Below are 112,500 nucleotides of genomic sequence, written 5' to 3' on the forward strand. Positions count from 1 at the left end.
CCTGTTTGAAAGCAAACATCCCGTTGGCTGCTATGGGTGAGAGCAGGGACACATGGTGAGATTAGTCGCCTCGCGACAAATCTTTGTTGTCGCAGGCAACTAATCTCCCTGCAATGCCATCCCACCGGCTAGAATGTAAATCGCCAGTGGGATGGCATACGCGGCGCCGAGATTTGCTGAAGTTTCCTCTCAAGGCAAATCCCGGCGCCACTTATGCCATCCCACTGGCAATTTGCATTCTAGCCGGAGGGATGGCATTGCGGGGAGATTATGGGTTACTGCCCCTGGGAAAATGTAGTGACTTTTATTCCCCCTTAGGGTGTTATGTAATAAAAGTCACTAAGTTTGCCCTGGAGCAATAACCATTGCAACCAATCAGCAGGTAGAATTTACTGGTCACCTGTTTAAAAAACAAACATCTTATTGGTTGCTATGGGTTACTGCTCCTGGGCAAACTTAGTGCCTTTTACACGTATTACATAACACCCTAAGGGGGAATAAAAGTCACTAAGTTTGCCCAGGGGCAGTAACCCATAGCAACCAATCAGCTGGTAGAATTTACTGGTCACCTGTTTAAATAACAAACATCTTATGGGTTACTGCTACTAGGCAAACTTAGTGCCTTCTATTACATAGAGGGGATAGTGCTTTAGGGCGAAGACACACAGGGCGATTAGTCCCCGGGACTTAAGACAGTAGCGGCGACTAATCACAGCAACTTTTTGCCCATAGACTATAATGGCCGTCGCGGCGACTTATCGTGCGCATTTTCGTTGCGCTGATTAGTTGCCGCAACTTTTTGCCCATAAGGGTGAAGACACACAGAGCTGCTTAGTAGCAGCTACTTGTCACGGCTACCAAACGCCAGAAAATCCCCTTCCATAGACAGTACTGAGAATTGCCTCTGCTAAACACACAGACAATTCTCAGTAAATGATCAGCATTGTCTATTTCTGTAGCTGCTACTAGTAGCTCCGTGTGTCTTCACCCTTAGGGCTCTGGTACACAGGGAGATTAGTTGCCTGCGACAAAACTCCCTGTTCGCGGGCGACTAATCTCCCCGGATTGCCATCCCACCGGCGAAAATGTAAATCGGGTACGTGGTGGCGCGATTTCAGTGAAATCGCGCAAGTTGCCTCGAGAGGAAACTCGCGCATGCCATCCCACCGGCGATTTACATTTTCACCAGTGGGATGGCATTTCGGGGAGATTAGTCGCCCGAGACACAGGAGATTGTCGCGGGCGACTAATCTCCCCGTTTGCCAGAGCCCTTAAAGGAAAAAGAAAGGTAAAGTCACTTGGGGGTGCCAAAATGTTAGGCACCCCCAAGTGACTTTAACCGCCTACCTTTTACCCCGGGCTGGTGCCACTGTCAGGAGAAAACAGCACCAGCCCGGGGTAGCTGCCGGCGCTTCCTCCTTCCGGCTTCGCTGCGCGCGCATGCGCAGTAGAGTGAAAAGCCGAACTTAAACATTTAAGTCGGCTTTTTCGCTCTACTGTGCATGCCTGGCCACCGGCAGTTTAGGAAGTGGAAAGCGGAAGGAGGAAGCGCTGCGCTCCAGGTGCCCCGGGCTGGTGCTATTTTCTCCTAACAGGGGCACCAGCCCGGGGTACAAGGTAAGCGGTTAAAGTCACTTGGGGGTGCTTAACATTTTGGCACCCCCAAGTGACTTTGCCTTTCCTTCTCCTTTAAAGTTATGTGTAAATGTAATTGCTATTGAGAGCAGCATTTGCTCAACTCCTGGTTGTTACTTTTTAAACCATGTTGCAAAGGTCGGTCTCCCCCAGCGAGTCAGGTCTGTCAGGCTGCTGCCTTGTGTTACATTGTTTCAGGGGTCAGTCTCCCCCAGCGAGTCAGGTCTGTCAGGCTGTTGCCTTGTGTTACATTGTTTCAGGGGTCAGTCTCCCCCAGCGAGTCAGGTCTGTCAGGCTGCTGCCTTGTGTTACACTGTTTCAGGGGTCAGTCTCCCCCAGCGAGTCAGGTCTGTCAGGCTGCTGCCTTGTGTTACACTGTTTCAGGGGTCAGTCTCCCTCAGCGAGTCAGGTCTGTCAGGCTGCTGCCTTGTGTTACACTGTTTCAGGGGTCGGTCTCCCCCAGCGAGTCAGGTCTGTCAGGCTGCTGCCTTGTGTTACATTGTTTCAGGGGTCAGTCTCCCTCAGCGAGTCAGGTCTGTCAGGCTGCTGCCTTGTGTTACACTGTTTCAGGGGTCAGTCTCCCTCAGCGAGTCAGGTCTGTCAGGCTGCTGCCTTGTGTTACACTGTTTCAGGGGTCAGTCTCCCCCAGCGAGTCAGGTCTGTCAGGCTGCTGCCTTGTGTTACACTGTTTCAGGGGTCAGTCTCCCCCAGCGAGTCAGGTCTGTCAGGCTGCTGCCTTGTGTTACACTGTTTCATACGCCCGAGCCCCCAAGGCAGGGAATAGGAAAGGACGGGCGAACACTACATCTAAAAGCAATTATATATACAAATAAGTCGAAAACCATTGCAAATTTGTAATGAATGTATATTGCAAAGCTGCTTAGAATTATGTTTTTTTTTTTTTTAATTAGGAAAAAATATATTTTGGGTTGACTTGTTCTTTAAAGTGTCTGCTCTCTTCCCCATTCAGTAAATTCTTGTCCTTTAGTTCTCACTTTTCCCTCATTTTCTTCTTATCCTCTCCCTTCTTAGTTCTCTCCTTTCCCTGAGTCCTATTTCCATGTACCCCCCTACTCCTGACCCCCATAGTTCTGAATTCTTCTGCTCTGTTCTCGCTTTATCCTCTTCTTTTGTCTCCCCCCCCCCACTTTCGCTGCTTCCGTGCACCCATAACATTTTCTCTGTCTCCCCCTGTACAGTTTCCCTTTTCTTTTATATGACCCCCTTTCTGTTTGTTTCCCTGTCCTCTTTGGGGTACAGCCGGAGTCAACCCTTCTTTTGCTACAGTAGGACCGAGCATGAGCATCACAAGTGTGGGAGTAGAATGGCATCAACTTTCCTATCATTTCTCCAAATGGGCACATAACCCCCCAACATTTGAAAATCAGAAAGAGGGACATAAAGATGTGGTGCATGCAGCACAGCAACATTTTTGACCACACCCACTTTGTGGTCACCCCTCCTCCAAACACATCCATTTATAAAAAAAAAAACATTCTTTTTCTGCAGTTGGAATAGCAGCATCAGACGCATAAAGTGTAGAGTGAAAAGCCGACTTCTGTTAAAGTTCAGCTTTTCACTGTACTGCACATGCGCATGCGAGCAGGGAGGAGGAAGCGCTGCAGCTACCCCAGGCTGGTGCTGTTCTCTCCGAACAGGGGCACCAGCCTGGGGTAAAAGGTAGGCAATTAAAGTCACTTGGGGGTGCCGAATCCTGCAAAAAAAGCCCAAATCCCTAACCGAATCGGGGATTCGGTGCATCCCTAACACATTGTGAGCAGTAATACCCACAAATATCAGCCCAGCGTGACACAACAAACCTACAGGAGATAAATTAGTGCCATGTTTCCAAGGGGCAAAGTTAGCTGGTAGTATTTTCCCTACCCACCTGTTGTATTGTTTTGTTTGCTGCTGTAAGGTCCCACTTCTTCCTTAGGTATCTTAGAATCCTGGCCGAATCCCAAACCGAATAATGGATTCGCTGAATCCCTAGTTAAAATGTTGGAGTGGGAATTTGGACTTCATGCTTGTACTCCTGGGTTAAATAACGGCAAATGTTTTGTCAAATATGCGTCTTTATAATACCGTAATTAGGGATATCTGGCCTTAATGTGTGCTGGTCAGACCCATTTGTAATATAAGACTTCTAGGGGGGCATTTATCAACATTTGGATTTTCTTGGTTTTACGGTTTTTTCGAAACCACGACTAAACTCATTTCCATGAACGTCAGTCATTTATCAAAAGATCCGAATTGAAGAAGCACAAGCATTAAAAAGTTGAGTAAAAAACATGAAAATCGCGGCTACAACCTTTTTGTATTCTCATACAAAATCCAGCCAAATCTTCCAATTGTAAAAGGGACATCTGCCATTGATGACTTCTACAGGATCTCGACAGGCTGTAGATGGAATATTTTTGCTTTCGGACTTGTTTCGGTTTTGTCGCTTAATAAATGGCAAATAAACTCACTTTTTTTTTTAGCAACAAAATCAAATTTTGGCGTAAAACCTGAACCGAAAAAATTGAGTGTTAGTAAATGCCCCCTATAGTGTCTCCTGTGTCATAAAAACGTCAAGTAGCAGCAGACAAAATTTAATATTTCTAGGAAAAAATTGCAGACAAAAAACAGCTATGCTTAGTAAAACAGAAACGTGTGGTCTGGAAACCAACTTAATTTTCATACTTTGAATTATTAGACCAAATTTGATGACTGGGAAACTGGGAATCCCCTCTCTGCCTGGAATTCCCTCGTAAACAGCAAAAGGTTGGGTGCTTGGGAATCCCCTCCATCTGTGATTGCATCAAGTAGTAACGTAATAGCAACAGAAAGCTGTGAGAAATAGTGGGGAGTATTGATGAGCAAAACAAGTCTATACTAGCCAGGAGAGAGTGGTTATCTAGTATCAGGTTGCTAGTATGATTGAAGTGGACATGCAAGGAAGTATGACTATGAAGATTCTTATTAATCCAGGTCTTGGACATCTAGTAATGTGTCGAAAATGCAACACTATCCCCTTACTGTAAGTAATTAAATCTAAAGCAGCTGGACTTGCTAAGTAATAATGGAATAATGATTACTTAGCAAGTCCAGTCTTCATATGCTGAGGACTTCCCATACCAGTCAGTTGAACTAAAGAAGCTGATCGGATGAGTAGTGAAATGTCTTCAATGATTACTTAGCAAATCCAGTTGTTTTAGATTTATTTATACTAGATAGACATGTTGGAAGGCAATTATTTGCGGGGTACACTCAGAACACTAGGGATTGTGTTGGGCTCGTCTGCAGGGAAGGAAAGGCAAAACCTGGAGGTGAGGAGTATTGTGTCTCCTGTTGTGTTCTCACCACTGACATATAAGATGGTGGTGATGGAAATCTAGAACATTAGGAAAATTATGCTCTTCATTTTATGTCAAGGAAGATATTGGATGTTGGATTGATATGGTTTTAAGTAATATTGTGTAGTTAATGCTTCATTGTGGGGTTTATACACTGTCATAAGCAAGGTCCACTAACCCATCAGCAGTTTGTTTTTCTTCTAACTACATCTGGGAATCACATACTGATTGGTTGATGTGAGTTACTGGAAAGGTGGAAATTTTCTACTAAAATTCTGGTAATTTTACATGTAATTTGGGCTGAACTTGGTATCCCGTTTGGATTTCTGAAGGCTAGAATAATGTACACCAACATTCAGTTATCCATTAAAACCGTTTCATTGGTGTAAACTATTGTCTTGTGAATGGAATTATTATCTCAGTGAGGTTTAGGGTACGAAGGGACCCCCAGGGGAATTTACTGCGTTCTCTCCCCTGGCAGCGAGGAGCTGGGAGGGAGAACACAGAGACGGAGGGCAGACCGGGGGGAACTGGCAGAGGTAGGAGTCAGCGGGAGTCTGACGAACGGAGCGTGGGAGACGGGAGGGTGGACGGACGGATGGAACGCTGGGGGGGATGCTGGATGCAGTAGTGGGCCACACAGTTTGATGACGGGGGGTGGCGGTGGTCGTGGTGATAGCAGTCTGGCCCCCCCAACACTCTGAGGGGCCATGATATGGCCCCTTCCTTAAGAAGTTTGTGGACCCCTACTTTAGAATATCACTGCCCTATAAATATTATGATTGCATAGACATATACATTGTATTCTCTTGTTTCTCTGTATTGTATATTATCTTGTCTGTAAAGTGTGAGAAGGATAATAGTTTAATTCAAGTTGTTTTTGTTTTTCCAGATAAGTCTAACAGAATGGAAGGACTCATCCATTACCTAAATCCAGAGCATGCAAGCTCCATGCTAAGTGCTTTAAACGAAGAACGCCTGAAAGAAGAATTTTGCGATGTTCTTCTGATTGTCGGGGACCAGAAATTCCGCGCTCACAAAAATATATTGGCTGCTACCAGTGAATACTTCCAAAGCCTGTTCACTGAAAAGGACAATGAATCCCAAACTGTCTTTCAACTAGACTTTTGTGATGCAGATGTATTTGAAAACGTTTTGAACTACATATATTCCTCATCGATATTTGTGGAGAAGAGCAGTCTTGCAGCTGTACAGGAACTGGGTTATAGCCTGGGTATCAACTTCCTGACAAATATAGTTTCCAAAACGCCGCAAACACCTTTTCCTTCCATTAAAAATGCAGAATTTAAAGAAGAGGATGAAAGTGGGTCTCAACAAAGAAGCGTTATTGTTTGTCAGAACCGAATTGAGGCTCAGGAGAGAGACATTAGTCATTTGCACCATGACAAAAGTCGTCCTTTAAAACCCTCATTATTGCCTCAAGGAAAGACACATGGAAATAGGCCGCTCATGAGGTTATCAGAGCCACCAAACAGTTTGCTCTCTGAAAGAAAATGGCGTAACTCTTATGTCTCAGATGATCAAGGTATAAGCAGATCGGTAAAAAGAAAATCCACTTTGCCTCAAAAATCATTTCCCAGCCTAGAAAGCAATGACAAGCCTGGCATAAGTGGATGTTTGTTGAGAAATACATCTGAAACATTTGAGAAGCAAATGTTAGCATCTGTACCACCTTCTTACTCATCGTCGGAATATCCATATTCCAGTTTAATAAGAGGGAAGGAAAGTGTTCCAATTAAAGAGGAAGAAGAAGAAAACGTGGTATATTACTCTAAAGTTGGACTAACTTCTTCTGCTGGGTCAACGCATCAAAACACTGATCGTAGTGGCCCACTGGTCAAAAGTCTTCTTCGAAGGTCTTTATCTATGGATAGTCCAGTCCCGGCATACTCCCATTCTCCAGATTTTTCTTTAGAGGGAACATCAGCAATGATCGAGAACTGTAACAAGGCAGTGGCAATTGCAGGTTTCCATAACCAATCAAAAACAGATCTAGATCTAGATGCCAGAGACAATGCACAAGAAAAATGCAACTTAAAAATATCCTTTGTATCTTCCAAACCACACTCCAGGGAGTCGATACCAGAAAAGGATGTTCACATAAAGAAAGAACCTGGTAGCCCTCCTTCAGAAACAAGTGAGATATTTAGGGTTACAGTGGGAGACACTTCACAACCTTCAAATAGAGATGTTCCTATTAAAGCCGAAGAGACTCCAAATATAATAAAAATGCCAATTAAAAGAAAGCTTCAAGCAGACAGACGTATGCTGCCATCTAGAAGAGTCAAAATGAAATCGGCCATCTCCCCTGATGCTACTCTTGAAGAAGGAGCTTTGATTTTAGATGCTGACTCTTCCGACTCAGAAAGCAGCAGAGAGCTCTATGGAGAAGCAAGTGAATCAAGACAAAATAAAAAGTTCAAGTGTAAACATTGCCTAAAAATATTTCGGTCAACCGCTGGACTCAATCGCCATGTAAACATGTACCACAACCCAGAGAAACCGTATGCCTGTGACATTTGTCATAAAAGGTTTCACACAAACTTTAAAGTATGGACACACTGCCAAACCCAGCACGGCATTGTTAGGAATCCATCTCCTGCCTCGAGTGGCAGCACTGTATTGGATGACAAATTTCAACGAAAACTAGTTGACATTGTAAGAGAACGAGAGATCAAAAAAGCACTTTTGTTTAGGTTAAGGCGTGGCAAACAGGGCTTTCAAGGATCTTCAGGTAGTCCAGCACAAGCCCTCCGAAGAAGTCTACGCTCAAGATCAAAAAGCTCTTACATATGTAACCATTGTGGCAAATCTTACCGCTTTCTCTCTCAGTTTAAACAGCACTGCAAGATGCACCCAGGGGAAAAAAATCCATTTGGGAGCAAGGAAAATAAGCCCAAAGCGCCTTCTCCCCCAAAGAGCCCAGTGGATAACAAAGAGTTCTTCAACTGTCGACTCTGCAATGCCAAATTTCCATCTTTTGTCGAGCAAGGTAACCATGAACGGATGTGTCGAAATGCAACACTATGCCCTTACTGTAGTCTTCGATTTGCCTCGCCGGATCTAAAAAATGAACATGAAAGCAAATGCGAGTACAAGAAGCTCACGTGTCTCGAGTGTATGCGTACTTTTAAGTCTTCTTTCAGTATCTGGCGGCATCAGGTGGAAGTTCACAATCAAAACACGATGGCTCCGACAGAGAACTTTTCCTTGCCGTTGATCGATCACAACGGAGAAGTAAGGGCTGCATCAAGGATGAGATCGTTGGCCGAATCAAGCAAAGTGAACAGCTTTCTTGCTTTGAAGGAAGACGGAATTTACAGTGATTCGTCGGACCATATGAACTTCGATTCCGAGGACTCCAATTGTCTGCCCGAGGATCTCAGCCTTTCAAAGCAGTTTCATGTTCAGGTCAAAGAAGAGCCTGCAGACGACATGGAAGATGGCAGCGAATCAAACTTTGGTCACAAAGAAGATCTCTCCGATTCTGAAAGGGGGGTGTGGGCTTGTGAAAAGTGTGGGAAGATTTTCACTGTGCACAAGCAGCTGGAGCGGCATCAAGAGCTGCTGTGCACTGTGAAACCATTCATTTGTCACGTATGCAACAAAGCATTCCGAACCAACTTTCGCCTGTGGAGTCATTTTCAGTCACATATGCCGAATGTGGATGACTCTTCATTGAAAGAACCTGAAGCTAGTGCCCCTCTAAGTTCCCCATCGCCGCCACCTCCTGCACCACCACCACCTCCTCCTCCACCACCACCTAAACTTCAGCCTGCAGTACAGCCCAGCTGCACAACATACCCCGAAAAAATAACTTCTCCAAAAATGTTTGCACCTCAAGAGTCGGACACTCTCTTTTATCACGCTCCCCCCCTTTCAGCCATCACTTTTAAAAGGCAGTTCATGTGTAAACTTTGTCATAGGACATTCAAGACTGCCTTCAGCTTGTGGAGTCACGAACAGTCACACAATTAAGGTTCTTTGAACGCTGGTGCTAAATACATTAATTTGTATGAAATTCTTATTACCACTTAGAACAGTAGCCTCTGAAGATCTTCACATCTGACCAATTTTTCTTGGTGTTAGATAAATCAGATGATGTGCAGTTACACAGTCTAATATGTTGTCAGTTTAAGGTGTTAATAATCAATGGGACAGATTCAGTTCAATGAGAAAAATGAAGAAGAAACTGGAACTGAATTCGGAGAAAAAGTTATTCTTCTGGAACTGAATCTGTTCCGCGAGTCCTTCGGGCCAGATTCAGTCCAATGAGTAAAAAGTTCTCATGGTTTATGAAGTGAAAACTTACGTACGAGGTTCAATTTGAGAAGAAAAATACATTTTCTCCCAATTCAGTTTGTTTTATCCCCATAGACGTCAGTAGCTTTTTGAGAAATGTTTTTGTGAATCAAATTGAATCTCATGTGATAAAACCTTTTTCTCACTGAATTTAATCCGGCCCAATATGTTTTTTTTTCCATATGCATGAACTCCTGTCCCTTTCCTAGTCCTCTTTTTAAAAAAAAAGTGACTATTTGTGTTTTTTTTATATTATTTTATATTGGGTTTTTTTCCCTTATGATTGGAGGTGTGCACAGACTTAAACGTATTAGGCATCAGTGTGAATACACCGCGATAAGGGCATTTAAACCCCAAAATAAACTTTGGCATAATGAAAGAAAATGTAACTTTATAACGTGCATTCATTATGAATTTTCAGTGGTTTTATCTTTATTTATTTATAATTGCTATTGAAAGCAGTATTCAGGAGTCATTTACGACAACCCAGGGCAGAAGCAAAGGTCCCCATACACGGGACAATTGTAGCTGGTGATATCGGTCCCTTGGACTGATTCAGCTACTTATTGGCCCGTGTAGGGGCAGAAACGAGGGGCATGTCCGACCAATATCTGGCCTGAAATTGGCCAGATATTGATCAGGCAGGTTAAAAGATTTAGTCGGATCGGGGACCGCATTGGCTTGTTGATGCGGTCCCAGAACCTATTGCCCCATTGCCGCCATTATTATTATAATTGGCCCTGGGGCTAAACGACCGAATTAGCTTACATGTTCCCCAATATCGGCCACCCGTAGATGGGGAAATCGGGTGAAGATCTGCTCGCTTGGCGACCTCGCCAAGCGAGCGAATCTTCACGTGTATGTGCCCCTCAAGAGCAGATGGGAGGGGGATGTCTACATGCCTTCCCTCGCTTGCCCCTCATGAATTCAGTGCCAAAAGCAGGCCATGCTTTATTCACGGAGGACAGGGCTGTAAAGTCGTTATATAAATCCTTCACCTAATTCCTATTGTACAGGTATAGGACCCGTTATCCAGAATGCTTGGGACCAAGGGTATTCCGGATAAGGGATCTCTCCGAAATTTGGATCTCCATAGCTTAAGTCTACTAAAAAAAAAAAATCAATAAAACGTTAATTAAACCCCATAGGATTGTTTTGCATCCAATAAGGATTATTTATATCTTAGTTGGGATCAAGTACAAGGTTTTAAATTTCTATATTATTTGATTAAAATGGAGTCTATGGGAAACAAGTTTTCCGTAATTCGGAGCTTTCTGGATATGGGAACTCATACCTGTACCACAGACTCCGACTCCAGGTACCAAAAATTGCCTCCTCAATTTATGGTAACCACTAAATCCAGGTACCAAAAATTACTTCCGAGTCCACAGCTCTGGACTGTGAAGTCGGTACATAAATCCTTCAACTCTGACTTCTCAGTTTATGGTTCCCACTGCTCCAGGTACCCAAAATTGCTTCCGACTCCACAGCTTTGATTGAGGCTGCTTCAAAATGGACAGCAGAGACCTGTGGCAATTCAAAAATAGTGGAAGGCAGGGTGCGAAGTGCAACAAAAAATGATTTTACATTTTGTGCCCTGCCTTCCTCTTGGTAAATGAGCCCTGACAATAGAAAGGGAGAAAAAAGCACCACTTTTGATAGCAATTCCATTTACAAATAACGTTACAGCCGCTGAAATTTTTTTAGAAATATTGAAAATTTGCTTGAAATTACATTTTGTTTCATTAGGCAGAATTCATGAATTTATTTTTTTTGTTAATATCCCCTTTATTTTCATTTTGTTTTTCTTTTTACCAAGTAAAAATTTTGTAAAGCTCGGATTTGGATTGCCAAGAACGCGGGTTGTGAATATTCTGTTCAGTTTTAGTGAAGAGATTGCTGATAAGGAGTTTGGGGGATGCCTACCCAGCAGCCACTGGTTTTTTTCCCTATTTAGGAGTATATATATTTTTTAACGTGTACAATTTATTTTCTTTCATGAATAGTGGCAACTGAGTTTCTGTGAAAATGTTCATTTCATTATCATGATTTATTTAACCTAAAACCTGGAATAAAACTTCTCTCGATCCGAAGGTAACATTAACACTTAATACTCTGGCGCAGATCCGTACTAGGTTTACTCTCTAGATAACTACGCTGTGTGTTGGCGCCTTAATCGTACGCTCATTATTATTATTATTATATTGAGGGATTAAATGTGGAATCTGACCCTCAACTTTCCTATTGGTTATTCTTAATAATGCCCCAGAGTGGGGCGATTCTGGTTGCAGCGTTCCAACGTTCACGTAGCGTTCCCTGTTATAGATATAGGACTGCTGCTTTATTTATTATTCGCTGTTCTCCTTAAACATTTTTGAAAAGGAATGATAAAAATAAGACGAAAATGGGTAAAAAAAGCACAATAATTGCTATAACAATTTACATAATGTTTGATGTTTAAGTATTTCAAATTAAACATTTTTGAATGAAAGGATGGAGGTGGTCATTCATTTTGCTTCTAAGGCTTCCTTATTTACAGACCCTCGACAGTGCTTGTTAAACTGGCCATTCGGGCTGAGGAAAGACACCATTCGGGCTGAGGAAAGACACCATTCGAGCAGAGGAAAGGCGCCATTGGAGCAGAGGAAAGGCGCCATACGGGCCGAGGACACGTGCCATATGGGCTGAAATCCAATAGGATTTCACAGCTCGTATGGCTGAGGAAAGGTGCCAACTTGGTACCAGACCGATTATGGGACTTTTCTGACTGCAATCAATATCTAGACAAAAATTAAGCAACTTTGATAATCCCGTCAGGCAAGGACTGCACTAACCAGCTTCTTATATGCTCCTCTGCCAGAAGGTCATTATGATCCAATTGTTGGCCATGGGGCTTAATGATTGGATCAACCAGGGTAAAGATCTGCTTAAAAGTTGAACTCATTACACAAGTCTCTCTTAAGGGGAAAAACCCACAGAGAGATTGCGGGCAACAGGCTTTCCACTGGCAATTGAAGTCGCCGGTGTAAAACCCTTCGCATCGCCTCTTTTTCCGAAGCTGCCTGCAGGAGAAAAGTTCTCATGACTTTGGATTACCGAAGCAATGCGAAGGGCTTTCCACTGGCGACTTCTACTGATGCCGGTGGAAAGCCTTTTCGGAGCAGTTTGTCACCCACAATAGCAGAGATCTATCGCAGGTGACTCAAAAGCTCCGTGGGTTCTTACCCTAATGCGCATCTCCTGCTTTTGACTGAAGGACAATGGTAGAGGAGCCTCCGGCTTGGAAATTCATCTGCTGTTTGGGTTACCAATTCCCTTAGCAACCAGGCAGCAGTTAGGTAGCCAAAATTAAAAGTCAATGGGAGAGTTCATGAAATGAAAGATGAGCATACACATGAAGATCCACTTGTTTGGATAGATCATCTGTGTCTTGGTACAAATCTAGCAGATCCAAATGATCCGATTGGATTATACTGTGGGAAAACGGGACCCTTCATTCAACACACAGCAATTGCAAACTGTCTTGAGTGCCCCATACCAATAAGTTGGTCTGGAAGGGGCAAGTTGGTAGCATAGGTGTTAGAACTGGAGGCAACATATCCCTGCCCAAATTTTTAACCCCCCAGTTCCAATTTTAATTGCAGCAGCTGAGTGAACTGTACCTCCACCATAACACAGCTGTGGGATATATATGTTCTTCAGTCATTGACTCCAGGGACCACATTTGGTTTAAGTAAACCTTGGGCGCTGGGCTATTCTCAAAATGCAGGTCCCACAGAGAATACTGCAGTAAAGTTTTTGTAATATAGAAGGCTTTGAATAGGCTGTACGTCAGGCCCAGACTGGCAATCTGTGGGTTCTGGCAAATGTCATAGTCACTGTTGGGCTGGTGGGGGGCTGTTTGGGTCTTGGTGTATGTGGAATGCCAGGGCCTATTTTGAATCCCAGTCCAGGCCTCCTATAGATAAAGTAGAGATAAGAAAACAGTAGGACATCGAAGGGTTACATGATGGAATGGGAGTTTCAGAGTAAACAGCAGGAGAGCATCACATCCAAGAAGGTAAAATCAATCAACAATCATTTTACATTGACCTACCAGTTCCAGCGTAGGAGTTTATGCACCGTAAGTTAATTACATCAGGTTTCACATCATGCAGAGTGGGCTATAGCCAAAGGGCACACACTGACGCATAGGATGTAGGCACTGTACGTACGGAGAGATGCTTTGTTGCTTATGGTGCACATATAACTGGGTTATGTTCTATATGGTTCTGTGCGGGAACAATCTCAGGAGTTTCTCCATCTCGTGCACAATGGATTTATATTTGGACGGGTGTGGGAGATAAGAGCATTGTTACTGCTTGGTCTCTCACTGTGACCCCTGCCATGGCCAATAATTCAGCAATATCCCATTATGTGTAATGGAGTGTGTCCAGCAGGTCGCGGTAGACCATGGGGGAAGGGGGTTCCTGTTCTATGTTATGATCTAGAAGCTGTACCACCTTGATATTGCTTCATTGCAATGCTGTGTTTGCACATACAAATACATGGGTTATCCTTCCAATGTTTGAACCTCTAGTTGAACTAGCTTACTGGATTATAACACTTCCCATTGCCCACCGATAGGGCAGATGATATCTATTTGCCTGAGGACTAATCTGAATGCATACCTTATCAGGGACCATACATTGCATGGCCGCCTTTCTATTGTTCTGGTCATGCGGACCGATGCGGTCCCCGATCCGACTAAATCTTTTAACCTGCCCGATCATTATCTGGCCAATATCAGGGTATTGCCGTCGTTGCTGCCCCTACATGGGCCGATTAGCTGCCGAATCAGTCTAAGGGACCCATATTGGCAGCTACAATCGGCCCTTGTATGGCCACCTTAAGAGTTCTCTTCATCTGTCGATGCACCATACAGTGGTAGATCCATAGTTCCGAGAGATATCTGTACGGCCATCTTAAGGCACATGAAATTGTATGGTAAGCCGGTAACATCAACTTAAAAGCTAGGATGTTGCTGAACAAAGACCAAAGAATGCTGGTGTAGCCTACCTCTCAATCAACTTGGTAAGAATTACCTGGTTTGGGACCTAGATTATATATGTAGGTATCTGGGTTAGCACCCTAGGCTGAAAAGGGACACCAGGAATGGTAGGCCATGACCAAGGGTTAGACTTCCAATGGCCATAGTAGGACTAAATATCTGGAGTGCGGGTTTAGTGGTCCTAACATGGGTACAGAGACCTAACTTACAGGTGGCCTTCAGGTAAGGGTACTGTAGCATCTGCAGTCAGACAGACAGCACTAGGTTAAAGAACGTGTAGGTACATTTCTAGTACTGTGCCAACTGGCTGAGACTTTATCTTCTCCATAAAGACCTGACAGGATCCAGAACACTGCCAGTAGTCACTTTCCCAGGGCAGGAAACAAAGTCTGGAACTAGCAGTTGCCTGGACAAACTCCTCTGGTATCAATATGGACATAGTGTAATTTGCCCCATCTTGCACTGTGAACCACCAGAGACCATTCATCAGTAAATACCCCAGGGTTGTGTAACGTTCTAGACTTGGCTGAACCAATACAACCCATAAATATGACAATGGAAACAGAAATGTTGCACAAATGCCATGCAGGGCAATCGGATCATCTCAAATCCATAGAGCAATAAAGGATGAGAGACCATGTAGCTAATTGGGACTCACTCCAACTGAATCACTGCTATCTTACCTTTTTAATCAAGAATCACATGATTATTCCCTATGTTGGCTTTTGCACAAGATTGAGGTTGGGGGTAATAGAGGGAAGTGGGATTGGGCCACCAGAGAACCTGCCATCCAGGACCCACCAGAAAGCGTAAAGTGATACCTTTCCAAGGAGCTAATTAATTAAGGGATCTGAAATACGGGAGTGATTTATAAGTTCAGTCCTAAATTATTCCCAAACTTTCCAAAAGCTCATGGAATTTTTAGGCATTGACCCAACTGGGTTATTCGTTATTAAGCAGTTTGATGGGATATTTATTATTGGCCAACCTTTAGGTTCCTTCTTTCTAGACCTGCCAAAATCATGGGACCATAGTTTGGTATCACATATTTGTCCTGTTATTGGTATTGATCAATATTTATCAAATAAACAGTTTTCTGGTAGATGGATCACAATCAGATCGACACAGAATGGACGCGATAGCCGAGATTTGGATTGGTTATTTAGCGTAATAAAAACCCCAAATTATTTTTGAAAGGAACGGAATATGATATATGAATCTGTCACAATTTCTGTTATGAGTTATTTCAAATAAACGTCACCAACAGTCCCCAGAAGTTTATTAGTGCACAATACGACCAAAGGTATCTCGTCCCCCTCGGTGAAAGCACTTAATACCCCATTCCAAACTGTCTCTCGGCCCAAGGGCTATTCTGGAACATTTCTAGTGGCCAGGATCACAAGCCTGTATCAGTATACACAATGCCAAGCGTCAGAGTTATGTAATGGTCACCACCGTGGACTTGTTGGGATCTTGTACTTGGGAAGGATTAATGGTTTTTTGTCATGTGACTGCTCAACTGAACCCCTTTGAGATGATTTGGAACCCATACTGGAACCCAAGCTTGCCACCAACAAGGTTCCAACATCTAGTGGAACCTTACTAGAAGAGTAGAGGACGTTATAGCAGCATAGGGAGGGACAACTTAGTGATGACAAGTGGTGATGCCAAATTTGGAGACATATCGATGAGGGAACATCTCATTCCCTAACGTTCACCACCGTGGACTCGTTGGGATCTTTTACTTGGGAAGGATTAATGGCTCTTTGTCATGTGACTACCCAACTCAACCCCTTTTAGATGAATTGGAACCCATACTGGAACCCAAGCTTGCCACCAACAAGGTTCAAACATCTAGTGGAACCTTCCTAGAAGAGTAAAGGATGTTATAGCAGCAAAGGGAGGGACAACTTGGTGATGACAAGTGGTGATGCCAAATATCGAGACATATCGATGAGGGGGCATCTCATTCCCTAATGGTCACCACCGTGGACTCGTTGGGATCTTGTACTTGGGAAGGATTAATGGCTCTTTGTCATGTGACTGTCCAACTGTACCCCTTTGAGATGATTTGGAACCCATACTGGAACCCAAGCTTGCCACCAACAAGGTTTTAACATCTAGTGGAACCTTCCTAGAAGAGTAGAGGTCGTTATAGCAGCAAAGGGAGGGACAACTTGGTGATGACAAGTGGTGATGCCAAATATCAAGACATATCGATGAGGGAACATCTCATTCCCTAACGGTCACCACCGTGGACTCGTTGGGATCTTGTACTTGGGAAGGATTAATGGCTCTTTGTCATGTGACTACCCAACTCAACCTCTTTTAGATGATTTGGAACCCATACTGGAACCCAAGCTTGCCACCAACAAGGTTCCAACATCTAGTGGAACCTTACTAGAAGAGTAGAGGACGTTATAGCAGCATAGGGAGGGACAACTTGGTGATGACAAGTGGTGATGCCAAATTTGGAGACATATCGATGAGGGAACATCTCATTCCCTAACGTTCACCACCGTGGACTCGTTGGGATCTTTTACTTGGGAAGGATTAATGGCTCTTTGTCATGTGACTACCCAACTCAACCCCTTTTAGATGAATTGGAACCCATACTGGAACCCAAGCTTGCCACCAACAAGGTTCAAACATCTAGTGGAACCTTCCTAGAAGAGTAAAGGATGTTATAGCAGCAAAGGGAGGGACAACTTGGTGATGACAAGTGGTGATGCCAAATATCGAGACATATCGATGAGGGGGCATCTCATTCCCTAATGGTCACCACCGTGGACTCGTTGGGATCTTGTACTTGGGAAGGATTAATGGCTCTTTGTCATGTGACTGTCCAACTGTACCCCTTTGAGATGATTTGGAACCCATACTGGAACCCAAGCTTGCCACCAACAAGGTTTTAACATCTAGTGGAACCTTCCTAGAAGAGTAGAGGTCGTTATAGCAGCAAAGGGAGGGACAACTTGGTGATGACAAGTGGTGATGCCAAATATCAAGACATATCGATGAGGGAACATCTCATTCCCTAACGGTCACCACCGTGGACTCGTTGGGATCTTGTACTTGGGAAGGATTAATGGCTCTTTGTCATGTGACTACCCAACTCAACCTCTTTTAGATGAATTGGATCCCATACTGGAACCTAAGCTTGCCACCAACAAGGTTCCAACATCTAGTGGAACCTTCCTAGAAGAGTAGAGGACGTTATAGCAGCAAAGGGAGGGACAACTTGGTTAATAACAAGTGGTGATGCCAAATATCGAGACATATCGATGAGGGAACATCTCATTCCCTAACCAAAGGTATTTGTTCCCTCATCGATACGTCTCGATATTTGGCATCATCACTTGCCCTCTCCACTTTATCCAAGCAGTTGAACAGGGCATCGAACTGTGTGGTTTTATTGCCTGTTTTGCCTTTTCTCAAATGATTCCAAAGCTGTTGAGGGGAGGTGGAAACCACACACATCTTGCACTTGGCCTTTAAATCAGTCTGGCAGACCAGTCAGCTCTCCTATCATTTTTAGGAATCATGAGATTTTCGATGGAACAGGGGCGTTGTTGCAAATCACTCAGATTCATATTGAAGGAGGCCGATGTCTTTGACTTTGATGCATATTTAGTGTGAGAAATGAGTTTAAGACAGAGGGGGGCAGCATGGAGTTGTACTTGCCCTTTGTCAGTGTATAGTAACCCTGTGCTAACCCCCAGCCCCGGCATAGGGGAGACTCCCCCAGCACCTGTACCTATCGGGGTTATGTAATACGAGGAGCAAAGTTTACTAACTCTTCTTTCTTAGGCGCGAGCAGTCGCATTGGGAAAGTTACGCAATTTATGTAACTTCCACAGAAACTGCTCAAAAAACCTACGTAACTTGCCTAGGACTTAAGTAACTTGTCTATCAAGCAAAAGAGCAGAGAAGCTTTGGGGAGAAAGCCCACTGACCCCCAATGTATTAAACAACTGATATGAGCGGCTCCTACATGAACTTTCCAGCAGGGGAATGACTGGTTATTATAGAGTCACATCGGCTGTTTGTATTGGGATCTATTTACTGAATTATATCAGCGGCTCCTACATGAACTTTCCAGCAGGGGAATGACTGGTTATTATAGAGTCACATCAGCTGTTTGTATTGGGATCTATTTACTGAATTATATCAGCGGCTCCTACATGAACTTTCCAGCAGGGGAATGACTGGTTATTATAGAGTCACATCAGCTGTTTGTATTGGGATCTATTTACTGAATTATATCAGCGACTCCAACATGAACTTTCCAGCAGGGGAATGACTGGTTATTATAGAGTCACATCGGCTGTTTGTATTGGGATCTATTTACTGAATGATATCAGCGGCTCCGACATGAACTTTCCAGCAGGGGAATGACTGGTTATTATAGAGTCACATCAGCTGTTTGTATTGGGATCTATTTACTGAATTATATCAGCGGCTCCTACATGAACTTTCCAGCAGGGGAATGACTGGTTATTATAGAGTCACATCAGCTGTTTGTATTGGGATCTATTTACTGAATTATATCAGCGGCTCCTACATGAACTTTCCAGCAGGGGAATGACTGGTTATTATAGAGTCACATCGGCTGTTTGTATTGGGATCTATTTACTGAATGATATGAGCGGCTCCTACATGAACTTTCCAGCAGGGGAATGACTGATTATTATAGAGTCACATCAGCTGTTTGTATTGGGATCTATTTACTGAATGATATGAGCGGCTCCTACATGAACTTTCCAGCAGGGGAATGACTGGTTATTATAGAGTCACATCAGCTGTTTGAATTGGGATCTATTTACTGAATGATATCAGCGGCTCCGACATGAACTTTCCAGCAGGGGAATGACTGGTTATTATAGAGTCACATCAGCTGTTTGTATTGGGATCTATTTACTGAATGATATCAGCGGCTCCAACATGAACTTTCCAGCAGGGGAATGACTGGTTATTATAGAGTCACATCGGCTGTTTGTATTGGGATCTATTTACTGAATGATATCAGCGGCTCCGACATGAACTTTCCAGCAGGGGAATGACTGGTTATTATAGAGTCACATCGGCTGTTTGTATTGGGATCTACTTACTGAATTATATCAGCGGCTCCTACATGAACTTTCCAGCAGGGGAATGACTGGTTATTATAGAGTCACATCAGCTGTTTGTATTGGGATCTATTTACTGAATTATATCAGCGGCTCCTACATGAACTTTCCAGCAGGGGAATGACTGGTTATTATAGAGTCACATCAGCTGTTTGTATTGGATCTATTTACTGACTGATATGAGCGGCTCCTACATGAACTTTCCAGCAGGGGAATGACTGGTTATTATAGAGTCACATCAGCTGTTTGTATTGGGATCTATTTACTGAATGATATGAGCGGCTCCTACATGAACTTTCCAGCAGGGGAATGACTGGTTATTATAGAGTCACATCAGCTGTTTGTATTGGGATCTATTTACTGAATGATATGAGCGGCTCCTACATGAACTTTCAAGCAGGGGAATGACTGGTTATTATAGAGTCACATCAGCTGTTTGTATTGGGATCTATTTACTGACTGATATGAGCGGCTCCTACATGAACTTTCCAGCAGGGGAATGACTGGTTATTATAGAGTCACATCAGCTGTTTGTATTGGGATCTATTTACTGAATGATATGAGCGGCTCCTACATGAACTTTCCAGCAGGGGAATGACTGGTTATTATAGAGTCACATCAGCTGTTTGTATTGGGATCTATTTACTGAATGATATCAGCGGCTCCTACATGAACTTTCCAGCAGGGGAATGACTGGTTATTATAGAGTCACATCGGCTGTTTGTATTGGGATCTATTTACTGAATGATATGAGCGGCTCCTACATGAACTTTCCAGCAGGGGAATGACTGGTTATTATAGAGTCACATCAGCTGTTTGTATTGGGATCTATTTACTGAATGATATGAGCGGCTCCTACATGAACTTTCCAGCAGGGGAATGATTGGTTATTATAGAGTCACATCGGCTGTTTGTATTGGGATCTATTTACTGAATGATATGAGCGGCTCCTACATGAACTTTCCAGCAGGGGAATGACTGGTTATTATAGAGTCACATCAGCTGTTTGTATTGGGATCTATTTACTGAATGATATGAGCGGCTCCTACATGAACTTTCCAGCAGGGGAATGACTGGTTATTATAGAGTCACATCAGCTGTTTGTATTGGGATCTATTTACTGAATGATATGAGCGGCTCCTACATGAACTTTACAGCAGGGAATGACTGGTTATTGGGCCCCAGAGCAACATCATTGGGTCCCGACACCTACACAATTTATGTAACCAGGGGCAGGTAGGTGGGAAGCGTTGTTGCCCTTTGCCTGGGACCTTCCCTATGTGTACATTTCCCCTTATATCTAATTTTGAATCATTTTTTCACTTTACTTATCTTCTGAGCATTTCTACACCACATCACAATACCCTATGATCCCTGTTTGATGCACTACTTTCTGGTCGCTGCCATAAATCCTTATTCTTATTACTAATTATCTCTGTAACGCTGCCATGACGTCACCAAGGATGCTTCAGAACTGCTCAGTCACTCCTGCCAGACACTAAGTAGTTAATTAGAACAGTTAATTGGTACAGCCTGTAACCTGCTCTCTCCTTCCTGCCAGCAACCAAGCAGTTAATAAGCACAAACACAGCTTGTCCTCTTCACAAGGGTGTGTATCAACCACCATGCTGAGGTGCAAATGTGGCCCAAAAACTCCTTGCCAGGGGTAAATAGATACAGTAGGAACAAAATGGGGCAGTACTTCTGTGTTACAAGGGTGAAAGTCTCAAAGGCTTAGAAAGGGGCAAAATAAAGCCGAAACGTTGCCTGTAAGGTTGGTGTAATAAATTCACTTTTTCCCCTTTGCAACACAAGGATGTGCTACAGTGCTGCGTAACCCACTCTGCCTCTTGCACTAAGCAGTCTGTCACTCTCCCTCCTGTCAGGCACTAAGTAGTTAATAAAGCCAGTCTATAACCTGCTCTCCCTCCTGTCAGGCACTAAGTAGTTAATAAAGCCAGTCTATAACCTGCTCTCCCTCCTGTCAGGCACTAAGTAGTTAATAAAGCCAGTCTATAACCTGCTCTCCCTCCTGTCAGGCACTAAGTAGTTAATAAAGCCAGTCTGTAACCTGCTCTCCCTCCTCTCAGGCACTAAGCAGTTAATAAAGCCAGTCTGTAACCTGCTCTTTCTCCTCCTTCAGGCACTAAGCAGTTAATAAGCCCATATCATAACCTACCCAACTCTCTCTCTCTCTCTAGGCACTAAGCAGTTAATATACCCAGCTCTCTCTAGGCACTAAGCAGTTAATATACCCAACTCTCTCTCTCTAGGCACTAAGCAGTTAATATACCCAGCTCTCTCTGGGCACTAAGCAGTTAATTTACCCAGCTCTCTCTCTCTCTAGGCACTAAGCAGTTAATATACCCAGCTCTCTCTCTCTCTAGGCACTAAGCAGTTAATATACCCTGCTCTCTCACTCTCTAGGCACTAAGCAGTTAATATTCCCAACTCTCTCTCTCTAGGCACTAAGCAGTTAATATACCCAGCCCCTCTAGGCACTAAGCAGTTAATATACCCAGCTCTCTCTCTCTCTAGGCACTAAGCAGTTAATATACCCAGCTCTCTCTCTCTCTAGGCACTAAGCAGTTAATATACCCAGCTCTCTCTCTCTCTAGGCACTAAGCAGTTAATATTCCCAACTCTCTCTGTCTCTAGGCACTAAGCAGTTAATATACCTGCTCTCTCTCTCTCTAGGCACTAAGCAGTTAATATACCCAGCTCTCTCTCTCTCTAGGCACTAAGCAGTTAATATACCCAGTTTCTCTCTCTCTAGGCACTAAGTAGTTAATATACCCAGCCCCTCTAGGCACTAAGCAGTTAATATACACAGCTCTGTCTCTCTCTAGGCACTAAGCAGTTAATATACCCAGCTCTGTCTCTCTCTAGGCACTAAGCAGTTAATATACCCAGCTCTGTCTCTCTCTAGGCACTAAGCAGTTAATATACCCAGCTCTCTCACTCTCTAGGCACTAAGCAGTTAATATTCCCAACTCTCTCTCTCTAGGCACTAAGCAGTTAATATACCCAGCCCCTCTAGGCACTAAGCAGTTAATATACCCAGCTCTCTCTCTCTCTAGGCACTAAGCAGTTAATATACCCAGCTCTCTCTCTCTCTAGGCACTAAGCAGTTAATATTCCCAACTCTCTCTGTCTCTAGGCACTAAGCAGTTAATATACCTGCTCTCTCTCTCTCTAGGCACTAAGCAGTTAATATACCCAGCCCCTCTAGGCACTAAGCAGTTAATATACCCAGCTCTCTCTCTCTCTAGGCACTAAGCAGTTAATATACCCAGTTTCTCTCTCTCTAGGCGCTAAGCAGTTAATATACCCAACTCTCTCTGTCTCTAGGCACTAAGCAGTTAATATACCCAACTCTCTCTGTCTCTAGGCACTAAGCAGTTAATATACCCAGCTCTCTCTCTCTCTCTCTAGGCACTAAGCAGTCAATATACCCAGCTCTCTCTTTCTCTAGGCACTAAGCAGTTAATATACCCAGCTCTCTCTCTCTCTCTCTCTCTCTAGGCACTAAGCAGTCAATATACCCAGCTCTCTCTGTCTCTAGGCACTAAGCAGTTAATATACCCAACTCTCTCTGTCTCTAGGCACTAAGCAGTTAATATACCCAACTCTCTCTGTCTCTAGGCACTAAGCAGTTAATATATCCAGCTCTCTCTCTCTCTAGGCACTAAGCAGTCAATATACCCAGCTCTCTCTCTCTCTCTCTCTCTCTCTAGGCACTAAGCAGTTAATATACCCAGCTCTCTCTCTCTCTCTCTCTAGGCACTAAGCAGTCAATATACCCATCTCTCTCTCTCTCTCTAGGCACTAAGCAGTTAATATACCCAACTCTCTCTGTCTCTAGGCACTAAGCAGTTAATATACCCAGCTCTCTCTCTCTCTAGGCACTAAGCAGTCAATATACCCAGCTCTCTCTCTCTCTCTCTAGGCACTAAGCAGTTAATATACCCAGCTCTCTCTCTCTCTCTCTAGGCACTAAGCAGTTAATATACCCAGCTCTCTCTCTCTCTAGGCACTAAGCAGTTAATATACCCAACTCTCTCTGTCTCTAGGCACTAAGCAGTTAATATACCCAGCTCTCTCTCTCTAGGCACTAAGCAGTTAATATACCCAGCTCTCTCTCTCTCTCTCTCTAGGCACTAAGCAGTCAATATACCCAGCTCTCTCTCTCTCTAGGCACTAAGCAGTCAATATACCCAGCTCTCTCTCTCTCTAGGCACTAAGCAGTCAATATACCCAGCTCTCTCTCTCTCTCTCTCTCTAGGCACTAAGCAGTTAATATACCCAACTCTCTCTGTCTCTAGGCACTAAGCAGTTAATATACCCAGCTCTCTCTCTCTAGGCACTAAGCAGTTAATATACCCAGCTCTCTCTCTCTAGGCACTAAGCAGTCAATATACCCAGCTCTCTCTCTCTCTAGGCACTAAGTAGTCAATATACCCAGCTCTCTCTCTCTCTCTCTAGGCACTAAGCAGTCAATATACCCAGCTCTCTCTCTCTCTCTCTCTCTCTAGGCACTGAGCAGTCAATATACCCAGCTCTCTCTCTCTCTCTAGGCACTAAGCAGTCAATATACCCAGCTCTCTCTCTCTCTCTAGGCACTAAGCAGTCAATATACCCAGCTCTCTCTCTCTCTCTAGGCACTAAGCAGTCAATATACCCATCTCTCTCTCTCTCTAGGCACTAAGCAGTTAATATACCCAACTCTCTCTGTCTCTAGGCACTAAGCAGTTAATATACCCAGCTCTCTCTCTCTCTCTCTAGGCACTAAGCAGTTAATATACCCAGCTCTCTCTCTCTCTAGGCACTAAGCAGTCAATATACCCAGCTCTCTCTCTCTCTCTAGGCACTAAGCAGTCAATATACCCAGCTCTCTCTCTCTCTAGGCACTAAGCAGTCAATATACCCATCTCTCTCTCTCTCTAGGCACTAAGCAGTTAATATACCCAGCTCTCTCTCTAGGCACTAAGCAGTTAATATACCCAACTCTCTCTGTCTCTAGGCACTAAGCAGTTAATATACCCAGCTCTCTCTCTCTCTCTCTCTAGGCACTAAGCAGTCAATATACCCAGCTCTCTCTCTCTCTCTCTCTAGGCACTAAGCAGTTAATATACCCAGCTCTCTCTCTCTAGGCACTAAGCAGTTAATATACCCAGCTCTCTCTCTCTAGGCACTAAGCAGTTAATATACCCAGCTCTCTCTCTCTCTAGGCACTAAGCAGTTAATATACCCAGCTCTCTCTCTCTCTAGGCACTAAGCAGTTAATATACCCAGCTCTCTCTCTCTCTAGGCACTAAGCAGTTAATATACCCAGCTCTCTCTCTCTCTAGGCACTAAGCAGTCAATATACCCAGCTCTCTCTCTCTCTCTCTCTAGGCACTAAGCAGTTAATATACCCAGCTCTCTCTCTCTCTCTCTCTCTAGGCACTAAGCAGTTAATATACCCAGCTCTCTCTCTCTAGGCACTAAGCAGTTAATATACCCAGCTCTCTCTCTCTAGGCACTAAGCAGTTAATATACCCAGCTCTCTCTCTCTCCAGGCACTAAGCAGTTAATATACCCAGCTCTCTCTCTCTCTAGGCACTAAGAAGTTAATATACCCAGCTCTCTCTCTCTCCAGGCACTAAGCAGTTAATATACCCAGCTCTCTCTCTCTCTCTAGGCACTAAGCAGTTAATATACCCAGCTCTCTCTCTCTCTAGGCACTAAGCAGTTAATATACCCAGCTCTCTCTCTCTCTAGGCACTAAGCAGTTAATATACCCAGCTCTCTCTCTCTCTCTAGGCACTAAGCAGTTAATATACCCAGCTCTCTCTCTCTCTAGGCACTAAGCAGTTAATATACCCAGCTCTCTCTCTCTATAGGCACTAAGCAGTTAATATACCCAGCTCTCTCTCTCTCTAGGCACTAAGCAGTTAATATACCCAGCTCTCTCTCTCTCTAGGCACTAAGCAGTTAATATACCCAGCTCTCTCTCTCTAGGCACTAAGCAGTTAATATACCCAGCGCTCTCTCTCTAGGCACTAAGCAGTTAATATACCCAGCTCTCTCTCTCCAGGCACTAAGCAGTTAATATACCCAGCTCTCTCTCTCTAGGCACTAAGCAGTTAATATACCCAGCTCTCTCTCTCTCCAGGCACTAAGCAGTTAATATACCCAGCTCTCTCTCTCTCCAGGCACTAAGCAGTTAATATACCCAGCTCTCTCTCTCTCTAGGCACTAAGCAGTTAATATACCCAGCTCTCTCTCTCTCTAGGCACTAAGCAGTTAATATACCCAGCTCTCTCTCTCTCTCTCTAGGCACTAAGCAGTTAATATACCCAGCTCTCTCTCTCTCTAGGCACTAAGCAGTTAATATACCCAGCTCTCTCTCTCTCTAGGCACTAAGCAGTTAATATACCCAGCTCTCTCTCTCTCTAGGCACTAAACAGTTAATATACCCAGCTCTCTCTCTCTCTAGGCACTAAGCAGTTAATATACCCAGCTCTCTCTCTCTCTAGGCACTAAGCAGTTAATATACCCAGCTCTCTCTCTCTCTAGGCACTAAGCAGTTAATATACCCAGCTCTCTCTCTCTAGGCACTAAGCAGTTAATATACCCAGCTCTCTCTCTCTCTAGGCACTAAGCAGTTAATATACCCAGCTCTCTCTCTCTCTAGGCACTAAGCAGTTAATATACCCAGCTCTCTCTCTCTCTAGGCACTAAGCAGTTAATATACCCAGCTCTCTCTCTCTATAGGCACTAAGCAGTTAATATACCCAGCTCTCTCTCTCTATAGGCACTAAGCAGTTAATATACCCAGCTCTCTCTCTCTCTCTAGGCACTAAGCTGTTAATAAACCCAACTTGTAACTTGACCTCATTCCTCCTGGGCACTAAGAGGTTAATAAGCCGAGCCCGTACGACCAATCATCTCTCAGCCCCCAGCACACCCCGCCCTCCCATTGCTGCTCCTTTAGTCCCAGTGACACACCCACTGTGCAAACCCCGCCCCCAGCGCCCCGCCCCCACACACTCAGATTTCCCCCAGCCGCGGCTGCTGTGGGCGCTGCAGTGAGAGAGAGAGGCCTGGGAGCCGGGCTGCTGAGTCACATGCACAGGTAGGGGGGCCGGGGTAGGTGCGGGGTTCCCTCTGCTGCCTCTTACCCCTAGTGCAGCCGGAGAGGGCAGGGGGCTGGGGGTTACTGAGCACCAATCAGCGAGGGGGACACTCAGGCTTTCGGCTCAGGGGCACTTTAAGAGAACAGTTGTGGGTGACATTGGGCAGACCAGTTGGCTGCTGTGGGACAAGGCATTGGGCAGACCAGTTGGCTGCTGTGGGGCAAGGCATTGGGCAGACCAGTTGGCTGCTGTGGGACAAGGCATTGGGCAGACCAGTTGGCTGCTGTGGGGAATGGCATTGGGCAGACCAGTTGGCTGCTGTGGGACAAGGCATTGGGCAGACCAGTTGGCTGCTGAGGGGAATGGCATTGGGCAGACCAGTTGGCTGCTGTGGGACAAGGCATTGGGCAGACCAGTTGGCTGCTGTGGGGCAAGGCATTGGACAGACCAGTTGGCTGCTGTGGGGCAAGGCATTGGGCAGACCAGTTGGCTGCTGTGGGGCAAGGCATTGGGCAGACCAGTTGGCTGCTGTGGGACAAGGCATTGGGCAGACCAGTTGGCTGCTGTGGGGCAAGGCATTGGGCAGACCAGTTGGCTGCTGTGGGGCAAGGCATTGGGCAGACCAGTTGGCTGCTGTGGGACAAGGCATTGGGCAGACCAGTTGGCTGCTGTGGGACATGGCATTGGGCAGACCAGTTGGCTGCTGTGGGACAAGGCATTGGGCAGACCAGTTGGCTGCTGTGGGACAAGGCATTGGGCAGACCAGTTGGCTGCTGTGGGGAATGGCATTGGGCAGACCAGTTGGCTGCTGTGGGGCAAGGCATTGGGCAGACCAGTTGGCTGCTGTGGGACAAGGCATTGGGCAGACCAGTTGGCTGCTGTGGGACAAGGCATTGGGCAGACCAGTTGGCTGCTGTGGGACAAGGCATTGGGCAGACCAGTTGGCTGCTGTGGGACATTGCTGCCCTGGTTTGTGGTCAGAGAGACCTGAGGTTCCAAGCAGAGGGGGGAAGATTTAGCCTCGTACTTTATACAGAGAGAAGGTTCAGCTAAGGGCCCCCACTAGCCCCCTTATACACAAATTGCCAGTGATGGCGCCGGGAGCTGCTGGCACAGGGAGAGCTTGATATGGGCAGTGCCAGCAGCCGGGCACAGTATGGCACATTATATCCTTATTCTATGCCGCTCACCCCGAGCCCCACTACGAGTTCCTGTTTGTCCTACCAGGAAGCTGCAGATCTGCACAAACTTCACCATTCAACCCCCCCCCCCCCATCCCTGCTGTTTCACTTGCACTTAACCCTTTGTCTGCCCTGGGCCTCCCACAGGGAGCCGAGAGAATGCAAACGGGGCGCCGAATGGACCCCCATGGAGGACCCGGCAGCTGGGTACATAGTTTTATAGTTCAGCTGTAAGTCACTTGGTTCCATGGAACAATCAGCCAACACTGTGTTTCTGCTTCTGGAAATGACATTTTGCCCCCCAACCCGACCCGGGGGGGGGGGGCAAACATTTCTTCTGTAACTTGTTTTATAATGTTCTGATACCAAACAGCTCTAAAGTATTGTCATTAACCTTCACAGCTTTATCAGCCTTCTGCTAACAGGGAATGCTGGGAGTTGTAGTTCAGCAGTCAACATTAACAAACTCAACTCATGATCTGTCGTCTCCTTACTTACTGATAATGCTGCTATAGCCGGGGAATTGGACCTTTATTGCTGGCCGGGGAGCGCAGGCAACTAATCTGTAACAGGCGGGGCAAGTTGTACTGATTATTCCGATCTTGTGCCAGTCATGTGCCCAAAATGGTGTTGGTGCCATGAAAGAACCTAAGAGGGGCAGTCGCCAAATTTGTTATCTTTTTCGTGTTAGAAAGGGGATACTTTATGGCTGAGATTCTAGCTATCTGTATAACAGAGCATTCTGTCACAGTGGCACAGATCCTATCTGATCCCCCCCCCCCCCCCATTGTAAGCAGCAGTCCTGCCCTGCTTTATGGCTGAGATTCTAGCTATCTGTATAACAGAGCATTCTGTCACAGTGGCACAGATCCTATCTGATCCCTCCCATTGTAAGCAGCAGTCCTGCCCTGCTTTATGGCTGAGATTCTAGCTATCTGTATAACAGAGCATTCTGTCACAGTGGCACAGATCCTATCTGATCCCTCCCATTGTAAGCAGCAGTCCTGCCCTGCTTTATGGCTGAGATTCTAGCTATCTGTATAACAGAGCATTCTGTCACAGTGGCACAGATCCTATCTGATCCCTCCCATTGTAAGCAGCAGTCCTGCCCTGCTTTATGGCTGAGATTCTAGCTATCTGTATAACAGAGCATTCTGTCACAGTGGCACAGATCCTATCTGATCCCCCCATTGTAAGCAGCAGTCCTGCCCTGCTTTATGGCTGAGATTCTAGCTATCTGTATAACAGAGCATTCTGTCACAGTGGCACAGATCCTATCTGATCCCCCCCATTGTAAGCAGCAGTCCTGCCCTGCTTTATGGCTGAGATTCTAGCTATCTGTATAACAGAGCATTCTGTCACAGTGGCACAGATCCTATCTGATCCCCCCCCCCCCATTGTAAGCAGCAGTCCTGCCCTGCTTTATGGCTGAGATTCTAGCTATCTGTATAACAGAGCATTCTGTCACAGTGGCACAGATCCTATCTGACCCCCCCATTGTAAGCAGCAGTCCTGCCCTGCTTTATGGCTGAGATTCTAGCTATCTGTATAACAGAGCATTCTGTCACAGTGGCACAGATCCTATCTGATCCCCCATTGTAAGCAGCAGTCCTGCCCTGCTTTATGGCTGAGATTCTAGCTATCTGTATAACAGAGCATTCTGTCACAGTGGCACAGATCCTATCTGATCCCCCCATTGTAAGCAGCAGTCCTGCCCTGCTTTATGGCTGAGATTCTAGCTATCTGTATAACAGAGCATTCTGTCACAGTGGCACAGATCCTATCTGATCCCCCCCATTGTAAGCAGCAGTCCTGCCCTGCTTTATGGCTGAGATTCTAGCTATCTGTATAACAGAGCATTCTGTCACAGTGGCACAGATCCTATCTGATCCCCCCCCCCATTGTAAGCAGCAGTCCTGCCCTGCTTTATGGCTGAGATTCTAGCTATCTGTATAACAGAGCATTCTGTCACAGTGGCACAGATCCTATCTGACCCCCCCATTGTAAGCAGCAGTCCTGCCCTGCTTTATGGCTGAGATTCTAGCTATCTGTATAACAGAGCATTCTGTCACAGTGGCACAGATCCTATCTGATCCCCCCATTGTAAGCAGCAGTCCTGCCCTGCTTTATGGCTGAGATTCTAGCTATCTGTATAACAGAGCATTCTGTCACAGTGGCACAGATCCTATCTGATCCCCCCATTGTAAGCAGCAGTCCTGCCCTGCTTTATGGCTGAGATTCTAGCTATCTGTATAACAGAGCATTCTGTCACAGTGGCACAGATCCTATCTGATCCCCCCATTGTAAGCAGCAGTCCTGCCCTGCTTTATGGCTGAGATTCTAGTTATCTGTATAACAGAGCATTCTGTCACAGTGGCACAGATCCTATCTGATCCCCCCCATTGTAAGCAGCAGTCCTGCCCTGCTTTATGGCTGAGATTCTAGCTATCTGTATAACAGAGCATTCTGTCACAGTGGTACAGATCCTATCTGATCCCCCCATTGTAAGCAGCAGTCCTGCCCTGCTTTATGGCTGAGATTCTAGCTATCTGTATAACAGAGCATTCTGTCACAGTGGCACAGATCCTATCTGATCCCCCCATTGTAAGCAGCAGTCCTGCCCTGCTTTATGGCTGAGATTCTAGCTATCTGTATAACAGAGCATTCTGTCACAGTGGCACAGATCCTATCTGATCCCCCCATTGTAAGCAGCAGTCCTGCCCTGCTTTATGGCTGAGATTCTAGCTATCTGTATAACAGAGCATTCTGTCACAGTGGCACAGATCCTATCTGATCCCCCCCATTGTAAGCAGCAGTCCTGCCCTGCTTTATGGCTGAGATTCTAGCTATCTGTATAACAGAGCATTCTGTCACAGTGGCACAGATCCTATCTGATCCCCCCCCCATTGTAAGCAGCAGTCCTGCCCTGCTTTATGGCTGAGATTCTAGCATTAGACATTAACATAAATGACAAGTGCCTGTCACCAGAAAGCTTTGTGAGGCAGACCAATCAAACCCTCATTATTTTTATAATGGAACATTTCTATGTAGCAGGAAATGGGGAGTCATACAATATCCGTGTAACATATTAGCTTCGTGTGTGTTACATGGTAATCACAACACTGACTTTTACTGCACCTCTGGGTACAAGGGATCATCAGTGCTGCACAGCGGGTGTGTAACCCATGATTAATCATTACTGTACTAATGCCTCTCAGTGACTTGTTTGGCTACACTAATCTGATTGGCCAGGGGCCCCAGCATGGTTCCCTTGATTGCAGTAGAAGTGAGGCTGCTGCTTGTTGACTCCATTTTAATCAAATAATTCACATTTTTAAAAATGATTTCCTTTTTCTCTGTAATAATAAAACAGTACCTGTACTTGATCCCAACTAAGATATAATTACCCCTTATTGGGGGCAGAACAGCCCTATTGGGTTTATTTAATGGTTAAATGATTCCCTTTTCTCTGTAATAATAAAACAGTACCTGTACTTGATCCCAACTAAGATATAATTACCCCTTATTGGGGCAGAACAGCCCTATTGGGTTTATTTCATGGTTAAATGATTCCCTTTTCTCTGTAATAATAAAACAGTACCTGTACTTGATCCCAACTAAGATATAATTACCCCTTATTGGGGGCAGAACAGCCCTATTGGGTTTATTTCATGGTTAAATGATTCCCTTTTCTCTGTAATAATAAAACAGTACCTGTACTTGATCCCAACTAAGATATAATTACCCCTTATTGGGGGCAGAACAGCCCTATTGGGTTTATTTCATGGTTAAATGATTCCCTTTTCTCTGTAATAATAAAACAGTACCTGTACTTGATCCCAACTAAGATATAATTACCCCTTATTGGGGGCATATCAATCCTGTTGGCTTAATTGAATGTTCAAATGATTTTTTTGTAACCACGCGTTTTGTGCTCATTTCAGTTCTGGTGCCGTTGTCCCCTCCGACCAAACCTTATCCTGCCGTCTACAGAGAAAGACCAATGGGAACCTCCGGAGTTAAAGAAAGATGGTGTCTGTTTCCGGAGGGCAGCAAATAACCGGCACTTGGAGGGTTCTACAGAAGAGCAGAGAGGATCTATCTTCCTGTTTATTTTTCAAGTTTCACTTTTGCCTTAACGCCTTTGCGGGAAGAGACGCACTGATGGGAGTCCCGGCCTGCCTGATGCCAGGGGCTTTCTAGCACTGATCTTGCCAACGTGTGTGGCACGACATCCTCCCATTGCTCCGAGGAACAGTAATGCTGGGAATCTACCCAACCTTTCCTGCACTTGTACAACCTTCCTCCGCTTGGCCGTGCCGGGAATATCTGCCTAGCGCTACGGTGTTTGTCACATTCTTTGCGGGATATGGAGGAGCTAGGGAGGAAATTGCCATCGCCAGCCCCGAGGGCCGTATCCTGACATGATCTGTGTCACTTGGGAACAATGAAACTAGCCGGCCCTGTTTTGTTTTATTTTTATTTTTTACCTTTTTGAAACGTCCACTACAAATTGGCTCCTCAGATTAGGGAGTCGTGGAATCGGCCCCTGTGTTGTTTTTCTTCTCTTTCAACGTTCCTGTGAGCCATGTCGTGGCTTGGAGAAGCTCAGTGGTTTATACTGGTGTCCCTCTTTGTTGCTGCCCTGGTCACGCTCGGGGTATACCTCTTTCAGTATGTTCTTGGTGGGATCTGGAGACGCAGATGGAGATCTCCCTCCGATGCTCAAAGTGAAGCCGATTCTCTCCTTTGCTGGATCCTGTCTCTGAGCAGCTGGAGGAGCCAGTGGCTGAAAGCTTGGATAGATGCCCTCAATGCCGAAGCTGGAAAAAGAGGAGTAAGTATCAGCTGGGAAACTGTAGAGCGCTCTTAAATGTTTACCCTTGAGTGCAGTTTAGAGTGCATCTCTCTATGGCAGTGGCTCGGGGGCAACGTGTTGCTCTCCAACCCATTGGATGTTGCTCCTAGTAGCCTCAAGCAGATGTTTATTATTGAATTCCTGGCTTTTGGGCAAGTTTTGGTTGCATAAAACCAGGTGTACCACCAAACAGAGTCTCCTGTAGGCTGCCAGTCCATATAGGGGCTACCAAATAGCCAATCACAGCCCTTCTTTTTTACCCCCAGGTACATTTTACATGCTCCTGTTGCTCCCCAACTCTTTTTACATTTGAATGTGGGTAAAAAAGGTCTATGCTGTGCAGACTGTATTCTATAGGGCCAAGTAACCGTGGTTGATCTGCCTGATCTTGGATCCTTTCCTTATCTTGGAATGCAGACCAGTTATTGGGGCATGTTATCGATTATCCCTTTCCACAGTCTCACCAATGAGACCAAGATGGTTAATATAATAATGTGAGTGCCAGGGAAAGACCACAGAGGCTTTGCGTTTAGTTAGGGTATGAAATATTTATTTTTGAATATGTGAAGTGCCAGAGATTAGTGCCCCATAGGTGTCCTTTAAATGAATTATGTGTACAGGTATGGGATCCCTTATCCAGAAACCCGTTATCCAGAAAGCTCCGAATTACTGAAAGCCCGTCTCCCATAGACTCCCTTTTAATCAAATAATTCAGAATTTTAAAACTGATTTCCTTTTTCTCTGTAATAATAAAACAGTACCTGTACTTGATCCCAACTAAGATATAATTACCCCTTATTGGGGCAGAACAGCCCTATTGGGTTTATTTAATGGTTAAATGATTCCCTTTTCTCTGTAATAATAAAACAGTACCTGTACTTGATCCCAACTAAGATATAATTACCCCTTATTGGGGCAGAACAGCCCTATTGGGTTTATTTAATGGTTAAATGATTCCCTTTTCTCTGTAATAATAAAACAGTACCTGTACTTGATCCCAACTAAGATATAATTACCCCTTATTGGGGGCAGAACAGCCCTATTGGGTTTATTTAATGGTTAAATGATTCCCTTTTCTCTGTAATAATAAAACAGTACCTGTACTTGATCCCAACTAAGATATAATTACCCCTTATTGGGGCAGAACAGCCCTATTGGGTTTATTTAATGGTTAAATTATTCCCTTTTCTCTGTAATAATAAAACAGTACCTGTACTTGATCCCAACTAAGATATAATTACCCCTTATTGGGGGCAGAACAGCCCTATTGGGTTTATTTAATGGTTAAATTATTCCCTTTTCTCTGTAATAATAAAACAGTACCTGTACTTGATCCCAACTAAGATATAATTACCCCTTATTGGGGGCAGAACAGCCCTATTGGGTTTATTTAATGGTTAAATGATTCCCTTTTCTCTGTAATAATAAAACAGTACCTGTACTTGATCCCAACTAAGATATAATTACCCCTTATTGGGGGCAAAACAATCCTATTGGGTTTGATTAATGTTTTATAGATTTTTTAGTAGGCTTACGGTATGGAGATCCAAATTACGGAAAGACCCCTTATCCGGAATACCCTTGGTCCCGAGCATTTAGGAATATTTTATTCCACTGGGCTGCTGTCCAACCCTGGTGATACAGCATCCCCGTGACAGCGACCGAGTACAAATTAATGAGCGAAACTGTAACATTTCCGTTTTTAGCTTCCCCTTTATGTAGAACATTTCTTTGTATACGTAGGAATCCTAGAGAGAGTTCCATTTACTAACGGGCACCGTTGTGTCATAAATATCCTGGGAAAGTTCATTTTTAGGTTAACTTCTTGTTTTGTGGGGCGGATTTGCCATAGTGAGTGCCTCGTCCCTCAGGCTTCTCTACATCAGTGAAACCTTTTAGTTCCAGTCGTTCTGTAAAGACTTTCTCCCTCGCACCCAGAAGGAATTCCTCCCAAAAGTTTGCCATGGAAAGTTGACCTACAAGTTCTACGACTTCATCTCAGCCTTGTAGGCTATGTTTTGTTTTCAAACAGCATACACACTTTACTGCTGCGCTGCAAGTTGGAGTGATATCCCCCCCCTCACCCCCAGCAGCCGATCAGCAGAACAATGGGAAGGGAGTAAGATAGTAGCTCCCAGTAGGTATCAGAATAGCACTCAATAGTAAGAAATCCAAGTCCGGCTTGGGACTCCTCCAGTTACATGGGAGTAGGAGAAACAATAGGTTAGCTGAAAGCAGTTCTAATGTGTAGCGCTGGCTGAAAGCTCAGACTCAGGCACACTTTACTGCTGCGCTGCAAGTTGAAGTGATATCCCCCCCCTCACCCCCCCAGCCGATCAGCAGAACAATGGGAAGGGAGCAAGATAGCAGCTCCCAGTAGGTATCAGAATAGCACTCAATAGTAAGAAATCCAAGTCCGGCTTGGGACTCCTCCAGTTACATGGGAGTAGGAGAAACAATAGGTTAGCTGAAAGCAGTTCTAATGTGAAGCGCTGGCTCCTTCTGAAAGCTCAGACTCAAGCACACTTTACTGCTGCGCTGCAAGTTGGAGTGATATCCCCCCCTCCCCCCCAGCAGCCAATCAGCAGAACAATGGGAAGGGAGCAAGATAGCAGCTCCCAGTAGGTATCAGAATAGCACTCAATAGTAAGAAATCCAAGTCCGGCTTGGGACTCCCCCAGTTACATGGGAGTAGGAGAAACAATAGGTTAGCTGAAAGCAGTTCTAATGTGTAGTGCTGGCTGAAAGCTCAGACTCAGGCACACTTTACTGATGCGCTGCAAGTTGAAGTGATATCCCCCCCCTCACCCCCAGCAGCCGATCAACAGAACAATGGGAAGGGAGCAAGATAGCAGCTCCCAGTAGGTATCAGAATAGCACTCAATAGTAAGAAATCCAAGTCCGGCTTGGGACTCCTCCAGTTACATGGGAGTAGGAGAAACAATAGGTTAGCTGAAAGCAGTTCTAATGTGAAGCGCTGGCTCCTTCTGAAAGCTCAGACTCAAGCACACTTTACTGCTGCGCTGCAAGTTGGAGTGATATCCCCCCCTCCCCCCCAGCAGCCAATCAGCAGAACAATGGGAAGGGAGCAAGATAGCAGCTCCCAGTAGGTATCAGAATAGCACTCAATAGTAAGAAATCCAAGTCCGGCTTGGGACTCCCCCAGTTACATGGGAGTAGGAGAAACAATAGGTTAGCTGAAAGCAGTTCTAATGTGTAGCACTGGCTGAAAGCTCAGACTCAGGCACAATGCACTGAGATGGCGCCTACACACCAATATTACAGCTACAAATACATTTGTTGGTTCAAGAATAAAAGGTTAAATGGCAGAGGGAATTATTTACTGTGTAACAGTGTCATTTAGAAATAAACAGTACCCCATAAATATCATGGCAGTGTCCCTTTAAAAGAGTTTGGTGTTCCCGCTCTCCTCCTTCTCTGTAAGCCCGGGCCGCTCTCTCACCAGACTGTTACTGCTTGATACATCAGTTGATCCATTTCTCAGTTACTGCTTTAGAAGCAGGATCCCCAGCTGACCTTGTGTCCGTACCTAATGTATCGATGTGCGACATCTGCTGTATAAGAGGTTTAGGGAAAGCAACTCGTGGATCCAGCCTAGCAGCTCAGCTACTGGGAAGTATGAGAGGGACTGTGTGTTTCTATGTATTTCTTAAAAAACAGTAAAAAAAAAATAAGTCTTTTTAAAAAGAAACATTTTGGGAAGGTAAAGGCAAAGGCGGTTCTTTTGAAGAAGTTTTCTGATTGGCCAGTAGTGATGTGGGGTCTTTGCCTCCGGACTCTCAGTAAGTGATATTGGCTAGTATTCCCCATCATTGCCCTGCAGAGACAGGCCAGGGGGTACTTATGCCCAAGGCAAGTACCTCTAGTGCCCCTGCCCCCAGCCATTAACTACAATAGCGCCCCATTATGGATGCCCCCACCATTTGCTTACTCACTCCCTCATAATTTGCTCATGCCTACCCCTATTCCCAGCCCTGCTGCCCCTCTGACATCATCTCTGATGAAAGCTAAGGGGGCAGGGTCGTATTTGAGCCGTCCAATCCCTTCTCAAGCTTGGGTCTGGGTGGAGTAAAGATGTCTTAGGGCGGGTAAGGGTCAGAAGATTTCCTACTTGTGCATTGCTAAAGCCTAGATCTTGTAGGAAAGGCCTTCAGAATGAAGCCCTAAGGTATATCTCCATAGTTTGTAGATTGTAAGCTCTTTTGGGCAGGGCTCTCTTCACCTCTTGTATTGGTTGTTGATTGCTTTATGTCCAATGTACGTAACCCACTTATTGTACAGCGGTGGTGAATATGTTGGTGCTTTATAAATAAATGTTAATAATGGTTGGAGGTCTAGGCAGGATACAGATGAAGGAGGCTTTCCTTTCCCTTTAAAAGCAGGGCGCGTCGTATTTTTTTATGGAAGGAGAAAGATCTGTATCAGATTGTGCAACCAAGGTCTTTCAGTTCATTTAAGACAAGGGTTGGGCCTCTGTCTGTTCAACAGTTATTCCATTTCAAACCCTCAGGGCCTCATTGGCAGCACAAAGCAGATACTGGAGCCCCTTCCATTGTGCCCTATGGACCCCATTTCCTATTAATGTAACCACGAGAACATTATAGTCCCATTTGGGAGGCAGGTCTAACAGGTCTGGACTGGGATTTCAAAATAGATCCTGGCATTTCAAGTACACAAAGGGCCAGCCCCCTAGTGACTGTCTATGGCGTCTTATAGCAACCCCAGAATCCACAGATGGCCAGTCCATGTCTGAAGTCTTGCCATGATTGGCTTAGCCATGTGAATATTTTATGCACTGACTCTCCACTTATATAGGTGTCTATACAAAGGCAGACATTGGTCAAGCTGGGCTTAATTCTGCCCTATTGTGCCATGTAAAGGTGCCCATACACGGGTGGGCAATATCGGGAGAATCCAGGATAATTCGATCCGACTAGATTTTCTAACCTGCCCGATCGAGATCTGGCCAATTTCAGGCCAGATATGGGTCGGACAGGCCCATCGGTAGTGCCCATACACGGGCTGATTAGCTGCCGAATCGGTATAAGGGACCCATATCGGCAGCTAGTATCAGCCCGTGTATGGGGACCTTTAGGGGCCAAAATCATGACCCTGCCAATTGTTATCTCATCATGGGTCAATTAAATATGCCATCAATTAAATTCCCATCATCCAGGAGCCATGTTGGTGGGCAAATCAAGCAGCAATGTGCACACTTTTTGCTACTGGTGCCAGCGAGGGACATTGCCAACAGGGTAGGATACTGCCTGAAACTGATCCGGGCACATACCACATACAATGTATATATGTATATAACCTGTCACTGTGCAGTTACATAGGAGCGGCCCAAGCCCCAAGTCTAATGTCACTTTCCGTGGGGCTGACAGTCACCGAGGCTTTGATCAATGAGCCGGCAGGATTTGGCAGTTTACTGTAGCGACGGGGAGTGGGTGAGAAATTTACAATTCGAGCAAACAAAACCACAGTAGTTTCCCTTCTAGAGCAGAAGTAAATGGCAGCTTTGAGAAATACTTCAGTACACAAAAGGAAGGAAAGTCACACCTACGAGTGGGGGGGGGGGGGGGGTACATGAGCGCGTTGGTTATATTACCTTTATATGGCTTCTGTAATATAGAACTTGTGTTATATGATTCCCCCCCTCCCATTGTAAGCAGCAGTCCTGCCCTGCTTTATGGCTGAGATTCTAGCTATCTGTATAACAGAGCATTCTGTCACAGTGGCACAGATCCTATCTGATCCCTCCATTGTAAGCAGCAGTCCTGCCCTGCTTTATGGCTGAGATTCTAGCTATCTGTATAACAGAGCATTCTGTCACAGTGGCACAGATCCTATCTGATCCCCCCATTGTAAGCAGCAGTCCTGCCCTGCTTTATGGCTGAGATTCTAGCTATCTGTATAACAGAGCATTCTGTCACAGTGGCACAGATCCTATCTGATCCCCCCATTGTAAGCAGCAGTCCTGCCCTGCTTTATGGCTGAGATTCTAGCTATCTGTATAACAGAGCATTCTGTCACAGTGGCACAGATCCTATCTGATCCCCCCATTGTAAGCAGCAGTCCTGCCCTGCTTTATGGCTGAGATTCTAGCTATCTGTATAACAGAGCATTCTGTCACAGTGGCACAGATCCTATCTGATCCCCCCATTGTAAGCAGCAGTCCTGCCCTGCTTTATGGCTGAGATTCTAGCTATCTGTATAACAGAGCATTCTGTCACAGTGGCACAGATCCTATCTGATCCCTCCCATTGTAAGCAGCAGTCCTGCCCTGCTTTATGGCTGAGATTCTAGCTATCTGTATAACAGAGCATTCTGTCACAGTGGCACAGATCCTATCTGATCCCCCCATTATCTGGAACCTGTTGTGTGAGACTATAGCCTGTGGCCAGGGGTTTCCTTGGGGCATTAAAGCCATAAAAAGCTTCAGTTCACCCAGCATTTATTTTGTACCTTTTTGTTTAGATTTCAATGTCCATTGTTGTCCACTGCTGAGTGCATTGTAAAACCTGACCTGCTAGAGCGGCTCTATGCCCCCTTGCCCTGGGGCTATTACCCACCCCCCTGTGTGTTGCTTACCTTTACAGTGAACCTTTTTCTGATGCTGCCATAGTGATTCACCCAGTGGCATAACTAGATGTCACTGGGCCTCCTAGAAAATTCAATTTGGGACCCCTAAAGTTGACCTATTCTTCCAAGCTATATTGTAATTGGCTCTATAATTAGGGCCTTCTAGAATCCTGGGCCCCCCTGCAACTGCTGGGTCATCCCTAGGGTATCAGTGCCCTAATAGCATTCATTATTAATGGGATTAATATGAGCTGAATGATGAGGGGGGGGGGGAGCAGGATTTCCCTGATTTCTGTAGTTGTTCCTAGAGTCGGGCCTTTTTGCATTCGTTGTTTTTTGGCAGCAGCTCGGAGTGTTTATATCCCCAGCAGAAAGCATTGCAATGTACTCCCCTTTGCCCAGAGGTGTAACTTGCAGCTCCGGGGACCCAGTCCCGGCCCACATCTGCTTTCCCTATTTCCCACGCTCCGCGTTCCTTTATCCCTCTCTCTCTTTGTATAATTAACTCCTTAGGGTCACGTATTAAAGATAAATATATATCAAATCTATATACAGGTATGGGATCCCTTATCCGGAAACCCATTATTCCGAATTACGGAAAGGCCATCTCCCATAGACTCCATTATAAGAAAATAATTCTAAATTTTAAAACTGATTTCCTTTTTCTCTGTAATAATAAAACAGTACCTGTACTTGATCCCAACTAAGATATAATTACCCCTTATTGGGGCAGAACAGCCCTATTGGGTTTATTTCATGGTTAAATGATTCCCTTTTCTCTGTAATAATAAAACAGTACCTGTACTTGATCCCAACTAAGATATAATTACCCCTTATTGGGGCAGAACAGTCCTATTGGGTTAATTTAATGGTTAAATGATTCCCTTTTCTCTGTAATAATAAAACAGTACCTGTACTTGATCCCAACTAAGATATAATTACCCCTTATTGGGGCAGAACAGCCCTATTGGGTTTATTTAATGGTTAAATGATTCCCTTTTCTCTGTAATAATAAAACAGTACCTGTACTTGATCCCAACTAAGATATAATTACCCCTTATTGGGGGCAGAACAGCCCTATTGGGTTTATTTCATGGTTAAATGATTCCCTTTTCTCTGTAATAATAAAACAGTACCTGTACTTGATCCCAACTAAGATATAATTACCCCTTATTGGGGGCAGAACAGCCCTATTGGGTTTATTTCATGGTTAAATGATTCCCTTTTCTCTGTAATAATAAAACAGTACCTGTACTTGATCCCAACTAAGATATAATTACCCCTTATTGGGGGCAGAACAGCCCTATTGGGTTTATTTAATGGTTAAATGATTCCCTTTTCTCTGTAATAATAAAACAGTACCTGTACTTGATCCCAACTAAGATATAATTACCCCTTATTGGCGATAAAACAAGCCTATTGGGTTTATTCAATATTTTAATGATTTTTAGCAGACTTAAGTTATGGATCCAAATTACGGAAAGATCCCTTATCCGGAAAACCCGAGCATTCTGGATAACAGATCCCATACCTGTGTGTGTGTGTGTGTGTATATATATATAATCAAAAATAAAAAAAACAAAAAATCTTTATTAATCCAACGTTTCGAACACTGAATGTGTTCTTCTTCAGGGACAACTGCCCCTGGCCTTTTGTTTCTTTTATATATATATATATATATAAAAGACTAGTCTTTGTTATTTGCCTGAAATAAATTCTTTTGCTGAATATAAGTCCTGTGTGAAGCGGTTCTACTCTCCCTGAATATCTATGCTACTATTCCGGACTGCACCCAGGCGATGGATCTCTTTTATTCGTGAGTGCCTATCCGTTTGCTGTTTGTGTATATATATATATATATATATATATATATATAGAAGCAGAGTTTTCCTTGCTCAGTAGAATACGTAGAGGTGTTGTAAGGAGGAGTTGTAAGAGCTTCACTGATTCAGTTATACCATGTGATCCCCACAGAGAGACGCTCTGGGCTCTCGGGGTACCCAGCACCCCCATATGCGCTGCCCTTGCCATGTATCCGGCCTGCCTGTGTCCAGAAATAAATTCCGCTGAGTCGATGCATTTTCCCCGCAGACGATGAAGTCAGAGGCTGACACACGCCATCATAATGACGGATCTCTAAGCGCTCCCCCCGCACTATTTATATGGGCTACTAAAAGGCTTTTACTTAACTGGAAAGATCCTGAGGTGAAGTGAATTTAAACGAGGCACTTAATGGGCTTTGACTCATTACCGGGCTCATTCATAAACCGCACTGACAGCGCGATGGTCGGGCCGCACTTTCTCCGAAGAGCAGGCTGCATGGAGGAGATAAGTGGGACATTACGGAGAAGGGCTGCCAGTGCTCCATCACTTTCCCTCCTAGATACGACACATAAAGCCCCTCGGCCTTTTATAGGGAATATCCATCTGGAATAGGAAGGCAGCGTTTGTCATCTCCCCTCCGTGACTGAGCGATTGTTTGCTCTGCGCCAATCTGGCTCCGGCCCAAACAGCTGCTCGGCCAAGCGTTGGGTTCAGACAGCTGTGCTTGTGCGTGCCGTGGTACTGCTCCTGTTACCCGGGAGGAGAACTACAATCTCAGCCATAAAGCAGGGCAGGACTGCTGCTTACAATGGGGGGATCAGATAGGATCTGTGCCACTGTGACAGAATGCTCTGTTATACAGATAGCTAGAATCTCAGCCATAAAGCAGGGCAGGACTGCTGCTTACAATGGGGGGATCAGATAGGATCTGTGCCACTGTGACAGAATGCTCTGTTATACAGATAGCTAGAATCTCAGCCATAAAGCAGGGCAGGACTGCTGCTTACAATGGGGGGATCAGATAGGATCTGTGCCACTGTGACAGAATGCTCTGTTATACAGATAGCAAGAATCTCAGCCATAAAGCAGGGCAGCACTGCTGCTTACAATGGGGGGATCAGATAGGATCTGTGCCACTGTGACAGAATGCTCTGTTATACAGATAGCTAGAATCTCAGCCATAAAGCAGGGCAGCACTGCTGCTTACAATGGGGGGATCAGATAGGATCTGTGCCACTGTGACAGAATGCTCTGTTATACAGATAGCAAGAATCTCAGCCATAAAGCAGGGCAGCACTGCTGCTTACAATGGGGGGATCAGATAGGATCTGTGCCACTGTGACAGAATGCTCTGTTATACAGATAGCTAGAATCTCAGCCATAAAGCAGGGCAGGACTGCTGCTTACAATGGGGGGGATCAGATAGGATCTGTGCCACTGTGACAGAATGCTCTGTTATACAGATAGCTAGAATCTCAGCCATAAAGCAGGGCAGGACTGCTGCTTACAATGGGGGGATCAGATAGGATCTGTGCCACTGTGACAGAATGCTCTGTTATACAGATAGCTAGAATCTCAGCCATAAAGCAGGGCATGACTGCTGCTTACAATTGGGATCAGATTGGATAAAATCTAATTGTTTCAGGCACAGTTCCGGGCGCTGTGTTGTAACAATATTGTCCATTTAATCTCTTTTGTGCTTTGGGTATTGTTCCCTTTCAATATCAGGAACAAAGATGCTGCTTTATGTGGGTTCTGTGTGCACCTGAGAGGAGAAGTGGAGCGCACACGTAATCAGCACGTGATGTTGGCCCCGGGGCCCTGGAGCTCAATGTGCTGTGAATAAGCTGTTCTGCTAATGGCGGCTGAGCGTCGGCCCCAGTGCGGCGGTGCCTGTGCCAGAATATTCAGGTGCATAGCCTACATATTTCCTTTTCCCAGTGCCGGCGCAGGATTCACGTGCACTAAATCTGCAGAGAGAAAAGAGACTGCAGTTTTACCATTTTCCCTGCATTGTTTTAGCTACAACAGGGCTGCGCCAGTGTAGGCCCACGGGCCGAGTGTGGCTCCCTATCTGTCTATGGATGTTAGTATTAGTGGTTGTATATATAGTTTATGTATGTGAGTGTATAGATAGGTAAGTATAGGGTGTGGGTGCTGGGTTTACTTGGAAGGGTTGAACTTGATGGACTCTGGTCTTTTTTCAACCCTATGTAACTATGTATCATTTTCCGCGTATCTTTACCCAATATAAATACACAGATAATGCCCCTGTTTCATTATTTCCGGCGCCTGGAATTCCCATGATGCCACTTTATCCGTCTGTATATGCAACTTGCTGCAACAGGGATGTTGCCCAAAAAGTCCAAAGTAGAATCTGGAAGCAATGTCGGACTGGGGTATCTGGGGTCCTCAAAAGGCCCTCAAAGGGCCCCACCCTGTACCTGTTCTTGCTGCTTGTAACAGATGCGGCAAAGTTCTGGCTGCTGGAAAGCCACTACCCCTGCCCCGCAGAACACAGGGCCTGGGGTAACAGGGCCCTTGGATGGGCCTATAAAGCCCAGTCAGGCACTTCAGGTACCCACAATGCAATGCAGGCAGTTTAATATAGTGCAGATCTAAATGGCTAGTGGGTCGGGTCTGGTACAGAATTTTACTGTATTTTATCTGTAATTTTGACTCTTCCTATCCCCCTTCTGCCTTCAGACCATGTTATTTCCATGTCTATGATCATGCCATGTGTCCGGTTAGCGCAGGGGGGGGAAACTACGGCCTGTGGGCCACGTCCGGCCCGTTGGGCTTTTTACTCCGGGCCATTGTGGATTGTTGTGTCTCTTCCTAAAGGTCCCCATACACGGGCCGATTCTAGCTGCTGATATCGGTCCCTTAGACCCATTCGGCAGCTAATCGGCCCGTGTATGGGCACTACCGACTGGCCTGCCTGACCGACATCTGGCCTGAAATTCTCCAGATCTTGATTGGGCAGGTTTAAAAATATAGTCAGATCGGGGACCGCATCGGCTCTTTGATGCGGTCCCCGGACCGACTTTTCCTATACCTGTCGAATTCGCCTGGATTCTCCCGATATCGCCCACCCGTAGGTGATGTTGCCAAGCGAGCGGATCTGAAGGTGTATGGGGACCTTAACAGAGACCGCAGGCGACGCAAAACCTAGGGGACTGACGAGCGGAGACGGCGCTGGCCCGGGCCGTCTGTCAAATTTTAAAAGTCAATGTGGCCCCTGAGCCTAAAAGTTTGCCCACCCCTGGGTTAGCAGGTTGTGGGTAACCATGTTGTGGGTTAGTGAGTCTAAACACATTGCAGTTCTGGGCCCATTTATGTAGGCCCAGGACTCTGTGCTTTTGGGTGTCAGAAGATGACAAATGATAGGAAATCTTTGCGGCGCGGCTGAACTGTATCTTCCACGGCGAAAGAAAACACTTGTCAGCCTGGAGAAATGATCAGGATCCGTGCAGGAAGAGCCCTGCAGGATGTGTCCATTGTAGCAGAACCCAGAGACAAATGTAGGAGGCCCCGGGGGGGAGAACCAGCAGTGCACAATGTCGCCTCTCGTGGAACTGCTGTAGGGAAAGAATCCCTAGAATGTTCCTATTGAGGGAAGTGTGAATACACACTTACAGATCCTAATCTGGCAATGCCCGACCCCTCGGCTCCCTACTGGAGAGGCTCGGCCACTTCCTATCCCATCAGATAAAAGATCTTGCGAATCATATCCTCGACAGTCGGCGAAGGAGTTTAATGGGTAACTTTGTAAGGGCCTCCTGAGATAAATATTTAAACATTCTGCATTTCCAAGGTATCTCTGCATCTACAGTTGGGGGTTGTAGGGTTTTTGGTATGGGCTGCTTGGATTTTTCTGCCCACTATGTGCCACCTTGGGTCCGATCAGTGCAGGTATCAATGCTCCCAGTTTGCCCCTTAGGGCACATGATGTGGGAGAAAGTACAAAGTGCAAGACCTGTTACACTGAGCACCCTGCACCCATATTGGCATATGTACCCTAGGGTCCCTCCCCCTAACTGCTGCCTGTGACTCAGTCTTACAGATAAGGAGGAGATTATTCTACGTTATGACGTTGAGAATCTGATTAAAGGGATACTGTAATGATTTTTATTGGGTACTTTTTATCTCTAAATGACACTGTTACACAGCAAATAATTCCCTCTGCCATTTAACATTTTATTCTTCAACCAACAAATGTATTTGTAGCTGTAATATTGGTGTGTAGGCGCCATCTCAGTGCCTTGTGCCTGAGTCTGAGCTTTCAGCCAGCGCTACACAGTAGAACTGCTTTCAGCTAACCTATTGTTTCTCCTACTCCCATGTAACTGGAGGAGTCCCAAGCCGGACTTGGATTTCTTACTATTGAGTGCTATTCTGATACCTACTGGGAGCTGCTATCTTGCTCCCTTCCCATTGTTCTGCTGATCGGCTGCTGGGGGTGAGGGGGGGGCGGGATATCACTCCAACTTGCAGCGCAGCAGTAAAGTGTGCCTGAGTCTGAGCTTTCAGAAGGAACCAGCGCTACACATTAGAACTGCTTTCAGCTAACCTATTGTTTCTCCTACTCCCATGTAACTGGAGGAGTCCCAAGCCGGACTTGGATTTCTTACTATTGAGTGCTATTCTGATACCTACTGGGAGCTGCTATCTTGCTCCCTTCCCATTGTTCTGCTGATCGGCTTCTGGGGGGAGGGGGGATATCACTCCAACTTGCAGCGCAGCAGTAAAGTGTGAGTGAAGTTTATCAGAGCACAGGTCACAAGGCTGTGGCACCCTGGGAAATGAAGAATATGGCTAGCCCCATGGGAAAAACAGATTACAATGCAGGATTCTGCTAGAGAAGCTCCATTAACTGATGGGTTTTGGGGAAAAAAACTGTTTTCCCATGACAGTGTTGCTTTAAATAGCTTCTCATGATTGGACGTTGGGGGTTAAATGTAAAATTAAACATTTTGCAGGCTGATTTTGTGGATTTCCGCCCCCCCCACGAAAAAGTGTTGTGTGACCTGAATAATTCTGACTAATCCTCACGTCCTAGTAAAATACAATGTGTAAATGCTCAGTAATAATAAGTGAGATTTCTAGCAGGGCTCTGACAGTGTGTGGGGGGGGGGGTTCAGAATAATCAGGATTCAGGTTTGGCAATGGAATGTCTGTGCTGGGGAATGTGCATGTAGGGAATTTCCAGGTAGGACAGGTTTGGGCTCCGGTAAGTCAGGCATGCTCTGGGCTGGCAGAATATAAGGGATTATTAAACCCACGTGCAAAGCTACTAGCATTAGACATACCCGCACCAATATATATTATTTTTGGGCTGTGTGTGGGCTCCAAATTATCCCTGTGCCCTCTACAAATATTAAAGGAAAACTAACCCCCCAGAATGAATACGTAACCAACAGTTTATATCATATTAAGTGACCTATTAAAGAATCTCCCCAAACTGGAATATATATATCAGTAAATATTGCCCTTTTACATCCTTTCCCTTGAGCCGCCATTTAGTGATGGGCTGTGTGCTCCCTCAGAGATCAGCTGACAGGAAGTGATGCAGCTCTAACTGTAACAGGAAGTAGTGTGGGAGCAAAAGGCAGAACTCTGCCCATTCATTGGCTGATGGGGCCTAGCATGTATGTGTGCCTTGGCTTGTTTGTGTCCACTGTGAATCCTATGATCCCAGGGGGCGGCCCTTAGTACTTAAAATGGCAGTTTCCTATTTAGGATTACCCAATAGCACATACTGCTAAATAAGTATATTTATATGAAAATGGTTTATTTAGATGAAGCAGGGCTTTACATATGAGTTGTTTATGCAATAGATTTTTATAGAGACCTACATTGTTTGGGGGTATAGTTTCCCTTTCGCAAGGGGCGAGCATAACTTCACCAATTAGAGTGGCTATAGAGCCACCAATCCGAACGTTCGTTGGTAGAAGACTAAAATCTGAACCAGCCCCTGGCAGCCATCTTGCCTTCCCGTATACACACGCCCACAGTTACAGCCAGGGTTATCCCTTTATAAATAAAAATGACCAATGTTGCCAGGGATCTGTTGTCCATTAGCAACAGGAGGGCAGGACATTGGGGCCCGCAGGTTACAGAGAGACACAAGGCTGCTTTTACCTCTGATCTGTGCCAGATCTCTGTGCTGTAAGGGACTTAATTAAGCGCTTATCCTGGTTCTGGCACGGAAACCTGCACTGTAAATTCTCCCTAATGCTACAATAGAAGTCGCCTTTGTATGGAGGCAGAATGTTGGAAAATTCCCATGTTTTTCTTGGCCGTGCACTTTGTAATAATGTGGGAAAGTGAATTCATTGAGATGACTCCTCAGAGCAATAGCCAGGGGCTGGCACTTACACGGGGCTCCTGCTTTGCATGGAGCTCAATGTGTCTGGCCGGGGACTAGGTAGGGTTGGTTGGGAATGCAAAGCGTCCTACACAAATATCATTCTCACCCTGCAGGCAAGGCCGCTTTCTCTAAGTGCCCATTTGCTTCCATTTGAGGCTATTGACACTCTTGTGCAGTCTGGGGGCCATGAATATCTCTTGGAGGGCCCCCAGGCCTTTAGTTGGACAGCCTTGTTCTAGCTAATCAAGTATTAGAACATCTAAACCTTTATGGGGCTGAAGCAATCTGTAGCCAATCAGAGCAAATAGACCATTAAATGTTCTCAGGACTAAACGTGCCCAAACACTTTAAGATCCGCTCGCTTGGTGATGTTGCCAAGCGAGCAGATCTTCTCCCGATATCCCCCACCTACGGGTGGGCGATAACGGGAGATTCCAGGCTAATTCGACGGGTATAGAAAAAGTCGGTCCGGGGACCACATCAACGAGCCGATGTGGCCCCCGATCTGACTAGATTTTTTTAACCTGCCTGATCGAGATCTGCCCGATTTCAGGCCAGATATTGGTCGGGCAGGCCAATCGCTGCTGCCCATACACAGGCCGAATCGGTCTAAGGGACCTATATCAGCAGCTAGAATCGGCCCGTGTATGGGGACCTTAAACCAACTTATTACATGTAGTGGGCCAATAACATTTCTCATAGCATGTTCAAGGGCCGGATTAAATAAATATGATTCTGTCATACATTGACGTCTCTGAAGCCTTCAAGTAGATTGGGGGCCATTAAAACCCTTTGGAGGGCCACATCCAGCCCACAAACCTTTGGTTGGACGTCCCTGCATTAGATCATTCAAAGGGTTGAACCATCGTGCAGCCAGTCAGAGAATAAGATCTTTTACGGGACCAAAACATTCTTGAGTCAATGAAAGCAGAACATTATGGTTGAACGTGATGGACGTATGTCTTTTTTCAAGCTAACTTACTATGTTTCTATGTAACAACTCTTAACAGGACTGGATTACAGCATTTAGAACATTCACGGGGCTAGAGCTACTGGTGACCAATGGGAGTATTGCAATGTAACTACAAAATCTCCCAGTTGTCCCTATTGGGACACTACCCATTTGAAGACTTCACAAATGGTGCATTAGTTACCTATGAGTGTGTTGTGTTGCAGGTGAACCAGGGGCATGGCTGTGCTTATATGGGCCCGGCCAGGGCTGATAAAGGGTATGTGGGAGGTATACATGCCCCCACTGTTCTTGTCACAGACCTCACTCATTATCTGGGAAGCACCTCCATGTTCAGACCCACGATTCATGACTGACCTACAAAGTCCAGACAGAGGACTAGCCCATATACATCCAAGTCTGCAAGAGCGTTCTCTAGCATATTCTCCAAAAACTATGAATGAGTTTACATGTGGCTACTCATGGGTCCCGTCAGACTGATGTGGCTTTACAAGGAGCATTCCATTCTCCATCTTGTCCTGCCAATGATACATGGTGGTGCAATTAAGTGGGTTTCAGCGTTGTTGAGTATTGTAACTAGAGCAAAATAATGGCTGTTTTTTGATCCTACATCTAAATTCAGGTCTCTGTCATTCCAGGGAACCCTTAGGCTGTCTTTTGAGGATGCCAATGGCCAACATCCGTTGGAGCTGTCGGTGAAAGAAGTAACGAGTGTTGTGAAATCAGACAAAGAGAAGGTGAGTATTGGGTCTTCGGTCTTTTTGAAATCATTTTTTGCTCTAAAGACCTCTAGTTTAGCATTTGTTGTCTGGTTAATGGAGTCCCACTTACTCTAGCAACCAGGCAGCTGTTTGAATGACAGACTGGATGTTCCTGGACAGACTGGAGGTTCATAGAGACATGCTAACAAATTAAAGTTGGCCATATATTGTCTGACATTAGTTGCCAATTTGGTCTGGAGAGACTCGGTTGGCTACTGATCTTGGACTGTATGTGGGTCAAGTGATATCTTGCTCAACCAATATTGGGCTGTGATGAGGTCCTCTCCCAAGGCATTTGCCAAGACCTCTATTATAATCTGATTATTGGGCTTTAGCCAAAACATTAGATTACCATTATAAGGTGCACCACCCAGGTGGCCAACGTTCTGGGCCCCCCCTCCTCCCACCCCCAGTGACCCCTCCCATCAGTACAAAGGACACACAGACATTGGTAGCCAGGGCCCCCCTAAAACATTGGTAGCCAGGGGTTATGTTTTGCATTGGTGCCAGGGCAGAGACCCCCTAAAACATTGCTAGCCAAGCCAGGCCAGGGCCCCCTAAAACATTGCTGGTCCTCCCCCAGTGTGCGCATACTATGGCCCGCTCCCCGCTGCAGCATCCTCCAGCTCCCCCCACCATTCCCCAGCATCTTCCAGCTCTCTCTCAGTGTCCTTCTCAGCATCCCCCAGCCCCCCTCTAGCATCCCCCCCAACATCCTCCAGCTCCCTCCCAACATCCTCCAGCATCCCCCAGCTCCACCCTAGCACCCCCCAGCTCCCTCCCAGCATCTTCCCCAGCATTCCCCAGCTCCACCCTAGCATCCCCCAGCATCCTCCCCAACATCCTTCAGCTCCCTCCCAGCATCCTCCCAGCTCCACCATAGCACCCCTCAGCTCCACCCTAGCATCCCCCAGCATCCTCCAGCTCCCCCCTCAGCCTGCTGCATCCACTTCCTCCGTCCACATCCTCTTCTTATGTCCTCCGGCTCGCTGCTCCATCCACTTTTTATAAGGTTGCGCCCTGTGCGTACTGACGTCACACGTACGCACGGGGCGCAACCAATCAAATTACCCGCTGACCACCAATGACCCAAGGGCCCGTAATTCTTTAAAGGGGGCTCAGCCGTGATACAGGTTTTAAGCACAGGCCCCCTTTAAAGAATTAAGGGCCCTTGGGTCATTGGTGGTCAGCAATCGCCCGGGCCCGGGACAACTGTCCCCCCTGTGCCCCACTGATGGTGGCCCTGCCTATAACAAGTTGTTTATAGGAGATGTTCTTTGTATCTTGAAATTCAACTTTACCAGTTCAGCAGGAACAGCCCTTAATATTGCTTTCATAATTTCCCATCTATATCTGATTAAACCAAACCTGACCTTCAGCCAAGGGCCACATAGTGTAGCCATAGTGTAGTTTGCCAATCAAACATTTGGGTGGCCAAAGTCTCTCTTATCTTTATTCATGCTCGGAGTAAGGAATCCCTGTGTGTGTTTGTACGTACATTAAAGCGCCATAAGGCAGGTTTATCCGTACGGCACTGATTGGGCCCATTAAGGTTTTACTACATTAACTGCATCTGTTTAATGAGCTTGGGTGTGACGTGTTTCTATTGGGTGCCAGTGGATCCCTGGAAGAACCTGGCATGCCGCCAGACTTATCACTATTAGCAATTAAGCAGCAGTCGTTATCACTTAGGAAACGCCGCTGCCCGGCCTACTAATCAGCCATCTGTTGCTGCGTATGAGCAGCGTTTCTATGGATTAAGCTGAATGTTTCCAGGGGAATTAGGCCACTCACGTGTACCCTGGTTACTCACATTCGTGGGTTTTTTTTAAAATTTCAGATCTATTTTGAGCCCCTTCTGGGTATTATTAGAACTAAATGTCCCATTATTCACATCAGATGATTCCCAGCAAATCAGTCTTTACAATTCTGCTATCCAAGCGTGTAGAGAACACTAACGCTGCCATTCAGTAATTGGCTGAGCAAGCGATAATATCAGCCATATTTCTGGGGTTAAGCTGGGCCCTCAAGCAACTTAAAGGGGTTGTTCACCCCTAAAATGTATTTTTTTTGTATGGCATAGACATTGATATTCTGAGACTATTTGCAGTTGGTCTTCATTTTTTATGGTTTTTCAGTTATTTAGTGTTTTGTACAGCAGGTCTCCAATGTGAAATTTCAGCAGCTATCTGGTTGCTAGGGTCTCTTTACCCTAGCAACTAGGCAGTGGTTTAAATGAGACACTGGAAGATGAATAGGGGAGGGTCTAAATAGGGAGATAAGTAACGCAAATTAATAGGGATGCACTGAACCCACTTTTTTGAGTTCGGCCGAACCCCCGAACCCACCCTGAAGGATTCGGCCTAACCCCTGAACCCACCCTGAAGGATTCGGCCGAACCCCCGAACCCAACCTGAAGGATTCAGCCGAACCCCCGAACCCACCCTGAAGGATTCAGCCGAACCCAACCTGAATGATTCAGCCGAACCCAACCTGAACGATTCGGCCAAACCCCCGAACCCACCCTGAAGGATTCAGGCGAACCCACCCTGAAGGATTCGGCCGAACCCAACCTGAAGGATTCAGCCGAACCCAACCTGAAGGATTCGGCCGAACCCCCGAACCCACCCTGAAGGATTCGGCCGAACCCACCAAACCCACCCTGAAGGATTCAGCCGAACCCAACCTGAAGGATTCGGCCGAACCCCCGAACCCACCCTGAAGGATTCAGCCGAACCCAACCTGAAGGATTCGGCTGAACCCCCAAACCCACCCTGAAGGATTCGGCTGAACCCCCGAACCCAACCTGAAGGATTCGGCCGAACCCCCGAACCCACCCTGAAGGATTCGGCCGAACCCACCCTGAAGGATTCAGCCGAACCCAACCTGAAGGATTCGGCCGAACCCCCGAACCCAACCTGAAGGATTCAGCCGAACCCAACCTGAAGGATTCGGCCGAACCCCCGAACCCACCCTGAAGGATTCAGCCGAACCCAACCTGAAGGTTTGGCCGAACCCCCGAACCCACCCTGAAGGATTCGGCCGAACCCCCGAACCCAACCTGAAGGATTCGGCTGAATCCCGAACTGAATCCGAATCCTAATTAACATATGTTAATTAGGATCCGGGATTTGGTGCATCCCTACAAATTAACAGAAAAGAAATGTGGCCCAAGAGACCAATAGTTTTTTGGCTTCTGGGGTCAGTGATCCCTATTTGAATGTTGGGTAGACGTAGATGAGAAATGCGAATAATGAAAAAACTGTAGAAAATAAATATAGAAGACCAATTAGGAACGGGACATTCTATAACATACAAAAAGTTTACATAACCCTTTAAGTTGGCCAACTTGGCACTATATTGGTCTCTTTATGGGGCCTTTTAGACTGCTGTCTGGCCAAGGATTCCAACGCATTGGCTCATTGATGACGAACAACTCTTTCTGTTGGTAGGTTGTATCATGCAATGTGATTGGAGATTCCATACAGTTTACAGTGCGTGTCACTCGCACCGTCCCGGCCAACTCAGGATGCCAGGTGTACAGCGTCCGGGTCACCCCTCTCCAGCTCAATGTAAGTCTTAAATCTCTTTTTGCTGATTATAACAGTGTTTTTTATGCTACTAGCCCTGTTGGCTTTAGTAATAGGTTACCCATGGAAACCAAGAAGCCAAGGCATCTATACCCACGTGCTGTTCAGTAATGGGCCTATGACCACTGGTGGGCTTTGACTGCACTTGGATGAAGCTGATGGAGCTCGGCACCCCAGCCCTTCCCCATTGGTCATCATCAGTTGTTGGCTTCTACATAAGGCTAATTACACTGGTCAAACGTCAATGGCACACCCTAGAGATCACCTTACAACTCCAACAGTTTCTGAAGACCTTTCCCTGAAATAACATTCGGCATATTATCTTTAGTCATCATATGTTCAATAAGGAGGCCATATTTGCATTAAGGTCCCTTAGACTAATTCGGCAGCTAATTGGCCCGTGTATGGGCACTACCGACGAGCCTGCCCGATTGAATTAGCCTGGATTCTCCCGATATCGCCCACCTGTAGTTTGCACAACTAGATGCACCTGGAAGCTCAGTCTGAGGATCGGTTAAGTTGGTATCTGGGGTGAATTTTTACTTAATTTGGCCAAACGTGGGCAGATTTAATCTTGCAATTCAAGTCTTTCACACCGATTCGGCAGCTGATCTACCTGGGTTTGGAGACCCCCAACAGGCCCCATTTTTGGCCGGAAATCAAGCAGATGTCATCAGGGCAGGTTTGATTTTCCCCTGGGCCCGAGAGCTCCTATTCTTATTCCCTCAGACCAAACAATCAGTCACTCCGACATTGCCTTAGGTGGGCATATTGGGGGGAAAGATCCATTCATTTTGGAATAAAAAAAGTCTCTTCAGTGTATCTTTAACTTTTACATAAGCAAGGAAGGCACTGACCAAATGTTGGACCTCAAAGGTGGGAGTCATGATAATACATGTGTTACCTCCTGGGTGGAGAGGCTCTACTATGAAGGACTCTACTATGGTCATTTCTGTCCAATCAAAATATATAATTTGCTGAGGCCCTGTCTCGTAACATAATTGGGGTATAAGCAAATACGCCTCCCCTCAGATCCACTCTTTTGGGTCAAACATAGTGAAATCAAACTGTACCCATTACTTCTTCCCAGTCATTGAGAAGAACTTATCGCCCTGTGTTTGGCCAGAAATGTCTCATTCATTTTCTAAACGTGGCCAAGTTGCTCATAAAATCTTTCTCCCCCCCCTCCCAAACAGCTGGAGCTGCACATGAAAGAGGAAAACAGTGGGAACATTCAGGTCCTCTGGACCATGGGGAACTTTGCAAACCTCAATCTTCAGGTTCAGCCAAGGAGCAAAATCGAGGTCAGTCATGTTTGTTTCATGTTCTTTTTTTTATTCATCTTGATATCCGCAGTGCTAACACCTGCTGTGTAGGCTTGAAACAATGTGCTGGTGTGAGCCAGATATAATCCCTTCAGCTATGGGAGTGTTATTATTGTGCTGGCTGGGCAAGTTGTGTTTGCTGAGAAGGTGGAACTCAAAACACGTTCCCATTAACGTTAGGGAGCAGCCGGGTCTGCATGAGCGCACACGTCTAACAGAGTGCCTATTGTTTGTTTCTCTGGCCAAGTTGACAACTTATCGGCCCCGTATACAGAATGATGGCTTTCTGACCTAGGTGGCCTACAACAAAGACCTTCCTCGCACACCCTTAACTCTCCAAAATAAATTGAACGCCCGGTGCTCACTGCCAGAGGGATCGGCACCCTCCCAAAGTCCAGAATTGTAAAAAATGCAATGGCACTCAGAGCTACAAATGGGACAAGCCCTTAAATTTAAACTTTATTGCGGTAGTGCCTACCGCACTACCGCAATAAAGTTTAAATTTAAGGGCTTGTCCCATTTGTAGCCCTGAGTGCCATTGCATTTTTTACAATTTCTGACCTAGGTGACCAGGGCTTGGATAAGGCAACAGAATGATGGCTTTCTGACCTAGGTGACCAGGGCTTGGATAAGGCAACAGAATGATGGCTTTCTGACCTAGGTGACCAGGGCTTGGATAAGGCAACAGACTGATAGCTTTCTGACCTAGGTGACCAGGGCTTGGATAAGGCAACAGAATGATAGCTTTCTGACCTAGGTGACCAGGGCTTGGATAAGGCAACAGAATGATGGCTTTCTGACCTAGGTGACCAGGGCTTGGATAAGGCCACATAATGATGGCTTTCCGACCTAGGTGACCAGGGCTTGGATAAGGCAACAGAATGATGGCTTTCTGACCTAGGTGACCAGGGCTTGGATAAGGCCACAGAATGATGGCTTTCTGACCTAGGTGACCAGGGCTTGGATAAGGCAACAGAATGATGGCTTTCCGACCTAGGTGACCAGGGCTTGGATAAGGCAACAGAATGATGGCTTTCTGACCTAGGTGACCAGGGCTTGGATAAGGCAACAGAATGATGGCTTTCCGACCTAGGTGGCCAGGGCTTGGATAAGGCAACAGAATGATGGCTTTCTGACCTAGGTGACCAGGGCTTGGATAAGGCAACAGAATGATAGCTTTCTGACCTAGGTGACCAGGGCTTGGATAAGGCAACAGAATGATGGCTTTCTGACCTAGGTGACCAGGGCTTGGATAAGGCAACAGAATGATAGCTTTCTGACCTAGGTGACCAGGGCTTGGATAAGGCAACAGAATGATAGCTTTCTGACCTAGGTGACCAGGGCTTGGATAAGGCAACAGAATGATGGCTTTCTGACCTAGGTGACCAGGGCTTGGATAAGGCAACAGAATGATAGCTTTCTGACCTAGGTGACCAGGGCTTGGATAAGGCAACAGAATGATAGCTTTCTGACCTAGGTGACCAGGGCTTGGATAAGGCAACAGAATGATGGCTTTCCGACCTAGGTGGCCAGGGCTTGGATAAGGCAACAGAATGATGGCTTTCCGACCTAGGTGGCCAGGGCTTGGCTAGATGTAGATGGACATTCAGCAGTTCATGCCTAGGCTAGTATTAGCAGTATTGTGTAAGCCAAGTCATGAATGTCAATGAGATGGTTTCTTTTCATGATGCAGAATATGTTAATTCCATGTAACTAATTATAACCGTGTTTATGTCAGTTGCAAATGAATTCTAGTGAATTATCTGCCCAAAGGACTGGTTGAGCAACGCCTAATCATATCATAATAATTCCCCATACACACACCCTCATTAGCGTGTCATTTGCAAGTTAATGTGTGTGATTCACGTGTCCTCTGTGCACAGAAACATGAATCCAGTATGTACTGAGGATGGGCGGAGCTTGGCTCCCAGTGTGCCTCATACTGCCGACACTGGGCACATGAATGTGCAGCAGAACTTGCACTCACAAGCAGAGGGGATTAACTAGGACAGGGGTCTTCAATGTTTTTTATCCATGAGCTACATTCAAAGGTGTTGGGGAGCCATGTAAGCATAAAACAATTTCCTGGGGGTTGCCAAATAAGGGCCATGATTGGCTATTTGGTAGCCCCATGTGGACTGCCAGCCTGCAGTAGGCACTTTTTGGGGCAGTAACTGTATGTCTTTAACCCCCAAATCTTTCCTCCAAGCCAGGAATTGCATCTACTTTTAAAGCAACATCAAAGGGGGTGGTGGCCTACCCCCAAGGCCGCCATCAGGGGGGCACAGGGGGTACAGTCGTCCCGGGCCCGGGCGTTTTTAGCTCTAAAGACAGGGCCCGGACTTGATTAAAGGGGGCCCGGTCGTGCTAGAGTTTTCTTAGCTCGGGACCCGTCTTTAGTTGTGTCCTCCGCTATGTGTTGCGGCTCCGCGCTACATCTGCACTTTTATAAGGTTGTATCTGTGCGTACTGACGTCACACGCACGGGGCGCAACCATATAAAAGCGCAGAAGTAGCTGGGAGCCGCGGCACATAGCGGAGGACACCACCGGAACCGGGGGAAGCAGGAGGCCGCTGGGGGGAGGGAAGGAAGATGCTTGGGGGCCCTGGGGGAAGCTGAAGGATACTTGGGGGGGGGCCTGGGGGGAGCCGGAGCATGCTGGGGGTGCCCTGGGGGAAGCAGGAGGATGCTGGGGGGGAGCTGGAGGGGAGCTGGAGGATACTTGGGGAGGGCCCTGGATGAAGCAGCAGGATGCTGGGGGGGAGCAGGAGGGTTCTTGGGGGGGCTGGAGGTTGCTTGGGGGGGGCAGAGGATGCTTGTGGGGCCTGGGAGGAAGCAGCAGGATGCTGGGGGGGGGAGCAGGAGGATGCTTGGGTGGTCTGGGAAGAAACAGGAGGATGCTGGGGGGGAGCTGGAGGATGCTGGGAGGGGGGGGCCGAAGGATGCGGAAGGAAGCAGCAGGGAGCAGGCCATAGTATGAGTAATTTGGGGGAGGACCATCAATGTTTTAGGGGGCCCTGGGCTGGCTAGCAATGATTTAGGGGGTACCTGCCCTGGCACCAATGCAAAACGTAACCCCTGGCCACCAATGTTTTTGGGGGTGCCCTGGCTACCAATGTCTGTGTGTCCTTTGTATTGATGGGAGGGGTCACTGGGGGAGGGGCCATTGGTGGTGTGGGAGGAGGGGGAGCCCAGAAAATTTTGTTGTGAGGGGCCCCGTGATTTCTGATGGCGGCCCTGCCTACCCCCATATGTAAAAAAGGCATTAAGTTTGCCCAGTAGCAGTAGCCCATAGCAACCAATAAGATGTTTGCTTTTAAACAGATGAACAGTAAATTCTACCTGCTGATTGGTTGCTATGGGTAACTGCTTCATGGCAAACTTGGTACCTTTTATTACATAGCCCCACTAGGCTTATTAAAGAGACAACCCCATCTCAGGTGCACCAGTTACCCTCAGTGTTCCTGACAGGCCTCACCTTAAGTCTGCCCTTGAGTTCTGCCCTTTCTAGGTAAGCCCCACCATCTTTCTTCTCCACTAATAAGGCCTGTTGAGTTTAGGGACAACTGGATATATACAGTATATATAGTGGCATGTATTGTGCACCAACTGTTAGCCATTATGTAAGGGATTTACAACCTGTAACCCTCTAGATGGACCAAATCAGGCTGATCTAAGTGTCCCTCCCTTGAGCCAACAAGACTGTCTACAGCCAGATATCTTAGCGAGCCAATCCAAATCATATTTGGACTGCAAAGGTGATTTTGAGCCAACACATGGTTAGCTAGTGTTTTTCATTTATGATTACTTTATACCTCCTTGCCATTCATAAACAGAATTCCCCGTGTATTATGGCAGAGCACCCATTGTGGTTCTATATAAAAATTCCTGTATCTTCTTGTCTAATGGGCATGTTTATTGGCAGACCCCTGGAGCCAGTGCAGTATTGGAAACCCTTGAAGATATACTGAAGAACTTGATGACGTTGGTCCAACCATCAGTAGATCTCAGCACCAGGCCCACAGGAGTAAGTCCTCTAGGCTCCATTTCGATTGGTTGAGAGATTTGTGAAAAAGCATGAAAGAGCTTGCTCTTGCCAACTGGCTACGGCATCTCCCATTGAGGATCATAATCTTTTAGTTCCAAAATAATAAAGTAATTTTCTTTGTGCGCCATAATGATGATTTCCATCTATGAGTAGAGGCCAATTTCTAGCATTTTGTCATCCTCCAACGGAACAACTAGGATGACAAACTGATAAAGTTGCTAGCCCGTTACCCTTGCAAACATTAAGTATTTAAACAACCGTTTCTGTACTTCTCCAGAATATTCATGGAGCCAGTTCTCAGTTAATGTGCCCTCCCAAGCCACCGAGAGTTCACGACTTGAAGCTTCAGCTGAAGGGGCTCCAAGCAACACTATCTGGAGATGACCTATCAGGTATTGGATGGGCTTGGTAGTAGTGATGTAAGAGCTCAACCAAAACCTGCGAGTTGGGCAGGTTTGGGCTGACAAACTACTCCTGGTATGTCCCCACCCATATCTTGCCTCCTCTTGTGATGTTTCCACCCATACCCTGTCTATCACTGGAAGGGAAAGGTCACGTTTGGGTTTTAAAGACATTGAAAAACATCAGGCCTGGTTGGGTGTTGGTTGGAAAGGGGCAGGTTAGGGTTGGACATTGGTCAGGAAATTCTGTACCCATGGATCAATACTTTGTATTGAATCTAAGGGCTGTGACAGACGGGGAGATTAGTCGCCCGCAACTAATCTCCCTTGTCGCGGGCGACTAATCTCCCAGAAATGCCATCCCACCACCATGAATGTAAATCGCCGGTGGGATGCCATACGAGGCGCGCCGATTTGCCGAAATCACTGAAGTTGCCTTGAAAGGAAACTTCTGCGATTTTGGCGCCGCGTATGCCACCCCACCGGCGATTTACATTCTAGCCAGTGGGATGGCATTTCGGGGAGATTTGTTGCGGGTGACTAATCTCCCAGTCTGTCACAGCCCTATGGGTATGGGCTCTATCTGGCACAAAAGAGGTTGTGTCAAAAAAAACCCCTAGAGATATTGTGTGGGCCACCTGTGTCCCTATTGGGAAAACTAAGGGACGTGAAGGGGGAAAGGGGCAGAAAGTAGTAGGGGGAGAGGGTGCTTATGATTTTTGAGTAGTATTGTGGCAATTACAGCTCTGTACGTATGTGCCCTTGTGTCCTTTGCAGGGATCTCAAGTACAGCCTGCACCGTGCAGATAAACGACCCCATCCAGAAAGTCACTACAGCAGCCACAAACACTACCAGTCCGTCTTGGGAAGAAGAATTCATCTTGTACGTTAATTGGCTCACTGCTACTTTGTACATGCTGCCTTGTCCTTGCTGTCAGAATCACTTACACCAATTACAAGCTGGGTACATATGGGAATGTCAGTAAATGAGCAGGTCAGGTTCATCTGATCATTTGGGCCCATTGGAATTAATTCCCTATTGTGGACCTGTTTGGAGAGAACCTGATGAGATTTTTAACCGAACATCAGATATTGGTTGGGCATGTCCTATACACGTCCCTAGACCAAGTTGGAAGGTTGCATTGCCAAGCAGATTGCCATCTTTATGCCAATTAGGGATACAGATATCATGTTTCTCGCTTTCGGGAACCAAAGAAGCAGCGGCGTAACTTGGTTCCTCTGGGCCCTCCTGCAAAAAAAGGGGGCCCAACATGACCAGTTCCTCCTCCCCTGACCCCCCTCCCAGCCCTTGCACTGCACCTCCCGACCCTTATTGGTATAATTAAAGGTAGGAGAAGGGCCATGGAGGGGGACTGTGGTACAGAAGACCCTGTGGTCCGTGCCCCCCCTTCAACCACAGGATATGCAGCGTATATATATATACAGGAATATGGAGAAGGAACATTTTATGCTTAGGATTACACCTATGGGAAACAGTATAGCAGCTCCCGCCAATATATATATAAATTACTGGAATATTTTCTCTTACTTTGGCAGTGAGCTCAGTGCTAAATCCAGGGAGCTTCAGTTGCAGATTGTGGAAGCAGGGAAGTCCCCAGAGGGTAAGTAATTGTCTATTGGCTGTTGCTGAAATTAGCACTTGGAAAATGGTGTCAAATATGTCTTAGTCTAGTAACCCATAGCAACCAACCAGCAGCTGGTTTTTACAGAATTATAAGAGCAAACATTTGATTGGGCCTTGTATGGCAATGTGTGGGTTCTGGCAAATGCCAGAGGGGCTGCTGTAAGATGTCATAGACAGTCACTATTTATTGGGCTTCTGGGGGGGCTGTTTGGGCTTCTGTGTACTTGAAATACCAGGACCTATTTTGAGGCACAGTTCAGACCTGCTTTATGGTACTGGCCATTGTTTGTATTAGGGATGCACTGAACCCACTGTAAGGGATTTCGGCTGAATACTGAAAGGAATCCTGGATTTGGTGCATCCCTAATTTGTATACAGTACATAGTACCAGTGCCTGCCAATGGCTTTTCCTGCTGATAAAATGGCTCTGCCAGTTCAGCTGCCATTGGGCAACTCTACAACCCAAGAGTATTCAGACAAGCAATATAGTCCCTTTTAAGCAGACCTCCTCCTTTCTACTGCTTTATATATAAAGCTTGAAGTATATTGCAATATATGGACAAACAATCCCTGTTTTGCTTAAAGGGAAGGGCATTTCTTAGTAGCTTAAATGCACCGAATGTCTTAATGTTCTATATATTGATAGTGGGTGAGTGCAGAGGATCTCTTGTTGTTGCTTTATATATAAATATATACAGGTATGGGACCTGTTATCCAGAATGCTCGGGACCAAGGGTATTCCGGATAAGGGGTCTTTCCGTAATTTGGATCTCCATACCTTAAGTCTACTAAAAAATCAATAAAACGTTCATTAAACCCAATAGGATTGTTTTGCATTCAATAAGGATTATTTATATCTTAGTTGGGATCAAGTACAGGTACTGTTTTATTATTACAGAGAAAAGGGAATCATTTAACCATTAAATAAACCCAATAGGGCTGTTCTGCCCCCAATAAGGGGTAATTATATCTTAGTTGGGATCAAGTACAGGTACTGTTTTATTATTACAGAGAAAAGGGAATCATTTAACCATTAAATAAACCCAATAGGGCTGTTCTGCCCCAATAAGGGGTAATTATATCTTAGTTGGGATCAAGTACCGGTACTGTTTTATTATTACAGAGAAAAGGGAATCATTTAACCATTAAATAAACCCAATAGGGCTGTTCTGCCCCAATAAGGGGTAATTATATCTTAGTTGGGATCAAGTACCGGTACTGTTTTATTATTACAGAGAAAAGGGAATCATTTAACCATTAAATAAACCCAATAGGGCTGTTCTGCCCCAATAAGGGGTAATTATATCTTAGTTGGGATCAAGTACAGATACTGTTTTATTATTACAGAGAAAAGGGAATCATTTAACCATTAAATAAACCCAATAGGGCTGTTCTGCCCCAATAAGGGGTAATTATAACTTAGTTGGGATCAAGTACAGGTACTGTTTTATTATTACAGAGAAAAGGGAATCATTTAACCATTAAATAAACCCAATAGGGCTGTTCTGCCCCAATAAGGGGTAATTATATCTTAGTTGGGATCAAGTACAGGTTCTGTTTTATTATTACAGATAAAAAGAAAATTAGTTTTAAAATTCTGAATTATTGGATTAATATGGAGTCTATGGGAGACAGTCTTTCCGTAATTCATAGCTTTCTGGATAACGGGTTTCAGGATAAGGGATCCCATACCTGTATATATTCTGTTAAAGTATCCATCTCCAGTATCTGCTTTGTCTCCATAATAACAATATTTTTCTTTTCCTGTTTTGGGTGATAGGTGCCCCTCTAGCCTCAGCGAATGTGCCCTTGGATCTGTTCCATAAGCAGCCAACAGGGCGGCAGAGTTTCCCCCTGAGAAGCGTATCTGGCAAGGCTGTGTGTGGATCGGTCAGTGCGCAGGTTGGTGCCCCCGCTGTTCAGTTTGCTGCCTTCTACTTGACTAAAGAGCCACAGAAAGGATCATCCACCCATGTTACAATGACGTTAGGGTCTCGATATCCCAAATCTGCAAATAGATCTTTTCTAAATGCACTTTGTAATAATTATAGATTCTGCAGCAGTGGGGGGTATCCATGTAATGCTCTAGGGCTCATGGGTGAATTGCTATAGATATCATTTTTTTATTTTGCCTTTCTGTTCTTTGGTTCTGACTCTTGAAACAACTTTTCAGGAGTCAGTCCTCCTACTGGTCTGTTAATAAGCTAGCTTCTGCTACATTGTTTCTGGAGTCAAAACCAGAGAACAGAAAGGCAGCAGCTTCTTCCTATTATATTCTGGAATGGAGTGCATTGTCCAAAGTACTGGTACTTGGTCTGTAACTATGAACTATTGAAACATAATTGTTGTGTTCAATTATTAGAAATATCATTATTTTTCTCACTGTGACTCTATAGTTCCTTTATATTGAACCAAGCGAGGGAAAATCCTGGACAATTCCGACACCAGTGGCTGCCAAAAAGGTAGAGAAGGATCGGACGGTGATGCCTTGTGGGACAGTGGTCACCACTGTGACATCGGTGATCTCAAAGCCTCGGCTGGATGGGAAGAGCCCAACTCAGAGCAATGGTGAGTACAAGGGATGGGAATGGCCCAGCTCAGAGCTATAGTGAGTACAAGGGATGGGAAGGGTCCAGCTCAGAGCTATAATGAGTACAAGGGATGGGAAGGGCCCAGCTCAGAGCAATGGTGAGTACAAGGGATGGGAAGGGCCCAGCTCAGAGCTATAGTGAGTACAAGGGATGGGAAGGGCCCAGCTCAGAGCTATAGTGAGTACAAGGGATGGGAAGGGCCCAGCTCAGAGCTATAGTGAGTACAAGGGATGGGAAGGGCCCAGCTCAGAGCAATGGTGAGTACAAGGGATGGGAAGGGCCCAGCTCAGAGCTATAGTGAGTACAAGGGATGGGAAGGGCCCAGCTCAGAGCTATAGTGAGTACAAGGGATGGGAAGGGCCCAGCTCAGAGCTATAGTGAGTACAAGGGATGGGAAGGGCCCAGCTCAGAGCTATAGTGAGTACAAGGGATGGGAAGGGCCCAGCTCAGAGCTATAATGAGTACAAGGGATGGGAAGGGTCCAGCTCAGAGCTATAATGAGTACAAGGGATGGGAAGAGCCCAGCTCAGAGCTATAGTGAGTACAAGGGATGGGAAGGGCCCAGCTCAAGGATGGGAAGGGTCCAGCGTTAGATCTATAGTGAGTACAAGGGATGGGAAGGGCCCAGCTCAGAGCTATAGTGAGTACAAGGGATGGGAAGGGTCCAGCTCAGAGCTATAGTGAGTACAAGGGATGGGAAGGGTCCAGCTCAGAGCTATAGTGAGTACAAGGGATGGGAAGGGCCCAGCTCAGAGCTATAGTGAGTACAAGGGATGGGAAGAGCCCAACTCAGAGCAATGGTGAGTACAAGGGATGGGAAGGGCCCAGCTCAGAGCTATAGTGAGTACAAGGGATGGGAAGGGTCCAGCTCAGAGCTATAGTGAGTACAAGGGATGGGAAGGGTCCAGCTCAGAGCTATAGTGAGTACAAGGGATGGGAAGGGCCCAGCTCAGAGCTATAGTGAGTACAAGGGATGGGAAGGGCCCAGCTCAGAGCTATAATGAGTACAAGGGATGGGAAGGGTCCAGCTCAGAGCTATAGTGAGTACAAGGGATGGGAAGGGTCCAGCTCAGAGCTATAGTGAGTACAAGGGATGGGAAGGGCCCAGCTCAGAGCTATAGTGAGTACAAGGGATGGGAAGGGCCCAGCTCAGAGCTATAATGAGTACAAGGGAGGAAGAGCCCAACTCAGAGCAATGGTGAGTACAAGGGATGGGAAGGGTCCAGCTCAGAGCTATAGTGAGTACAAGGGAGGGAAGGGCCCAGCTCAGAGCTATAGTGAGTACAAGGGATGGAAGGGCCCAGCTCAGAGCTATAGTGAGTACAAGGGATGGGAAGGGCCCAGCTCAGAGCAGCTCAGAGCTATAGTGAGTACAAGGGATGGGAAGGGCCCAGCTCAGAGCTATAGTGAGTACAAGGGATGGGAAGGGTCCAGCTCAGAGCTATAGTGAGTACAAGGGATGGGAAGGGCCCAGCTCAGAGCTACTTCTAGTGAGTACAAGGGATGGGAAGGCTCAGAGCTATAGTGAGTACAAGGATGGGAAGGCCCAGCTCAGAGCTATAGTGAGTACAAGGGATGGGAAGAGCCCAACTCAGAGCAATGGTGAGTACAAGGGATGGGAAGGGCCCAGTCAGAGCTATAGTGAGTACAAGGGATGGGAAGGGTCCAGCTCAGAGCTATAGTGAGTACAAGGGATGGGAAGGGTCCAGCTCAGAGCTATAGTGAGTACAAGGGATGGAACGGGCCCAGCTCAAAGCTATAGTGAGTACAAGGGATGGGAAGGGCCCAGCTCAGAGCTATAATGAGTACAAGGGATGGGAAGAGCCGCAATCAGAGCTATAGTGAGTACAACGGGATGGGAAGGGTCCAGCTCAGAGCTATAGTGAGTACAAGGGATGGGAAGGGTCCAGCTCAGAGCTATAGTGAGTACAAGGGATGGGAAGGGCCCAGCTCAGAGCTATAGTGAGTACAAGGGATGGGAAGGGCCCAGCTCAGAGCTATAGTGAGTACAAGGGATGGGAAGGGTCCAGCTCAGAGCTATAGTGAGTACAAGGGATGGGAAGGGCCCAGCTCAGAGCTATAATGAGTACAAGGGATGGGAAGAGCCCAACTCAGAGCAATGGTGAGTACAAGGGATGGGAAGGTCCAGCTCAGAGCAATGGTGGGTACAAGGGAATGGGAAGGGCCCAGCTCAGAGCTATAGTGAGTACAAGGGATGGGAAGGGCCCAGCTCAGAGCTATAGTGAGTACAAAGGGATGGGAAGGTCCAGCTCAGAGCTATAGTGAGTACAAGGGATGGGAAGGGCCCAGCTCAGAGCTATAGTGAGTACAAGGGATGGGAAGGGCCCAGCTCAGAGCTATAAGTGAGTACAAGGGATGGGAAGGGCCCAGCTCAGAGCTATAGTGAGTACAAGGGATGGGAAGGGCCCAGCTCAGAGCTATAGTGAGTACAAGGGATGGGAAGGGCCCAGCTCAGAGCTATAGTGAGTACAAGGGATGGGAAGGGTCCAGCTCAGAGCTATAGTGAGTACAAGGGATGGGAAGGGCCCAGCTCAGAGCTATAGTGAGTACAAGGGATGGGAAGGGCCGCAGCTCAGAGCTATAGTGAGTACAAGGGATGGAAGGGCCCAGCTCAGAGCTATAGTGAGTACAAGGGATGGGAAGGGCCCAGCTCAGAGCTATAGTGAGTACAAGGATGGGAAGTAGCTATAGTGAGTGAAGGGCCCAGCTCTACAAGGGATGGGAAGGGCCCAGCTCAGAGCTTAGTGAGTACAAGGGATGGGAAGGGCCCAGCTCAGAGCTATAGTGAGTACAAGGGATGGGAAGGGCCCAGCTCAGAGCTATAGTGAGTACAAGGGATGGGAAGGGTCCAGCTCAGAGCTATAGTGAGTACAAGGATGGGAAGGCCCAGCTCAGAGCTATAATGAGTACAGCTCAGAGCTATAGTGAGTACAAGGGATGGGAAGGGCCCAGCTCAGAGCTATAGTGAGTACAAGGGATGGGAAGGGTCCAGCTCAGAGCTATAGTGAGTACAAGGGATGGGAAGGCCCAGCTCAGAGCTATAGTGAGTACAAGGGATGGGAAGGGCCCAGCTCAGAGCTATAGTGAGTACAAGGGATGGAAGAGTCAGAGCTATAGTACAAGGGATGGAGCAAGCCCAGCTCAGAGCTATAGTGAGTACAAGGGATGGGAAGGGCCCAGCTCAGAGCTATAGTGAGTACAACAATGGTGAGTACAAGGGATGGGAGGGCCCAGCTCAGAGCTATAGTGAGTACAAGGGATGGAAGGCCCAGCTCAGAGCTATAGTGAGTACAAGGGATGGGAAGGGCGCCCCAGCTCAGAGCTATAGTGAGTACAAGGGATGGGAAGGGCCCAGCTCAGAGCTATAGTGAGTACAAGGGATGGGAAGGGCCCAGCTCAGAGCTATAGTGAGTACAAGGGATGGGAAGGGCCCAGCTCAGACATATGGTGAATACAGTAGCAGGAATGAATGTGAAGCGGTCAGTCCAGTTATGGTGTTGGCACGACCCACTACTGCATAATATAGTTTGTACAGGATGTATGTAGCCAGGGGCAGCTACCAGCCCTTCAGCTGTACTAGGGGTGAGGGGATGCTGGGCAAGCTCTATACATTATTCAGCAGCCTGGGAGTCTGACTCACACACTGCCCTGTTCTGCAGCTGGTCGGACACTCACACACAATGCATAATTCAAACCATCATCCTAGATCATGCCTCCGATGATTTGATTGGATAATCATGTAATGAAATAGATCCGCTTTGGGAATAGCGGCTTCTAAATCATCTGTGCAATGTGCCCAGTGGGAGGGTGTCTGACGGAAATTTAACACCAAAACAAGAAAGGTTTTAAATATAATGTATTGGGACATACAGCGTAGGCACGGGGGCAGCCATTCTAGTTGCTACAGGGCAATAGGGCACACATTTGTATAGCAGAGAACAAATAAGCAGTGTTTATAAATCAAAATTTGTTAAAGAGCCCCACACAACAAAGATATAATACTAATATACCTATGAAAAAGTAGGAATAAATACCATTTTTATATGCTGAAATCCAGCTGCAAAACAGTTCTTCTCTTTCTGCATCATTTGAAATCCTGGCAGGGGAGGAGGGACTAAAACACTGATGTTACACATTGTAACAACTTCCCCACAGCTTACACACAGCATGCAGGAACTACATAACCCACAATGCCTTGCACTGGGATTTTTCTTTCCTTATTGGCATCACGTGTGCAGCAGGGAATTGTGGGATTTGGAGGAGTCAGGCTGAGGGCCATATCAGAAACCAAATGAATTGCTGTTTGGATGATTTTGAAAGTCCCTGTATTTCTCCTACAGATTCCCCTGCAAAGACACCCCCTAAAATCAAGGTGATAGGAAGGGACTTCTCTGTGCAAGCAATGCCTTCTGAGAGCACTGTGGTCAGCAAAGCCTTGTCATCGTCCGACACAGGTAATTGGTCAGCCTGGTTGGGATTGGTCAGCCTTTCCTTTTGGCTTAAAGGGGACATAGAGGAAGGCTCTTATCCCTTCTGAAAGGAAATCTCATCTGTATCCCTATCTAGAATAATGTAATGAATTCTTTAAAAAATATGCCTCTTGTCATTTAAGACCCCTTTGGTGTAACAGTCACCCTGCTATAGTTCCAGGGGTACCCAGGGCACAAATAAGCACTCACCCCAAATCCCCCCCTAACTGGCCTTCAGGCTGGGCCCCCTTAGCCCATAACAAGGTTACAGATATATAGAAACATTGGGGTAACAGTCACCCTGCTATAGTTCCAGGGGTACCCAGGGCACAAATAAGCACTCACCCCAAATCCCCCCCTAACTGGCCTTCAGGCTGGGCCCCCTTAGCCCATAACAAGGTTACAGATATATAGAAACATTGGGGTAACAGTCACCCTGCTATAGTTCCAGGGGTACCCAGGGCACAAATAAGCACTCACCCCAAATCCCCCCCTAACTGGCCTTCAGGCTGGGCCCCCTTAGCCCATAACAAGGTTACAGATATATAGAAACATTGGGGTAACAGTCACCCTGCTATAGTTCCAGGGGTACCCAGGGCACAAATAAGCACTCACCCCAAATCCCCCCCTAACTGGCCTTCAGGCTGGGCCCCCTTAGCCCATAACAAGGTTACAGATATATAGAATCATTGGGGTAACAGTCACCCTGCTATAGTTCCAGGGGTACCCAGGGCACAAATAAGCACTCACCCCAAATCCCCCCCTAACTGGCCTTCAGGCTGGGCCCCCTTAGCCCATAACAAGGTTACAGATATATAGAATCATTGGGGTAACAGTCACCCCGCTATAGTTCCAGGGTACCCAGGGCACAAATAAGCACTCACCCCAAATCCCCCCCTAACTGGCCTTCAGGCTGGGCCCCCTTAGCCCATAACAAGGTTACAGATATATAGAAACATTGGGGTAACAGTCACCCTGCTATAGTTCCAGGGGTACCCAGGGCACAAATAAGCACTCACCCCAAATCCCCCCCTAACTGGCCTTCAGGCTGGGCCCCCTTAGCCCATAACAAGGTTACAGATATATAGAAACATTGGGGTAACAGTCACCCTGCTATAGTTCCAGGGGTACCCAGGGCACAAATAAGCACTCACCCCAAATCCCCCCCTAACTGGCCTTCAGGCTGGGCCCCCTTAGCCCATAACAAGGTTACAGATATATAGAAACATTGGGGTAACAGTCACCCTGCTATAGTTCCAGGGGTACCCAGGGCACAAATAAGCACTCACCCCAAATCCCCCCCTAACTGGCCTTCAGGCTGGGCCCCCTTAGCCCATAACAAGGTTACAGATATATAGAAACATTGGGGTAACAGTCACCCTGCTATAGTTCCAGGGGTACCCAGGGCACAAATAAGCACTCACCCCAAATCCCCCCCTAACTGGCCTTCAGGCTGGGCCCCCTTAGCCCATAACAAGGTTACAGATATATAGAATCATTGGGGTAACAGTCACCCTGCTATAGTTCCAGGGGTACCCAGGGCACAAATAAGCACTCACCCCAAATCCCCCCCTAACTGGCCTTCAGGCTGGGCCCCCTTAGCCCATAACAAGGTTACAGATATATAGAATCATTGGGGTAACAGTCACCCCGCTATAGTTCCAGGGGTACCCAGGGCACAAATAAGCACTCACCCCAAATCCCCCCCTAACTGGCCTTCAGGCTGGGCCCCCTTAGCCCATAACAAGGTTACAGATATATAGAAACATTGGGGTAACAGTCACCCTGCTATAGTTCCAGGGGTACCCAGGGCACAAATAAGCCCTCACCCCAAATCCCCCCCTAACTGGCCTTCAGGCTGGGCCCCCTTAGCCCATAACAAGGTTACAGATATATAAGAAACATTGGGGTAACAGTCACCCTGCTATAGTTCCAGGGGTACCCAGGGCACAAATAAGCACTCACCCCAAATCCCCCCCTAACTGGCCTTCAGGCTGGGCCCCCTTAGCCCATAACAAGGTTACAGATATATAGAAACATTGGGGTAACAGTCACCCTGCTATAGTTCCAGGGGTACCCAGGGCACAAATAAGCACTCACCCCAAATCCCCCCCTAACTGGCCTTCAGGCTGGGCCCCCTTAGCCCATAACAAGGTTACAGATATATAGAAACATTGGGGTAACAGTCACCCTGCTATAGTTCCAGGGGTACCCAGGGCACAAATAAGCACTCACCCCAAATCCCCCCTAACTGGCCTTCAGGCTGGGCCCCCTTAGCCCATAACAAGGTTACAGATATATAGAAACATTGGGGTAACAGTCACCCTGCTATAGTTCCAGGGGTACCCAGGGCACAAATAAGCACTCACCCCAAATCCCCCCTAACTGGCCTTCAGGCTGGGCCCCCTTAGCCCATAACAAGGTTACAGATATATAGAAACATTGGGGTAACAGTCACCCCCAGGGCACCAATAAGCACTCACCCCAAATCCCCCCCTAACTGGCCTTCAGCCTGGGCCCCCTTAGCCCATAACAAGGTTACAGATATATAGAAACATTGACAAATAAGCACTCACCCCAAACACTACTTTAACTGGCCTGTAGGCTGTCAATCTGCTTGAGCAATGAAGTCAGTACAGTACACAAGCAAAGCTGCAGGTTGGATATAGTAGAAAGTGCTGACTATCCTATCATTTCTTTCCCATACAGAGCTTTTGTTTCTGAATGGCTCAGATCCCGTTGCAGAAGCTGCTATCCGCCAGCTCCGGGAATCCTCCAAACAGTCATTTAAGTCTCCAAGAAAGAAGAGCACCATTATTATATCAGGGATCTCCAAGGTTTGCATACTTTTACTAACATTTATTAAGACTTCATCTTCACAAGTGGCACAGTCCTGCCCTGCTTTATGGCTGAGATTCTAGCTATCTGTATAACAGAGCATTCTGTCACAGTGGCACAGATCCTATCTGATCCCCCCATTGTAAGCAGCAGTCCTGCCCTGCTTTATGGCTGAGATTCTAGCTATCTGTATAACAGAGCATTCTGTCACAGTGGCACAGATCCTATCTGATCCCCCCCATTGTAAGCAGCAGTCCTGCCCTGCTTTATGGCTGAGATTCTAGCTATCTGTATAACAGAGCATTCTGTCACAGTGGCACAGATCCTATCTGATCCCCCCATTGTAAGCAGCAGTCCTGCCCTGCTTTATGGCTGAGATTCTAGCTATCTGTATAACATCAATACAGTGAACTGATGGTCCTTTCTTATTGTTGTGATGTCCTCCATGTATTTTATTTGTGTCAATAGCTATAGTTCACTTGTGCTGTTTATCTTATTCAGACTGCCGTATCTCAGGACGAAGAGGCATCACTTATGTTCAATTATGCCGAGGCCATGGACAACTCAGTTATGAACTCTCCCCATTCTGTGTATGAAAGTGCCACCCCCACATCAGCTGCAGATATAGACCAGTTGGAGGTCTCTGTGCCAACCCTACCATCTCCAGTCTCAGAAGATGGGCTTCTTGGTACATGGGAGCAAGGCAGTGAGCTGGAGGAGTGGAATATCAATGGTTTGGAGGACCCAGACTGTGAAGGAGTGTCCATCAGCAACCTGAGCGTCTCTGAAACGGGAAGCATGAAGAAATCCAAAGGTCTGAGCTTGATTCAAGGTCTAATGTTTGTCTTGGCAGATGTTCTCCAGACTCTCTTGGCATGGTTGCTTTTAAATCCCTCTATACCCTCAAATGGTCTTGCAGAATTCCTCTATGCTGTGCTGCCATAGCTTTATTCTATCCTACTTTACAGGCTATGAACAATCTTATGGGGCTGTTCGTAATGAATTGTGTTTAGAGCTATGCAGCCAGAGAGACAGTGGTAGTTAAGCAGGTTCAAAGTGTTAGCTGGTTTTTAATACGGTGCTCCTTGCATCTACAGGCACCCTAAAGCAGTGGCTTCTCAATGTAGCACAGGTAAGGGGTGTCCAAGGCAATGCTCATCTTCTGCTAAAATAACGTTTCAGTGGAAGTTTCTCATGAATTAACTACCCTGTAGATAAAATATTAAGGCCTTCTCAGCTCTTCACAATTCCATCATGAGATATCCAACATACCTTGTAGAAGACAGCCCAAGGAGGTCCACCGCTTCCCATATTTATTTTTTCCTCAACACTGGAGAGAACCGAAGATTGAAAAAATGAAAGTCATTTAGCTTTGAGACTAACTCTTGCCAGTAATAGTGCAAAATAGGGGAAATGTTTGACCAAACTGGCCATTCTTGCTCTGTGCTTTAAGTATCTATGTAATTGTTGTGTAATTCATAGCTGTAGGCCATCAGCTGTACCATGTTCAAAAGATTCTGTGTCATTCTAAGCACTGTATTAAGCTTTTGGCAGCCCATACGGTATCTTGGAGGGCCTGGCCTCCACATAGACTGCCCTATTTCAAACTATATTTCTCTGTGTTTTTGTTGTATTGCTGCAGGTTGCTGTGGAAAATGCTGGTGAAAAAATGTGACCTCTGCATGCTTTTTCATTTTGACTCCTGTTGGGAGCTGATTATACAAAGACTAGAGACTTGTTAGGGCAGCACCACTGCTTTGGTGGCATTATAGAACCAACAAGAACCTTTTTTTTTTGCCAGTGGGAACAGTGGGCGGGTTATACCTAAACCATGTGGGAAAATATGCTCAACCTTCTTCATTCTTTCTTCCTTCATCGTTCATCATGTGCATTTTTCTTTATCTTGTCTTCTCTCTTCATTGTCTCTTACCATTCCTTTTCTAACCTTAAGAGGACCTTTCCATCAACACAAGTTAACTGCTCATGTAGTAAGTCGATTCCTTTATTCTTGAATGTTTAGTGATTTGAGATGACTGTCAGGCCAGGACAATGGGCCAATGCAACCTGTGATTGCATTGGCCCATTGTATAGGGGTCATCAACCCATTAAACTGAAAAGAATCTAAATGTAAAATTAATAGGATGGGATGTTTATCCATTGGGTTTTGAAGGACCTGAGATCTGAACAAGGCTAAATTGGCAACAGCTCATTTTGTTTGGTACAGGTTGAACAATTGGATCTGGCCTTGTGTGCCAGCATAAACCTAGATCTTAGGTTAAGAACCAAATCTCACTTTTCTTTTTACATTACAGTTCCAATTTCCAACACCATTTACTTCTTCATATCATTTATGTCTCAAGCTTGTGTGTACCTTTCTTTGTTGGGCTTTTCCCCCTTGGACCATTCCTCCTTGTGTCAGATCTTAATATTCCTTCCTATCAACACATTTTAAATATTTGGGGAACAATATTATTCATTATCATTTTTTCCTCTTTGGTTACATTTTGATAAAAGAGTGAAGTCCTTGTGTGCAGAGTAAGAATTACAAAAAAGGTGGCCATCAACAATTTATAAAGACTGCAACCCATCCCATCACCCCTCCCTGTACCCGACAGCCTTTAGTGCCGTAAGTGCCTGTGGCCTAAAAATTCCATAGACTGACCAGCTGGACAGGTATTAAACCAACTGGCCCACTGGCAAAATGTTTATAACATGTGATTTTGCCATCCAATGGCAGGAACAAGCAGCATCTTCTGAGTGCCATCAGTGCCAATGACCAGATCTTAAACGATGTAGGAGAACACCAATGGCTAATCTTAAATGTTCATATCAGGTTGCAGTCTGTCCAAAGTAAAACATTTCATCAGAAAGTGCATTTAAAGATGAGACTTTTTGCTTGGACAGGCCTACTGTGATCTATTAAGTCTATTGAAACTGCCTCTGAAGGTGATAGTATGGAAGTATGGTTGAAGTTGGGCAAACTGCAAGACCAAACCTGAGCATGAATGCCCAGCAGAAGAACACAAAACACCTGTATTGCATTAGAAAAACACAGGCAAGCCACATCAACCCATTGTAACTGGCAAAAATAGTGTATTTTACGATTTTTTTCCCTACTTGCTTCATAGGAACCAATGATAGCATAAAGGGGTTGAGGCTTTAGACCAGTGATCCCCAACCAGTGGCTCGGGGGCAACATGTTGCTCTCAAACCCCATGGATGTTGCTCTCAGTGCCCCCAAACCAGGGAGTTATTTTTGAATTCCTGACTTGGGGGCAAGTTTTGGTTGAATAAAAACAAGATTTCCTACCAAATAAAGCCCCTGTAAGCTGATAGGGTGCATAGAGGCCCCTAATAGCCAATCACAGCCCTTATTTGGCTCCTCCATGAACTTTTATGGTGCTTGTGATGCTCTCAAAGTCTTTTCACATTTGACTATAGCTCACAAGTAAAGGTCGCCATACACGGGGCGATTCTAGCTGCCGATATCGGTCCCTTAGACCGATTCGGCAGCTTATCAGCCCGCGTATGAGCACTACCGACGGGTCTGCCCGACCGATATCTGGCCTGAAATCGGCAAGATCTCGATCGGCCAGGTTAAAAAATCTAGTCGGATTGGGGACCACATGGGCTCGTTGATGCGGTCCCTGGACCGACCTTTCCTATACCCGTCGCTATAATTCGATCGATTGGCCCCAGGGCCCGATATCGCCTACCCATAGGTGGGGGATATCGGGAGAAGATCCGCTCGCTTGCCGACATCGCCAAGCGAGTGGATCTGAAGGTGTATGGGCACCTTAAGAAAGCCTGGGGACTCCTGCTTTAGACTATGAACAATATAATCCAAGATAATGATGATTTTAGATTAAATTTGGATCTATATGTCTTCCGTAGGTGGATTTTTAAAGAAAGGGGCAAAGCTCTTTTTCCGAAGGAGGCACCAGCAGAAGGAGCCAGGCATGAGTCAGTCCCAAAATGACCTCGTCTACCTGGAAACACCACGATCTGGGGAACACCCCAAGAAGGGGGCGACTCTCTCCCGACTCCTGCACAGGAAACGCCTCAAGAACAAAGACAAGAGCCCGACACCGGGCACTCCGACGGGGAACTGAAAGGCCTTTCATTTCAAGGCTTCATATTAGCATTACTATCTGTGCATGGATGCCTTCTGCACTCCAACGGAATCCTCGGAATCCCAGTGGAATAAACAGAACCTGTGAATATTCCTTTAGCTCAACACTGTGAGGTTTTTTTGAAGCCCAGAAAAAGCCATAAGAACCTTCTCCTTCACCCTGACGGGCAGGGGAGGAAAACAGCATTGCTTGCAACTAAGCCAGCCTCCTGATGGAGGGCGAGGAGATACGCCTTGGGAAAGGGCCTCCGTCTCTTGGTAGCAATATATTTATGCTTGTGCTGAATTCACCGTTAGAAGTGGCCGGCTCGGGCCGCGAGTCTCCGGAGAGCCATTTCCTATAGAGAACACAGCGTGGTGTCATTTACTGTAGTTTTCCTATGCATGTAATGAGTGGAGTCCAGGGCAGCAGCCAATCCCGCCGACGGGTTTAGAAAGCTGGATTCTAATTGGCTAATATCTGTGCAAGGTTTGCTGCACTTTTGCTTTCGTAGTACTACATAGTAGTAGAGGTGTGTATTTTTTTTATAATTTATCACGTAAAGGCCCCTCTTGTATATGTATATAGGAATACAGCTGTATATAGGCTATGCAAGTATCGTGGCAACTGTAAGGTATATGTATAGGTCTATGTGTATACAATTACAGAACATAAACCAGCCCTCCATAAGGAAATTAACATCACAGTGCAATGCATTGTGGGTTATGTAGTTCCTGCATGCTGTTCGTAAGCTGTGGGGAAGTTGTTATAATTTATAACATCAGTGTTTTAGTCCCTCCTCCCCTGCTAGGATTACAAATGATGCAGAAAGTGAAGAACTGTTTTGCAGCTGGATTTCAGCATATAAAATAGTATTTATTCATATTTTTTTTGAAGGAACAGATTACAGTGATGGGTATATTAGGGGGTTCTGTGTTGTGTGGGGCGCTTTGGAGCTCCCTCTTATATATATATATATAAATATATATATATAATAATGTCATCTACTCGCAGATTTGGGATATGATCCAGAAGGACTATTGTGGGCCCCCAGCTTTCCCAGTGGCTCTATAGGTAGTTGTATTGGGGGCAGGACTTTCCAGAAAGTGGAAAGAGTAGGCGTGAGTGGGAGTGGCTTGGGGCGGGGCATATAAATATAACATTAGGCGGTATGGTACATTAGAAATGGTGTAGCGAACCTTGCATGGACATCCAACTGGTGGCACCTCCTCTGGAAATGACGTACTACTCCTGCTGTCAGACTCGCCGCTCTTCCCGGTGTATTTTCAGCTTTTAAAAAAAAAAAAAAAAATTAATAGAATAGAAAAATAAATAAATTTAAATTATGAAATTCTAAATGACTAAAACGAGGATGGGCTGCTGCTCCCTGGTCGGGCGAATGAGGAGTGAATGGGCACGAAGCGAGTAATATATGTTCAGAAACGCAAATGCGGGTGTCCTTCTGCCTTTTGGGGGACTCGTGAAACGTTTAAAGGGCAAGTACTACGATATCAAGTTTATAAGGAGGGATGTTCTACGAATTAAGACATTAACGTTTGAAATCTGAGCGGGAATCTGGGTTGTAATTGTTTTACAAATAATATTATCATCTATAGGTGGCGCTGTTCTTGCTAAGGAATGTTCCGCGCAATCAGTATAGTATGCCGCCATAATAAACTCGACAGATCAACTCTCCTTATAACAGTGGAATATTTTCCCTTTAAACATCGCTGCTTATGAATTTTAAGTGTATTGCAAATCCGTTAACCCTGGGGGAACTCCCGGGCAGTACCAAGTTCTATATGGAGTTAGCAGCATTCTCATACCCCCCCCCACCGCCTGTTTTCCCAAGGGTAATCCTGATTTTTTTGGCAGAGGGGGGGTTAGCTTTAGTGAAAAGGGCAGGGTTGGGTGTTGCCAAAAGTTCTAAACTATTCACTCGGCAGAGATGGTAGGTACAAATATCTGTATTGGGGGGTCAGCGGTGTTCCAGCAACCTAATCCGAAGCTCCTAATACTGGAAGGCAAATGAGGGCCCCCATCAGACATCATAGGGTCCCTTCTCCTTAGCTGGTAGGGTCCTCCCCTCCACCTGCCTGGGCCCCCTAGTGGTCAGTCCCTGCCAGCTAAGTCTGGATCAGTCTGGTGATTACAATCCTGCCAGTACTGTTCCTCCCTCAGCTTTAGATAGATATATTTTCATGGTGCAGAAAACTTGACCTTTATTTAATGTGAGAGTGTGTAATAAACTGATCCTGAATGATTTATTTTAGCACTGGATTGGGTCCCCCCCTATTAAACAATATCAATCTCAATCCCAACCTTTATTACTGTTTTTTTACTGTAATGCTGATTTCACTGTTTTAATCACTGCCTTTTAATGTGGGCCCCAACTTGTGAGAAATATCTTTCCCTACTGCATTCAGTATGAAATGACAGGAGGGGATTATTTATTCTCTCCCTGTGCAATGATTGAGCTCTATTTTATACGGAGGGGGGTAACCAAATCATTTTGTCTCCCCAAGTCAGAAATAATCGCAAACTGTTTTACCTTTTCATTGGAATTTGTGGGTGTGGTTTACTTTTGGCGCTCATAATTGTAATATATATATAGCTATATATATATATATAGATATATATATAGATATACAGAGATTTATAGACAAATATGTGGGTGCTAAATTGTACAAGTGCCGTTTTCCCATATCAACCTGGATGATTTTCTGACCACTCCCATTCCTGACCAGCCCCATTCCACCCAAATCATGCCCCGTACATGGGGTGGAAATGCCTTTGGCTCTTGCAATATCTGGGAGGGTTGACTGGTCTGTAGCCACCAATTAGCAATAAGCTTTGTCTGGTCTACTACCAGAAAATGAAAGAAAAGACCCTGATTGGTTGCTAGGGGGAATTTTTACTGGTTCAATTTAGCACCCACTTTAATAAATCTGCCCAACTGCCCTTGTTTTATTGCTAATGTAAAGCGACATAACTTGGATGTACAGCTAATACATTATACATTGATCTGTTTAATAAAAACATAACGCTGAACACAGTTTTAATCACCCTCCGTCAGAATTAAGGGGAAGTTTACCTTAAAATAAACTTTTAACACAATATATACAGCAATTTGCAATTAGTCTTTAGTTTTTTTTCCTAGTTTTTAAAATACAGATATGGGATCCATTATCTGGAAACCCGTTATCCAGAAAGCTCTGAATTACTAAAGCCCATCTCCCATAGACTCCATTTTAATCAAATAATTTAGATTTTTAAAAATGATTCCCTTTTCTCTGTAATAATAAAACAGTACCTGTACTTGATCCCAACTAAGATATAATTACCCCTTATTGGGGGCAGAACAGCCCTATTGGGTTTATTTAATGGTTAAATGATTCCCTTTTCTCTGTAATAATAAAACAGTACCTGTACTTGATCCCAACTAAGATATAATTACCCCTTATTGGGGCAGAACAGCCCTATTGGGTTTATTTCATGGTTAAATGATTCCCTTTTCTCTGTAATAATAAAACAGTACCTGTACTTGATCCCAACTAAGATATAATTACCCCTTATTGGGGCAGAACAGCCCTATTGGGTTTATTTAATGGTTAAATGATTCCCTTTTCTCTGTAATAATAAAACAGTACCTGTACTTGATCCCAACTAAGATATAATTACCCCTTATTGGGGGCAGAACAGCCCTATTGGGTTTATTTAATGGTTAAATGATTCCCTTTTCTCTGTAATAATAAAACAGTACCTGTACTTGATCCCAACTAAGATATAATTACCCCTTATTGGGGCAGAACAGCCCTATTAGGCTTAATTAACATTTTATTTTTTAGTAGACTTAAGGTATGGAGATCCAAATTATGGAAAGACCCCTTATCTGGAATACCCTTGGCCCAGAGCACTCTGGATTACAGTTCCTATACCTGTATTTAAATGTTTTGTTTTGTAATTGTGAGGCTTGGAATTTCTGCTCCACACTGGTTTCCGGGGCTTAATTACCATAGCAACCAACTAGCCAGCGGTTTGGAAGTCAGAATGGAAGCTGAGTAGGAGCCTCACAGTTGGTCTGTTTTTTGGTTGCTGAGGATTGATATTAGAAGGTAATGATTGGAAAATCATACAAAATAAACAATGAAGACCAATTGGAACATTGACTAGAATAAGTCCATCTATAACAATAATAAAGGTTAATATAAAGGTGAACTTCCCCTTTAAACCCACGGATATAATGTTATTTGAAAGCAGTTGCACAGGTTTTAGAGCCAAAGATTCCGTATCCGTTCCCTGGAGGCAATGACAGAATGACTGCTCTAGGGGGCGGCACTGGGTTCTGTTGGCATTTGTGCTGTGAGAAACGTTTTATAAGACACTGAATTATTGACTTTTTAAAAAAAAAAAAAAAATGAAGATATGCAATAAAGATTAACTATTTATGAGTCTGTTTTCTTTAGAAGATTCATTTCCATCTTAGGATCCATATTCCCTTATCCTTTGAAAGATATGCGCAGACAGGGGGTATATTATAGGCTGTCATCTCTGTTGTGATTTCTGCTATACAGCAGGCGGAGGGCTAACTTAGGGGGCTGTTCCTGCTGAACTGTGCTTAGTACAAGGGAATCCCTATGTGCCATAGTTTTATGGTATCTCTCTGTACAGGCTATGAGCAAACTTAGGGGGCTGTTCCTGCTGAATTGTGCTTAGTACAGGGGAATCCCTATGATGCCATAGTTTTATGGTATCTCTCTGTACAGGCTATGAGCAAACTTAGGGGGCTGTTCCTGCTGAATTGTGCTTAGTACAGGGGAATCCCTATGTGCCATAGTTTTATGGTATCTCTCTGTACAGGCTATGAGCAAACTTAGGGGGCTGTTCCTGCTGAATTGTGCTTAGTACAGGGGAATCCCTATGCTGCCATAGTTTTATGGTATCTCTCTGTACAGGCTATGAGCAAACTTAGGGGGCTGTTCCTGCTGAATTGTGCTTAGTACAGGGGAATCCCTATGTGCCATAGTTTTATGGTATCTCTCTGTGGATAAACACCCACAAAATGTGGCACTAACGTACAGGCAGTTGTACTGCATCTCACTGTATGTACCCTGCTTGCTGGGCCCCAGCGCATGTGGTGCAGGAGGCATGTCTCCAAAAATGTTTTTACTTTACTTTTAAAAGGCTAGTGCCCAAGGTATATGGCCTCATGTCTCTGGAAGAGTAGCATGGGGTCTCACTAGCCACAAGCTGGCAGCCCCTTCGGAGCAAGACATTATGCCCAGATTTGATTCAAAATGTCACCTGCTGATGCGCCAAGAGGAGTGAGTGGAACAATAAGAAGGCGGCCATATGTGTCGCCACTGTCCCCACAGGCCTCTGAGTGTCACACAAACCCACTGTCCCCACAGCCTCTGAGTGTCACACAAACCCACTGTCCCCACAGGCCTCTGAGTGTCACACAAACCCACTGTCCCCACAGGCCTCTGAGTGTCACACAAACCCACTGTCCCCACAGGCCTCTGAGTGTCACACAAACCCACTGTCCCCACAGCCCCTGAGTGTCACATAAACCCACTGTCCCCACAGGCCTCTGAGTGTCACACAAACCCACTGTCCCCACAGGCCCCTGAGTGTCACACAAACCCACTGTCCCCACACGTTACACCTATAACCCTGTACCTATAACACAGTACCTATAACACAGTACCTATAACACAGTACCTATAACCCTGTACCTATAACACTGTACCTATAACACTGTACCTATAACACTGTACCTATAACACAGTACCTATAACACTGTACCTATAACACTGTACCTATAACACAGTACCTATAACACTGTACCTATAACACTGTACCTATAACACTGTACCTATAACACAGTACCTATAACACTGTACCTATAACACTGTACCTATAACACTGTACCTATAACACTGTACCTATAACACTGTACCTATAACACTGTACCTATAACACTGTACCTATAACACTGTACCTATAACACTGTACCTATAACACTGTACCTATAACACAGTACCTATAACACTGTACCTATAACACTGTACCTATAACACAGTACCTATAACACAGTACCTATAACACTGTACCTATAACACTGTACCTATAACACAGTACCTATAACACAGTACCTATAACACTGTACCTATAACACTGTCCTATAACACTGTACCTATAACACAGTACCTATAACACTGTACCTATAACACTGTACCTATAACACAGTACCTATAACACAGTACCTATAACACTGTACCTATAACACAGTACCTATAACACAGTACCTATAACACTGTACCTATAACACTGTACCTATAACACAGTTACCTATAAACACAGTACCTATAACCCTGTACCTATAACACTGTACCTATAACACAGTACCATATAACACTGTACCTATAACACAGTACCTATAACACTGTACCTATAACACTGTACCTATAACACAGTACCTATAACACTGTACCTATAACACAGTACCTATAACACTGTACCTATAACACTGTACCTATAACACTGTACCTATAACACAGTACCTATAACACTGTACCTATAACACTGTACCTATAACACAGTACCTATAACACAGTACCTATAACACAGTACCTATAACACTGTACCTATAACACAGTACCTATAACACTGTACCTATAACACAGTACCTATACCTATAACACAGTACCTATAACACTGTACCTATAACACAGTACCTATAACACAGTACCTATAACACTGTACCTATAACACAGTACCTATAACACTGTACCTATAACACAGTACCTATAACACTGTACCTATAACACAGTACCTATAACACTGTACCTATAACACTGTACCTATAACACTGTACCTATAACACAGTACCTATAACACTGTACCTATAACACTGTACCTATAACACAGTACCTATAACACAGTACCTATAACACAGTACCTATAACACAGTACCTATAACACTGTACCTATAACACAGTACCTATAACACAGTACCTATAACACTGTACCTATAACACTGTACCTATAACACAGTACCTATAACACAGTACCTATAACCCTGTACCTATAACACTGTACCTATAACACAGTACCTATAACACTGTACCTATAACACAGTACCTATAACACTGTACCTATAACACTGTACCTATAACACTGTACCTATAACACTGTACCTATAACACAGTACCTATAACACTGTACCTATAACACTGTACCTATAACACAGTACCTACTATAACACTGTACCTATAACACAGTACCTATAACCCTGTACCTATAACACAGTACCTATAACCCTGTACCTATAACCATCCTATAACACGTACTATAGCCAGTACCTATAACACAGTACCTATAACACTGTACCTATAACACTGTACCTATAACACAGTACCTATAACCCTGTACCTATAACACAGTACCTATAACACTGTACCTATAACACAGTACCTATAACACTGTACCTATAACACAGTACCTATAACACTGTACCTATAACACTGTACCTATAACACAGTACCTATAACACTGTACCTATAACACTGTACCTATAACACTGTACCTATAACACTGTACTTATAAACGCTGCAGCGTAGAAATCCGCAGACCCGCACCTGATTGGCTGGCTCCATTCCCCCCTCAGCCAATAATAACACAGCTGCACACGCCGCCGCCACTCTCCAGAAACTACATTTCCCGGCACCAACCGCGCCCCGGCCGCTCTCTTCCGGTCCTGCGTGATTTCCGGAGCGGATCGGAACCCGGAGCCTGGATTCGGTTCCCACTCGGGCTATAGAGGAGCAGGTAGGGGCTATGGGGCAGAGCGGACACAGGCCGGGGGAAGCGGCGGGTTGGAGTGGGGGCCGGCAGGGAGAGGCGGGGGCGAGTAAGGGCTCCCTCCCGCTCCAGTCTCCAGGCCGACTGTTCTTTGTTGCAGCCGGGGGGTGGGGGCGGCTTCCCCTCCGCTAGGGGATCGCAGTTAAAACCCGGCTGGGTGTGCGGATCCCGGAGCGCCGTCCCCTCCCAGCTGGGCCGCCCCTAGGGACTCAGTGATGGGGCACTTATATTCGCTCATTGCAGGGGCATTCTGTCATTCTCAGTAATTGCTCAGTACTATTGCCCCTATACCTGCGGAGCAGTCATATTAGTTAATATATTATTGCCCCATGTGTGCCCCAGTGCATGCTGGCCCCTCCATTACTTTGCCATTTCTACTATAGTTGCCCAATTTGTCCATTAATTACTATAATTGCCCCCCCACCTGCATTCCCTATCCACTAGTTATTGTGATTGCCCCTATATAATTGCCCCTTTCTTTGACTGACCTAAGAATAAATATTATATTTGCCCCTTTACCTGCATTCCCTATCCATTAGTTACTATGATTGCCCCTATATAATTGCCCCTTTCTTTGACTGACCTGAGAATAAATATTATATTTGCCCCTTTACCTGCATTATCTAACCATTAGTTACTGTTATTGCCCCTTTAGTTGAATGACCTGGCAATAAATATTATATTTGCCCCTTTACCTGCATTCTATGGCCATTAGTTAGTATAATTGCCCCTTTAGTTAAAGTACCTGGCCATAAATAATATATTTGCCCCTATACCTGCATTCTATGGCCATTAGTTAATATAATTGCCCCTTTAGTTAAAGTACCTGGCCATAAATAATATATTTGCCCCTTTACCTGCATTCTATGGCCATTAGTTAATATAATTGCCCCTTTAGTTAAAGTACCTGGCCATAAATAATATATTTGCCACTATACCTGCATTCCCTGGCCATTAGTTAATATAATTGCCCCTTTAGTTGAATGACCTGGCCATAAATAATAAAATTGCCCCTATACCAGCATTCCCTGGCCATTAGTTAATATAATTGCCCCTTTACCTGCATTCTCTAACCGTTAGTTACTGTTATTGCCCCTTTAGTTGAATGACCTGGCAATAAATATTATATTTGCCCCTTTACCTGCATTGCCTAGCCATTAGATACTATAAATGCCCAAATACCTGCATTCTCTGGCCATTATTTCCCATTCCCCGGCGAGTAGTTACTGTAATTGCCCCTTTCTTTGAATGACCTGAGAATAAATAATATATTTGCAACTTTACCTGCATTCCCTATCCATTAGTTACTGTGATTTCCCCTATATAATTGCCCCTTTAGTTGAATGACCTGGCAATACATACTATATTTGCCCACTTACTTGCATTGCCTAGCCATTAGTTACTATAATTGCCCCCATACCTGCATTCCCTGGCAAATAGTTACTGTGATTGCCCCTTTCTTTGAATGACCTGAATACCCCTATATCTGTATTCCCTGACCATTAGTTAATATAATTGCCCCTTTAGTTGAATGACCTGGCCATAAATAATAAAATTGCCCCTATACCTGCATTCTGTGGCCATTAGTTAATATAATTGCCCCTTTAGTTAAAGTACCTGGCCATAAATAATATATTTGCCACTATACCTGCATTCCCTGGCCATTAGTTAATATAATTGCCCCTTTAGTTAAAGTACCTGGCCATAAATAATAAAATTGCCCCTATACCTGCATTCCCTGGCCATTAGTTAATATAATTGCCCCTTTAGTTAAAGTACCTGGCCATAAATAATAAAATTGCCCCTATACCTGCATTCCTTGGCCATTAGTTAATATAATTGCCCCTTTAGTTAAAGTACCTGGCCATAAATAATAAAATTGCCCCTATACCTGCATTCCCTGGCCATTAGTTAATATAATTGCCCCTTTAGTTGAATGACCTGGCCATAAATAATAAAATTAAATTGCTGCTATACCTGCATTATTCATTAATATACTGTAATTGCCCCTTTGAATAACCTTGCCATGTATAATATATTTGCCCCTATACCTGCATTCCCTGCCTATTAGTTAATACAATTGCCTCTTTAGTTGAAGTTCCTGTCCATAATATAATTGCCCCTATACCCGCTGTATCTTTGCTATCAGGTAATTTATTTGCCCCTATACTGCGGTACTTGGCCATTAGTTAATCTAATTATTACATAATAAAACCCATGGGGCCAGTGATTAGATCCCTAAGGGGACCTGGTCAGTTACAGTCACAGCCGGGAATGGGCAGAGGCACAAAAGGTATAATAAACGAGTTTTGGAAAGCTTTTTCATTAAGTAAAGTATTGGTTTTGGGTGTGTATCCTCTTTAACTGGAAATTATCACTGGAAATTAGAAGAGCGGCAAGAACGTAAATCCTCCTGATGCTAATCTGATGTGACCACCTGCTCTCAGGGGAGGATAATAACTGGGCGCTAATCCAGTAGGCGCTACTTGTCTCAGTTTTCTTTAATGAATAATAAATAAAAATGTATTTTGTGGTGCAAACTGCAGCGCTGAAATTGTTTCTGATAATGTAACTGTCATACTTCCCCTTGTAAAGGGCAACCTGCGCCGGATTTGAAAACTGGCTCAGTACAGGGCTTTGCCTATGGGGGCGTAACTGCCCTACAGCAGCCCCTATGGTTGCAGAGAGGCCTGTGGGACTAGGGGTCTGTAGGGCCGACTGCAGGATGTACAAATGTGATATTATTCTGCCTTCCCCCAACACTTGGGCAAGTAAAGACACTGGGGGTCATTTCTAAAGTTTGCTCATCGCATATTTTTGGTTGTTTTGCACGTTTTCCCATAAATGCTTACATTTTGCACCGCTGTGCCCGTCTTTCTTTTTTTTTTGTTGTGAATCACCGTAAAATGGGAATTGCACAAATTTTCAAATGAAATTGCGATTTGTATGAGCTTGCCTTTCTCTTTGCGGGGGTGTACATTTGCAAATTGCGAAACCGGTTTTATCGAAGATTTTTGCAACCACTACAGTTGTGGCGTAACTCAGACGCAGAGTGTGTGCATCCATTTTCACAGTTTGTGAATATACCATGTTTAAAAAGCTTTATGTTTAATGTGCGAATAATTCTGGGCTGCGCAAATTTTATAAATGACCCCCAATGAGATATAATGCCCCATATAGTTATGGTTGTCCTTCCTGCGTGCAGCTAAACGAGCCCCCTGACAGTGTGGATCAGTACCTCCTGGAGTTCTAGACCCAGTCTAAAGGTCCCCATACACTATAAGATCGCCAAGCGAGCGGATCTTCACCCGATATCCCTACCTACGGGTGGGCGAAATCGGGGGGTATGTAGGTGAATTCTAAACGCGGCAATGGGGCAGTCGGTTCAGGGACCGCATCAACGAGCCGATGCGGTCCCCGATCCGACTGGATTTTCTAACCTGCCCGATCAATATCTGCCCGATTTCAGGCCAGATATAGGTCGGCCAGGCCCCTCGGTTCTGCCCCTACAAGGGCAGATAAGCTGCCGAATCGGTCCAAGGGACCGATATCGGCAGCTACTATCTGCCTGTGTATGGGGACCTTAAGGGTGAAGACACGCGGGGCTACTAGTAGCAGCTACTTGTCATGGCTACTAAAACAGACAATGCTCATTATTTACCGATAATTGTCTCTACGTGTGTTTAGCTTAGACAGCATTGTCAGTGGCAGGGAATTTTCTGGAGTTTAGTATCTGCTGTGTGTCTTCCCCTTAAACATGCACATGATATAAGCACCTCCCCAGGGTACTTCACTCTTATTTTCTTTCCATAGGTGTGGATAATGGCCCAGGAACCAATGGATGAAGCTGTATTTATATGTAAGTTTATCACACACATGGCACAAAGTATAGTATAAGGATATTTTATGGATTTACAATTCTCCCTTTTTCTTTTATCTGCAGGGTGTGATGACTGCGGGCAGTATCACGATTCCGAATGCCCGGAGCTTGGGCCTGTGGTTACTGTCCAGGATTCTTTTGTTTTGAGCCGAGCCCGGTAATTAATTGGGAAACAGGGGAAGGTGTGGGGGGCACCGGAATAAGGCTGTTATCTGACCTGCATCCGTATTAACAGCTTCTCCAGGCTTGGTAATCAAGCAGCTTCTGCTGTAGTGTTTAAGGGTGAAGACACACTGGGCTACTAGTAGCAGCTACTTTTTCATGTCTAGAAAAATCCCCTGCCATAGACAGTACTGAGAATTGCCTCTGCTAAAGCACACGTAGACACAATTATCAGTAAATGATCAGCATTGTCTATCTTAGTAGCTGCTACTCATAGCTCCGTGTGTCTTCACCCATAGGAGTCACAACTAAGCAGAAGTTACAAACTGCCGCTTAACTATGGGGATAAATGAATATACTGGACATGTTCTGATTGGCTGTTTATTCGGGTAGGTCTTCCCTTCCTTCAAACTTGGAAATCAAGCAGGCAGAGGATGGCGCAGAAGGGGTTTTTGCCGTGACGCCGCTCGTGAAGCGTACCCAGTTTGGCCCATTTGAGTCTAAGAGAGTTTCCAAACTGGACAAAGAGCCACGTTTCTTGCTTAAGGTACAACTCAAGAATGTGATTTGCTTTGGCTATGGCTTGGCACCATAAATAACACCAGCGGTACACACCCTAGTACTGCTCCATGTGCCTCTAGCTGTGTATAAAACGCAGGGTGGAGCAGTGGGGTTGGGGGCCGCCATGTCTGGCCATTCTGTGTCTTTTTCCCAGATCTCTCTCTGGCAGTGATCACCAATCATGCACAACTGAAGTCATGACCAGATCAACTTCAATTGCACATATTGTTGGCTACTAGAGAGCTAGAGACAGGATGCCAAGTGGCTCAACATGGAGGCTGCCAACCTCACTGTGCTGCTCTGCCTTAACAGATAGGGGCAAATAGAGCTGAATTGAGGAGCAGATGGTACGGTTAGGTATGGGGGGCCCCTACAGGGGCCATATGATGTATATATGGTTTGCTAAGTACCACTAGAAAGTAGGCAGTATCTTTAGACAGATTCTTCTTCTCCCTTCTGCACTTGTACCTTGGGGACTGTGGCTATGTTATTCAGTAAGGATATAGCACCCTCCAGGTCTCCCTGGCATCAGTAAGGGTAAGTAAGTGTGCCTAGGAAGCAAATAAAGAGTATGTATGTACATATCATACTGATTGAAGGATTCTGTTCACACACCCCAGGCAGCAGGGGCATCACAGTGAGGGTCTGGCACACTAGGTGCCCCCTGTGTATCCTCGTGCTTACTGTTGTTGCATTGGATGCCATTGTTGCCCGTCATGGAGACATTTGCTTGCCCAGTGGTAACCGAATGTTGGCAATTGCAGGTGTTCCACAAGGATGGCCGGTCGGAGCTGTGTGACACGTCCAGCGAGGACGATTGCAACTGGATGATGTTTGTGCGGCCGGCCGCGGATTTCACTCATCAGAACCTGACCGCCTTCCAACATGGCAACGACGTCTACTTTACTACCTCCCAGGATATAGCGCTAGGTGCCGAGCTGCGAGTGTGGTACGCAGCCTTCTACGCAAGAAGAATGGAGAAAGCTTTGCTAAAGCCTGCCATACCTTGCCACAGTGGTAAGTCTGCCCTAGTGAGCTTGCACTTGTATAGAGGTGTGGGCTTCTGGAAATATTCATTTCTAATTCAGTGCTCACTGTGCCAACGATGAGCTCCAAAACATGGCCCGCCGCAGGCTCGGTGTACAGGAAATGCTGCCCACTTTGCCTTTTTAACAGACTTTGTTTAAAGGGGAAGTTGACACCATATAAACCTTACCCACAAGCCATCCGGCTCCTCAACACAAAGGGTCTGGACTGATAAACATACACACACAAATCATTCAGACGAACTAAATAACATCAGGATTGAACTGATAAACACAAACATGCACAATCACCCTGATCTACAACCATCTCATAATCACTCTGATCTACAACCATCTACAACAGTCTAAATTGTTCATACCTACCTACCTGAACTGCAATATTTGTATAATATTTATCTTATTTTACTTTGTTATTTGCACACAAATACTTTTCTATTCTTTAATCATTACTGCTACTTCAGGAATGTAAATGTTTACAGTTTCTCTTCCACTACCTCAACTCATACCTCATAATTTGTGTTGTTAATTTATGTTGTGTTATTAATTTATGTTGTTGCATGTATGTAGCACCTTGGCCCTGGCGAAACGTTGTTTCGTTTCACTGTGTACTGAACTGTATATGGTTGGAATGACAATAAAAGCCTTACTTACTTATTATACTGTAGGCAATGGGCAACTCTGCATTTGGTGCTTTTGGCAGTAAGTGTGTTTGTAGTATTCATAAATACTGTTAACCCCTAACAGAGGTGAATTTCTTGGCTGCTGAACCTGAAAAAGACCTGAACCCAAGTTCGTCTTCCAAGACTCCCCCCACTGCCATTTTGTCTCCCAAAAAGATGAAAGTTACTCATCCGCCTGCAGCTTACACCTCAGGTATGCCCTTTATTCCAGCTTATGGGCTGAGTGCTAGAAAGCAGCTTGGGGTATGACTGAGGCCTTATAATATGAAGATTGTTGCTAATAATACTGGTACATACAGATAGGGGGTTCCTACAGGGCAGCCATCAGAAACCAAAATTGTGACCACGCCCCTTGTGTGTGCAATATAAAGAGTTCCATTGATTAATGTGCTAAGTCATTCAGTTTATTGGGGGGGGGGGTTACTGAAGTTTGCCCTAAGTTTAACCCCCTAAGTTTTTGCATAAGTTACATAAACTGTTTAGGGGCCCAATGATATTTCTGTGGGGCCCAATAACCAGTCATTCCCCTGCTGGAAAGTTCATGTAGGGGCCACTCATATCATTCAGTAAATAGATCCCAATACAAACAGCCGATGTGACTCTATAATAACCAGTCATTCCCCTGCTGGAAAGTTCATGTAGGAGACACTCATATCATTCAGTAAATAGATCCCAATACAAACAGCTGATGTGACTCTATAATAACCAGTCATTCCCCTGCTGGAAAGTTCATGTAGGAGCCGCTCATATCAGTCAGTAAATAGATCCCAATACAAACAGCTGATGTGACTCTATAATAACCAGTCATTCCCCTGCTGGAAAGTTCATGTAGGAGCCGCTCATATCATTCAGTAAATAGATCCCAATACAAACAGCCGATGTGACTCTATAATAACCAGTCATTCCCCTGCTGGAAAGTTCATGTAGGAGCCGCTCATATCATTCAGTAAATAGATCCCAATACAAACAGCTGATGTGACTCTATAATAAACAGTTCATATAAATCGTTACAATGAGTAATTAATGAGCTAATAAGTCAGTCAGTTCATTGGGGGCAGTGGAATTTCCCTTCAGTTGTTTAATTCATTGGGGGTCATTTCATAACTCATGGCGGCCTGGGTTCCAATGCCCAGAGCTTATCTGTAGAATCTCTTTGTTTCTAATTGTATTTTATCCTTTTATTTTACCAGTTTCGTGTCAGGATAACAGCGATATCATTCACGTGGAAACCTGCCACTGGACCTGTAAAGTGTGTAGCACCACCTTTATCGAACCCAATCTTTTGACAGGTGTATAGACGCGTCTATTTGTGACTTTCCTAGAGCGGTAATTGGCTGAACCTGTTATTGTTATGACAGTGATGCCAGCTTTGTGATTGGCCGGCCGACGGCAAATAGAATAAAGTGCAAGTCGTGGGTCTGCAACATGTAAGCCCTTCCGCCTATGCAGGATGCCAGCTGTATATATGGGCATCTTTGCTTCCCGGGATAATGTCCTAAAGATGCAGCCATTATATCGCCTATATAGCCTTTATATAATCCATATTCTGCTAGATTTAAACAACTCGGGGTTAATAGAATTAGATAAAAGAATAAACTTATAATAAATATTAGGGCATCCCGCCAGCATTAGTCAGGGCTTTTGCCAATACCGTGCCTCTGTTTACCCCACAGAACATTTGCTTAGTCATTTAGAACAAGCCAAAGGGATTCCCCCTCCAACTCAATGTGAGAACTCCTACCTGGAGTGTGATACGGTGAGTGTGAGTGCCGACCAGACCGTCATCTGTGCCGACTCCAACCAAAACCTGGAGGTGAAGAAGAAACCAAAGAGGGGCCGCAAGTCCAAAGTTCCAAAAGGCAATATCCCTCTTGTGATAGTGGATGATGACAGCCCAGCAGGTGAGAGCAGTGAGGGTTTATATGGCAGTGCTATTGGGCCTGTAAGTCCTGCTAATGGGGCTAGGGGGGCAGAGGCCGGTATATGTTTCACTGGAAGAGATTGGTGGAGGCCAATGTTTTTGGCTGAAAAGAATAAAGGGTCTTTTTTTTTTTTTTTTTTTTACATTGGAGGGGATGTGGAGGGTTATATTACTTGGGTGAGTGAGTGGTACAGAGGCTGATGTTTTTGGAGTGGGGGGTGAGACGCAGAGCCTTATATTAGGTAATATTCAGTACCTGATATGTTTAACCTGGTGTATTTAGTTGGTGTAGAGATTGAAGATGCAGAGCCTGGGGTGTGTTTGGATGGAGCAGAGGTGCAGAGCCTGGGGTGTGTTTGGATGGAGCAGAGGTGCAGAGCCTGGGGTGTGTTTGGATGGAGCAGAGGTGCAGAGCTTGGGGTGTGTTTGGATGGAGCAGAGGTGCAGAGCCTGGGGTGTGTTTGGATGGAGCAGAGGTGCAGAGCCTGGGGTGTGTTTGGATGGAGCAGAGGTGCAGAGCCTGGGGTGTGTTTGGATGGAGCAGAGGTGCAGAGCCTGGGGTGTGTTTGGATGGAGCAGAGGTGCAGAGCCTGGGGTGTGTTTGGATGGAGCAGAGGTGCAGAGCCTGGAGTGTGTTTGGATGGAGAAGAGATGCAGAGCCTGGGGTGTGTTTGGATGGAGCAGAGGTGCAGAGCCTGGAGTGTGTTTGGATGGAGCAGAGGTGCAGAGCCTGGGGTGAGTTTGGATGGAGCAGAGGTGCAGAGCCTGGGGTGTGTTTGGATGGAGCAGAAGTCCAGAGCCTGGGGTGTGTTTGTATGGAGCAGAGGTGCAGAGCCTGGGGTGTGTTTGGATGGAGCAGAGGTGCAGAGCCTGGGGTGAGTTTGGATGGAGCAGAGGTGCAGAGCCTGGGGTGAGTTTGGATGGAGCAGAGGTGCAGAGCCTGGGGTGAGTTTGTATGGAGCAGAGGTGCAGAGCCTGGGGTGAGTTTGGATGGAGCAGAGGTGCAGAGCCTGGGGTGTGTTTGGATGGAGCAGAGGTGCAGAGCCTGGGGTGTGTTTGGATGGAGCAGAGGTGCAGAGCCTGGGGTGTGTTTGGATGGAGCAGAGGTCCAGAGCCTGGGGTGTGTTTGGATGGAGCAGAAGTCCAGAGCCTGGGGTGAGTTTGGATGGAGCAGAGGTGCAGAGCCTGGGGTGGTGAGCAGAGGTGCAGAGCCTGGGGTGTGTTTGGATGGAGCAGAGGTGCAGAGCCTGGGGTGTGTTTGGATGGAGCAGAGGTGCAGAGCCTGGGGTGTGTTTGTATGGAGCAGAGGTGCAGAGCCTGGGGTGTGTTTGGATGGAGCAGAGGTGCAGAGCCTGGGGTGTGTTTGGATGGAGCAGAGGTGCAGAGCCTGGGGTGTGTTTGGATGGAGCAGAGGTGCAGAGCCTGGGGTGTGTTTGGGTGAGTGGGAAAATGCAGAGACTAATGTACTTGCCTTTTTCTCTCCCTAGAACACAACCCGATCTTATACAATCCAGTCTTCTCATCCGACCGAGTGGCGGAAATTATAACAGAGATCCCTCCCGATGACGTTCAACTGCCCCACGATCCAGAGGACAAATTCATGGAGCTAATGTTGGGAAAATTACCCAATGCCGCCAACAGCCTGCCCCCTGTCTCCAAGTAAGCTTTGTGGGATATTGCATCGAGAGACTCCTTATTACCCCCCCACCCACGTACACCCTAACAACCTAAACACCTAAGTTGTGAAACTTTAGACTTTAGTGGGTTAATGTAATAAAACCAAGTTTGCCCAGGAGCAGTAACCCATAGCAACCAGTCAGCAGGTAGAATTTACTGCTCACCTGTTTAAATGCAAACATCCTATTGGTTGCTATGGGTTACTGCTCCTGTGCAAATTTACTACATATGGGGGTAAGTCTATAGCAGGGGTCCTCAAACTTTTTAAACAGGGGGCCAGTTCACAGTTCCTCAGACTGGGCTATAGTTAGTACACAAAGTTCAGCTGCTACAAAATCCTGCCAAAATCCTAGCTACTACTCGTTTGCCTCAGTGTGGTCCGTCACCGCGTCATTAGTGTTGGCCGGTGGGACGCGGTGACGTGAAGTGCAGGGGTCGAGGACTGCGCTGAGGCAAACAGGTAGTAGCCAGGGGTGAGGATGCGGCGGGGTAAATGTCCTTGGGGACTGTATCCGGCCCGTGGGCCGTAGTTTGAGGACCCCTGGTCTATAGTTTCAAGGCAGAGGAGACCTTGTTGTTATTTGTTTGGTGTCTCCCCAACTTTGAACCATCATCTATCCGGGCAGTGCCGCTGTATATCCCTTACGTACATCCATTTTGCCTGGCCTGCCTGGGGGCTTGTAACTTTTATGCCTTTATTTGCCCTGTACAGATTTGCTTTTCACCAAACTAGCAGCTCGGTGAAGAGAAGTATGTTGCTCCCTGGCAGCAGGCACGCGATCCGGCGGAAGTTTGCGAGGCAGCTGGGGGATCACAAGCGCGTCTTCCAGTGCAACATCTGTGCCAAAGTGTTCCGTAACAGCAGCAACCTTAGCCGGCATGTCCGATCCCACGGTAGGCACAGAGTCTGGGCATCCTTAGAACCCAGACAGTTATCAGCAATACCATTCCCATTTATTAGCATCACTGCCATTCGTTTTATATGCGTGTTTTCTAACTGGCACCTTTCTGAGGTTATTTTGGTAGCATGTCCTGGAGCTTCTGTAGGCGTTCGATTCTAGGAAAATAGCTTTGCCTTAGCAATTGCACTTTTATATCCTTAGGGGACAAGCTGTTTAAGTGCGAGGAGTGCTCCAAACTCTTCAGTCGGAAGGAGAGCCTCAAGCAGCACGTTTCTTATAAGCACAGCAGGAACGAGGTTGGTTTCTTTTGTGTGGCGTACAAACGAGTCCTTTTCATCATGTGTGACTACGGTTACTGCAGTAATAGCTTTTTCCTCAAAAATCTGCTACGTTTCATGCTTTTTGCATAGTTTATAATACTGACGACATTATGCAAAAAAATTTGGTTTTCATTGAGTAGCCCTCTGTATAAACAAACCCCTCCCTTCCCACAGCTACAGCCTTCTTTCAGATAAGGAGCAGCTCATTATACTGCCGTCTCTCAGTGGACTGCAGATAAGAAAAGGAAGTAGAATGAGTCTTTCCGTTATTAGAATTTGCTTGGGTTAATGCAAAAAAATAACAAAAAACATACGTATTTCTTCATTAACCGTTAGGCAAAAAAATATTCAGTGCAATGGCCAATGGTTATCTGTTCAGTTATATTGTCCAATGGGGATAGCAGTGATAGAGTTAAGCAGAGAAGCATTAAGGTACCCTTCCTGCCATTCAATCTCTCCTCTAATACATGTTTGTAAAGTAAAAAGGACCATGTATTGATCATTACCTAAACAATGAGGGGGAGTATATGCCCCCTTTATATATTGTAAAAGGCCCTCAATGAAAACTGCCTAATTATTTCAGCCCTCTGTCCTATTTAAGTTTGACATACCTGGGGGGCAGACATCTGATTGGTTGCTATGGGTCTCTAGGCAAACCATTAAATACAAGCTCCGTTTTTCCCAATAGGATTTATGGCTATGCATTTGCTTTCCTTACAGGTAGATGGGGATTACAGGTATCGCTGCAACACCTGCGAGAAGGCTTTTCGGATCCAAGGATTTCTGGAGTTTCACAACTGTAGAACAGGTGGGGGGGATATGTGAGAAGCCTTCAACAGCTGCTGTGGGGATATCCGCTACCAGCTGTCTGCCACAGTCCAATCTGAGAACAACCAACTTAAATGGGAAAACAAGTTTTTTTTCAAAACCCATCAGTTAATAGAGCTTCTCCAGCAGAATCCTGCATTGTAATCTGTTTTTCCCATGGGGCTAGCCATATTCTTCATTTCCCAGGGTGCCACAGCCATGTGACCTGTGCTCTGATAAACTTCACTCACACTTTACTGCTGCGCTGCAAGCTGGAGTGATATCCGTCCCCCCTCACCCCCAGCAGCCGATCAGCAGAACAATGGGAAGGGAGCAAGATAGCAGCTCCCAGTAGGTATCAGAATAGCACTCAATAGTAAGAAATCCAAGTCCGGCTTGGGACTCCTCCAGTTACATGGGAGTAGGAGAAACAATAGGTTAGCTGAAAGCAGTTCTAATATGTAGCGCTGGCTGAAAGCTCAGACTCAGGCACACTTTACTGCTGCGCTGCAAGTTGGAGTGATATCCCCCCCTCACCCCCAGCAGCCGATCAGCAGAACAATGGGAAGGGAGCAAGATAGCAGCCTCCAGTAGGTATCAGAATAGCACTCAATAGTAAGAAATCCAAGTCCGGCTTGGGACTCCTCCAGTTACATGGGAGTAGGAGAAACAATAGGTTAGCTGAAAGCAGTTCTAATGTGTAGCGCTGGCTGAAAGCTGAGACTCAGGCACACTTTACTGCTGCGCTGCAAGTTGGAGTGATATCCCCCCCCTCACCCCCAGCAGCCGATCAGCAGAACAATGGGAAGGGAGCAAGATAGCAGCTCCCAGTAGGTATCAGAATAGCACTCAATAGTAAGAAATCCAAGTCCGGCTTGGGACTCCTCCAGTTACATGGGAGTAGGAGAAACAATAGGTTAGCTGAAAGCAGTTCTAATGTGTAGCGCTGACTGAAAGCTCAGACTCAGGCACAATGCACTGAGATGGCGCCTACACACCAATATTACAGCTACAAATACATTTGTTGGTTCAAGAATAAAAGGTTAAATGGTAGAGGGAATTATTTGCTGTGTAACAGTGTCATTTAGAAATAAAAAGTACCCCATAAAAATCATGAGGTATCCCTTTAAGCTCTCTGGGAAAGGCAATGCACATTTACCTTCTCTATAACTACTGTCTGTAACCCCAACAGATGACAAGTCGTTCCAGTGTGAGATGTGCTACCGGTTCTTCTCCACCAACAGTAACCTCTCCAAGCACAAGAAGAAGCACGGGGAAAAGAAATTTGCCTGTGAGATCTGTAACAAACTGTTCTACAGGAGGGATGTAATGCTGGAGCATCACCGGAGGCACCTGGAAGGTGAATAGGGTCATTACTGGTAACAATATGTCATCTATCCTTTGGCGCCATAATTCTGAAGCTCCAGAGAACTCAGGAGCATACCTGGCTTTATATGGATTAGGAAACTCTGCCTATATTTACATTAAAGGGCAACACCACCCAAACACAACTGTATGATGTATAGAAGGTTATTCTGATACAATTTGCAATGGATTTTCATTTTATATTATTTGCAGTTTTTGAATTATTTAGCATTTTGTTCTCTAGTTTGGAATTTCAGTAGCTATCCGGTTGCTAGAGTCTAATTTAACCTAGCAACCAAGCAGTGATTTGAAAGAGACAGGAATGTGAATAGAGGAGGGCCTAAATGTAAAGATAAGTAATAAAAATAACAATAAAATTGTAGCTTCACAGAGCAATCTTTTTTTTTTTTTTTTTTTGCTTCTGGGTCAGTGACCCCTATTTGAAAGCTTTGAAAGATTTAGAAGACAAAGGCAAATAATTAAAAAAAAAAACTATACAAAATAAAAAATGAAGACTAATTGAAAAGATGCTAGGAATAGATGTTTAATGTAATAATATGGTTTGGAACTGTTCGCTAAGCCCTGCCCCCTGTTCTCCTGCTGATTGGTTGACTACTTTGTGACTCAAATAAACAGTAGTCACCTCCCCTCAGCCTGCCTTCAGCCTGCCTCCTCCCAATCCCACAATCCCCTGCTGCACATGTGATGTCAATAAGGAAAGGAACATCCCAGTGCAATGCATTGTGGGTTATGTAGTTCCTGCATGCTGTCTGTAACCTGGGGAGAAGTTGTTACAATTTGTAACATCAGTGTTTTAGTCCCTCCTCCCCTGCCAGGATTTCAAATGATGCAGAAAGAGGGGAACATTTCAGCATATAAAAATGGTATTTATTTCTACTTTCTGAAGGAACAAATTACAGTGATAGGGATATTAGGGGTTTCTGTGTTGTGTGGGGCTCTTTAACACATTTTGGTTCTGTCCCGCGCAGGAGTGAGACGCGTAAAGCGGGAAAGCCTCCATCAGAACACCGACAATTCTATCCGGTATAAAAAGGAGCCGTCGGCCTGTCCTGTGTGCGGGAAGGTGAGCTATGTGCGAAGCTGCTTTTCATTGGATGTTAGTGCCATTTGTGTATGATGCATCTGCCTATATGATGATGTTCTGGCGCTGGGCCTCATTCTCCCTACAGATGTTCTCCTGCAGAAGCAACATGAACAAGCACCTCCTCACTCACGGAGACAAGAAATACACCTGCGAAATCTGCGGCCGAAAATTCTTCAGAGTCGATGTCCTACGGGATCACATCCACATTCATTTCAAGGTAATGGCAGAAATGCACTGGAGCAAAAGTTATTAGTAACTGGTACTAGTAATTCATAAAAATAGTACAAAAAAATGTGCTAATAAGTCAGTATTTTAATTCGGGGCGGTGGAGTTATACGTAAGTAACCTAAGTTTATTTCAAAGTAACGTAAGTCTTTGCTTAAGTTACGTAAATCGCGTAAGTGCAGGGGCTCAGTGATGTTGCTGTGGGGCCCAATAACCAGTCATTCCCCTGCTGGAAAGTTCATGTAGGAGCCGCTCATATCATTCAGTAAATAGATCCCAATACAAACAGCTGATGTGACTCTATAATAACCAGTCATTCCCCTGCTGGAAAGTTCATGTAGGAGCCGCTCATATCATTCAGTAAATAGATCCCAATACAAACAGCTGATGTGACTCTATAATAACCAGTCATTCCCCTGCTGGAAAGTTCATGTAGGAGCCGCTCATATCAGTCAGTAAATAGATCCCAATACAAACAGCTGATGTGACTCTATAATAACCAGTCATTCCCCTGCTGGAAAGTTCATGTAGGAGCCGCTCATATCATTCAGTAAATAGATCCCAATACAAACAGCTGATGTGACTCTATAATAACCAGTCATTCCCCTGCTGGAAAGTTCATGTAGGAGCCGCTGATATCATTCAGTAAATAGATCCCAATACAAACAGCTGATGTGACTCTATAATAACCAGTCATTCCCCTGCTGGAAAGTTCATGTAGGAGCCGCTCATATCATTCAGTAAATAGATCCCAATACAAACAGCTGATGTGACTCTATAATAACCAGTCATTCCCCTGCTGGAAAGTTCATGTAGGAGCCGCTCATATCATTCAGTAAATAGATCCCAATACAAACAGCTGATGTGACTCTATAATAACCAGTCATTCCTCTGCTGGAAAGTTCATGTAGGAGCCGCTCATATCATTCAGTAAATAGATCCCAATACAAACAGCTGATGTGACTCTATAATAACCAGTCATTCCTCTGCTGGAAAGTTCATGTAGGAGCCGCTCATATCAGTCAGTAAATAGATCCCAATACACACAGCTGATGTGACTCTATAATAACCAGTCATTCCCCTGCTGGAAAGTTCATGTAGGAGCCGCTCATATCATTCAGTAAATAGATCCCAATACAAACAGCTGATGTGACTCTATAATAACCAGTCATTCCCCTGCTGGAAAGTTCATGTAGGAGCCGCTCATATCATTCAGTAAATAGATCCCAATACAAACAGCTGATGTGACTCTATAATAACCAGTCATTCCCCTGCTGGAAAGTTCATGTAGGAGCCGCTCATATCATTCAGTAAATAGATCCCAATACAAACAGCTGATGTGACTCTATAATAAACAGTCATTCCCCTGCTGGAAAGTTCATGTAGGAGCCGCTCATATCAGTCAGTAAATAGATCCCAATACAAACAGCTGATGTGACTCTATAATAACCAGTCATTCCCCTGCTGGAAAGTTCATGTAGGAGCCGCTCATATCATTCAGTAAATAGATCCCAATACAAACAGCTGATGTGACTCTATAATAAACAGTCATTCCCCTGCTGGAAAGTTCATGTAGGAGCCGCTCATATCAGTCAGTAAATAGATCCCAATACAAACAGCTGATGTGACTCTATAATAACCAGTCATTCCCCTGCTGGAAAGTTCATGTAATCAGTTCATTGGGGTCAGTGGAGTTTGTCCCTGCAAAGCTTCTCTGCATTGGCTTTTGCTTGATACGCAAGTTCCGTAAGTTTGTAGGCAAGTTAAGCAATTTGCTTAACTTATGTTAATTGTGTAAGTTTTAGCGTAACTTTATAAATAACTTACTCAATTTGCGTAACGTTGTGATGTGAAGCTGTACCCCGTTACTGGGCTCCACTACCTGTAACTATAGAAATCTGACCCAGTAGGACATTGCACTGATGAATGACCAGCAGCGGGAAGAGTTCATTGGGAAGATCGGCATCTCGTCGGAGGACAATGACGAAAACTCTGACGGGAGCGTAGAAACGGAGCCGCACAAGTACAGCTGCAAGAGGTGCCAGGTGGGACAGTCGTACTAATGAATATATATATATATATATATATATATATATATATATATATATATATATAGTGAATAAAGTACCCCCTATTGTAACATATAGGGATATTATAAGCCCCCGAGGAGTTCCTTATAATATATAGTGAATAAAGTACCCCCTATTGTAACATATAGGGATATTATAAGTCCCCGAGGAGTTCCTTATAATATATAGTGAATAAAGTACCCCCTATTGTAACATATAGGGATATTATAAGCCCCCGAGGAGTTCCTTATAATATATAGTGAATAAAGTGCCCCCTATTGTAACATATAGGGATATTATAAGTCCCAGAGGAGTTCCTTATAATATATAGTGAATAAAGTGCCCCCTATTGTAACATATAGGGATATAAGTCACCGAAGGCTGAGTGCTTTTATATGGTCATGGAGGTGACTTCTAAAATCCTCATATTTTACAACAGGGGGTACTTTATTTATTGTAATATACAAGTTTTAGTGAATCATGTGACAGAAATGACATCACTAAGCTCCGATTATAACCGATGACATCACTAAACACCGTTTAGGATATAATTTACAGTTTGGCCCCCTAGGAAAATCACCAAACTGTATATTATACTATATATATATATATATATATATATATATATATATATATATATATATATATATATATTATACAGGTGTAAGTGCTCCATGTATGAACCAATGTTTTCCCGCCCCCCTCTAGTGCTCCAGCCTTGCTCAGGTACCCCTGGTCATTGGGGGTCATTAAAGCTGGTTTATTGGGGGGACATAAAGCTGGTGCATTTAATGTGAAAATATAATTGAGAATTTTTATGGGCAGTGGAAAAAGTCCCCAGTCTCTATATGTCTATTTTACCTGCCTATTTCCTGCCCAGATCTCATTTGCTCGGGGGAAGGAATACCTCAAGCACATCATGGATATCCACGCTGAGAACGGCTACGACTGCAGCATTTGCCACCGGCGCTTTGCGCTCAAAGCAACGTATCACGCTCACATGGTCATTCACCGGGAGAACCTGCCCGACCCAGAGGTGCAGAAGTAGGTGTATAGTTGCACAATGTCGTATTTCTGTTCCCCTGTCTGTACAGCGACACTGCCCCTGAGCAACCTACCCCAGTAACGGGCATCTGTCCCGTCCATAATCCCCCTCTCTGTCCCCCGCTCAGGTACATTCACCCCTGTGAGGTCTGCGGCAGGATTTTCAACAGCATCGGAAATCTGGAGAGGCACAAACTCATTCACTCAGGTACGAGCGGCTCTTTTAAAGGGGTTTGTACACCTTTAAATTAACCTTTAGTGGAATGTAGAGAGTGAGAAAATGTGCAATTGGTCTTCATTTTTTATTATTTGCCGTTTTTGAATTATTTTGCTTTTTGCTCAGCGGTTCTCCCGTTTGGAATTTCAGCAGCTACCTGGTTGCTAGGGTCCGGTTTAACCTAGCAACGAGGCAGTGGCTTGAAAGAGAGCCCGGAATAGGAGTAGAGCAGGCTAGTAGTTCTGTGTGACGTCACCCTGAATCCGGAGGGGCCATGTCTGCAGCTTTTATTGGCATGTGTATGGGCAAAGACACACAGAGCTACTTAGTAGCAGCTACTAAACGCCAGAAATTCCCCTGCCATAGATAATACTGAGAACTGCCTCTGCTAAAACACACGTAGAGACTATTATCAGTAAATGATCAGCATTGTCTGTTTTTGTAGCCGCGACAAGTAACTGCGATTTAACAGTCATATATTAATATACAAATGGCCATGACTAAATGCTATGTGTGTCTTTGCCCTAAGACCAGTCCAGTAACCCGTAGCAACTAAGTGGGAGTTTTCACTGACCTGATTGGGTGAAGCAGGTCGGGCATTTCCCTTTAGTACAGGGCCCTCCTTTGTGATATTTAGATAAGGCCTGAGACTGGAGTTCTTGAACAAGCAGAATATCCAAGGCTATTGTGATACTAATATCTACAGTTAGTATTAGTGGGTGTATATATAGTTTATGTATGTGAGTGTATAGATGGGTAAGTATAGGGTGTGGGTGCTGGGTTTACTTGGAAGGGTTGAACTTGATGGACTCTGGTCTTTTTTCAACCCTATGTAACTATGGAGAGTGTGAGACTCGAGGGTTTGTTCCTGTGTGCCTTAACTGCAGACTTGCCCCCTAACTCTTCCTACTGTTACGGTTTCCGCTTCCCCTGTAGGAGTGAAGAGTCACGGCTGCGAGCAGTGCGGGAAGTCGTTTGCGCGGAAGGATATGCTAAAGGAGCACATGAGGGTCCATGACAACATCCGGGAGTATCTGTGCGCTGAGTGTGGGAAAGGTAATTCCTGGTTCCTATGGATACAGAAACGTTTGTGCCTAATAGCGCGTATTTCATGGCACCCAGGTTGTGCTGGGGCTGCTGGGAGTAGTAGTTTGTAGAATTTGGTGCACTGTGGGTTGGCGCTAGGGATGCACCGAATCCAGGATTTGGTTTGGGATTCAGACTTTTTCAGCAGGATGCATCTGGCCAAACCGAACCCATAAAATCTTTTTAATTTTTTGTCACATAAACATGGAGTCTCCCCATCTGCCCGTCTGTTGGATTCCCAGCTACCCCTACCCCCCAAATCATGGAGTCTCCCCATCTTGCCCGTCTGTTGGATTCCCAGCTACCCCTACCCCCCAAATCATGGAGTCTCCCCATCTGTTGGATTCCCAGCTACCCCTACCCCCCAAATCATGGAGTCTCCCTGTCTGTAGGATTCCCAGCTACCCCTACCCCCCAAATCATGGAGTCTCCCCATCTGTAGGATTCCCAGCTACCCCTACCCCCCAAATCATGGAGTCTCCCCATCTTGCCCGTCTGTTGGATTCCCAGCTACCCCTACCCCCCAAATCATGGAGTCTCCCCATCTGTTGGATTCCCAGCTACCCCTACCCCCCAAATCATGGAGTCTCCCCATCTGTAGGATTCCCAGCTACCCCTACCCCCCAAATCATGGAGTCTCCCCATCTGTTGGATTCCCAGCTACCCCTACCCCCCAAATCATGGAGTCTCCCCATCTGTTGAATTCCCAGCTATCCCTACCCCCCAAATCATGGAGTCTCCCCGTCTGTAGGATTCCCAGCTACCCCTACCCCCCAAATCATGGAGTCTCCCCATCTGTTGGATTCCCAGCTACCCCTACCCCCAAATCATGGAGTCTCCCCATCTGTAGGATTCCCAGCTACCCCTACCCTCCAAATCATGGGGTCTCCCCATCTGTTGGATTCCCAGCTACCCCTACCCCCAAATCATGGAGTCTCCCCATCTGTAGGATTCCCAGCTACCCCTACCCTCCAAATCATGGGGTCTCCCCATCTGTTGGATTCCCAGCTACCCCTACCCCCCAAATCATGGAGTCTCCCCATCTGTTGGATTCCCAGCTACCCCTACCCCCAAATCATGGAGTCTCCCCATCTGTAGGATTCCCAGCTACCCCTACCCTCCAAATCATGGGGTCTCCCCATCTGTTGGATTCCCAGCTACCCCTACCCTCCAAATCATGGAGTCTCCCCATCTGTAGGATTCCCAGCTACCCCTACCCTCCAAATCATGGGGTCTCCCCATCTGTTGGATTCCCAGCTACCCCTACCCTCCAAATCATGGAGTCTCCCCATCTGTTGGATTCCCAGCTACCCCTACCCTCCAAATCATGGAGTCTCCCCATCTGTAGGATTCCCAGCTACCCCTACCCCCCAAATCATGGGGTCTCCCCATCTGTTGGATTCCCAGCTACCCCTACCCCCAAATCATGGAGTCTCCCCATCTGTAGGATTCCCAGCTACCCCTACCCCCCAAATCATGGGGTCTCCCCATCTGTTGGATTCCCAGCTACCCCTACCCTCCAGATCATGGAGTCTCCCCATCTGTAGGATTCCCAGCTACCCCTACCCCCCAAATCATGGAGTCTCCCCATCTGTTGGATTCCCAGCTACCCCTACCATTCAAATCATGGAGTCTCCCCATCTGTAGGATTCCCAGCTACCCCTACCCCCCAAATCATGGAGTCTCCCCATCTGTTGGATTCCCAGCTACCCCTACCATTCAAATCATGGAGTCTCCCCATCTGTAGGATTCCCAGCTACCCCTACCATTCAAATCATGGAGTCTCCCCATCTGTTGGATTCCCAGCTACCCCTACCCCCCAAATCATGGAGTCTCCCCATCTGTTGCATTCCCAGCTACCCCTACCATTCAAATCATGGAGTCTCCCCATCTGTAGGATTCCCAGCTACCCCTACCATTCAAATCATGGAGTCTCCCCATCTGTTGGATTCCCAGCTACCCCTACCATTCAAATCATGGAGTCTCCCCATCTGTAGGATTCCCAGCTACCCCTACCATTCAAATCATGGAGTCTGCCCCTTTGCACTGCTTCTCATATCTGTTAGAGAAGTAGAACCTTTGCACCTTCTCTGATGCCCCGTATTGACTCTCCCAGCCCCCCAGCAGCTGTTACATTTCCCAGACCTTATTCCGCCGAATCTTTTACGAAGGATTCAAAGTTTGGCCGAATCCAAAAATAGTGGATTGGGTGCATCTGTAGTTGCCACTCCCCAATCTAGGTCCAAATTCTTTCAAAAACCCATATCTAGTACGTACCATCTACCTCTGCTTGGGGCATGATAGTGGCGTTGCAGTGAGGCGGTATTTCTGGCCTGTGATTGGTTTGTGTTTGGCTCAGGAATGAAGACAAAGCACGCTCTGCGGCACCACATGAAGCTGCACAAGGGTATCAAGGAGTACGAGTGCATGGAGTGCCACCGCAGGTTTGCCCAGAAGGTGAACATGCTGAAGCACTACAAGAGGCACACAGGTGAGCCCAGTGAAACAGACAGCTGCCTGTTGGCCCCGCGGCATCACCACTGACTCCTGTTCTTCCTGTTCAGGGATCAAAGACTTTATGTGCGAATTGTGCGGGAAAACATTCAGCGAAAAGAACACAATGGAAACTCACAAACTCATCCACACAGGTAACTATACATTTCCTCCCCGCATCAGCGCCATCTTCCAGTTTCCCTATGTGTAGCTTGTAGCCAGGGGGCACTGTTCCCCAGATTACCCGGCCCCCCCGGGCTGTGCATAAGGAAACTAAGGGCTTTGTAGTTGAATTTGCTCTGTCACTTTTCTCTCTTTGTTTTGGCCCCCAATAAAGTGGGGAAGCAGTGGACGTGCACGGTGTGTGATAAGAAGTACGTGACCGAGTACATGCTCCAGAAACACGTCCAGCTCACCCACGACAAGGTGGAGGCGCAGAGCTGCAATCTGTGTGGGACCAAGGTGTCAACCAGGGCGTCTATGAGCCGCCATTTAAGGCGCAAGCACCCAGAGGTTAGTAGCACCAATCCTGCAGCCCACAGCTTGGAGTGGCTAGGGATGGATGGGAGTGGCTAGGGGTGAGTGTGAGTGGCTAGGGGTGAGTGTGAGTGGCTAGGGGTGAGTGTGAGTGGCTAGGGATGGATGGGAGTAGCTAGGGATGGATGGGAGTGGCTAGGGATGGATGGGAGTGGCTAGGGGTGAGTGTGAGTGGCTAGGGATGGCTGGGAGTGGCTAGGGATGGCTGGGAGTGGCTAGGGATGGCTGGGAGTGGCTAGGGATGGCTGGGAGTGGCTAGGGATGGCTGGGAGAGCTAGCTTGATGGATGGATGAGGCCATGCTAGAGGCTATTGCCTTCGGTAGGGATAACAACTTGCCCTAGCTGGATGGATGGAAGCTGGCCCAGGGGTCCCCCCCGGTTACACGCAGCCCCCCCGGTTACACTCAGCACAGTTACACTCACCTTCTGAACAGACAAATTTCCCAATTTCAATCACAGTTTCCTTTACACAAGGAGTAAAAGCTCAATCCTATCTCTATTAGGTCCTTTCTGTACGGATTGAAGACTTAGATGACCTGCAAGAATCTGAGGCCATAGATACATCATTAAGCATTGTACAGGTAACCCCGACATGTCTCCTGCACACAGCGCCCACACCCCCAGTCTGTCTCACCCATCTCCCAGCCTGTCTCGCACACTCGCCCACCTCCCAGCTTGTCTCGCACACTCGCCCACCTCCCAGCTTGTCTCGCACACTCGCCCACCTCCCAGCTTGTCTCGCACACTCGCCCACCTCCCAGCTTGTCTCGCACACTCGCCCACCTCCCAGCTTGTCTCGCACACTCGCCCACCTCCCAGCTTGTCTCGCACACTCGCCCACCTCCCAGCTTGTCTCGCACACTCGCCCACGGTCTCGCACTCGCTCACCTTCTCCCAGTCTGTTCTGCACCCACTCACCATCTCACAGCCTGTCTCGCACTCGCTCACCTTCTCACAGCCTGTCTCGCACTCGCTCACCTTCTCACAGCCTGTCTCGCACTCACTCACCTTCTCACAGCCTGTCTCGCACTCACTCACCTTCTCACAGCCTGTCTCGCACTCACTCACCATCTCACAGCCTGTCTCGCACTCACTCACCATCTCACAGCCTGTTTCGCACTCACTCACCATCTCACAGCCTGTCTCGCACTCACTCACCATCTCACAGCCTGTCTCGCACTCACTCACCATCTCACAGCCTGTCTCGCACTCACTCACCATCTCACAGCCTGTCTCGCACTCACTCACCATCTCACAGCCTGTCTCGCACTCACTCACCATCTCACAGCCTGTCTCGCACTCACTCACCTTCTCACAGCCTGTCTCGCACTCACCTTCTCACAGCCTGTCTCACACTCACTCACCTTCTCCCAGCCTGTTCTACACATGCATTCCCGGTGTCTCACAGTCCCCACCCCAGGCTCAGGTACTTACGCACCCCTACCTGCCTCTGCCACACTCACAGCCTGTTTCATACTCACAATACCCTTCTGTATCCAGTTTAACACTCAGCCATTCGGACACTTGGCACTCCTCACAGCCACACTCACACAACCCTCTGACAGCCACATTTACTTTCCAGTAGCCAATACTCACATTAATTACATTAACATAACATTTACCTTCAAACAGCCCTTTCCCTAGTTTCACTAAACTGTAAGATCATGTGCGTGGTTATAGAGTAGTACCGTGCCAGTACCATAACCCACTGAGCAGTTACACTATCCCCATACTGTCAGTCTCAGCCACTGTGCCTGTGGGGTGTGGGGGGGACGCTCGGGGGGATTTACCTTGTGTGGCTGCACCGGCCTTACTCCAGGACAAGTCTAATAATAACTGTTCAATGTGACAAGTTTGTGTATAAGCTGGAAGCAAACGGGGCAGTACAGAGAGAACAGACCCAGCAGTATAGGGGGGCTTCCTGAGTTGTGCAGAATGGGGGGGGCACGCTCCCCATAGGAATAAAAGGGAAACAGATTGTGGAATGGAGTGACCCCTCATGATTCAGTAACAGGTAAGGAATGGTCTCATTGGTCTCATTGTTACTGCCCCACAGACTGACTGGAGCTGCTCCTTTGCTCCGGGGCCGTTCCTATCATTGCAGGTATATTTGGTAAAATGGTTCCTTAGTGCTACCAGGGCACCAGTGACCCATTCTGTGTGTTGTTACAGCGAGAGCTGGATGTGGAAGAGCATGAGGGACTGCAGCGGGCGAAACGGATGAGAACGGGCACCTCCCGCGCGGGAAAGCGCAAGAGTCGGGAGGAAGACGCAGAGGATCCGGAAGATCCCACATTCACCGAATATCAGGAGAAGGAGTCGGAGTTTACACGCAGCAGCGGAGACGAGGATGGTTCCGCCGTGGAGACTTTGCAGCAGGTCAGATTATATGTTGCAGCTACAGCTCTTAAAGAATTGGGGGCCCTTATCAGATTTCAGTCAGGGTTCTGATAATATGATAGAGTTACATAGTTACATAGGGTTAAAAAAAGACCAGAGTCCATCAAGTTCAACCCTTCCAAGTAAACCCAGCACCCACAACCTATACTTACCTATCTATACACTCACATACATAAACTATATATACAACCACTAATACTAATATATATATAATATGAGGGCACTGTCTGCAACTGGGGCCGGAACTGATGGGCATAATGTTTAATCTCTGAAGCACTATATATGAATAAAGAATGATAATAATAACAGTCTAAAACTGCTAATATCCCAGAAACCACTAAAAATAAATCCATGTTGCTGAAGTCCATTCCCAAGACTTTTTTCTGTTTAAATCCCCATTAAAGGAAAACTATACCCCCAAACAATGTAGGAGTCAATATAAATATATTGCATAAACAGCTCATATGTAAAACCCTGCTTCAGCTAAATAAACCATTTTCATATAAATATACTTTTTTAGCAGTATGTGCCATTGGGTAATCCTAAATAGGAAACTGCCATTTTAAGAATTAAGGGCCGCCCCCTGGGATCATAGGAGTCACAGTGCACACAAACAAGCCAAGGCACACATACATGCTAGGCCCCATCAGCCAATGAATGGGCAGAGTTCTCACTACTTCCTGTTACAGTTAGAGCTGCATCACTTCCTGTCAGCTGATCTCTGAGGGAGCACACAGCCCATCCCTAAATGGCGGCTCAAGGGAAAGGATGTAAAAGGGCAATATTTACTGATATATATATTCCAGTTTGGGGGATTCTTTAATAGGTCACTTAATATGATATAAACTGTCTGTTGGTTACATATTCATTCTGGGGGGTTAGTTTCCCTTTAATAAACAGGGTCTGTGCATAGAGAAGAGGGTAAGATTACCCTAACCCTATCCTGTATATGTTTTTATTCTGCAGGTCGTGGTCACAATCAGCGATGGGAGTGTCCCCGCACCATCTTGCACGGTTGGCCTTACAAACATTACGGTTACTCCCATAACCACCACAGCAGGCACTCAGTTCGCCAGCCTCCAGCCCGTAGCCGTGGGTCACTTGGCCGCCTCCGAGCGGCAGTTGCAGCTGGACAGCTCCATCTTAACTGTCACCTTTGATGCAGTGAGCGGCAGTGCGGTGCTACACAATCGCCCGGCAGAACTGGCCATTGCGGCCTCGCAGGATGCCGCCGGCCCTCAGCCTGTCGCGCACTTCATCAACCTCACTACTTTTGTGAACTCCATCGCTCCTCTGGGAGGTCAGATTTCTAGTGAGGCGCCGCTGACGTGGAGGGCGGTGCCTGCGGGGGAGACCCCGCCCCATCCTGAAGAAGATCAGCCCTCGGAGCAGACTGAGCAGCAGTCATCAGGGCCCCACACTGTGCAGGAGGTACCCCCAGACACACAAGGACAGATGTACAGTTACTAAGCTATTGGAGGAGTATTGGGACGTGCAGCTATCATCGAAGAGCCAATCGGCTCGTCCGCTCAAGCGCCAAGAGTGCGTCATTTCAGACTAGCAGAACTATCCTGACACTGGAAAATAAAGACTTGTACTTGGGCCAGTACTGTAACGGTCCAACCAATGAGGTGCATACATTCAAGAGGATGTTCCTATTAATAGTTTGTTAGTAAACTTGCGATTGGTCGTTGATTATCTAGCGGCAGCCTGAAACGATCACGGCTCTTGTGAACTAAAGACCATAGAGGTACGGTGGGCATTGCGCGTCACGAGAGCCGGAGGGTTCAAACAGGGTTTGTTACATCACTCGGTAACGGGGGGGGCGGTTTATTAAAGGAGAACTTAACCTGACTAGAAATGCTGTATTTTATATCCTGAGCTCACTGTACCAGCCCTATAACAGGAATGATCCAAGTTGTTCACAGCAGCTCCCCAGTGTTTTGATTGGTGCAGGCTAGAAAGCTTAGCCCAAAGCAGGGGGGTTACTGGGCGGGGCATCTTCAGAAGCACAGACCCTCCCTGCTAAAGAACTGCAAAGGCCATTGGCTGGTACTGAACTCACAAATATAACATGTAGCATTTCTTGCCTTATTGCGCTTGACAAATGTCAATAATATGCCAATAATTAGGGGGGTACGGTATAGGTGTCTCTAATGGACCCAGAGGTCCAACATGCTCCTCCCCTCTTTTTTTGTAATCCGACAAATCAGTACTGTGCTATATAAAAGCGAATAACCCCCCTTACCCCATTACAACCCTTTGGGAGTATTGGTGGCGGTTGGAACCGGGTCCCTATAGTTACCCCCCCCCCCCCCGATAATGCCTATTTATTATAACCAGGCCCAGGAGGCCTCGCTGAAGTATTTGCTACAGAGCGTAATAGGAGAATTTCTAGCAGGCTGCCAGCAAAGATCGCTATTGGATAAATGTCAGTATAGATGATGTCATACATCAGTATAGATTATGTCATATGTATCATTGTTCTACCTAACTGCCAGCGAGTGATCACATGGTAACACCCATGCACCCAAAGCATATTGTATAGGCACATATATAAGTGCTATCGATCACCGTGACATTGCCGCGAGTCCCGCCCTCTAGCTCGAAGGCACCAATGAAGTAAGAGCATTTTCTCCATTGACCCCAGTATTAAGTTGGCCGTTTTTTTTGCGCCACGTTGGATTGAGAGCCGAGAGCGTCTCTTCCGTTTGTTAATTACTGTAAATTAATTACTGTTTCTCAGCCAACTTTATAGAATGTGACTTTTGTTATTTACCCCAATTTATTTATTGACTCGGTGGCCTTGTCTGTAAGATATTCTGGTTGTTCCACTCGTCGTATGGGAAATATTTATGCTCTGTTGTTTGAAGGACATTTTTTGTTTGTTTGTTTATTATTATTGTGTTATTTCTGTGCCTGAGGAAGGCTATAGTAAAAAAGAAATGAAGCTGGACATGGGTTTTTTTGGTGTTTTAGTGAAAATTAAAAACACAAACCCAACATGCAATATGGCACCTCTATGATTAAGGAAACATCCTATAAAGGGGGCTCTTTGCATAATACCTGTCTCTTAGTCCAGGCTATAGGGGATTGACCCAGTTATGAAGGTTGCCATTTTGTAGCACTGTTCAACCGACCACACCCCCAATGACATCATATGTTGCTTCCCTCGATTATCAGGCCACGCCTTCTTTTACCTTCTTGAAATGTGATTATAAATCCAGTGGGAGGTGATAAGGATTTTGAGACCGAATCTTGCCCGAATCCCGAACTGAATTATATAAATATACAGGTATGGGATCTCTTATCCAGAAACCCATTATCCAGAAAGCTCCGTACTACGGAAAGCCCGTCTCCCATAGTCCCCATTTTAATCAAATAATTCAGAATTTTAAAACAGTAATAATAAAACAGTACCTGTACTTGACCCCAACTAAGATATAATTACCCCTTATTGGGGGCAGAACAGCCCTATTGGGTTTATTTAATGGTTAAATGATTCCCTTTTCTCTGTAATAATAAAACAGTACCTGTACTTGATCCCAACTAAGATATAATTACCCCTTATTGGGGCAGAACAGCCCTATTGGGTTTATTTAATGGTTAAATGATTCCCTTTTCTCTGTAATAATAAAACAGTACCTGTACTTGATCCCAACTAAGATATAATTACCCCTTATTGGGGCAGAACAATCCTATTGGGTTTATTTCATGGTTAAATGATTCCCTTTTCTCTGTAATAATAAAACAGTACCTGTACTTGATCCCAACTAAGATATAATTACCCCTTATTGGGGGCAGAACAGCCCTATTGGGTTTATTTAATGGTTAAATGATTCCCTTTTCTCTGTAATAATAAAACAGTACCTGTACTTGATCCCAACTAAGATATAATTACCCCTTATTGGGGGCAGAACAGCCCTATTGGGTTTATTTAATGGTTAAATGATTCCCTTTTCTCTGTAATAATAAAACAGTACCTGTACTTGATCCCAACTAAGATATAATTACCCCTTATTGGGGGCAGAACAGCCCTATTGGGTTTATTTAATGGTTAAATGATTCCCTTTTCTCTGTAATAATAAAACAGTACCTTTAGGAGAGTGCTGGACACACACAGGGTCACTGTTGAGTCCTGGATCTAATGTGCAGGTAACAATCAGTAAGTATGGGTAAATACATCAAATAAAAGAGAAATATCCGGATATGGGCTTGTACATTTGCTTGGGGAAAAAAAAGTATTTTAGGATAATACAGATATATTAAAGGGGAACATCACTCAAATAAACGAATTAAAGAAAATGTAATTACATGCACCCTTTTAATATGCAATGAAAATGTCGCAATACAGAGAAGAAGCACCAGGGGGCGCTGCAGATGCACAGAAGTAAGTACTTACAGGAAGCTGTGGGAGGCTACCACTAGGATTTCTGCATTAAAATGAGCAGTGCATCGCACCTACCCAGGTTCATACATTACATTAATGCTGATAGTCATTCATTTAACCCCCCAAGATGTAATGTTTATTAGGGAGGGTGCTAAGGTTCTTTATTGGGGAGGGGGTAGCTAGAAATGACAGTTGTATGGAACCTTCCTTTGTGGCCTTACTTGATAGGGGCGCCATGCTTTGGGGGGGGCTTTAGTACTGTGGATAAATATGTCACTGTTCCATATATTACATGGGCACTGCGCCTTCCTTGGGGGGGTCTGTTAGGGGCGTACCAAATGCGCCTTTATGGTAGGGGTAGGAATTGGTTAGGATTACCAGCACAATCTATAGGATTCGCTCGGGGCTTAGTATGGCGGGTCGGCCCCCCAGGGCCAAACGATCTAATTATAATGAAGGGTATAAGGAAAGTCGGTCCTGGGACCGCATCAATGAGCCGATGTGGCCCCCGATCAGACTAGATTTTCTAACCTGCCTGGTTGAGATCTGCCCGATTTCAGGCCAGATGTCGGTCGGGCAGGCCTATCAGAAGTGCCCATACACAGGCCGATTAGCTGCCGAATCAGTCTAAGGGACCCATATCGGCAGCTACTATTGGCCCGTGGAATTGTGGATTCAGTGTATACGTATTTACGAAAGTAATAATCATTATCTAGGGAATAATACCAGTGATGAGCGAATCTGTCCCGTTTCGCCATAAAATTCCCAACTTTTTTGTCGCCCGTTTTTTACACGACCATGCCCAAATCGATGTGACCGTAACTTTTTTTTCCACACTCGATGAATTTTTCCGTGGCAAATTTTTGCAGAAAATTTGTCAATGGGGAAATTTGCTCATTACTAAATCACTAAATAAATACCCATTAGTAACAATATAATGATTAATACAAAACTGCAAGTATCAAAAAGAATGAAATGGGGTGTAAACCCAATCATAACGCTGTCCCACTGCGCCCCCATGTATTTATAGATGCAAGGAAATTCACCAATGAGAATTCTACTGACCAAAAACCTTATTATAAATCAGGGGTGGGCAAACTACGGCCCGCGGGCCACATCCGGCCCGTTTACCTTTTTAATCCGGCCCGCCGACTCCTGATTGGTTGCGCCCCGTGCGTGCGCGTAACGTCAGAACGTACGGGGCCCAACCTTATAAAACTTCAGATGCAGCGGGCGCCGGGGGACTGACACAGCCGGAGGAGGGTGCATGGTGCATGGTGCATGGTGCATGGTGCATGGTGCATGGAGCTTGGAGCTTGGAGCATGGAGCATGGAGCCAAAGGAAGCTGTAGGTCGCTGGGGGGGGGGGGGGGGGAGCTGGTGGGAGGATGTTGAGGAGGATGATGGGAAGAACGCTGGGGGGAGCTGCAGGATGCTGAGTAGGATGCTGGGTGGAACTGCAGGATGCTGGGGAGTGGAGCTGGAGGATGCTGAGGGAGGAGCTGGAGGATGCTGGGGGTGAGCTGAAGGATGCTG

At 45.8% G+C, this 112,500-nt stretch overlaps 3 protein-coding genes and 1 long non-coding RNA gene across 9 annotated transcripts in view; all 4 read left to right on the forward strand.

Annotated features, from left to right (window-relative positions):
• The window catches only part of zbtb21 (zinc finger and BTB domain containing 21), a 16,245-nt gene extending 4,458 nt beyond the window's left edge, over positions 1-11,787 (forward strand). The window contains 1 exon segment of one of the 2 annotated variants that reach the window (NM_001097230.1): positions 5,866-11,787. In NM_001097230.1, coding sequence (NP_001090699.1) covers positions 5,880-8,972 — 3,093 coding nt within the window. In that variant the 5' untranslated portion in view covers positions 5,866-5,879 and the 3' untranslated portion in view covers positions 8,973-11,787. 2 annotated transcript variants of the gene reach the window in all.
• A 14,711-nt stretch (positions 11,788-26,498) lies between these two features.
• On the forward strand, positions 26,499-77,261 carry c2cd2 (C2 calcium-dependent domain containing 2). Its single transcript, XM_002941289.4, has 15 exons — positions 26,499-26,595; positions 31,722-32,614; positions 49,047-49,145; positions 52,622-52,741; positions 53,956-54,063; positions 58,011-58,112; positions 58,411-58,525; positions 59,312-59,417; positions 60,092-60,156; positions 61,960-62,081; positions 62,576-62,747; positions 67,132-67,245; positions 69,970-70,097; positions 70,600-70,912; positions 73,993-77,261. The coding sequence occupies exons 2-15, from the start codon at positions 32,366-32,368 to the stop codon at positions 74,208-74,210; spliced, it is 2,031 nt and encodes a 676-aa protein (XP_002941335.2). The 5' UTR covers positions 26,499-26,595; positions 31,722-32,365; the 3' UTR covers positions 74,211-77,261.
• A 4,697-nt stretch (positions 77,262-81,958) lies between these two features.
• Positions 81,959-109,530, forward strand: prdm15 (PR domain 15). 4 transcript variants are annotated; one of them, XM_012958061.3, is made up of 25 exons: positions 81,959-82,043; positions 85,890-85,935; positions 86,020-86,113; positions 86,512-86,665; positions 87,444-87,696; positions 88,470-88,598; positions 89,596-89,694; positions 90,079-90,306; positions 91,814-91,985; positions 92,716-92,897; positions 93,107-93,201; positions 93,946-94,033; positions 95,225-95,392; positions 96,387-96,481; positions 96,588-96,719; positions 98,638-98,772; positions 99,677-99,840; positions 99,969-100,048; positions 100,994-101,113; positions 103,503-103,634; positions 103,708-103,791; positions 103,971-104,149; positions 104,678-104,755; positions 106,347-106,553; positions 107,541-109,530. In XM_012958061.3, the coding sequence occupies exons 2-25, from the start codon at positions 85,899-85,901 to the stop codon at positions 108,042-108,044; spliced, it is 3,609 nt and encodes a 1,202-aa protein (XP_012813515.1). In that variant the 5' UTR covers positions 81,959-82,043; positions 85,890-85,898; the 3' UTR covers positions 108,045-109,530. The 4 variants fall into 4 exon arrangements, with proteins under 4 accessions (XP_012813515.1, XP_012813516.1, XP_004912269.1 ...); XM_012958062.3 differs by having other exon boundaries at positions 103,974-104,149; XM_004912212.4 differs by lacking the exon at positions 104,678-104,755 and having other exon boundaries at positions 81,960-82,043.
• Positions 90,324-91,736, forward strand: LOC116408746. Of its 2 annotated transcripts, none has more exons than XR_004221197.1 (2): positions 90,324-91,082; positions 91,530-91,736. It is a non-coding gene; the product is annotated as an uncharacterized LOC116408746 (long non-coding RNA). The 2 variants fall into 2 exon arrangements; XR_004221198.1 differs by having other exon boundaries at positions 90,324-90,732.
• Positions 109,531-112,500: the final 2,970 nt, after the last annotated feature.

This window comes from Xenopus tropicalis, chromosome 2 (genome assembly GCF_000004195.4).
Source record: "Xenopus tropicalis strain Nigerian chromosome 2, UCB_Xtro_10.0, whole genome shotgun sequence".
Classification (NCBI taxonomy): domain Eukaryota; kingdom Metazoa; phylum Chordata; class Amphibia; order Anura; family Pipidae; genus Xenopus; species Xenopus tropicalis.

What these genes read in the sequence shown, in the direction of transcription:
- c2cd2 (XM_002941289.4), top strand. Translation starts at nt 32,366, where the DNA reads ATGTCGTGGCTTGGAGAAGCTCAGTGGTTTATACTGGTGTCCCTCTTT. An exon ending in TGAAATCAGACAAAGAGAAG is followed by an intron (nt 49,146 to 52,621) that starts GTGAGTATTGGG and finishes TTCTGTTGGTAG; the next exon opens with GTTGTATCATGCAATGTGAT. An exon ending in AGCCAAGGAGCAAAATCGAG is followed by an intron (nt 54,064 to 58,010) that starts GTCAGTCATGTT and finishes GTTTATTGGCAG; the next exon opens with ACCCCTGGAGCCAGTGCAGT.
- prdm15 (XM_012958061.3), top strand. Translation starts at nt 85,899, where the DNA reads ATGGCCCAGGAACCAATGGATGAAGCTGTATTTATAT. An exon ending in TCACCGGAGGCACCTGGAAG is followed by an intron (nt 95,393 to 96,386) that starts GTGAATAGGGTC and finishes TGTCCCGCGCAG; the next exon opens with GAGTGAGACGCGTAAAGCGG. An exon ending in GCACTACAAGAGGCACACAG is followed by an intron (nt 103,635 to 103,707) that starts GTGAGCCCAGTG and finishes CTTCCTGTTCAG; the next exon opens with GGATCAAAGACTTTATGTGC.